Raw genomic sequence first — 129,371 nt, forward strand, 5'->3', positions numbered from 1 at the left:
AATACTTTTAGCAAATCAGAGCCATAAATTAAAAGACAATCAGCAAGCTTAAAGTCACTTGTTTACTGTTCTTTAAAATATTGCACCACACATAAGTTATTTGTTTACTATTATGTAAAACACTGCACCAGGCATAATGCAGCCCAACTGTATTTGCAGTTCTTGGGCAGGGTATGAGTTAAATGATCTTTGTAAGCAGCTGGAAATCGCCCTGACTACTGCCAAGTGTGGGTGTGTGGGAATGGCTACCAAGGGTCATGTACCAGAGGTACCAAAGGATAGTACTTGAGTACTATCCTCTTCTATGGATACTCTCTCAAGCAGGAAATACAGGGCACACAGGGACCAGAGAACGCAGGATGTAAGACCCATCCACATGATAAACAGGTCTGAGACGCTGTCTTCCACTGAAATCGAAGCTGAGACAGTGACATTCACTTTTGTGCAGTCTTCTGTATCCTATGTCAAGAGGAGGCAAACACAAATGGTTAGAGGTCTGTTAATCATCGGTAGTTCAAATATTCTGTAAACAGTGGTACCCTTGGGAAAATGGCAGCAAAGAATAGCAAGGAACGCCAGGTGCACTCAGTGTGTATGCCTGGAGGTCTCATTGACCTTGTTTAAGAGGCTATTCTGTGGCAATTTAAGGAACAGGGTGTAACCAACTGCAAATTACAGCACACATTAGAACAAGTGAGGACCCTGATCTGGGCTCTGAGGTTACACCTAGGTCTTTCCAGAGACTAACAGATAAGGGTGAGAATATCAGCCATGAGCATGGAGTTCCAATGAAGCTTACAATCTGCAGCGTTGTCTCCAAATTGTGGCCCCTTCGTTCTGTGTAGAATGGAAGGCTTGAACCAGAGAATCTGAACATTATGGGACATCGTAGGCTGTGGATTCCTAAAATTGCACCCTGAATGCGTCAGGTGTGCACAACCATTCAGGTAGATGACTGTGTGTGAGGTGCATACAAGGTTTCTTTTTAGACTAAACGCCTCTGTGTTCATTCCAGACAACGATACCTCTTACAAACCCAGAAGTATCAGTACGAGATCCAAAGAAAAGCACCACACAGATGAGAGTATTAAAATGCTAGCATTTTAATGCTAAAAAGCAGTGAAGGTCACGTAATATTAAGTACAGAAAGCTAGTTAAAACTTGAAGTTGACAGTAGCGAGGTCTTTATTGAAAAGCTAAGCATATATAGAAGGTAAGGTTAATGGGAAATGTGGGTGGTGTATTTGTCACAATAGGCAAGAAAGACAAGAAACTCAAACCCACTGAGAATGAAACTAAAACTGCATGCGAGATTGTCTGGGCAAGACTCGTTATCAGCGGTGGACATAAAATTATATCTGGATCCGTCTACTGACCACTGGCTCATCTCCTTGTGTAATCAAAAACTCTAGAGAAAACCTCATTTCACTTGACCATAAGTACCACAATCATAGTGTAGTCATCCTACAATCAACTGGGATGATTACTGTTTTGTGGGCGTGACAAGACATCCTGTGAAACATTACTGAATGCCTTCTCTGAAAACTACATAGAATATATAGTTTGGAATACTTGTTAATGACAGAAATGTATTAGATTTAATCGCAACAAACAGACCTGAGCTCCTTGAAGCTGTCCACATCGAAACTGTTATCAGTTATCGTGAGGCAGCTATGGCAACAATGAATATCACAAGCACAACGGGCTGCTAAAAGAGGTAGAAACATTTATATCTTTTGTAAACTAGACCAAGAAGTAGTAGTGTCATACCTCAATGAGGAACTTGAAACTTTTCTACATCTACATGACTACTCTGCAATTCACATTTAAGCGCTTGGTAGAGGGTTCATCGAACCACAATCATGCTATCTCTCTACTATTCCACTCCCGAACAGCGAGCGGGAAAAACGAACACCTAAACCTTTCTGTTCGAGCTCTGATTTCTCTTATTTTATTTTGATGATCATTCCTACCTATTTAGGTTGGGCTCAACAAAATATTTTCGCAATTCGGAAGAGAAAGTTGGTGACTGAAATTTCGTAAAAAGGTCTCGCCGCGATGAAAAACGTCTTTGCTGTAATGACTTCCATCCCAACTCGTGTATCATATCTGCCACACTCTCTCCCCTATAACATGATAATACAAAACGAGCTGCCCTTTTTTGCACCCTTTCGATGTCCTCCGTCAATCCCACCTGGTAAGAATCCCACACCGTGCAGCAATATTCTAACAGAGGACGAACGAGTGTAGTGTAAGCTGTCTCTTTAGTGGACTTGTTGCATCTTCTAAGTGTCCTGCCAATGAAACGCAACCTTTGGCTCGCCTTCCCGACAATATTATCTATGTGGTCCTTCCAACTGAAGTTGTTCGTAATTTTAACACCCAGGTACTTAGTTGAATTGACAGCCTTGAGAATTGTACTATTTATCGAGTAATCGAATTCCAACGGATTTCTTTAGGAACTCATGTGGATCATCTCACACTTTTCGTTATTTATCGTCAACTGCCACCTGACACACCATACAGCAATCTTTTCTAAATCGCTTTGCAACTGATACTGGTCTTCGGATGACCTTACTAGACGGTAAATTACAGCATCATCTGCGAACAATCTAAGAGAACTGCTCAGATTGTCACCCAGGTCATTTATATAGATCAGGAACAGCAGAGGTCCCAGGACGCTTCCCTGGGGAACACCTAAAATCACTTCAGTTTTACTTTAGTTCAGGATAGGAGAATGTAGACGAACTATGACTCAAAATTAAGGAGGGGAGTAGGATTCAAAAATTTAATATCTGATTTTTCAAAAATATGCCTATTTTCTAGTTCTCATCTCTCTGAATAGTTTGATGTATAACGCATAACCCTATCCACAGCTAGTGCCCAAAAGGAAGTGAGTCATGTTGTGGCCACCATAAGTAAATTTCTGGTGGTGAAGAACATCATCACAGGAATTCTCTGCCAACTGATTCAATACAAGCTATCAAACCTATATTCAGAGACCTTGCAAATGAAACCTTATTGTCCCAAATGACAGTTCTAACCAATGTGTATGGGAAAGATTGCCAAAAACCATATTTGTGGGAAGAAATGCACTTGCTATTGGTGTTTATGATGCACTTTTATGTTTTAATGATGGTGTGCAAAGCAGGAAATATACACTCCTGGAAATAGAAATAAGAATACCGTGAATTCATTGTCCCAGGAAGGGGAAACTTTATTAACACATCCTGGGGTCAGATACATCACATGATCACACTGACAGAACCACAGGCACATAGACACAGGCAACAGAGCATGCACAATGTCGGCACTAGTACAGTGTATATCCACCTTTCGCAGCAATGCAGGCTGCTATTCTCCCATGGAGACGATCGTAGAGATGCTGGATGTAGTCCTGTGGAACGGCTTGCCATGCCATTTCCACCTGGCGCCTCAGTTGGACCAGCGTTCGTGCTGGACGTGCAGACCGCATGAGACGACGCTTCATCCAGTCCCAAACATGCTCAATGGGGGACAGATCCGGAGATCTTTCTGGCTAGGGTAGTTGACTTACACCTTCTAGAGAACGTTGGGTGGCACGGGATACATGCGGACGTGCATTGTCCTGTTGGAACAGCAAGTTCCCTTGCCGGTCTAGGAATGGTAGAACGATGGGTTCGATAACGGTTTGGATGTACCGTGCACTATTCAGTGTCCCCTCGACGATCACCAGAGGTGTACGGCCAGTGTAGGAGATCGCTCCCCACACCATGATGCCGGGTGTTGGCCCTGTGTGCCTCGGTCGTATGCAGTCCTGATTGTGGCGCTCACCTGCACGGCGCCAAACACGCATACGACCATCATTGGCACCAAGGCAGAAGCGACTCTCATCGCTGAAGACGACACGTCTCCATTCGTCCCTCCATTCACGCCTGTCGCGACACCACTGGAGGTGGGCTGCACGATTTTGGGGCGTGAGCGGAAGACGGCCTAACGGTGTGTGGGACCGTAGCCCAGCTTCATGGAGACGGTTGCGAATGGTCCTCGCCGATACCCCAGGAGCAACAGTGTCCCTAATTTGCTGGGAAGTGGCGGTGCGCTCCCCTACGGCACTGCGTAGGATCCTACGGTCTTGGCGTGCATCCGTGCGTCGCTGCGGTCCGGTCCCAGGTCGACGGGCACGTGCACCTTCCGCCGACCACTGGCGACAACATCGATGTACTGTGGAGACCTCACGCCCCACGTGTTGAGCAATTTGGCGGTACGTCCACCCGGCCTCCCGCATGCCCACTATACGCCCTCGCTCAAAGTCCGTCAACTGCACATACGGTTCACGTCCACACTGTCGCGGCATGCCACCATGTTAAAGACTGCGATGGAGTTCCATATGTCACGGCAAACTGGCTGACACTGACGGCGGCGATGCACAAATGCTGCACAGCTAGCGCCATTCGACGGCCAACACCGCGGTTCCTGCTGTGTCCGCTGTGCCGTACATGTGATCATTGCTTGTACAGCCCTCTCGCAGTGTCCGGAGTAAGTATGGTGGGTCTGACACACCGGTGCCAATGTGTTCTTTTTTTCATTTCCAGGAGTGTATTTTAGAGAAAATGAGAATTAAGCCCGGAGTGAACTGCTTCAAAGCTTTGTATGTGATAGAGAGTCTGTAGTGAAAGAAGATAATCACTTTTGGAGGTGATAAAATCAAGAAGAGTCATAGGAATATGAAGAGGAAGAGAACTGATTCAGAAAATGAAAATGAATCTGCTTATGGTGATGGACAGTTATAAAAGAATGCCAAATACAAGCAGAATCTTCAAGGTCCACTTTTCACAAAACACAAATTTCTGTGATTAGATACATATTACATCCAAAATAAATATCCTATTACTTTACAACTTGGTGTATTTCTTAAACACAAACTCCTTACAGCAAAACTAGAAGTTTCCAAATCTATTAAAAGCTGTGTTAAAAATTTGGATAATTAACTATAAAATTTGAGTTTTTTCTAAACATGAAGATTAAAATGTGACACCTCATTAATTTTTTATAAATTAAATAAATTCTAGCGTTTCATATACCTGTAATTATGGTTTGTATGCTGTCTAAAATTCATCGATCAATCTCTCTTACTTATGAAGAAAAGTGTACCTATAGCAACAAATGCAGCCAATATAAAGTGAAAAAAATATTAAATTTCATATTTAAAACAAATATTTTGTTATGTTTTTGAAATTCCACTGCTATGAGTGTTAATCCTGGCTCCTTCCTGGCCATATTCACATAGTTTTAATAATTTATTTGTAAAAGCATAGACAGTGGAAATTAAAATGTGCTGTGGTGCCTCTCCTTTTCCTGGTTGGCCTGTTTGACGTCCTGCCACCCTAAAAGACTAGTTGTCTATGTACTTGTTGGATATGATCACGTAGAACAGGCCATGATGGGAGGGACACTCCATGATTCAGACACTATAACGAAACTTCTAAAGAAGTAGAAACTACTGTGTAATAGGTGTAAATTAAAAGTAGAGACTACTGTGTAATTGGTGTAAAACAAATCATGGGGCCATAGATAAAGAGAAGCTGAATGAAGCGTGTCCAGCTGACAAGAGAGTGATGCATAAAGGCTCCAATGACCACTGTAGCAGAGTATTGTGAAAAGATATTTCTCCAAGTCAAAAGAAATTCTGGTTCTATGTAAAGGCAGTTAGCGGCATCAAAGTTTGTGTCCAGTCCTTCATGGATGAGACAAGATCTGAAATGATGAGTAGGAAAGCAAAAGCAGAAATGCTTAACTCTGTTTTCAGCTGCTCCGTTACAAAGGAAAACCCAGGAGTACTGTCCCAGTTTAAATCTTGTAGCACTGAAAAGGTAAGTGAACTAGATAACAGTATCAGTGACATTGAGAAACATCTGAAATCACTAAAACTGAACAAAGTCGTTACAAATTACTGGCCAAACCCCACTGAAAATTTGCTTCTGGGGATTAGGTGGAAACAGTAACATTGCAGGTCGTGAACTGCGTGGCATAATCTCACTAAACTCAGTGTTACAAAGACATCACAAGTGAGTGGTCTTTCCAATCCATAAAACTGTGACCAGCACAATTTCAAACAACAGGCTTGACTTTCCCATTTTTTGCATAGTTAACATTGTCGAATCTTTTGGTTGGACACAGATAGTTAATTATTATTTTTAGTATCTTATTGGAAAAAGTAGTATGAAAAATTTAATTATCGTCTTGTTCATGTGTCTATTGTTCTCGACTTCAAGGTGTTTTTCAGAGCTATTATTCAAAGTTATGAGTTCAGAGCTCAGAGCAATGTTGAGCAGTGGAATGAGTAATATAAATTTTACTTCACAATATTTCCATGTTATGTGTCATTGATCCAAGGACAGATGTGGGGTGTAGAAAATCAAGAGTGGTGGGAATTAGGATTGCAAGTCTTCAGCTCATAGTCTGTCTTGGCAATAAATATTACTACTTGGGAAGTGGCTTGCGTTTTGGAGAGGAATGGAGAGTGATGAGAACGTTAGCAGCAGGGACAGGCTCGCATCACCCCACATTGCTTGTCGCAAGCATACATTCAGAAACAAACCTATTGTTCTGTTACGACTGATGGCCCTTAACCTATTGTTCTCCGTAGTGGCTTATGACAACCTGGGGATAAACTGTCCTTCCAAGAAACCGCCAACCAACCCCTCCCCTCCTCCTCCTCCCCTCCCTCTTCTCCTCCCCTTCCCCTCCTCCTCTCGCACCTGTCTGTGAACTTCCCTCACCGATACAAACACCCTTATGATATCAAATTAATTGGCTAATTGTTTAAATCGATCGATTAATTAACTCCTCCCCCTCTGGGAAACCCCACAGCCGTACCCCTTCCCTCCCCTACTTGTAAATTGGAGCGAAAAAGACTCAGCTGATCGGCCATTTGTCGGGACTCTCATTGCAGTGTATGGAATATTGTTTAAACAATTTATGGTAGACAAGGCAAAGTGTGAAATATTGTTTGTTTAAACAATTTATAGAGTAGGATGTAGTGAATGGAAAATAATTTATTTATTTAAAGTATTTGGCGGGAAATCGATTGTAGAGTGTGGATTATTGTATAAAAAATTTCGGGTGGACTAGGCAATGTGTGGAATATTGCTTATTTAGACAGTTTACGGGATACAAGGCAGTGTTTCGAACATAGTTTATTTATTTATTTAAAGAATTTGTCGGGAAATTAGTGCAGTGTATGGAATAGTGTTTATGTATACAATTTGTGCATGACAAGGAATTATGGAATATTTAAACAATTGTGGCGCTTTTTTATTCCAATCACGCAAGGAAATGCTGAGTGGATTTAGTTTATATTTGCTGCTTGAGTTAGGGACGTTGAGGCATTTATTGTTTATTTTCCTCTCCTTTGGAGACAGAACGATTACACATGCATAAGTTCTTGACATATTTCGAAACCACAGCTGATCGCGAAGAAAACACAAACAAAATTTGAAGCATTGTCCTACTGATGAGAAAAATGGCTGAAATTTCTGGTGAATTTTCAATGTCCTACAACTGCTGGTCTGGAGATGTTCTAAAACAACAGTGGTAGGTGGGGGACTGCATCCCACTTGTTCGAACCAGAGGGCAATGGTCTATTGAATTTGTCTCTGAGCTTTCGAACAAACAAGACATCATGGGACTCTCAGACGTCACGGAACTTTCTGTAGGTACTTTACATCTGTCTTGTTCGAATCAGTCTGTAGAGGCTCCTACACCCCTCACAGATGGTGTCTAGTGACTCTGACGGAGCATTATGATTGGTTCTTACTGAATTTATCTGCTAAGTTGCTGCTATTGGTATGGGTACACTGCCTGCCACTCTCTGCAGATGGACAAGTTATGAGAAATTCAGGGGAAAACTAATTTTTTACAGATCGTGAAACATACAGCAGTCATATTTCACTGACAATTAAACCCTGCAAAAATGGTCTACAGATCATGAATGGAATGAAGTGTGGTGTAGTAGCCACTGTTTGGGGTCTGCCGCGTGTGTGTCTTCGTTAGGGCGCCGCCACGAAGGTCAAAACCTCCGAATATCCTAATTACATATCACGCTACTAAATGCCATCGATCACAGACCGGTTATTGGCCTCCTTTAATCCCATGGCCCCCAAACAGTATCATGAAGTGGCGGCATTGTGTTGATTGGGAGAGTCCAGACTCGCTTCCTGTCTCTGTCTCTCTTAAGAGGCCACTCTCTGTTTGTCTGTGTGAATCAACGTCTTGAAACACGCAATCGGAGGTTTTCATCTCTCCTCAGAATACTATGTTCCTATTGGCTAATACTGGAAGCAAAGGGAGAGCTGACGCAATTTCGATATCAAAAATACAGTGAAATAATCCATTCGCTCTACCCTATCAAATTAATTGTTTAACAATTTAAAGAGTTAAATAGATGGCTTAAAACACTCACGTCCACTTTATGGGGATACTTCTTCGTGATAAAACGTTTCGTGATTTTCAACGTTTGTGTATCATATGCAAACGTTATACAAATCAAGTAATGAAATTTCCGCCACAGATTGTCGCGATAAGTATATCCGAGGTCATATACGCAACGACGTTTGATAGCACAGACACCCTCCTCCAACACAACGTTTCCACTAAACATATCAGGAGAAAAAATATCCAATCGATAACATAAACTCGCGATCGCGAAGAGTGCGCTGTCTAGCGACTGCCTGGAGCATCGCTACTTCTGCCGCTGGCAGGGACATCACACCGTCTCGCGAGCGAGGAGAGACCAATACACGTATCAAGTATGGTGGCAGCTGCTCATCCGTCTCCCAGCATCCACGCGCCCGCCATCCCAAACGACCAGATTTCAGAGAGAGACTGTCACCAGGCGGTCAACTGACCAATGTAAATGGGTGGAATAATCGTCCAGCACAAGCACCCATCATTCTATATCTTCTCACGCAATGCACACGTCTGCTTCTATCGCCATTCACCCAACACACTGCTCATATCGCTAGCTCCCGCTGCCACAGGCAAGAGCAGACAGGTCGGCGCAAGGCAGAGCTAATCCTTTAATTCCGGCCGTCGACTCCTCGTGACCATTCTTGCTGTGGCACAACCATTATGTGGTAATCAACAGCATACCAGTGGGCGGATGGGATGGAAATGATACTGTTGGTATGGGGCGATGTACTGTAATAAGCACTTTAGTTGATGGTGAGATCAGTTTTAGCGATTTTACCAGTTTCTTCATAATTTAAACACCAACCACTGAAATGGCTGAATTCTGCCCAGTTTCTATATCATTGCTATACTACCTGTCCACTAGTTACAAATGTAGATAGATGACTATGAAGTATGACCATTGCTAATTCTCAGACATATACTCGGAAGTGTACCAGACAGCATTCTATACAGTTGCAGTTAGGTTACTACATATTTCTAGCACTTAGATTAATGTGCTATGGGAGCTATCCACGACACACGCACAGACACAGACATACAGGAAACAGAGCAAATGCGCTGCAACTGTAAAATGTGCAGTTGGAGGTGACTGGGTGCATTCGAGTACAGTGATATACTATAATGTCCGACCAGAAAAATGGTGCATGTGTGCTACATGTTGATAACTGTACTACATTTACAAATAATTTTAAAATACGTGGCGAGAAGTGATGTCATGTTTGCATGGACAGAAGTAACATAAAATCGATAAAATTACGAAAAATGACGGAAAATATCGTTTAAATTGAGGTAGAATACACCAGAAAAGGGGGGGGGGGTGGAATTGAGGAGTGATAGAGGAGTACTTGCATGTCTTCTGCTCGGTACAGGCGAATTCTTGTGCAGGAGAACGAGTATGCGACAGCATGAGGAATACGAGGAAAGGTTGTCATGGAAGCACTGGATACCACGGAAATAGTCATTTTTCGTCATCAGCGGTAAGACGGTTGGAGTGGAATGTTTAACGTCAATGACCACCAGATGTATAGTAATCAATTTATATAACCCGGGTACAAGCTCAGGTGCGACCCCAAAGTGATCGGCAGCTGCCTTATACATTTTTATTGAGTGTCCTTAGCTAAAGAGCATTGTATTACCAGCAGCGGAGACTGCAATATAACTGCAGAATGGATCGAATGTTTGACCCAGTACAAGAGTGTTTAGGTATTTTGAACCCTAACAGTCAGTATTTACAATGAATCTCTCTGTACTCTCCACCAATCACAATCATAAGGTGCCAGCTAACAAATATCTTACAGAACAGTTGGTGTATAGTTTTTAACAACATTCTACCGTATGTCTGTTGAAGTGATACATGCAAATTAACTGCTGTTTTTATGCTTTCCTGGAAAACAGAACCACCTGTCTCTAAACTGGCATGCATCTGCGTTAAAGTATGATAGAAAGTAGATGGAGTGACCGGTTGAGAGGGGTTGTACCAAGATACGATTTAATGGTAGACTGATGATGCATTCTAGAGAGAGGGAGATGTTGCTGCAGGTTATTTATCACGAATTTCACCATTTTTTACCATTATTCTCTCGGGATATACCAGTTGTGTGGTATAACCTGCGATCGACCTGTATACAATTGCATATTTTGTGCGTAACTTAGAGCAATATCTATCTGCAATCAGTAACAGGAAACGTCTCCCCACAACTGTCAGCAGGGGACTTCCAACACAAGTATGATGAATCATGTTCACCGATGGAAAACCTATTTCTGGACCCTCCTCTAGACGAACGAAGGTGTATCCAAAGTGCTCCATTTCTCTGTAATATTTTGGACATAAATCGAGTCTTCAGTTTCATATAGATACAAAGAGACTGTTACTATACTTTTCACGATTGTCCTATCCAAAATGCATGCATGTGTATCATCGGGGAGAGGGCAAGTTTAGGATTTTTAGTAGTAGTAAGATGGACAAATATTTTCATAAAAAATCAAATAGCACATGGGTACGTCAGAAATATGACCCTACACGTATGGAGAACTGGGAAAAAAATTATGAAAAATGACATAACATTGTAAAATTCGAGGAAAACCTGGTATAATCGCAAAAAGTTGATGTGAGATACGTAAAAATTGAGGGAAGTACGATGAAATATGTAAAATTGCGGAAACCTAGTACAATGATGGGAACATTAAATTAGAGAAAAATACCATGAAATGAATACTGAGCAAAATAAAAAAGAAATTGCCTGTTTTGGAGGAGGACAAAGACTGATTCCACATATACACATCTTAATAGTGGAAAGAAGAGGCATTCAAGAGGTGTGACGTCAAGGCGATATGTCAATATTATCCCTCACATGAGCAATTTATCATGATTTTCACGGACCATAACTTTTGTGTGCAGGAAGAAGGTTACCAGGGCCATGGTAAACTGCGATAAAACTGTCACATCTCCTCTGGCTACTGATCGTGGTGTTTATTTCTTCATAAGATGTGACTGCTTCTTCATTTGCGTTTTCGACTGCTGACAATCATTTCAAGGGGTTGTTGTGAAAATACAATTTCTGAGCCGTAATCGGGCTTGAACTTCGTAAACAGCAAGTCTCATACACAGAACAAAGAATCGATGTTTTATTTTAATGAGCAAGCTGGACGTTTTATTATTTTACAGCTTTTATCCCCATAGTTTATCGTTGAGAAACTTGTAGGGAGAATGTATGTGATGCACTGGGAATATAATTCTTTCATTGGAATATTAGCAGCGTTGCATTCCATATGACTGATAAATAAGAAACAGCACAACTCTAGCATTATAGCGTGTTTAAGTGCAGAACTCTACAGCCTTTGGAATATGTTTATATTCGACACCAAACACAGGACAATGCTTCAGAATTGATAGCACCGTTGATTTACATAAAATGTTTAAAATTTCATCCTTCTGGAGCTCCATCATGCATAAACCACGTGTTTCTTCTTAAATGTCTGTTATAATATCACAACACACTCATATCTGCTGTACACATAAGGTGTGCTAAACTTCTCGACAAGCGCGCATCTGGAGGGATCTTGCGTATTTGGATGGGCGCCATGAGTGACATTGATGCAGAACAGTCTTTGCTCAACACAAATTATGGACTCAGCTCACACTGTTCTTTCATGAAACACGGAATCTAGTAGGTATAGTACCCTCCTACGTCTGATCGGTTGCAAATTAAATCAAGGATTGTATTGCAAGGAGGGTTCGTCAAAGAAAATGTGGAGAGATCTTTCAGTGTCTGACTTTATCCTATGAACATGAGAATACTCTGTGACTTGTATCCACATAGGAAATAGACGATCAGTTGTAATCGTAAACTCAACACAATAACCTAAATGCTGGAAATATGTAGTAACCTAACTGCAGCGGTATAGGATGCTGTCTGGTACACTTCAGTGTCTGTGTCCGAGAATTAACAATAAATGGATGTACTGCATAGTCATCTATCTACATTCAAAATGGAATTTATAGTACTCACAAACTAGTGGAGAGGTGGTTTAGCGATGCTATAGAAAATGGGAAGCATGAAGCCATTTCGTTGGTTGGTGTTTAAATTACAAAGAAACTGTTAAAATTGCTAAAACTGATCTCACCATCAACTAAGGTGCTTATTACACTACATCGTCCCATATTGACAGTGTCTTTTCCATCCCAACTACCCACTGGTTCGCTGTTAACCAATCCCTTCAAAGGATAGCCAGCACCGAAACAGTGATTGCGTACATGACTGCAATAAGAGGAATGAATCGAAACAGAACACGGAGACATTTGCTACCTCGTCAAGTCGAAGACAGGAATATGTGTGGAGGTGATTATCTTTGGACAGCTATTTGGAAACGCTCCACAGTGCCGCAAACTCTTGCGGTATCCATATGTTGCGATTTATTCCATATTTTTTGTCGATAAGAGAAACAGCCACTGTCTTTTATTTCAATTATCCTGTGTGTTGTGAGAACAGCAGCAGCATAACTTACACCATGCGATGTCTAGCTTTCAGTCAGAGGCAATGGATCAAAACGTGTTAATGTCAGTCCAGCACCTGACACAGATCTCAAAGTAATGGCAGGAAAACAAAATGTATGGCTGTGTACACAGCTGCTGTCAGACACTGCATGAGTGTGTTACAGCAAAAAAACAAATGCATCAAGTTGCTTATGAAAGAATTATCTCATTGTGATCGATAGTCAGCGGGATATGGTCCTCCTGAAGTACAGGCGACAAAACTTCACACTGATCCATGGAAGTGACTTCCAGCACTGGTCGCCTGCACCAGTGGACCAATACATGCATATTTAATGGGATCAGCCCATAAGGTCAGTGTCAACATGCAGACAGTATTTGCTTTCCAATGTATTGGAAGAGAGAGATGTAGTAAAATTTTATTCAGGTCTCTATGAGGAGAAGTTAGAAAAGTTTTTATACTTCTTAGTTTTTCTCTGTTGGATGGCAGAAAATATCAAGGAGGGAGAGAAGGTTTGGGTGACAGACATGAATGCTCCCTGAGAGATGCAGATCTCCTTCAGACTGCAGTACCTGTATGTAGTTTGGAGACACACTGCAAAGCAGTAGCAGAATCCTCATTCTTCCTCCAGTTCCTGTATGATGTGGAGTCTTCCTAATTTTCCCAATAATGAAACACCACTGTAACTATTCGTCTGTTGTACAAACTTCGTTTGGTGTCGGTCTTACACAGTGTACATGGTTGGCGGAGCTACAACAACATTTTTCCATTTTGACCAAGTGGTCAAAACATGGTCCTGTCCCATTAACTCAGCTCACCCTGGTTCTCCAAGGGATGCAGGTCTTAGATATAGCGCTCTCCGACTTCCGTCCAGTTCCGACTTAAACTGGAACGTTCACATGGGCAAAGCTACAGGAGGGCGGGGCAGAGACTGAGTGACAGTTACAAGATGCAGAGAGACTGTCGAAAATACCCCACCGGAGTTTGGCTGTATGGGGTCCTTAACAGATAGCTTAGAAAAAGGCAGTGGCAGATACAGAAAAACTTCAAGGAGGGAGCCCTAAAGACATCTTCAGCTACCTTTACTTCTACTGTAATAAAAAAATAATTAATATTTTTCCTCAGAAACTACTATGAATTACGATTATTAATTCTTCACCATCAACTAATCCCTCTCACTCTTGACTAATCTTCACACTTTTACTTGCTACAACTAGGACTTTTTTACTTATTCATTCTTCAGTCTTAATATTTCTGCTTCTGAATGTAAACTAGCTTCCTATTAGGTGAATAGTCCATATTTATAACGCCACATATCGAAGGTTCCCTGTAAAAGAAAACGTAGAATATTCCTGACTTTTCTCGAACAAATGCCAGACAGAATAACGTATCGAGATCACTACAATGGCCGTGACTTTTATCGTAGGTATGTGTTAGCCGTCTACTGTATGTTTTGGGTTATTGCAGATAACGGCTGAGGGGCCACGACGACGACACAGTCTATGTTTCGTCGAAATAATCTGAAAATAACTTTTAATAAGCAGCAATTAAATTTGTATGCGAAGATTGGGAAAGAGAATAAAATACGATGACGCGGATGCGCATGCTACACAGGAAAGTACAACTACTCGATAACTCGATTCAGTAGAGTCGACTGATGAAAGAAACGAACGAATAGCGGGCGGGCTGACTGGTGGGGGCTGCGTGCCCCCCACTTACGTCCGTCACTGGAAAAAGTTGACTCGTTTCAAGATATGAGAGTGCTACGAATATGATTGACCAGTGTCTGTAATCATAAAAAGACTTCTCCATAAGAGCCAATGCAAGTATGTGGTTGAATGGATAGACTTGATCTGGCTTTCTGCCAGAAAGCGTAGCTATATCAGGGACTCTTGTGTTCGCCTGTAGAACCAAGACCGCTTTTTATGCACTATGACAGTAATGTAGTCGTTGTGATCCTGTTTTCAGTAGCGCGCTCTTTATGCTAAATGTATGTTGCCAGCTGTAGGATCCTTCTGCGGCCACTTACAAATGTTTGTTCTCAATAGTGTTCCTCGAAAAGAACATCATCTTCCCACCAGGGATTCCCATTTGAGGTATTTGATGAGTGTAATCCAACTGCTGAAAAAAACATACTCGCCATGCAAAGTGACTTTCTTGATCAATTTAATTAATTAGCCCATAAATTTGTTATCAATAACATGCAGCCTGGCGGGTGGAAGCGATGGTTAGGGTACCAAGAATATGATTCTGGAGTTAGAGCGTTTAATCAGGCGTTTATTCGTTGTGGTGAGGTTGTAAGATGTGTATATTTCCATTGTCTACCGTCAAACCACAATTTATGAAAGATGTTTATATTTTATTAATAGGATTAAGTAGGAATAATTAATATTTGTCATGTTGGGAATAATTGTGGTAGCAGGGAATATCTGCACCAAAGTATTATTGATATAATTTTAAAAAGGGCGGGACAAACCGCGTACAGATACATTTTAAGAAAAGAGCGGGAAAGACCACGCATTGATACATTTTGTAATGGTAGCGGGGATTGTCTGCACCAGAAAGCTTTGTTGGCAGGAGAGACCGCACTTCAGCGATCGGAGGATGTCAGTAGTAAGCGAGATGTGAAGCGAGTTGGGAGCAGGTCTGAAGCGAGAGGTTTAGAGGAGCAGTGTGCCTGCCAGCCACCAGCTATGATTTACAAGAGATTATAAAAGGATGTACAGAGACATCAGCTAACTATTATCATAAGAGGAACTAATATTATTGAATTATTTTCTTTGCGAAACTCAAGACTACTGAATCTATGTTTCCGCAATGCTAGTCGTAAGATTATTGTAAAAAGTAAGTCCCATTTGAACGTTTGTAAAATCATTTCATTACCAACAGTAAATATTTGAAGCATTTTCAGAATATAATTAATTTTTGCCAGCAATGTTGCATTGCTGATTATAATCCATCCCAAAAACCATCAATGTAAAACTTTGCAAAAATTTTATTGTTGTCAAGAAAAAGTGTAACTATGAATTATGTAATTTCAGTCAAATTAATTAAAGAATAAGGTCAGCTTTGGTAATAAAGAATAACGTCAGCTTTGGTAATAAATACAACCACTTATTATGACAGCCCACCAGCAGTTAATAGAGTATAGTAAACTAGAGTAAGTATATTCATGTCACAGATCGATGTAGCCGTCGGATGGCGATCCAGTAACAGTAAAAAAAAGGTAAGGAACAGTTTCGGGTTATTGCAGATAACGATTGAGGGGCCACGACGACGACACAGTCTATGTTTCGTCGAAATAATCAGAAAATCACTTTTAATAAGCAGCAATTAAATTTGTATGCGAAGATTGAGAAAGAGAATAAATTTCAAAGGGAAGATTTCATTTGTTATTATTAAGCAAGAGATAGAAATCCTAAGGAACGGTTACATAGGTTATTGTAAAAGAAAAAGTTGCGTAACAAAAGAGGTATAGAGGAGATGGATATTGCATAAGAACAAAAGAGGTATAGAGAAGACGGGAAGGTTTCAAGGTCTTTTAATGGGACCTACAAAGGGCTAAATGATCATCGTATAAGAATCAGATGTATTACCATATTTATAAAGTGACACAGAGTATAAACCTACTATTTACAACTTATCTGTGCTGTTATCTTAAGAGACTTCGTGTGTGGTGAATCATTTGGGTACTTTAAGGTACTTCGAAAGTATGTAGGTGTACTGTGACAGAGGTAGGTCTTAGCTCTCTGTCATTAACTAAGAATGAGTACAATATTCTAGTCGTGTGGTGCAGTGTGTGACAGATATTAAGCTGATTAGAGCAGTTCTTTTTCATCTGACAGGAGAATTGTATTGTATTGTATTGAACTGGGGACTTAGAAACGATGAAGAGGCTTCTTCCCCGCCATAGCCCTCAGTGGTACACAATCCCACAACAGGCTACTGCAGTCCACTTACCCCACCGCCGCCCCACATCGAACCCAGGGTTATTGTGCCTTTCAGCGCCCCAGTGGACCCCCTCTCCCCACCCAGGAACGACTCACACCAGACAAGTGTAACCCCAATATTTGCGTGGTAGAGTAATTATGGTGCACATGTATGTGGAGACAGTGTTTGTCCAGCAATCGCCGACGTAGTTTATCTGAGGTGGAATAAAGGGAACCAGCCTGCATTCGCCGAGGCAGATGGAAAACCTCCTTAAAAAATCATCCACAGACTGGCCAGCACACTGGACCTATGCATTAATCCACCGGGCGGAATCGTGCAGGGGACCGGCACGTCATTCCGCCCAGAAAGCAGTGTGTTAGACTGCACGACTAACTGGGCTGGCTTGATAAGAATTTGTAATTGTACAATAAATGATGAAAGGTTAATTGAAGCAGTTAGGCAGCAGTCTGAAATGTATGACATGAGTGTTCTAAGTTATTTGCCATTTGTGACATTTATAAAACGGATTTCAAACATACCAATGCCGTATTTAATATTTTACAATGAAATGGATTGAAATATGGCTTTGACATGAAGTGAAGAAAGTACTGTGAGTAGAATCAGATTGATTAGTAGGTGGAAATTATTTGTATGTTGTCAGGCATTTGTGATGTTTCATAAGGAATTGGATTGAAACCTTCAGACATTCACTGGCAGCTTTTTTGCGAAGTATACATCAAGTTATGTATTGGAGTTGTTTGTTAAAATGTGTTATTGAGGCTGGCTTATTTATTGATAAGCACCTCTATGGCTTGTGTTTGAAACAATGTTGTAACCATCAGTGATCAATATTAATGTGATTTCATTAGCCAATCCCAGTGCAAATAGGCCGCAGTGGTCTCGCGGTTCTAGGCACGCAGTCCGGAACCGTGCGACTACTACGGTCGCAGGTTCGAATTCTGCCTTGGGCATGAATGTGTGTGATGTCCTTAGGTTAGTTAGGTTTAAGTACTTCTAAGTTCTAGGGGACTAATGACCACAGCAGTTGAGTCCCATAGTGCTCAGAGCCATTTGAATCCAGTGCAAATAAGACACTTGAACTATTAAAAACCAAATACAAAATATAAAGAAAACCTATAAATCTTGAAGGGAAAGGTATTGAGGGACATATGACTATCACACAAAATTTGCACTGGACTGACAACTAAACTTAATCTTCAATCAACTTTTCACAGGATGTGATGGTAGCTCGTAACACTTACTATGATTACATGTGACATATCTTCAAAAAGACGAAAGACGAATTTCGAAAACCGTTTATTGCTGTTGTGTTTACATGTGTAGATCTGAAGAGGATTTGCTAGCCCATATATGTGTAGCATCTAGAAAACAGCTGTTCCAGTTTCTGATTTAGTCAGCACACTCGCGATTTCTCCTCACTTAAACATTAGAGATAGACAGCTTCATACTCAGTGTAATATATCTACTTCTCCTTCAATGCACAGTAAGTCACTCCATCCATATTAGTTGAATATTTTGAAAATGAGACCTAGCTGTCAATCAAAGCCCGTTTATATGGGAGCAAAAATCGATTGAGGAAGTGGAAAACCGGCAGCTAGAAATAGATTTCCAGAACCAATTTTGAAGTGCTTTTTACCATCGATCATAAAAGGAATTGTGAAATCGGTTTAGGAAATACGGTTTTTGGAGCAAAAATCCGGATTCTTTTTCCTGGAGCTCCTTTTACAATGTATTAAATTCCCCTTCTGTACCTCACAATAACATTTTTCGGACCCATACTTCTTTCTTGCTTTGCTTTGCATTTCTGTCTTCCTTATCTAGTATAGCGAGTACTGAACGTTGGGACACCTGTAGACTTTGACCAGTGGTGTTACAAGTTACCACGATGATGTGTGTTGAGTTACAAACGATTTCAGTACCGAGAAAACAAATCATGGACATATGTCAAGTACATCTGTATGTCGAACATAACGTCATGTGTACCACGTTTCTCACTGTAGAAAAGTCTAGTATCTTATTTTTCAGTTGACCTATGTAGGTACTGGCATGGAGTACCTGAAAAGACATGTATACAAATTTTATGTGTGACGATTTTTTAGCCTTTACTATTTCTAGTATCAGCTGAAAAATAGAATACCAATACTAGTGCAGGCGAACAAAACGACGAACGTAAAATTTATATCCTACCCTTCAGCTGACCTTTATAGGTCATCTGACGAACAGGATACTAGCACTGGTGGAGGGAAAATAGCAACAAATATAAAATCAAAATGGTCAACTGAAGGCTAGGATACTAGTACTAGCGAAAAAAGTGACAAGTGAAAACTGTGTATCCTGTTCTTAAGTTGACTTCTATAGGTCAACTGATGACTGGGATATTAGTACTAGCAAAAAAAAAAAAAAATAAAAAAAAATAAAATAAAAAAGCGACAGACATTAAATTTATATCTTGTATTTCAGTTAACCTATATAGATCAACTGAAGAAGAGGATACTAGCATTAGCGATAAACATAAATTAAACCTAAAATAAGCGTCCTGTACTTCAGTTGACCCATGCAGCTCATCTGAAGAATAGGACACTAGTACTAGCGAAGACGAAAAACGCAAAATTTGTACCCTGTACAAAGTAGTGGCAGGTATACACTCGCTCTGTACTTTGTGATCATATTTCGTCAGTGAAGTGTACTATATGCAGTGAAATTGTGTTAAATAGATTAAGAATTTGCTCCTTCAATCATAAATGGTCTCATACCCATTGTTCCTCATGGCTGGATGTTCAGAATAAGTGCGACTGTGGTATGGAATGTAATGACGGTGCCATTGGAATGTACAGCACAGTTTTGCAAGTGAATGTGGAGAATGATCCTAGTAGTAGTAGTAGTAGTAGTAGTAGTAGAGGTGTTTTTTGGGCGCACGACAGCAAAGTCTTCAGCCCCCGTTCAGTAACATAGTGAGACGGGTGTCAAGAAAAATCCCAGAACAGGAATATAAAACGGAACATAAAACACGGGTAACAATTGTTGAGAAATATGTGCTCACCCACACGGAAGCGTGGGATGAAGCAGGGTGTCTGCAGTAAAACATGGACAACACAGGAAGAAAATAATAGAGGGAGCTAAAACAAAGTAGCAGATGAAAGTGGCTGGCTAACCACAAGGAAAAAAGGGGTCAGCCACTCTGCAGTACATTAAACCCTCCAGCCTAGAAGTTTAGGCCAGAGTCCAGACACATCACAAAACTTAAAAACCCTAGACACACGTCTCATCGTTAGCTAAAACAGAAGGCAGATCCCCATCAACTTGTGCGTCTGCCCTTGCATCACGGTATAAAATGCAGTCTTTTAAAATGTGCCGGACAGAGATGTGCACACCACAAGCACCACAAAACGCAGGATCCTTCCGCCGTAATAAAAAGCTATGTGTGAGAGGACAGTGCCCGGTCCGAAGACGTGTGAAGGCCACCTCTTCCCGCCTGAGCATCCGGCAGGAGGAACGCCACGGCCGAGTCGTTGACTTTACCGACCGCAGTTTATTGGCCGTCACAGCCATCCATTCGTCCTCCCACAACTCCATGTACTTCCTGTGGAGTGCAGCGATGACTGACTGCAAGGGAATAGGACACTGGAGCACATCCTGCTCTCTGCAGGCCTCCTTGGCAGCCCGATCGGCCTGTTCATTGCCCCATATTCCGACATGACCAGGCACCGAGCAGAAGGATACCTCTTTACCCTGCCGTTGGAGCAAGTACAGTTGGTCATATATCAGCTGGACCATCTCCTCAGTCGGGTAGAGGTTCTGCAGTGATTGTAAGGCACTAAGAGAATAGGAGCAGAGAAGAAATCGATCGCCCTGAACACGAAGCATCTGCTCCAGTGCCTTCAGGATCACTTGGAGCTCCGCTGCAAAAACGGTATATTCAGCAAGGAGGCGAATCCGGGTAAGATGATCAGGGAACACCACAGAACAACCAAGCAAATTCTCCCGTTTGGAGCCATCAGTGTGAACGACAGTGAAATCGTCATGCACATCTAAAATTTAAAAAAACAGAGACTGGAATGTAAAATCTGGTGTGCCATCTTTCTTAAAATGAGTCAAATCTAAAATAATTTTGGGTTTCCGGAGGAGCCAAGGTGGAGATCTGCTCCAACCGCGACGTAAAACACGACGACCAACCATAGACATCGCAGCGAGGCAATCCCGTGCGCGAATCCCACAAGGCTGCGTCGCACGTTGCCAGTTATGAAATAACCGTGCCAGAGGAGGCTGAGCAACGGTATGGTATGCAGGTGTGTATGGTGTGGACAAAGTTTTATACGCCTGGCGTACCGTAAGTAGCCGTCGCCGCATATGAAGTGGTGGTTCACCAGTCTCTGCACAGAGGCTTGGTATGGAGCTACTTCGGAATGCCCCAGTGGCCAACCAAAGCCCTTCATGGTGCACAACGTGCAACATATTTAAGTAAGAAGGCCTCGCAGACCCATACACCATGCACCCATAATGGAGCCGAGATCGCACAAACTCCCTGTAAAACTAGAGCAGACAAGTCCTGTCAACTCCCCATGCACTGTGGCTAAGACATTTTAAAATATTTAAAGCCTGAAGTGACCGCCGTTTCAGGTCTTTAAGATGAGGTAACCACGTGAGCTTCGAGTCAAAAATGAGCCCCAGAAATCTCACCGTGTCTTTAAAAGTAAGAATAGTATCCCTCATCCTCAACTCAGGAAAGGTTAAAATCGAATGAGAACGGTGAAAAAGAACACATACAGACTTCTCGGTGGAAAACTTAAAACCACTCATCTGCCCCCAGTCATCCAAACGTCTAATAGTCAGTTGCAACTGACGCATTGTCGTTGCAAGGCTTGAAGACGAGCAAAACAAAGAGAAATCATCCTCAAACAAGGAACACTGGACAGGACTTTTCACTGTGGACGTAATGCTATTAATAGTGATGGCAAAGAGAGTCACACTTAAAACGCTACCCTGAAGGACACCGTTCTCCTGCTCAAAGCGATCAGACAGGACGTCACCAATTCGGTATCTAAAATATCGTGGCGAGAGGAAAGACTGAATAAAAAGAGGAAGAGAACCACGAAAACCCCATTCGTGAAGTTGCCTCTAAGTGGTATCGTAGGCCTTCTCGATGTCGAAAAATACACCTAGAAGATGATCCTAGAAAAGAACTTGATTTTATCATAAAATACGCTAAAATGCTTGAAAATTTGTTAAGGAGGGGGAGTAATTCTTCAAAGTCCAGTCAACATGAGTTCTCCAGTGTCAGACTAAACAGGAGTGCACTACCTATAACAAAAGCCGCACAACTTACTATACAATTAAGTAATAAGATTAGTGTGCTTGAAAATAACACAGAGAAGAGAACAGTCGAACTGTGCTACCATCCATTGGACAGTTCTATGATCAATGCTAATTTCAGTCTGCAAAGCAAAACAAATAATCCTATTTGTAAACAAAGCAAAATATACACACTGGAAAATAGACAAGAGACCTTTATTCTCGCAGGCACCCATGCAAGAGGTATAGCTGAACTTATGAGTATTAATTAAACAGGATTTCAGGTAACAGGCGTAATCAAACCAGGAGTTCCACTATATGAAGTTTGAAACTGCTGTAAAAAATATCTGATGAGTGGTAGCACATGTGTGATAATTGAAGGTGCCAACCCGAGGGAACGATGAGGGAGACTCACACCGCCGAACTAGACAAGGTCATAATGGCTCTGGTTTGCCACTGCCTTCCTCTGACCGCAATGGGGATGAATGATGATGAGGAAGACGACACAACAACACCCAGTCATCTCGGGGCTGGTGAAAACCCCCTCACTCTGCCGCGAATCGAACCCAGAGCACAGGGACACTGTACCCGGGAAGTGAAAACGCCACCGCGAGACCACAAATGGCGAACCCAATGATATATACCACAATAAAACTAGATATGCTAGGAAAATTTTAAATGGAGTAGTCTACAAATGCCCGAAGTTAAATTTTTCGTTGTCAGTATTCCTCATAGGTATAATCTCATGGGAAATTCGTGTGTGAGTACTGAGATTATTACCACCAACAGACTTTTTGCCAAGATATGTAGAGGTTATCCTAAGGCGACATATATAAGGAAAATAGTGATTTCAGAGAGCTTTTTACAAAGCAAGGTCTCCACAGAAACATGAAAGGGAAACAAACCATCAGTGATGAAATACTGAATGCTATCAAAGACTCTAAAGTAGTGCAACACACTATCACACTGTCTGATAAAGAACTTATCGGCGTCAGTGGAACCAGAAAGAGCTAATGCCCCTCATCACTGATAATGACAGGTGAATCTTCTACACTAAATAAAGTACAACAATCTCTACCTGCATCTGAAAGTGTCTTCCAGTACAGCAGCCACAACAGACAACTCATAAGTGGTATCAAAAATCATCATAAACAGCTGAAACATCTCTATCAGCTGCAGATTTATAGCTCTCTCCAGTAGTTTCGGCAGCAAGCCTAGTATCCGTGACTAGTCCAGCAATCATAAGAACAGTGCCAAGTCCAGTGCTACAAACTGCCACACAGACATCGACCACATCAGTAGCCAAACCAACATCATCAGAACATTAATTATCAGCTTCAATTGCAACACAAACATTTTTTCAAACTCCAGTGGCTTTTACAGTCCAAGCTTTCAATGAAATTACAGCTTCAGGAGAGGTTCTAGCATCCACCAAAACATTAGCTGCAATAACATATTCAGCATCAACACTCGCCACATCCCCAGCATCTATTGAAACATTGGATTCAGAAACAATACCGTCATCTTAACTACAGCTGCTGATGCAACATCAAGAATGGCATCACCTCCAGGGGTAAGAAATACAACAAGTGTAAGTACAAACTCCTCTCAAGCTATTTTTAATAATTTAAAAATAATGAGACCCAAAATGCACTGTATTAAAAACAATGAATCTAGTATAGATTGTATTTGTGTTCAAGAACATTAGTACAAGGGTTATGAACTAGTAAAGATTAGCATTTCCCCATATAATTTAGCCATTCATTATAGTAAGAAGGAAACAAGACATGGTGGCGTCAGCATTTATGTAAAACATGGAGTATAAGTTAAAAACTACTGTGTAGGTGAATCTATGGCTGAAGAAAAACATTTTGGGATTGTAGAAATACTGCTGAATAAGCAAAAGAGTGAATAATAATTATGTCAGTGTAAAGAGCACCATGTGATGATCCTGAAATTTTTAGAAATAAGTTAGAGACATTTCTCAGCATATTACATGATAAAAATAGCAATAATTATGAGTAGAGACTTTAATGTCAAATTATTAACCATAAATACATCTAAAGATGTGAATGTTCTACAGAGCTTCAACTTGTATCTGCATAAAACTAGCCCTACAAGAGCAACAAACTCTTAGAACATCTCATAGATAATTTCTTTAGAAATGTAAGAGCCATAGATACAGTTGTAATTAATGTCGAGCTAGGAGTATCCGATGACAATGCACTCATCCCTAAAATTCAGCCACAGTGACTAAAAATACTTCACATCAAACACACAAAAGAACTCTCTCCTCTAACAGTTGTAGTCATTTTTTTAGTACATGCACTGGTTTAACAAACATGGGCAGATGTATTGTTACAAACAAGCAGAAATGTTGTATATAATGATTTCTGTTCCCTTTTTACGTTACAATTTGCAATGCGCTTTCCTAAGAAATCTTGTCAGAATAAATTCATACGTGCATTTACATACAAATTCCTGGGTTACAAGAAGTATTAGAAATGCCTCCAGGACACTGAGAATGATTAACACTGCATTGAAAAGCTATACTGACCCCACATTTAAGGACATGTTGTTGTTGTTGTTGTTGTGGTCTCCAGTCCTGAGACTGGTTTGATGCAGCTCTCCATGCTACTCTATCCTGTGCAAGGTTCTTCATCTCCCAGTACCTACTGCAGCCTACATCCTTCTGAATCTGCTTAGTGTATTCATCTCTTGGTCTCCCTCTACGATTTTTACCTTCCAAACTGCCCTCCAATACTAAATTGGTGGTCCCTCGATGTCTCAGAACATGTCCTACCAACCGATCTCTTCTACTAGGCAAGTTGTGCCACAAGCTCCTCTTCTCCCCAATTCTTTTCAATACCTCCTCATTAGTTATGTGATCTACCCATCTAATCTTCAGCATTCTTCTGTAGCACTACATTTTGAAAGCTTATATTATCTTCTTGCCTAAACTATTTATCGTCCATGTTTCACTTCCACACAAATACTTTCAGAAACGACTTGCTGACATTTAAATATATACCCGATGTTAACAAATTTTTCTTCTTCACAAACGCTTTCCTTGCCATTGCCAGTCTACATTTCATATCCTCTCTACTTCGACCATCAACAGTTAGTTTGCTACCCCAAATAGCAAAACTCCTTTACTACTTTAAGTGTCTCATTTCCTAATCTAATTCCCTCAGCATCACCTGACTAAATTCGACTACATTCAATTATCCTCGTTTTGCTTTTGTTGATGTTCATCTTATACTCTCCTTTCAAGACACTGTACATTCCGCTCAACTGCTCTTCCAAATCCTTTGCTGTGTCTGACAGAATTCAATGTCATCGGCGAACCTCAAAGTTTTTATTTCTTCTCCATGGATTTTAATACCTACTCCAAACTTTTCTTTTGTTTCCTTTATTGTTTGCTCAAGATACAGATTGAATAGCATAGGGGATAGGCTACAACCCTGCCTCACTCCCTTCCCAGCCACTGCTTCCCTTTCACGTCCCTCGACTCTTTTAACTGCCATCTGGTTTCTGTACAAATTGTAAATAGCCTTCACTCCCTGTATTTTACCCCAGTCACCTTCAGAATTTGAAAGAGAGTATTCCAATCAACATTGTTAAAAGCTTTCTCTAAGTCTACAAATGCTAGAAACATAGGTTTGCCTTTCCTTAATCTTTCTTCTAAGATAAGTCTTGGGGTCAGTATTGCCTCACGTGTTCCAACATTTCTACGGAATCTAAACTGATCTCCCCCGAGGTCGGCTTCTATCAGTTTTTCCATTCGCCTGTAAATAATTCACGTTAGTATATTGCAGCTGTGACTTATTAAACTGATAGTTCCGTAATTTTCACATCTGTCATCACCTGCTCTCTTTGGGATTGGAATTATTATATTCTTTTTTAAGTCTGAGGGTATTTCGCCTGTCTCATACATCTTGCTCACCAGATGGTATAATATTGTCAGGACTGTCTCTCCCAAGGCCATCAGTAGTTCTGATGGAATGTTGTTTACTCCCAGGGCCTTGTTTCGACTTAGGTCTTACAGTGCTCTGTCAAACTCGTCACGCAGTATCGTATCTCCCATTTCATCTTCATCTACATTCTCTTCCATTTCCATAATATTGTCTTCTTGGTACCTTCTTGTTCTTGCTTTATATAACTGACATAAAGAATCTAAATATTGCTACTAAAGTTATGTTGTTTGCAGATGACAAGAACATCATTATAAGTGCTGATAAAAAATCACTAACAACCACGACTAACATAGTCCTGATATAGATTCAACAGTGATTTAATGCAAACCAGTTAACACTTAACTTAAGTAAAACAATTATATACAGCTTGGCAAGGCAACCCTAGGAAATGACCTCCAATTAAAACTGAGTGACAAATAGAGAGAGAATGTGCAATCCAAAAAGTTTCTTGGCATGCACATTGATCAAAACTTAAGTTGGAAAGGCCATATCAAGTATTTATCCGACACATTCAATTTGGCATATTTTGCAGAGTTGCTAGATTAGAGCATTTTTCTGACTTTCAGTCTATTGTGTCTTGTAGCATGCTATTCTGGAGTGAAACTAAATGACACTTAATAGATACCTTCAAACTACAGAAAAAAAGCTATTTCATTCATAACACACCATTCTCCAAGAACTCACTATAAGGCCCTCTTCAAACAATTAGAAATACGGAGCCCATCACTGTATATATTTAAAAGCATTCTATGCACAAGAGCACACCTGAACAATTTACATACCAATGAGGACTGCCACAATTATAATTCTTGCAATGGTAAAAATTTACGTGTAGAAAGAATAAGGATTACACAAATCCAAAAGCATGTGAGTTATTTTAGAGTAAAAGCTTACAATGCTCTGACAGTGTACACAAACGAAATTACAGACAAATTAAAACTTAATACTGAGCTTAAAATTTATCTCTTAAGCAAGAATTTCTATGACATAGATGAGTACTTGGAATTTGCGTAAAATTATTGGCTTGACATTTATTTACATGTTCATGAAATATATTGTACTCTCAAATATGCATTAAAATAGCTATTTAAGTGATTGTCTGTTATTATGTTTGTATTACATGCACTTTACATGTTAATTACACTTGTGACAATTCCTACATCATGTAAATTATTTACAGGAATATCAATAAAATGAAATGAAATGTACTTGACTTGACCTATATAGGTAAACTGAAGAACAGGATACAAGTATTAACAAAGGCGAAACAAGCTACGAACTTAAAATCAAATGTAAAATTTGTATCCTGTACTTCAGTTGATTTTTATAGGTTAACTGAAGGATAGGATGCTAATGCTAGCGAAAGCAAAAGAAACACAGGCAATAAATGCATCATTTGACATATATAAGTTATATCCTCTGTCACTTGACCTGCTATAAACTAATGTACAGGAAACAAATTTAATGTATGTCGGTTTTTCACCTTCGCTAGAACAAGTACCAACTGAAGAATGGGACACTAGTACCAGCGAAGACGAAAACAGCGAAAAATGTAAAACAAAACGTAAAATTTGTATCCTGTACTTAGGCTGACCTATATAGGTCAAGTGAAGGATAGTATACTACTCCTGGCGAAAGCAAAAAACAAAGAAAAAGAAAGCAACATGTGTAACATTGGCATGGAATACCTCAGTTGACATGTGTAGGTTGGTTACTAGTGCTAACAAAGACGAAAAAAACGACAAACGTAAAATTTGTATCCTATTCTTCATTTGACCCATGCAGGTCAACTGAATAATAGGATATAGCCTATGTAGTTCAACTGAGATACAAGATGCTAGTGTTATGTGTGCTGCTTTTTTTGCTTTTGCTAGTACTAGTATTCTATTTTTCACCTGACCTCCATAGTACAGGATACAAATCAACTGTAGAGGAAACAGCAGTCTGAATGACTTGCTATCAGACAAAGATATAATTCAAAATTCCAATGCAAATGATTTAAAATTATGTACACAAATTATTTACAATTACCACAAAAAAGGAAAATCATACACAGCATCTCTCTCCTAATAACACATTCATTTATTTATATTTAAAATTATCACATTTTATCACAGAGTATAAACGATTTATTATCTGCAGCGTATATCTATGACTAAATTATGATGTTGTAGGCCAGAAATCGAATCCGCATATACTTGGAGGAGTTTATTTAGTAAGCTTACAGTCAGAAGTAACAGCTCTAAAGGAAAACAAGGAATAAACATCGCAGTCTCACAAATAACTCTTCCAAGGAATAAACAAAGCACTTCACTGGTCAGTCTCTTGTTCCCACAAAGTCACTGTTCAAAGTCTGCGAGTTGTATCCCATTCTTCAATTGACCCCAAAGGCTTAATTCAAAACATGCACACAACAATTTAAAATTATCACAAGCAACAAAAAGCATACTAAGTATCTGTCCCTTAATAACACATTCATTTATATCTATTTACGATTATGCTGCTTCACCACAGAAGATAACCGATTTATTGTCTACAACTGGAAAATAAACCAATTAATATCTACGACTAAAAGATGATGTCATTGCTCAAACCTGACAAGTTGTACAAATATGGACTGCAGCATTCATTTATACAAACTACCACGACATGTATGTGCACTTGGCGCATAAAAACAGTTGAAAATCATCTTACGAAGATCGCAGTTCCCGCGAAAAAAAGTAGTTGAGGAGGGCTATGCACGTTGAGATCACATGACTCGAACTGAGGTGAAGGGGTAACTCTCGTTTCAAAACAATTCCCGCAAACATTACATTATTTTGACGTGTCATGTGGCCCACAATAAATACAGTCCTAAGCGCACGTCTGTGTGACTTCAGCAATGTAGTGTTAATAACCGGCCGACACAAACGAATGCTTTATCTAAGATTTTGTGAATCTTCTGTGACAAAACTACTTCACTGGAGCTTTCGGGAATGGGTTCAAACAGTTAAAAGCAGCGTATGTTGCTGGCGAGCACAGTGCTGGTAAAGGCAGAAATGGAAGCAATTATTGTGGGTGAAACTGTGGGTAGTACATGGAGAAGCTTGAAGTGCTCACTAGAATTTGCTTCGTGAACTATGGAGCGATGGTGTAAAGAGCAACGAGATTTGTTTGAGAACGTGAGACCTTCCCCCCATGAAAGTGGTCCCTCATATTTGCATGCATAATACTCATTTAAGAAAAGTCATTTCGTAATATCATTAATCGTATTTAATGTTTCTGAAAAGCCTGCAACTGTGTTATTCATGATTTAAATAATGAAACACTGCTAGTTACGCATTTTTCGTGTTTCATGTGACACTTATCGAGAATTTCAAAAGGAAATATTCAATTAGATATTTAAGTGGTGTTTATGTGTATGTTATTTTGCCTCACTTGCTCTGCAGTTATGTCATTATGCTCAACTGCAGTCGGACAGATTGCTTTTTGACGATTTTCTGAAACATCACATAAAATCCCTATGAAAATACCTTTACTTGACCATGAGAATAAATTCTCGTAAAATCTTGTGGGAATCGTAAAAAGAATTATGTAACTGTAGCAGTGTTTCATTCTTTAAATAATGAATGCTGTTTCTGCTAAAGACTGTCTTGAGTGTTCGGATCCCACAATGAACCGTCCCACGTAGTATTCCAGAAACACGTTAACCAATATATAAATCACCCAATGAGGAATTCATGAACACTAGGTTATTTGGAGTACAAACAAACACATTTATTTCATGTATGTATACTTCGAACATAGCTGGCTTTTCATGCCTCCATTTCCTTCCACATCCTTTGTTTTCTTGTCTAACTTTCATGTCATCCACACTGCAGCAAACTCGAATGCAGCTGACTGCTACAGCTATTTCTTTGTAAGATAGCAATCGCTTTTGCAAAAGGTCCTGGGTTCGAGTCTCGGGCCGGCACGCAGTTTTAATCTTCCAGGAAGTTTAAATAGCTTTTGTAGTCAATGTGCTTTGTAGTATGAAGAAGTTTGTATTTTTCATACTTTGCAACGATCACTGTTGTGGTATCCACGCACCAAATACACTTCGTCATTTTACAAAACACGCTAAAGAAGCGAAGCGACTTATAAACAGTGGCCTCACTCTAACTTTTATCAAAGATCTTTGCTGAAAGTTTCCTTACTATACTTTCAGAGAATTAATATAAGGGCTTTGACACCATGGAGGTAAATAAGAAGGAGGCCACATTACGTCCGCTATCTTAACTAGCCCAAAACCTCAAGTTCACTGTGGTGATACTTTCCTGTGACGTGGTTCTGACGTGCCCTTGCGCACTTTCGATAGTGTTGGGCCCTTTGATTGTGTGGAGACGTTGTTGTTTCGTCAAAAATGCCAGCTTGCCTTGTTCACGGGTGTATTAATCGATCCTATCGGAATCTAAAATTTAAAGTAATAACATTTCATTTCTAAGTAGAACAATTCAACCAATATTTTCATTTGTTTACATGACTTATAATTGCACTGTTTACTTTTATTGTAATGGTTTTATTTCTGTCATTTGTCTTTAGATTTGCCTTACTTCACTCAGTATCCGTTCATTTTTTATTTTTTTTTTGTTTCCTGTGGTTTTCATTGTCTTCAAAGTGGCAAATGCTCCGACATCTGAGCCACACTGTATCACCGGTTTCATCCCCTTATAACACATGACTATGTAGCCAACCTGATTGTTGGGGAAGCGTCAGATACCCTAAATTCCTCTCGCTTATAATTATTATTCATTGTTGACATTTCCTCCCCCTTTAAAAAAGATTCTGGCTAGAATCTAGAATCGCCAGAGATAGGGGTAATGTGCTCGTGATTTTCGTGTGTATGATTTTATGAATGTGTAAGTGTGCTGTGTTTCTTTTCTGATGAAGGCTTTGGCAGAAAATTTATGTGCACACTTTTTTCGTCGTGCATGCCTTGTGCTCGGCGTGTTAGTAGCAATCTATCTGCTTCACAGTGTGGTTCTTCCTTCCTGCAGTTCGTTGTAAATAATCCACTGTGCTTCAACAGGAAGAATAATGATGTATATACACTCCTGGAAATTGAAATTCACACCGTGAATTCATTGTCCCAGGAAGGGGAAACTTTATTGACACATTCCTGGGGTCAGATACATCACATGATCACACTGACAGAACCACAGGCACATAGACACAGGCAACAGAGCATGCACAATGTCGGCACTAGTACAGTGTATATCCACCTTTCGCAGCAATTCAGGCTGCTATTCTCCAATGGAGACGATTGTAGAGATGCTGGATGTAGTCCTGCCATGCCATTTCCACCGGGCACCTCAGTTGGACCAGCGTTCGTGCTGGACGTGCAGACCGCGTGAGATGACGCTTCATCCAGTCCCAAACATGCTCAATGGGGGACAGATCCGGAGATCTTGCTGGCCAGTGTAGTTGACTTACACCTTCTAGAGCACGTTGGGTGGCACAGGATACATGCGGACGTGCATTGTCCTGTTGGAACAGCAAGTTCCCTTGCCGGTCTGGGAATGGTAGATCGATGGATTCGATGACGGTTTGGATGTACCGTGCACTATTCAGTGTCCCCTCGACGATCACCAGAGGTGTACGGCCAGTGTAGGAGATCGCTCCCCACACCATGATGCCGGGTGTTGGCCCTGTGTGCCTCGGTCGTATGCAGTCCTGATTGTGGCGCTCACCTGCACGGCGCCAAACACGCATACGACCATCATTGGCACCAAGGCAGAAGCGACTCTCATCGCTGAAGACGACACGTCTCCATTCGTCCCTCCATTCACGCCTGTCGCGACACCACTGGAGGCGGGCTGCACGATGTTGGGGCGTGAGCGGAAGACGGCCTAACGGTGTGCGGGACCGTAGCCCAGCTTCATGGAGACGGTTGCGAATGGTCCTCGCTGATACCCCAGGAGCAACAGTGTCCCTAATTTGCTGGGAAGTGGCGGTGCGGTCCCCTACGGCACTGCGTAGGATCCTACGGTCTTGGCGTGCATCCGTGCGTCGCTGCGGTCCGGTCCCAGGTCGACGGGCACGTGCACCTTCCGCCGACCACTGGCGACAACATCGATGTACTGTGGAGACCTCACGCCCCACGTGTTGAGCAATTCGGCGGTACGTCCACCCGGCCTTCCGCATGCCCACTATACGCCCTCGCTCAAAGTCCGTCAGCTGCACATACGGTTCACGTCCACGCTGTCGCGGCATGCTACCAGTGTTAAAGACTGCGATGGAGCTCCGTATGCCACGGCAAACTGGCTGACACTGACGGCGGCGGTGCACAAATGCTGCGCAGCTAGCGCCATTCGACGGCCAACACCGCGGTTCCTGGTGTGTCCGCTATGCCGTGCGTGTGATCATTGCTTGTACAGCTCTCTCGCAGTGTCCGGAGCAAGTATGGTGGGTCTGACACACCGGTGTCCATGTGTTCTTTTTTCCATTTCCAGGAGTGTATTTACAATACAAGAAGGAAAATATGACCTTCACTACACCATGTTATGGTTGTCTGTAGCACAAAGAGTGGTTTACAATACTGCAACCAAAAGTTTTGAGCACTTACCCATTGATATAAAATGCTACCCATTGATATAAAATGCCTGACACACAGAAAAGTAAAATTTGAAACTAAGCTGATAACTCCTCCCTCGATAAGTTCTCCTGTTCTGCGGAAGATTATCTGTTACTGTAATGTGTAAATGGTGACACGTAGGACTTACTGATTGACATCTGTCTGCCTTTAATTAAAAACGTAAAAACTAATAAATGATTAGCATGGAGGCACATTACAAAAAATATTTGATGTCAATATACAATGACTCTTTCCATACCATTACAGTTTATTGTGCAAATGTTACATGGAACATGAAACTAAGTAATTAACGATTGGTATATCACAAAGCATAGTACAGACTTATATACTTTGAAAACCTCCTTATCCTGTAAGTTGCTATTATTGGTCATATACTGAATGGTGGTTCTTAGGTAAAATTTCAAAGTGAGAAGATGAGTAAACTACAACGAAACTAATGCACTGATAATACAATAAAAGAAGAGCTCTATTCTGCTTGGAGGCATACTTCTATCCAGTACCGGTTCTTTGACATTGCAGTAGTCATTCACAAGATGCACAAGATACGATAGAATACGTTGCTTATTTCCTCATTGCACACGTTTATGGGCTGGAAAAGAGCATATTGGTAAGTTTTCTACATATGTGAGCCCTAAAAATGTTGTGCATTCGAGATGTAAGCTGAATATGTAACGAAAATAAGCAGTACCGATATCAGTACACAAACAAGTATTGGCTTCAGAGTTACAGTTTCATTTACTGTCGATACAAATACATTAAAAGTGGAATTAAATGGATTATGAACGCATCCTTGTCACATCACTTTCTGCTCTTTCTAGATAATATAAATAAAGCAGCAAAACACAATGTACGTTAACGACGCCAAATGTGTCGTATTACTAAAGCAAATGCGAATTCTAGAACAGATAAAGGTAGAAATTGTCTTCCTGTCACTATGTTAGTTACGTAAGTTCTACAATTTTTAGTATTTAAAACAGTTGTAGCGCTCATACGACATAAATAATGAACAAACAACAATCGTAAACAGTAGTCTGCTAATGTTTTAAGCTACTTAAAATGGTGACAAGCCCCACTGACTCTGGCTTCAACACGACATACAGCATAAATCTATAGTGCCACTTGCCTTCTTTTTTTTACCTTCATGTTTAAGATGGACGTACATTTGCGTGTCTGTGTCACAGCCCTTTAATCAATTCCTTGACAGAGTGGTAGGGACGTTTGTGGTGAAGATCTTTAATCAAAGTTAGAACGAGGCCATTGTTTATATGACGCTTCATTTACTTTAGTGCATCTGAACTATAAAATTATGAAATGTATTTGGTGTGTGGCTATCACTACAGTGATTGTTGCTAAGTATTGAAAAATACGAAATCCTTCATACCACAAAACATGCAGACTACAAGAACTGTAATAATCATTTACAGTCTTGCAGAGAAATAGCAGTAGCAAGCAACTACTTTCAGATTTGTTGCACTGTGAATGATGTTAAGCTTACACGTAAAAAAAAGGATGTGTAAGGAGATGGAGGTGTGGAAAGCCAAGTATATTCAAAGTACACATAAGAGAAATAAATGTCTTTATTTGTACTCCAAGCGACCTAGCATAACCTTCACAGTTTCCTCATTAGGTCATTTACTTTATATATTGGTACACAACTTTCTGGAATGCGTTGTGAGATTCAAATACTAAATTAAAAGTTGGAATAGCTTTCGCCTTTTTTAATAACGTTAAATTATCCATGAGACCATTTTCAGCAGAAATAGCATTCATGATTTAAAAAACTAAAACACTTCACAAGACACGTATTTTTTCACGATTTGGACAATGTTTTGTGAGAAATGATTCTCATGTTCAGGTACAAATATTATGTTTTTTCAGAAAATTGCTAAAAAGAAATCTGATTTCAGTTGACCATAATAACATAACTGCAGTGCAAGAGAGAGAGAGAGAGAGCGAGAGAAAAAACAAATATGAACACTACATAAAATACTATGAGAAAATTTCCTTTTGTTAATGAGAATAAATTCTCAGAAAGCTTCATATTAAGAATGAAAAATACATAACTACAGTATTTCATTATTTAAATCACGAATAACACAGTCACAAGCTTTCCATTTTTTTAAGGAATATCGTGTTTACAAATACGAGGGGCCACTTTCTTGAGGGTAGACTTTATGATTGTTTGTCCATTCTCAAATAATTTTCATTGTTCTGTATATCCCCGCACTGCAGCTGATGAATTAGGTAAACACTTCATGCTTCCCCACTCGCTAACCATGGTTTCACCCAAATTTCGATTTATCTCTTTTTTTAGCAAATTCGTGTGCTACCAACATAAGCTATTGTTAAATGTTTGGTATCCATTCCCAAACAACTATGATGCAAATTTTAAGTTTGTGTAGTTGCTCTAGTGAAGTACTTTGGTCAAAGAAGTTTCGAGAAATCATTGACAAAGCATGCTTTGCTGATGTCACGTGAACATGCGCTTGGGCCACGAATGTCACATACAATGTCGACGATGGCATAATTGGCTATAGACTTTTGTTAGCATTCAATTTGGATCTCTCACAAGATTTCATATGCATATACCGGATATTTAGAAAAAAACATGTCATTCTTGGAATGATCTTTATAATTATTGATATAATAAATTGTCATGTAATGTTTTATCGATGGTTAATGCTTCCATATAAGAGTATTCTTTTAGAAGTGAGTTATTATCGTTAATAATTCACAAATTTAGAATTAAACACACTTGTTTTATAATATGCAGTGTGCCATTTTAATAATGGAGCACAGAAAAGTTATGCCAAATACGTCACCATCATCATTAAATGCCACTTAATAATGCATCAACCATAGAAGCCCTCAAGATAGAATATGATAACCAAGACTGGAGTTAAATAGCACATGGTTAAGCACTATTGTAATGAATAACATTGTGGTTTCTGGAGTCGAAAGTTATTGGTTCACATTCTGTTACATGCAATTTTTTTAAGGTTAGTGTTTTTAACACTTTCTGTACTTTTTAATGAATGTAATACAAGTATGTTCTGCAATATTGGATGTTATCAGTCTGGTGTGAGAACGGAAGATGAAATAAAAATTTACCGTTTTCCGAGTATGACGTTAGCATGAACCTAGCGACAGCTTAAATTTTGCGACTGAAACGAGCAACAATAAAATTCATATTCTTCCTTCCTAAAAATATTCGCTGTTCATTTACGAATGTGTAGCGTTTTCTAGGGGTGTGGTTGCAGGAATCTAAGAGTACAGCTTTAATTGTTGCAAATTGAAACGAGGAGCAATAATATTCATATTCTAATTTCCGCTAATATTTAGCTCTATATTTCCAAATATGTGGCTACCTCTATATTTCCGAATACTTAGCGACTTTTGAGTGCGTGGTTAGACAAGAACGTAAGAGGAGAGCTTAAATTTCCTGCGAGTGAATTGAGAAGCAATAATATTCGTATTCTTTCTTGTCGCAATGTCGTTAGCCGATCATACGGTCTTCGATATTGCGTTTGACGTCAAAATGACATCACATTTACGGGAACATTGTGAAAAGAGCATTACCCTATGTGTCAGACAGTGGGAATACACATTGAGATTACGGTGCCATGATGGCCAGTGTAAATTGGTCTTTAGTCGAAAGAATAACAAAGCTGGCATGGAACATTTGCAGTTTGTCGCGAAAACAAAGCACAATAATGAACTAAAAATTAACAATATACAAAAGCACTAAACCCTGTACTATAACATGAGTAAGTGCCGCGAACATACGTTAAGTTCTGATGTTAGTAGACGACGTCACTTTCAAACCGATCTTCCCGAGAAACATTACATGATGTGAAAGCCTATGTAAATGCCGCCATTTGTAACACTTAAGTTGGCATGATAGTGTGCAAGTGTCGTGTGTCACAAATAAGTCAATTCACGTGTAAGATGGTGGAAACTCGGAAATGCACTGTGAAATGTTTTATCGTGATGCGACTTGACTGTCAGTGTTGTTTGGCCTTTAAGGTTATAATCACAACGTATTGTAATTGTTGTAAAAAAGTCGTCTACTTCTTAAATTTATAAAAACCCATCAAGTTATATTGTTTTCACCCCAAAATTTTCGTCTTTGTGTACTTTTAAAATTCACAATAGTCACTTTGACTTTAAAATCGCTGTACAATTCGTCTTTGACTTTTTTTCTCAGAAACATAGACCACAGATAACTTTATGGTCTGTGCTTGGAAATGTATTCTTCCTACCTCCCGCCTCTCGAGCCATAACTCTTAAAAATAGGGCTGTGTTTGAACTCGACTCGATCTGTTCGAACAGTTTACAGCACAGTTCGGGAAATCTTGAGTTCCGTTCAATCCCTTGCTCGTCCTGCTGTCTAGTGACTTTTGTTGGTACTATCACAAGGGTTTAAGGAGATGAGATCTGGATAAACTGAAAGAACCTGAGGTTGTACAGAGTTTCAGAGAGAGGATTAGGGAATGATTGAAAATAACGGGAGAAAGAAATTCAGTAGAAGAAGAATGGGTAGCTTTGAGAGATGAAATGGTAAAGGCAACAGAGGATCAAGTAGGTAAAAATACGAGGGCTAGCAGAAATCCTTGGGTTACAGAAGAGATATTGAACTTAACTGATGAAAGGAGAAAATATAAAAATGCAGTAACTGAAGAAGGCAAAAAGTAATACAAACGACTCAAAAATGAGTTCTCTGGGAAGTGCAAAATTGCTAAGTAGGGATGACTGGCGGACAAATGTAAGGATGTAGAGGCTTATATCACTAGCCTACAGGACAGTTAAAAAGGCCTTTGGAGTGAAGAGGACTAATTCTATGAATATCAAGAGCTCAGATAGAAAGCAAGTTCTAAGCAAAGAAGGGAAAGCAGAAAGGTGGAAGGAGTATATAGAGGGTCTATACAAGGGCGATATTATGGAAATGGAAGAGGACTTAGAAGGAGATGAAATGGGAGATGTGATACTGCATGAAGAATTTGACAGAGCACTGAAAGACGACCTAAGTCGAAACAAGGCCCCAGGTGTACACAGTGTTGTATCCGCGGACCCAACCGAATAGCGCGCGCGCCCTGCCGTCTCATCGCTTGCCACAGTTTCCCGTCGCGACCGCTGGCGGCGCATGGCGTTGCCGGCGACCGAAGACGTCGCGCCATTGCTGAGCTGGGGCCTACAACGCCCTCTGGGTACAAGATATAAGAGGGGCGCTGGCCCCGAGTCAGGGGGTCTTGCAGACAGCTCGTTACAGTCGTCAGTACCGTCGTTCGTTGTCTGGTTAGCTAACTCGCTGTGTGATTCAGTATTGTATAACGACTTAAGCCACGAATCAGAAATATTCTTTGGACACTAATTGGAACTGTATCTACAGTACACTCTTCGCTGTCAATAAAGCTAAGTAATTGTTTTATACTAACTGGTGCTTATTTATCACTGCCACCAGATTTTAATCACAACCTGCTCACATCCTACTCCATATCCAAATTATGGTTGCCGGCCTGGGTGGAAGAGCGGTTCTAGGCGCTACAGACTGGAACCGCGCGACCGCTACGGTCGCAGGTTCGAATCTTGCCTCGGGCATGGATGTGTGTGATGTCCTTAGCGTAGTTAGGTTTAAGTAGTTCTAAGTTCTAAGGGACTGATGACCTTAGAAGTTAAGTCCCATAGTGCTCAGAGCCATTTGAACCAATTATGGTTGCCACGCCTGGACAGCCATAAAAGACAACATTTCATTAGAACTACTGACAGCCTTGGAAGAGCCAGCCCTGACAAAGCTCTAGCATCTGGTGAGTAATATTTATGAGACAGACTTCAGGCAGAATATAATAATTACAATCCCAAAAAAGGCAGGTGTTGACAGGTGTGAAAATTACCGCATTATCAGTTTAATAAGTCATGGCTGCAAAATACTAGTGCGAAATCTTTACAGAACAATGGGGAAACTGGTAGACCTCAGGGTGGATCAGTTTGGATTCTTTAAAAATGTGAGGCAATACTGACCCTATGACATATCTTATAAGATAGTTTAAGGAAAGGCGAACTTACGTTTCTAGAATATGTAGACGTTAGAAAGCTTTTCACAATGTTAACTGGAATATTCTCTTTCAAATTCTGAAGGTGGCAGAGGTAAAATACAGGTAGCGAAAGGCTATCTGCAATATGTACAGAAACTAGATGGCAATTATAAGAGTTGACAGGCATGAAAGGGAAGCAGTGGTTGGGAAGGGAGTGAGACAGGGTTGTATGCTATCCCTGATGTTATTCAATCTGTTTTGAGCAAGCAGTAAAGGAAACAAAAGAAAATTTGGTGTAGATATTACAATCCATCGAGAAGAAATGAAAATTTTGAGTTTTGCCAATGACATTGTAATTCTGTCAGGGACAGCAGAGGACCTGGAAGAGCAGTTGAACGGAATGGACAGTGTCTTGAGAGGAGGATATAACATGAACAACAATAAAAGCAAAATTAGAATGATGGAATGTAGTTGAATTAAATCAGGCAATGCTGAGGGAATTATATCAGGGAATGACACAGAAAGTAGTAGATGAGTTTCGCTATTTGGGGTGCCAAATAACTGAGGATGGTCGAAGTAGAGAGGATATAAAATGTAGACCGGAAATGGCAAAGAAATCTTTTCTGAAGAAGAGAAATTTATTAACATCGAGTATAGATTTGTGTCAGGAAGTCTTCTGAAAGTATTTGTATGGAATGTAGCCATGTATGGAAGTGAAACATGGATGATAAATAGTTTAGCCAAGAAGAGAATAGAAGCTTTCAAAATGTGGTGCTACAGAAGGATGCCGAAGATTAGACGGGTAGATCACGTAAGTAATGAGGAGGTACTGAATAGAATTGGGGAGAAGAGGAATTTGTGGCACAACTTGACTAGAAGAAGGGATCAGTTGGTAGGACATGTTATGAGGCATCAAGCTATCACCAGTGTAGCATTGGAGGGTAGCGTGGAGGGTAAAAATCATAGAGAGAGACCAAGAGACGAATCCACTAAGCAGATTCAGACAGATGTAGGTTGCAGTAGTTACTTGGAGATGAAGAAGCTTGCGGAGTTTAGAGTAGCGCTTTTAAAGCACTGAGGATATTAATAATAAAAACAACTATGAAACATGGACTGAAATATCAAAGTTGCAGTTCACGTGAAGCAACAGAAACTAACAAAGCAATATAAGATTGCAACCATGATTCTGTGTAATTCTCGAACTTTCTATCGTCCCGCGATCGGGTGATGTTTGATGGCACTATCTCCAAGACGAGTGTATTCCGATGTAATTTATTCTCCCGATAAATATTAATTAGTTCATTAGGATACAGTTCGTTTATTCGGCATTTGATTCTCGATTAGTTGTCTTGATTGTTTCATTTGAATTTTGTCGTCTTGCTTTCAAACTGTTTAAAATATGATAAAGTTATTATCTGTTGTTCAAATATATCAACAGGGACTGAGTTGCTCATATGCAGGATAGGTAAACGGTTACCGCCTCTCATAATCAAATAAAATATAATACTAGGTTCAGTCAAGCAATGTTTTTTTGGAGGACAACATTTTCATCTTTGTTTGTTACCTGTACTTAAAAATCGACACGAACGTTTCTATATTCTTACATACTGTATGAGAACAGGTATTGTTAATTTGTTCAAACGCAATAGGAGTTCTTACAGTGGAAGGCTGTAATGGTATTTCGTCCACTGCTTCATAAAATTGTGAAATTTATCTAGAGCCATAGCTTATTTAGCTAGTTCCAGTTTCTTACTTAGACCTTGCATTCGCGCCATGGGAGTCATACGTCACGTGATTGTTCGAACTAGCTCAATACTTTACCGAGCGCTGCGCCGTATCGGGAAATATCGAGCACGTTTGAACGCGAGTGTCATTTGCCCAGCCCTAGTTTCTACCATAGCATGGTTTGAAATCACGTTAAAGGAAAAACATACTTATCTGCACGACTGCTAATAACTATTTTTAATGTCATATGTCCAGAGCACCGTGTACCCCATTGATTCAGATAAATTTTTAGATTTCGGCGTAGTCGGCCGATGTGGTTGAGCGGTTCTAGGCGCTTCAGTCTGGAACCGCGCGACCGCTTCGGTCGCAGGTTGGAATCCTGCCGCGGGCATGGATGTGTGTGATGTCCTTAGGTTAGTTAGGTTTAAATAGTTCTAATTTCTAGGGGACTGATGACCTCAGATGTTTAGTACCATAGTGCTCAGAGCCTTTTCGGAGTATGATTTTTCTTGTTTCATGTGTTGGTATTACTGGATGTCAATCGCATCCGTTTCTCGTGCACAAACAAGTCAAATTTAAATTTCAAGTGTAACATGTAGGAAGTCTGGTAGAAGTATACACTGTTTAGCGTAATTGATATAATCCATTTGGCAATCAAATCAACATTCTAAGTAAAGTATGGAAGTACACTTAGACCCGAAGGAAGTCTTGGCTCACCTGAACGAAATGGGATATAGAAACATTACACCGGAGCAGTTACGGGATTTCGTTCGAGGTATGGTAAATCTGTGGATGCAAAAAATATGGCATTTAAATGTGTGGTGCATATCGCATGCAGGTTTGGTTACGCAAATAGCAGTCTATTTTTGGTGTGAAGTAAATATTGCTTACAGTAAGAAGTGAGGCAGTGCGGATCGTACTTGTCTATATATTATATTTACCGGATCATCTCCTTTGGGTTTACATTTTTAGATGCGGTTGTGTGATTGTTGACCCTGCAGCTGTAAGAGTTGTGTGATTGTCTATCTCGCAACTGCTCAAGATCGGACGTAATTAAAGGCAATAGCAGATGTGTTCTCGAAAATCATCATTTTGACGAATTAGCAGAGTCACACGCAGAACGCACCATAAGTAAACGATCTGTAGCGAAAAAGAATACGTATGCACTTTATTTAAACAAGAAGATGCGATTCAAGGCAGCTGAAACTTTCTTACCCCAACTTTGCTGCTCTATCGTTGCGTACCTACAGTGGTATCTTATATTGCAGGTGTCAAATTTTTCAGAAAAGTGACACAATTGCACGTGCTTTTGTGGTTACCAAAACACACACACATACACACACACACACACACACACACACACACACACACACACACACACACACACACACACACACAAACAATACATGCATTATAAAATAGGATGTCCATGACAGCTTCATCAAAAATAGCTAGCCTACTTGCCATGAATTAGGAGTAAGTTTTCCTATCTGTTTTCTCAAGAGAAGGAGAAGAGGTATGTCTTTTTAACTTGATCTCCGCTGTGATTTATATGCAACAAAATTTAGTTGTTGAAATACTGGCCATTTGAAATTAAACTGTCTTCTTATAATATTGTCAGCAACAGGTGACTTTCAAGAGGCTGACACAATGTGCTAGACTAATAGAGTTCTATATCTTCTTTGAGAAAATAGCATTGATCTTCAATGGTGATTGTATTCTTGTAAACTACTTGAGGTACAACTAGCTACTTTGTTCGTACATATATGAAACTGATGATTCAAAGTCTCAGTTGAATGCCAGTAACCAGGTAGCATATGGGGTCAGTGTGCCAGTGTCATCCAAATATTTCCCATAGGTCTCCCGTAGATTACAACTCGATAATTAAAAACTGAGTGACTGAAGGGCGTCAGAAAGTTTCAGACAAAAAGTTGGTTTGTACATCTTCCTCCAATTACATTTTGAAGTAACTTATATATATATATATATATATATATATATATATATATATATATATATATATATATAAAGTTACTTCAAAATGTAATTGGAGGAAGATGTATATATATGAATAAGGAGATACAACATGAGGAGCCAACACTATGCTATTTTGATGCCTACACCACTCTATGCCATTCTTACGTCTTCTTCATACAACAAATGAAGACATTTTAACCTATTTTAACATAAGATTATCTTAGGAACAAGACTGAGCAGTTAGTTGCTAGATCACAACTGCCAAATTAAAGGCTCTTCATCTGTGATCCTTTAAGTGCACTTAAGGCTGATCTCGTACTATCATAATTAAAGCAATTCGGAACATCTATAATCCCTTACAAGGATTTAAAGTTACTAAGGGATTACATCAGGGATGCAGCCTACCACCAATACTTTGTAAAATATGTACAAGGAAAACACTGGAAAATTGGAAGAAAAAAATGTAAGAACATGGGAATTCCAATATGTGCTAGTACTATATATCCAGTACAATTTACCGATGGCCAGCTAATTTTGACCAAAAACCATTCTGCAATGTTTTAGTTTTCGTGGTCACCGAAAGTTATACATAATTATAATTTCACTTCTTCTTTGTGCATATCTGTCCTTAAATTTTGTTCAGCAGTTCTTATAATTAATGTTAGTATTCCTTGTATCCATATGGAGGGGGCTGGGATGCAGTCTGCCTTTTTACCTTATCTTCTCAGTGGTTCCCCTTCCATGATCCATATCTCGTCTCTCATCCTTGGGTTTCTTCCATTAAATCAATAATTGAATTTGTGAAATTCATTTTCTTCCTGATGACTTCATTTCGGACTCTTTCCCACATGGATAACTGTGAAGACCATCTCCAAACATATATTAAAGTTGCTATCTATCTTTTCGTTAATGGGGATTTAACTGTCCATACTTCTGATCCTTGTCATAATGCTTGCAATGGTTTTTTCTGTTTCTAATCTGTTCGCCTCAGTACAGTTAATGTTCTAATAAGGAACTTTCCAGCGTTTATTCATGAATTAATTTTCTTATTGTGTTTACCAAATTGTGTGATATTTATTCACAGATATTTGTACTCAGTATGTGTAGTCATTACATCTCTTCTAGTGTCAATTATTGATCTATTCCTCATGTTATCGTGCATTTTGTTTTATCCGTGTTGTGCTGAGGACCTATTTTTTAATACTGTATTAATTCCTTGGTGATATATTCAATGTCTTCATTTTGGGTCAAAATTAGCTGGCCATCGGTAAATTGTAGTGGATATATAGTACTAGCACATATTGGAATTCCCATGTTCTTACATTTTTTCTTCCAATTTTCCAGTGTTTTCTTTGTACATATTTTACAAAGTATTGGTGGTAGGCTGCATCCCTGATGTAATCCCTTAGTAACTTTAAATCCTGGTAAGGGATTGTAGATGTTCCGAATTGCTTTAATTATGATAGTACGAGATCAGCCTTAAGTGCACTTAAAGGATCACAGATGAAGAGCCTTTAATTTGGCAGTTGTGATCTAGCAACTAACTGCTCAGTCTTGTTCCTAAGATAATCTTATGTTAAAATAGGTTAAAATGTCTTCATTTGGTGTATGAAGAAGACGTAAGAATGGCATAGAGTGGTGTAGGCATCAAAATAGCATAGTGTTGGCTCCTTATGCTGTATCTCCTTATTCATTCATATACTTATTCTTCACTTGTATGTCATTAGCTTGATGTGAGCCTTATTTGTGCATTCTCTACTTCATCACTATACAACCTGACAAAAGCTGGACTTGTATACATTTGGCTGGACATGGCAGTAAAATGTTGGACATGTCTGACCATCTGACAATCCACAAACTGCATAAAGGTTTATTATCATAGGATTTTTTATACGTCTAAAAATACTAAGTGAAGGGACTAATTTCGAACATTTTTCTTTTAAAGTATCTTTGCAATCAGTTCTGCATCATATCTGCTTGTGTTATCCTCGGGGGCCTCACAACTCTTGAGTATGTGCATGGTGAGCAGGCAGTCCCAAGCTGTTGCACTACTTCCTTTCCTGTGGTGCAATTTTATTTTCTCATTATATATCTTTCCTCTGGCTTACTATCTAGGACATATCAGTAACGCCCTCATCCCCACTTCATAAAAGAATCAAACTCCCATCTATAAAACTGCTTCAGATTATTTTTAAAGTTTATTGGAAGGTTCTAAGTGCTCTCTTTCTGTAATATTGGGTGAATTGTGTCTGGGTAATTTGCACTTCATGAGTTACACAGCCTCAAGACACATATACATGGTTTCTAATTTTAATATTTATCTTATTGTTTTAAAACTTTAACAATAGATTAGCACAGAATCTTAAATTTTTAAATTTGGTCAATAATTATATGAATTACTGAAATCAAATTTTTGTTGCACATGGAAACTGTTATATAGGCAACCTGCAACTGAAATTGTGCACAGTTTTAGCTGTTTAGTGGTGTAGGTTCCCTGCTTATGCCCAAGCTTGCTCTCAGGATGTTGGGCATGGCTTCTCTCACTTTGTTCCCTTTATTTCAACCTGCACATGTCAGCTAACTAATATTTGTGCCCCCACTTAGAGGTTTGACCCCAACCTTGTCAAACTCCTTTTACAGGATGTGCAGGCTGCGCAAGGAAGGTCGCCAAATACGCAGCATGGTAGTTAGTCCGTGTGGTAGGTCACTGGTTACCCAATTGTAGCCCTTTGACTGCACAGTGATAGCACTCTTGTTGCCTGATCTGTCGCTTTCCTGTGCATGCCGATGAGTAGCTTGCCTATCCATTTGGGGGCACTGGTACTCGAGTCACTGGTCATCACACTGGATGACCTTTGCTCTGGCTGGGTGGCGCCTGTGGAAAGAGCCCTCATTTGGAGTACTGTATTTTACAGACTATAAAAAACACTTTTTTCCTTCAAAAAATTGCCTCCAAAATTCAGGCGCTTCTTATCTCAATATTAATATAAAAATGCCCAGTGTTTCATTTAAAATTCTCAACAGTCTAAAAAAATGGCCATATAATCGATACTGTGAAAAACCTCTGTCTGGCAACACTAGATTCAACTGGCAGCAGCAGTGAACCAATGTGACAAACATGAGTTGCGGGGATTCACAAACTTGCAAGAACAATCTCCCTCTCATCCTGCCATCACAAACTGAGAATACTGTCTAGCTTATGATACATCATTGCGGTGTATGTTGCCAGTGAACCTGAAAGTGATCCGCGTTACCGGTAATGGTACAATATCTTTTGTTAGTAGTTAGTTTCGTAATGGGAAAAAATAAAAGGTATTCATATGATGTGGGCTATAAATTGAAAATAATAGCATATGCAGAACAACAGAAAACTGAGCAGCTGAGTGGCGTTTCGGCTCTCCACCAACAGGGGTGGGGATTATGATTGGCACACTAGTAGAGAAGAATTTTAAAAAATGAGGAAGACTAAATGTGCAGATAGAGGACTGAATTGAAAATGGCCAAACCTAGATGGTGACTCACTGAAATCGATTCAAGGACACTATGAAAATAGCATTGGAATTACTACAAAAATAATTCAAATACACGTGTGTAGGCTAGTGTACAGTGAAACTTAACTTGGTGCTACATTGTTGTTCTTTCATGTTGTGCTGACTTAATCCAGTGACTATTCTCAAGCACAAAAGACTACCAAAACCTTCTAAAATAAGCCAGTTGGTGGTGTTGTTCATGTTCATGAGAAGGGTTGGATGGATGAGGCTGGTATGAAATTATGGATTAACAGTGTGTGTGAGAGAAGGAAATGTATGTTATTGAAGAGGAGTTCTCTTTTTGTGCTAGATCAGTTTAGTAGTCATCTGAAAAATTCTACAAAAGAGAAATTGAGAAAGGGAATACAGAGCTTCCTGTTGTCTCGAGAACATCTACTATGTCATGGCAAAGGGAGCTTTAAAATGACCTACAATCAAACAATTGTGTCAGTGGATAAAACAGTCATGGTCTAGAGAAAGAGGGAAGAAGTCAATGTTAAATCTTTCAAGAAGTGCGGCAAAAGTAACAGTCTTGATGGCAGTGAAAACTATTATATATGAAGAGGACAATGATAAGACGAAGAAAAAGAAAGTTCAGCTGATGATGTTTTAGGATTTAAAAAATGTCAGTTCAGTTTTATAAACCAAGAATTTTTTTGGTCTGGCTTTGCGATCTAATAAAAAAGTGGTACAAATGTTATTTTAAAAAATTACTCAAAAATTGAGGAGCATCTTATAGTCTGTAAAACACAGTAAGTGGCATTATGATAGATATTTATCATCATGGATCACCAAATTAGCAGTCAGTGGCCATGAGGCATATCATTATGATCCCAAAAATTTTCTCTCCTTGGCCATGCCATGGATGGAAAAAGAAAACCAAACAATTTATATAGAGACTTACTCCCCTTAGTTTTTAGTTTGCACTTGAACAGATGGAGGGTCCCTCTCTCTACCAAGCCAATGTTTTTTGTGCAGATTGTTGAAAATACATTTGACAAACTCTCTTCACTTATTGAATTGTGAAGTGATTCCGTCTTACGATAATTAAAACAGCAAATCCTACCCAAAAAGTGTTACCCTTTTGCAAACAACTTAGTGGTGTATTTGTTACAATAACACCCCAGAAAAACCTAAGCATGCTATAAGGATTAATTTTTGACAATGACTTACTGCAGCAGACAGTTGAAGAACTAGGCAAATATTTGCCATCACCAGGTCTGGTAACCATCTCGGACGACGGCCTGTACCGTCATGGAATGATGACTTTAGATTGGCTATCAGGGCCAGATTGACAGCTCTTCGAAACTTCAAACGGTGTCCAACTACAGACAATCTTCATGTCTTCAGGTCTACGAGAGCACGTGCGAGGCGAGTGATCAAAGAATGGAAGGGGGCTTCCTGGAGGGAATTCACGACTTCCATTAATTGGTCCACTTCCGCTGCGCATGTTTGGGAATCAGTAAGACGAATTTCAGGCAAGAGTAGTCCACATCCCCTTACAGCCTTGTCAAATAATGGAGTAGTCTACAACCTTCCATTCTCCATGTGGGAACTGGAAGAACTGGAATCAGCTTTATCTGCAGCCAAAGACACTGCTCCAGGACCTGATGAGATCCATTATACCATGCTTCGTCATCTGTGTCCTATAGCAAAAGGTCAGCTCCTCTCATGTTTCAATCAGATTTGGTTTGATGGACAGTACCTCATGACTTGGAAACAGACAATCTTAATTCCATTCTGGAAAACAGGTAAGGACCAGAGCGCCCCTAACAGTTATCAGAGTGTCGCCCTTACTAGTTATATAGGTAAGACTCTTGAATGCATGGTCAACTGCCGATTCGTCTGGCTGCTCGAATCCCGAGGTTACCTGAGCTGCTCCCAGTGTGGTTTGAGGCGCTACCGCTCCACTGTTGACAACTTAATTCCACTGGAGACGGCGATACAGGAGTCCTTCTTACACCAAAACCATTTACTTTGTGTGTTTTCTTGACCTCAAAAAAGCATATTATTCTACTTGGAGGTACAAAACCCTTCACCAACTTCATGAATGGGAACTACGTGGATGCCTGCTGCTTCTGATCCAACCCTTTCTCGAGCACAGGCGTTTTCGATACCACATTGGTGATGCCGTATCTGATTGCTATGTTGCGGAGAATGGTGTGCCCGAGGGCAGTGTCCTGTGTTACATTGTTTGCCATCACTATCAGTGGCATTTCCTCTGCAGTCAGGAGCCCTGTCAAATGCTCTTTGTTTGTGGATGACTTTTCAATCTTCTTCTCTTCCTCTGATCTTACGACGACGAGGCAGCTAAACTGATCATTAGGAGGCTGGAAACCTGGGCCCAGACAACTGGTTTTCGGTTCTCGCCTGAGAAGACTGTGTGCATCAATTTTAATCATGCTCGTCAGAGTTTTAACCAACCAGAGCTTACAATGGGGGGCTGTATTCTACTTTTTCAAGACACAGTGTGCTTTTTGGGTTTATTATTTGACTCGAAATTAACAATCTCGCACACCTGAAAGACCTACAAACAAAGGGCTTGTGGTTGTTGTACATTTTGAAATGCCTTGGCGGAAAAACATGGGGAGCTGACGGGTCCTGCCTCCTACAGTTTTATATGGCATTTGTTCAATCACGCTTAGACTATGGCTGCGTGGTTTATGTATCGGCCCGTCCTTCCTACCTCCGGATGTTAGATGCTGTCCGCCATGCGGGCATTCGGATATTGACTGGAGCCTTTCAGACCAGCTCAGTTCGGAGTATGTGTGCAGAGGCTGGTGAACCACCACTCTGTATTCAGCGACACATCCTTTTGGCTCGACAGGTGCTGAAAATCACTGTTACTCCAGTCGTTCGTATTTAGTTCAGTCATCCAACCCGCCTTCGAATGACTATTCAGGAACCGGCCCCATGCGACCCAGCCATGTGGTATACTTGCTGTGGCCTCAAGGATCTGGATCTCTTGGGCATGAAAATACACACCCAGGGATGGAACACACTGTCACCTTGGTGTCTTCGGAGGCCCAAAGTGATTTTAAGCTTGACGCAGTACCTGAAAAATTGTACTGCAGATATGGTTTTTACAACTTTGTTTTAGTCTATTTTAAGTATGTATATATGTATGTTTTATCGTTATTTATACAGATGGCTCCCAGCAGGGGAATGCTCTTGGTTGGTTTGTGGTTTTCCCTGATAGGGTTTTTAAAGTGCATCTTCTAGAACAATTTACAAATTATGATGCAGAGTTATATGGCATTCTAATGGCACTGGAGAGGGTTCACAGGCATCACCGTACGAGTTTTCTTGTCTGTTCTGACTTTCTTAGTGCACTGCAAGCGCTTCACCAAATGTATCCGGTAGACCTGCTGATTCAGCTCATCCATGACTGCTTACAGTGGCTCCAATGTCGTGGCAAGGAGGTGATCTTTTTCTGGGTACCTGGTCACGTTGGGATACAGGGTAACAACATGGCTGATAAAGCTGCAAGGAAGCATGTTGGGATAGTGTTGTCCATCAATGTCCCATCCTGTTGCATGCCCTTATCTAATTTTCTGACAGATGCATCATGAGTCAGTGGGAGACTGAATGGTTGCAGGTGTCTAACAACAAACTGCGGTCACTCAAACCGACCACAAAAGCTTGGCGGACTTCATGTCACCCTCGCCGCTGGAAGGAGGTTTCGCTTACCAGACTGCGTACTGGGCAAAGCCCTTTCACACATAGCTTCCTCCTCCGGGGATGCTGCTTTCAGTTCAGCATATTGTGGCTAAGTGTGCCCTGTATACCGATAATAGGGCAGCCCTTGGTCGCTGGAAATCTGCCCACTGTCCTTGCAGATACTGATACCAGTGTTAACAGAGTGGGGAAATTTTATGAACTATCAGGCCTCATCCCTAAACTGGTGGGGAAGGGCAGCAGACTTTAGTACGTTATAAACTGCTCTGCATGTGGGAACAGCCTTCTTCCCCATCCAAGAGATTTCATGTTGATTTTTTGTCAGGGCCCTGATGACTGTGATGTTTGAGCGCCCCCTCAACCCAACTCATCATCATTCAGAAAGAAAGGAAAATCGTGGAGTACAAGACCCTGGACCCACAGACCTACACTGAGGCTAAGAGAAAATTTGAATGTCTGCATCATGTATGTATGACATCGTCTTTCTCTGCCGCTTCAGCAGTTCTAATACCATCAGCTCCACCAACCCCCATCACCTCTCAGAGCTGGAAGACTACACCTGCCCCCCTGATGGTGGAGGGGCATTTCCCTCCCTCTTGCTCCCACACCACCTACTTCAGAAGAACCCCCCCCCCCCCCCCCCCTGTCAACCATGGGGACGCCCATCCCCACTTCTAAGCCGGAGAAGCTTAAGTCTTCTTTGGCTTCTCTTGCTAGGAAGGGGTCTTTTGGGTCACTCCCTTCCCAAGTTTCTGCTAGTGGGGAAGACGAAACCCGCCAGTGGCTGAAGAGCTCAAAAGCAGCTGGTCGTAGGGCTTCACACTCATCCTCTGTCCCGGAGACTGAGCCAGTGAAGTCCTCCCAACCAGAGAAACCCAAGGAGCAGTGAGATAAGTCCAAAAAGAAGACTCCTAAGAGCAAGGAAATTGCTGTGAATCCCACACCACCACTACCTACAAGCTCCGCGTCTGAGGATGGGGTGGAGATTCTTCCATCCGCTGAGGACCTAGATCTCGCCAGACACTCACACAGTGGATATAGACTGCTCAGGCAATAAGTTAGTGGCAGCAGGTGACTTGGAGGTGTAAACTGTCTCATTGAATTTTCATGTTTTCCCAGTCTCACGGTGACATCATCCTCTAGTGTAATTGTGGCTGTTTTTTTCCACCGCCTGGCTGAGCTATGGCAACTGTTAAGCTTTACACCTGTTATCTGCATTGCCCTCCGGGAAACCTGGTTCCTGGCAATGCAGACCCCTGCCCTCTGCGGCTATAAGGGATATTACCGGAACCATAGTGACTATAATAGTGTCAGGTGGAGTTTCTGTTTATGTCCTAAACTCCGTCTGTAGTAAACCTGTGTCCCTTCAAACCCCTCTTGAAGCTCTCTCTGTCAGAATAAGGACAATGTAGGAAATAAATGTCTGCAATGTATATCTTCCTCTAGATGTAAATAAAATAGAAAGAAACATTCCACATGGGAAAAATATATTAAAAACAAAGATTCCAAGACTTATCAAGCGGGAAAGCGCCGGTAGATAGGCACACACACACACACACACACACACACACACACACACACACACACACACACACACACACACACACACACACAAACAAAATTTCGAGCTTTCGCAATCGGTGGTTGCTTGGTCAGGAAAGAGGGAAGGAGAAGGAAAGATGGAAGGATGTGGGTTTTAAGGGAGAGGGTAAGGAGTCATTCCAATCCCGGGAGTGGAAAGACTTACCTTAGGGGGAAAAAAGGATAGGTATATACTCGACAGACACAAGACACAAGCAGACATATTTAAAGGCAAAGAGTTTGGGCAGAGATGTCAGTCGAGGCGGAAGTGCAGAGGTAAAGATGATGTTGAATGACAGGTGAGGTATGAGTGGCAGCGACTTGAAATTAGCGGAGGTTGAGGCCTGGCGGATAACGAGAAGAGAGGATATACTGAAAGGCAAGTTCCCATCTCTGGAGTTCTGACAGGTTGGTGTTAGTGGGAAGTATCCAGATAACATGGACGGTGTAACACTGTGCCAAGATGTGCTGGCTGTGCACCGAGGCATGTTTAGCCACAGGGTGATCCTCATTACCAACAAACACTGTCTGCCTGTGTCCATTCATGCGAATGGACAGTTTGTTGCTGGTCATTCCCACATAGAAAGCTTCACAGTGTAGGCAGGTCAGTTGGTTAATCACGTGGGTGCTTTCACATGTGGCTCTGCCTTTGATCGTGTACACCTTCCGGGTTACAGGACTGGAGTAGGTGGTGGTGGTGGTGGTGGTGGTGGTGGTGGTGGTGGTGGGAGGGTGCATGGGACAGGTCTTACACCGGGGACAGTTACAAGGGTAGGAGCCAGAGGGTAGGGAAGGTGGTTTGGGGATTTCATAGGGATGAACTAAGAGGTTACGAAGGTTAGGTGGACGGAGGAAAGACACTCTTGGTGGAGTGTGGAGGATTTCATGAAGGATGGATCTCATTTCGGGGCAGGATTTGAGGAAGTTGTATCACTGCTGGAGAGCCACATTCAGAGTCTGATCAAGTCCCGGGAAGTATCCTGTCACAAGTGGGGCACTTTTGGGGTTCTTCTGTGAGAGGTTCTGGGTTTGAGGGGATGAGGAAGTGGCTCTGGTTATTTGCTTCTGTACCAGGTTGGGAGGGTTGTTGCGGGATGCGAAAGCTGTTTTCAGGTTGTTGGTGTAATGGTTCAGTGATTCAGGACTGGAGCATATTCGTTTGCCACGAAGGCCTAGGCTGTAGGGAAGGGACCGTTTGATATGGAATGGGTGGCAGCTGTCATAATGGAGGTACTGTTGCTTGTTGGTGGGTTTGATGTGGACGAACGTGTGAAGCTGGCCATTGGACAGATGGAGGTCAACGTCAAAGAAAGTGGCATGGGATTTGGAGTAGGACCAGGTGAATCTGATAGAACCAAAGGAGTTGAGGTTGGAGAGGAAATTCTGGAGTTCTTCTTCACTGTGAGTCCAGATCATGAAGATGTCATCAATAAATCTGTACCAAACTTTGGGTTGGCAGGCTTGGGTAACCAAGAAGGCTTCCTCTAAGCGACCCATAAATAGTTTGGCATACGAGGGGGCCATCCTGGTATCCATGGCTGTTCCCTTTGTTGGTATGTCTGGCCTTCAAAAGTGAAGTAATTGTGGGTCAGGATGAAGCTGGCTAAGGTGACGAGGAGACAGGTGCAATACCCCTGAATGTATTAGCTGCGCTGCTTGATCAACTCCCTAAACCTTTCCTACTTTTGGGAGATTTTAATGCCCATTACCCCTTGTGGGGTAGCACTGTGGTTACTGGCTGAGGCAGTGATGTCGATACTGCACTGTCTCTGTTCAACCTCTGCCTCTTAAATACTGGGGCCACCACACATTTCAGTGTGGCTCATGGTAGTTATACGGCCATTGATTTATAAATTTGCAGCCCAGGTCTTCTCTCATCTATCCACTGGAGAGCACATGTGTGGTAGTGACGACTTCCCCACCTTCCTGTCACTGCCCCAGCATCAGTGGTGTACATTGTGTCCATGTGTTTGTATTGCATACAATCGTGATGAAATTTTGCACACTATACCTTGAAACCAAGAGAAAGGTCAGTCTACATAAAATTTTTCATAGGGTGCATGGCAGAGGTTACTTTACCTAACGGAATTCGACAAATTGTATGTTTTTATTCTGATCTTGATGAAATTTGGCACACTTGATATTCAAAGCAGGATGAAGGGCGCTGTCTGCTTAAAATTCTGAATGGTGCCTGCTGGAGGGTACTTTACTTACACACTTCTACACCAACCTACAGTTTTATTCTGAACTTGAAGAAATTTTGCACACTTGGCCATCAAGAGGAACATCACTGTCTGCATAATATTTCGGACAGTGCATGGAATGGAGTACCTTACAAAAGGTTTTGACATGTTTGCTGGTTACCATGAAAGTTGGCTCATGCACGCCTGTTTCCATGGAGAAGGTTTTTGAATATTTTCGTGTGCATATATCTAAAAACAAAGATTCTGTAACTTACCAAACGAAAGTGTTGGTACGTTGATAGAAACAACACACAAACACACACACATTTAAAGCTTTTGCAACCCATGGTTGCTTCATCAGGGAAGAGGGAAGGAGAGGGAAAGACGATAGTATGTGGGTTTTAAGGGAGAGGGTAAGGAGTCATTCTGATCCAGGGAGCGGTAAGACTTACCTTGGGGGGCGGGGGGGGGGGGGGGGTGGTGGTAAGGGGACAGGTATACAATACACTCGCACACACATACATATCCTTCCGCACATTGATCTTTTTGAAATTTGAGAGATGGCTGACACATTCAGTCATAGTGTTTGACAATTCGCACACAGCAAATGTCGTTTAACAGTTGCAAACCATTTTGGTTGAGCGAACATGTTATATTGGCTGCAAAAAACCTTGATGTTAAGGAAATTAATTTTCAGATTCAAAATATGATACCTGGTGAATTGATGACATACAAGTCAGTTTATTCCATTACTAACCAAGATGATGTAGTCAACTATCCTAAGGAATTTTTAAATTAGCTGGATTTGCCCAGATTACCGCCTCCCAATCTGCAGTTAAGTCGGATCGGCAATCATTTTGTTGCGAAAGGTAAACCAGCCACGTCTTTGTTATGGCACCCGGCTTGCGGTGAAGAAATTAAACAACGAAATCGAAGGCACAATTTTAAACGGAAAGTACAAAGGTGAAGACAGTTTGATTCCACGTATCACTATGATTCCGACCGACATGCCATTCGACTTTAAACGGTTATAATTTCCAGTGCAGCTTGCATTTGCCACGTTGATAGATAAATCGCAAGGGAAATTGTTATATGTTTGTGGCATAAATCTTGAAAATCATGTTTTTCACATGGCCAGTTGTATGTTGCATATTCCCCTGTTGGGACACCTTCAACATCATTTGTTTATGCACCAGAAAACAAAACTGTCAATGCTGTGTATCAAAAAGTATTACAATAAATGCTACCTAGCAATAAATTTTGACACTGCTTCATTGGTCATCACAAAAGTTGACAGATATATATGAGTTTTCATAGACAGATGAAGAGATGAACTGAGGTGGCGGAGTCCAACAGAGAGGACGAGGAGAAGGATAGTGGGTGGGGGGGAGATGCCCCAAGGGATGGGGAGGGGTGGGGGAGGTGAACAGAGAGATAGTGGGGGAGGAATAAATGGATGGAGAGAGAATAGGGGAGGGAAGAAGGACTACGAGAGTATGGAATAAATAAATTCCCAGGCAACGCCGGGTTTTTCAGCTATTTGTCAAATATAAAAGGATTTCTTCGAGACTTCACAATCTCTCAATGCTGGATATTCTCAATTCGAACGACCATCAGATCACATCTCGAACAGGTTTGTGTAGCAAGCAGAACAATCACTGAAAATGGAGCTCCTTTGTACACTAAAAGCTACAGATAACCACCAAGGGCAAAGATAACAGGGAAGGGGGGGGGGCCATGTGCCCCCCCCCCCCCCCCCCCCCAAGCCTATGAACATAGTGATTTTTGTTTTAGTGGAACAGAGTGCAGTCTGTGTTGCAGTTTTCAACACTGAAATGCCTGGATATTTGTACCTCCACCCCCCCAAAAAGAAGATTTGTCCCCTCCCCAGAAGAATAAATTATCTACACCCCTGATAACCACTGTACTGCAATGAGAACCAAATTAATATTTTGAAAGTCTAGATTCTTTAACTTTAGTATGTTTCAGCCAAGTATGACACCAATTATACAAATATTTAACTACTTTTCCAGGATGTATTTTACTGGTTCTGTGAATTCATTCAAAGTTGGCAAAATCATTCTAAGTTGCCAAAATGCATTTTAACAAAATCGAAGCACTTGTTTCATATCCCATTCATCTAAAACCTATAGTACTGGGGATACAATGGCGACTCTGAGCCACTTTTCATGGTGTCTACATTTGCGTCATGCGAGTCCACACTTGTAGTCCAGGTCTGTGTCATGAGGGACCATAGTTTGGACCCTCATGATGCAGACTTAGACGACGAGTGTTTACTTGCATGATGCAAACCTAAACAACGGCTGTAGACCCTCATAACACAGACATATACGATAAGTCTGAACCCTCATGACACAGACGTAGTTGCTGCGGAGAGTGGCTCAGAGTTCCCATTATATTCCTACTACAATAAATTCGTGGAAAAAGATGCTCTTCATTTTAAAAGCATTTGTAGTGTCTAGGTCTTCAGCATCTTGACCCTGCTTGTGGGATTCCCCTTAATATAGAAATACAGGAATAAAATTACATTTCGCAAAGTGTGCGAAACTCAACAAAAAAAATTATTTTAAACTCCTAATGTGTATTGCCTTAATCCACAAATGAATATTTTATTTTGCAGAACACTTTTCAATATAAAATATTTACAAATTTCCCTTCAGTCCCCTGCAAGTATTATTTAGGCCAAACCAGATACTCATAAAAATATTTGGCTACTTTTGCAAACACAAGTAACAGAAAATGGTTTACAAACAATAATGAATGTCACTTGGGAGGATTGAAATCAAAAAGTTTAGTCTAAAATAAAAATGAACTGTATGCATTACAAAATTTCGATCTCAGAAATTGGCGCCCAGAAAGCACAAGAAAGAAAACTGCACTCTTAATTAATAAATTTGTACTCAAACTCATAGTTTCCTGTTTAATGTTCTACTGTATTCTTAATGTGTCTGCTGATTAGTGTTTGAATTATGACAGGATTGTTAAGTCTCTCTGCATTAAGACGTGATCGTTTTTCGCTAATTAGGTTTCCAGCGCAACTAAAAATCCTCTCACTAGTGGCTGATATATTTAATATTTTTCTTGCCACACACGCAAGTCGAGGAAGTCGTTGGGAGTTATTTTTCCACCACTGTAGAATATCTCCCTCGTTCACACAGTGTTCTTGCAAGATCTGCTGACTTCATCATGTAGGAGAGGAGACTCTTCTGCCCAGTCCTAAAATTTCGCCATTTTGTACGATCCTGGATTTGTTTCTTGGGTGCTGTGATTGGGCACTTGTACTGAAACTATACAGGTTCCAATTAATATTTGCACAATAATGTGAAGATGGTACTACTCATAGTTGAAATTATAATAGTTTTTAGATGATGCTATCATTTATCATCCAGTAAAGTCACCAGAAGATCAAAACTAACTGCAGGACAATTTAAATAAGATATATATTTTTGGTGTGAAAATTAGCAGTTGGCTAATAAATAATGAAAAGGGTGAGGTTATCCGTGTGTGTACTAAACAAAGTGCGTTAAACTTCGATTACAAGATCAACCAGTCAAATTTAAAGGCTGTAGATTCTACTTAATACCTCTGATTACAATTACGACCTACTTAAATAGGAATGGACACACAGAAAATGTTGTAGGCTTTTTAATGACAAAACACTCTTTTGGATCATTGCTACGCAGTTGGAGAGCCTTTTCTGGTACAATTGATGGGAGGTCGAAAGAGTCTAAACAAGGGCAGCTCGTTTGGTATTATCGTGAAACAGTGGCAAGTGTGTCGCGGAAATTATACAGGAGTTGGTGTGGTAATCATTACAACAACGGCGTTTTTTTACGTGGCGTGATCTATATATGAACTTTCGATCACCAACTTGTACCTCCGAATTCAAAAATTTATTGTTGAGTCCCATCTACATTGGAAGAAATGATCATCAGAATAAAATACAAAAAAGCAGCACTCAGACGAAGAGATGTAGGTGTTTTATCCCACGCGCGAAATTCGAGAAGAGCAAACAAATAAGTTGAAAGTGGTTCGATGAACCCTCAACCAAGAACTTGGGTGTGACTTGCAGAGTACCCATGTACATGTAGATGAAGAATATATGCATTAGCTCAGGAGCTTACCTTCAGCACACATCTGTCGTGCTGCTTGGTAAACATCAATTTTTTCATCCTCGGTTAACTTTCTTAATGTGCAGTAGTTAGGCACCATAAATGTTGCAATTTTATGCAACATACTAACGCACATTTTCTGTTCTAAGAAGGCGCCGGCGGCTTGTTTCAAAGGTTTCATGTCCTGAAAATACATTTTATCAACATACATATTTCACAGGTGGTTCTATAATATTCAGATGGAATAAAATTACAAACCTCTTCATCGTTATCCCGTACAGTACAGTGAGCTTTTAAGGCATAAAACCACGGTAAAACTAAATGTAGGGTTGGCTCTTTGTCACTCTCTAGATAATCTGTGGCTTCCTTAAATGGCTTAAGAAATGCTATCAGCTGGCCAGTTATATGGTGATCATAACCCAGCATCTTATCAGAGGCACCTTCGTTATGTAAGACAGCCTTCACTGAATCAATCTAAGAATGGACTGATACAAGAATGTCAAAATAACTATTCCAACGAGTTGAAACCTAATGCTTTGAAGATGAGTTCAGTCTCACACAGAGACCTCTTCTCTCGAAGTAGGAAACCGTAGCCCACACTGTATTAAGAATGGCTAATATATTTGGAACATTTTCTTTAAAAAACTGTTCGCTCAGAAAATGTTTCAAGACTGTGTTTATACTATGAGCCATGCATGGAAGATGCTGATATATTTTGAGAGCTTTGACATTGTTGCTGCCCTGGTCTGTGACAAACGTAATTCTGGCAATGTCTTCACTAGAAACACCTATAGTTTCTAAGCGATCTTCCAACTTGTTTCGAATATTCGAGCCAGTTTGTGGGCAGTTAGGAAACACAGAGCACATCAGTACATAATTTATTCAAACGCCAGTCTGAATTTATGTAATGCATTGTCACGGACATGTAATGCATCCCTTTGTAATTGTCTGTCCATAGATCAATTGTACTGGCACATAAACCAGAACAAATCACATGTACTATATCTGGGAGCATTTTGCTGCGCACTTTATCAGCTAAGGTTTGAACTTTCCTAGCTACTGTCACTCGGGAAGGCATAATATTTTTAATATCAACTGAGCTATATTTTTTACCTATGTCGATTAGTGTCTGCCCTAAATTAAGAAATCCTTCTCCCTCTATACTGCTAAATGGTCTCAGGTCCTTAGCACACTTTTCGACGCTCTTTTCGGCCACTACATCTTTGTCCTCTTTAAAGATATTTACAGAGTGAGTGAACTGCTTGTCAAATTTGCACACATGTTGTAACATACTCGAGGTTCCTGAATAAGTACTTTCAATGCGAAACTATGTAAAAAGCTTTTAGACACGCCTACCAATTTATTTGAAGCGACCTCATAAACACATGAAAACGTTTCCCATGCGGCACTTGTGCTCTGTTTTGTTTCCAGCATGTATTCGCCAGTTGTCATTCTCTCTCTCTCTCTCTCTCTCTCTCTCTCTCTCTCTCTCTCTCTCTCTCTCTCTCTCTCTCTCTTTTTCTCTTCCCCCCCCCCCCCCCAATCTCACTTAAGTTCGACCTATTCATTGTGCTGCCCCCACTGTTGCGATAAATGAACTGCGAGCTGACTACCTGGTTACTCTAGTCACGGTAGCTTGACAGCGCAACCTGTTGTCAGGTGCAGCAAGCTGAGCGGGTCCCCTGAAGCTTGGCAGGGCTGCGGGAACCCAGGTAGCCTGGGCATGCGGGAGCCCAAGTCGGCCGCATTACCTACTATGCCTCAGTACCCACGCACTCTTGTGTTTACATCGCGGCATGCTGACCTCCATGAATGGTTGCAGAGGAGCTAGGGGTAAGAAGGCTGTAAGGGGAATTTGTACACCTCTGCCCAGCATCAGGCCCACAGATGTCTGCCCAGATGGGCTTTAAGCAAGGTGGACTTGGAAACTTTCACCTTTGCTGTCACCATTGAATCTCCCCCACGTGGTAACATCGATGTGATGGTTGAGCAGGTGACTACAGTAATTGTTTCTGCAGCAGAAAACACGATCCCTCACTCTTTAGGGTGCCCAAAGCGTAAGGCAGTCCGTTAGTGGTCGTCGGAAGTCGCTGAAGCAATTAAGGAGCATCGGTGAGCTCTACAGTGGATAAGCGGCAACCTTCTCTGGAGCACCTCATAACCTTTAAACAACTCCGTGCCTGCGTTCGCCAACTTATCAAATGACGGAAGCAGGAGAGTTGAGAGAGGTAAGTCTCGACCATTGGGTGCATACATCAACTTCCTCAAGTCTGGACAAAGATCAAACGTCTTTTCGGGTACCAGACCCCCAACAGGTGTTCCCGGTGTTACCATAAATGGCATGTTATCTACAGAAGCAAACGCAATTGCCGAGCATTTAGCTGAGCACTTTGCTTGAGCTTCTGTGTCGCATTCTCAAACGGCGGCTGGAAGGGAATGTCCTCTCATTCACTACACATTACAGTGAATACTATAACACCCCATTTACAGAGTGGGATGTCCGCAGTGCCCTTGCACATTGCCCCGACACAGCTCCTGGGCCTGACTGGATTCACAGCCAGATGATTAAACATCTCATATGACTACAAGCGCCATCTCCTCGTCATCTTCAACTGGATCTGATGCGATGGCATCTTTCCATCGCAATGGCGGGAGAGCACCGTCATTCCGGTGCTCAAACCTGGTAAAAACCTGCTCGATGTGGATAGCTATCGGCCCATCAGCCTCACCAATGTTCTATGTTAGCTGCTGTTATGCATGATATGTCGGTGGTTAGGTTGAGTCCTGGAGTCATGTGGCCTACTGGCACCATGTCAAGGCGGCTTCCGCCAGGGTCGTTCTATCACTGATAATCTTGTGTCCCTCGAGTCTGCCATCTGAACAGCCTTTACCAGATGGCAAAACCTAGTTACCGTCTTTTTTGACTTATGCAAAGCATACGACACGACCTGGTGACATCATATCCTTGCCGCATTTTCCATTCCCATTTTTTTATTATTTTTTTTTCTCCAAAACTTCCTGTTGCTTCGTACTTCCTGTGTCCAAGTTGGTAGCTTCTGTAGTTCCATCCATATCCAGAAGAATGCAATCCTGAAGGGCTCTGTATTGAGTGTCTCTCTATTTCTAGTAGCCAATAACGGTCTAGCAGCAGCTGTCAGGTCCTCCGTCTCACCTTCTCTGTATGCAAACGACTTCTGCATTTCGTACTGCTGCTCCATTACTGGTGTTGTTGTGTGTCACCTACAGGGAGCCATCCACAAGGCGCAGTCATGGACTCTAGCCCGCGGCTTCCAGTTTTCAGCTGTAAAGTCGTGTGTCGTGCACTTCTGTCGGCGTCGTACCATTCACCCAGACCCAGAACTTTACCTTGATGGCGATCCACTCACTGTTGTGGAGACATATCAATTCTTAGGACTGGTTTTAGATGCTCGATTGACTTGGCTTCCTCATTTTTGTCAGCTTAAGTAGAAGTGCTGGCAGCACTCAATGCCCTCTGTAGCCTGAGCAACACCAATTGGGGTGCAGATCGCTGTACGCTGCTGCAACTCTACAGAGCCCTTGTCTAATCCCGAATTGACTATGGGAGTGCAGTTTATGGTTCGGTAGTGCCCTCAGCATTTGCATTTACTCAACCCTGTGCACCACTGCGGGGTCCGACTAGCGACAGGGGCTTTTAGGATGAGTCCGGTGACCAGCATACTGGTAGAGGCTGGGATCCTTCCATTTCATAGATGCACACAACTGTTTGCCAGTTACGCAGCACACATTCACAGTGCTCCTGGCTTCCGAATTACTGTCTGCTTTTCCCACCTGCGGCAGTCCATCTCCTGCATCAGTGGTCCAGGTCGGGGCTAACGAATGCGGTTAGAGTGCGGTCCCTTCTCTCTGAACTGGAGTCCTTCCCTTTACCACGTCTATTTGCGGTCCATTCACGTATGCCTCCACGGTATACAACTTGGCCACAGCTTCGTCTGGACCTTTCACGTGGCCTGAAGGACTCCGTTAACCCTGCAGCTCGTCGCTGTCACTTCCTCTTGATTCTTGACTTGTTCCGAGGCTCTGAAGTGGTTTACACCGACAGCTCGATGGCTGATGATCACATTGGCTTTGCCTACGTTCACGGCATTCCTCACCCGATGGCTGCAGTGTATTCAGTGCTGAGCTGGTGGGCATTTCTCGTGCAATTCAGTATCTCCATTCATGCCCTGGGGAGTAACTGACTCCTTGAGCAACCTGAAAACTATAGACCAGTGCTACCCTCATTATCCTTTGGTAGCGTCCATCCAGGAGTCCGTATATGTCCTGGAACGGTTCAGTTGTTCATTGGAGCTCGTCTGGACCCCTGGTCACATCAGAATTGCAGGAAATGAACTTGCTGACAGGCTGGCCAAACAGGCTACACAGAAACCACTTCTGGAGATGGGCATCCCCGCAACTGACCTGCGTTCGTTATTACGCCACAAGGTTTTTCAGCTTTGGGAGACGGAATGGCAAGATCTCAATACGCACAAGAAACTGCGAGCCATTAAGGGGACCACGGATATGTGGAAGTCCTGGATGAGGGCCTCTCGCAGGGACTCCTTGGTTCTCTGCCGGTGCCGCATTGGCCGTGCCTGGGTGACCCACAGCGACCTCGTGCGCTGTGAAGACCCACCTCAGTGTCGGTGCAGTGCCCGGTTGACAGTGGCCCATATTTCTGTGATCTGCCCTTTTTTGCATGCGACTTAATCTTCGGTTGCCGGACTCGTTATCATTGATTTTAACAGACAACGCCTCATTGGCTGATTTGGTTTTATGTTTCATCCACGAGGGTGGGTTTTATCATTCGATCTGAGTTTTTAGCACATGTCCTTCGTCCCTGTGTGTCCTCCACCCTAGTGCTTTTAGGGTGGAGGTTTTAATGTGTTGCAGGGTGGCTGGCTTTTCCTTTATTTTCGTGCTCTCTAATCTGCTTCCTTGTTTTACTCTCTTCTAACTGTTTCTTGCATCTCTCTGTTGTTTTCATGTCTTCTTATGTTCCTTTCAGTGTTTGTTGCCTTTCCTTTATTCTTGTGGTCTTTCCTTTCTTCCCATTTTGTCTTATATGTCTCGTCTGTTTTATTCTCACACTTGTGGCATTGTTTTATTGGGAACAAGGGACCAATGATCTCATTTCAACCAACCAACCAACCAATCTGGAGTGTCTGGAGGTGCTAGATCCTGCCACATCGTTAGACTCAGAACCAGTATTCATTGATGTTCCACATCCACCTGTGAGAGACAATGACCCTGTAGTGTGGCCCCTTCACACATGACCAAGACACACTTACTGTGATGGTCCGGTCGACTGCAATGCCATGTACCAGAACTATTTCCTCATGTTCTGCAATCTGTGTTGCTGTCCAAGAAACATAAATAATCATCATTTTTCATCTCTTTGAGATTACTGTGCATTTTGTCAGGAGTGTGTTGGCCCCAAGAGAGTCTGGGAGTATGTGTTCATTGTCTTGCACAGATATCGCCAGTGAGTGAAAATTGGAAACAGCACCTGTAAGAGTGCAAAAGAGCCCAGCGAACCTTATCTGTAATGTTAATCTCCAGGCAGTGCACGTATCTACCTTGCGATGACTCCTTAATCCAACAATTCTCTCTCCATCACCTCCTTTTCTCGTAGTTGGGCTTTAAATTGTGCACCAGCTCACTGTGAGGAAGTATCTCTCTGGTAGAGACTGTCTGGTTGAGCAGCTTCTTTCCGATCTTGATTGCTCTCTCCTCAGTGGTGGTACTCATACTCACTTTGATGCTGCCCATGACTCCTTTTTGGCTGTTGGCCTTACAGCCTCTTCCCCCAATCTAGTGGCTTCGCCATAGTGGTCACAGCATGACGATCTTTTTGACAGTGGCTGCATTCTGTCATTTCCTTGTCACCACCTGACAGATACTTGCAGTGAGGTCTTTGAATCGCTAACTCACAGTTGTACACCTCTGCCATAACCTTTGCTCCCTGTCAGATTGCATTCATGAGGTTGTGGGAGACCTCCTTTGTGATCATCCCCACCACTGTAACTGTAGTACTCTCGAAAGGCCCATTCCACCATTGGCCAGGGCCATAGTAGACCAAAGCCATTGCAACAGGTATTTAGGATTATCAAAGGACCCTGCAGTGTCTCAAGTGACAGATTTCACAGACAACCTTCATCACTTTTAAGTGGCTCCATGCTAAGACTCACTATCTGATTAAATGCAATAAGATGAAACGCTATGAGTGCATCTCCTCCTTGGGAGCCTATATATCTTTATCCCAGGTTTGGGCCAATCTCCATAGTTTACTGGGTTGCTAAAGATCAAAAATTGTCCCTGGTCTCCTCCTTCATGCATCAGTTCTTGCGAATTACCTCATGACCCCCTCTGCAACTGCATCATCCTCCTCCTTCTTAGCTGGCTACCTTTCAAATTCATAAAAGACAAGTTGAAGTTATCATCCTATCCTTTACTGTCTATCTCACTGAATTATATGATAAATGTTCCAGTGGCTGGGGGCTGCTTCAAGCTCTTGACCAATCTCACAATGTGGCTCAAGACTGTGGTTGATTGATATCAGGTTATCCAAGTTATGATGTTAGACTGCATCAAACCAGTCTCAGGACTGAAGACAACAACAACACGATGTTAGACTCCACCTGCTCAGTGTCTTCAACATTATTTGGCTAGAAGGTGTTTTACATTGACAGTGACGGGATAATTTTATCATCTCAATCATTAAACCTGGCAAAAATAAAATGCTCATTGCCTGCTGCCTACCAATTAGTCACACTCACGTGCCCTACAAGTGGCTTGAAAGGCTGGTACCCTGATGACTGTATTGGGTTATTTGTTCATGGGGACTTTTGTCCCCCTATTACTGTAGTTTCCATGAGGGATGATATACAATTGACCATCTGGATAGGTAGGAAAAAAAATTCGGATGGATTTTTCTAAATGCAAACACCTCATTGAAGACTTTTTGACTTATGTAAGGTATGTGACACCATTTTGCAAATCACGATTTACTTACCCTTCATGACTAGGGCTTTCAAGGCTCCCTACACATTTTTATTCTTAGCTTTTTGTCCTGTTTGTTGCATCACTCAGCTCCCTACAGATACATGAAAACGGTCCCGCAGGGCTCTGTGCTCAGTGTTAGTTTCATCCTCATCACCTTCATTGGGCTAGTGGCCTCATATCAGACCATTGCATTGGTTAAAACCCAGACCATGAATTAGGACTGATCTGTTTAAAGGACCTAAAGTTTCAGTTCCCCCCATGATGTCAGTTTTTCTCTGTTCTTCAGCAGGTGCTGCAGACATTTATATCGAGAGCTCGGAAATGATGAATAGCACGATATGCTTTGACATCTCCCTCCAGTCTGGAATAGCATTTTCTGCTGGGACCATCGGTGTTTTTACTGTGGACTTGGTAGTTGTTAACAGAGTACTTGATTTTATTAATCAGACCTTCCTTGACCAAATTTTAATTTGTAATTATTTAAGGAATAGTCTTCAGGCTATTGATCAATGTTACTCTTGTCACCTGCGATACTTGCTATTCATGACTTTCTCTGTGAATGTCTTTGTCACACAGCCTGCTGAGTTATCTTTGGGTCCTAAATCATGTGGATATCCCAAGGAATGAACTGACTTATCATCTGGCTAGAGAAGTGATTACTATCCCAATGTTTACTTTGATGGTCAGAGGTCTGGATTTGCGGGTGCAGATAAGACCACATCTCACTAGGAATGTCTGGTGGTCTGCTCCACACCATGAAGGAGACTACTGCTGTGTGGTGCTTCTCCTTCCATTCCTCCCAGAAACAAGACATCATCTATGTTGCATCCACATTGGTCATAGATCAGCCCATAGTTTTATGTAACTGATGTCCCCCACATTGGGATTGTGAGGCCTTACAGGTAGTAGCTTATCGTGGTGGAATGTCTCCTCCTGGCTCCCCATACTATGCATGTTCTTACAGATTCTTTACCTCTGTTGAATTATCTGTTTTCTCTGTGAAAGTGGTGTTTATTCTCAGATACAACATGTTAAATGACTTTTGTGGTAGGGGCAGGGTGGTTGGTGTTACTGCGTCTCCCGGTGCATGCTTGGTCTCGAGGGAAGATGGTGGGTGTCCTTGATCCTAATATCTTTGCCAGCTGGCTCAGTTACCATTCTTTTACTCTGTTCTAATTGCCTTTAGATGCTATTAGCCATGTTTTATACTGCATCTTATTTCCTGTTTTAGGGGTAACAAATAATGGATTGGGTGTGGACCAGCTGTTAGAGGGACAGCCCCCATCACATGCATAGCCCTCAGGGTCACAAGAGTGTCCCCTTATCTACATCTACACTCTGCAAACCACCGTGAGGTGGATGGCAGTGAGTACGTCCCATTGTACCAGTTATTAGGGTTGCTTCCTGATGCATTCACATATGGAGTGTGGGAAGAATGGCTGCCTCTTTGCGTGCAGTAATTATTCTAATCTTATCCCTATGTAAGCGATACATAGGGGGGTTGTAGTATATTACTAGAGTTATCATTTAAAGCCTGTTCTTCAAACTTTGCTAGTAGACTTTCTTGAGATGGTTTACATCTATCTTCAGGTCTTCCAGTTCAGATCATTCAGTATCTTTGTGACACCCTCCCATGGATCAAATAATCCTGTGACCATTCATGCTGCTGTTCTGTCATGTTTAGTATCCCCTGTTACTCCTATTTGGTATGGATTCCACACACTTTAGCAACCCCACAGGGGGCTCAACTCTCTTTGGCAGGTTCGTGCTTGCCTACCACGGGACCCCAGCCTTTGCAGCATGTTTTCCCTTCCATGCTGCATGTGTATCTTCTAGCCATTCCTTTCCTCCTCCCTTGGGGAACATATCTGGGATGTTTTGGGGAATGTGTTCCACATTTTCAGTAGCTGACGCGAGAACAGTCTCACCACCGTTTTTCATTTCGTTTTTCCTTTCTTCATTCACCTTTTCCTCTCCTTCCTCATCTTTGGCATTTGAGGCTCCTCCTTTACTTCTTCCTCCTTCCTCCTTGTGCACTCCTGAAGGCCATACCATGTGTCTTATGTGCAACAGGTGACTGGGTAACGATTAATTCCCAGCTCCGGGTCAACAGGTAGGGTTCACATATACTCCCTGGTACAGCCCAGGCCCAGGGAGGAGTGATTTCCTGGGCTGCTACATTCTCAAATTACTGATTGGTCCCTCTGTCAGGTGCTCCGGAGGTGTGACCTACGTGTGAACAATCACCTAAGGCGGGTGAGCCCCCCTCTGAGGAGAGCCCCCAGTTGGAAGGAGTATGCCATTGGAGATGTTGGCAACCATGGGGGATTTTCTCACAATGACCCAGCTATCATCTTCGCAGTCCATGTCTACCAAACGTAAACGGAATGAAGCCGCCAATTCAAAGACCTTCCCAACTGCACCAGAGTTTCTCATGGTTTCACATACTGAAGACGGTCAGTCCTTTGCAACGGTAAACTCCTTTCTCAGTCAGAAAGGTGTTGATGCAATTGCCAGCCCTGTGAAATCCTGCTCTTTTTTATGCAATAGCACTTTGCCCTTGGATACTACTACTGATTCTGAAGCACAACTGCTTGCCTCTTCTCTTCTCCACAGCTATCCTGCTCGTGTTGAGGCCAATAGAACTCTGAATTCTTCCTGCGGTGTTATTTATTGTAGGCTGCTTGATGGGCTGAGCGAGGCAGAAATCCAAACATACCTTTCTGATCAGGGTGTCATAGCCGTCCATTGGGTGATTAAAAAGGTAGATGCATCCTTAGTGCCCAAACACACACACTTCTTCTCACCTTTGATTGTTGTCTCCATCAAAGATCAAAGCAGTCTATGTAGTTATCACAGTCTGACAGTACAGTCCTAACTCGATGGGCTGCTACCAGTGTCATCGTTTCAACAATACTTGAATATCCTGTCGACACCGTTCCAAATGTGAAACCTGTGGTAGGGATGTATACTAGGGTGATTGTCTACCTCCTCCTCTCCCGCTTTATCAACAGCAATGGCGATCATGCCACTGCCTCTCAAGATTGTCCTATGTATCTCGACGAGCAGGTTGTCCAGGAAATCTGGGTGAAGGAAAAAGTACCTTACCCAGTCACTTGCAAATTATTGGCTAGTAGCAAACCAAACCAGTACTGTTCTTGCTACATCTAACTCCATGAATTACATGGCCATGCAGACATGCGACCTTAAATTCAGCACTATGCTTGTGAAATCACCCAGTGTCATGGTAGCATTGCCGTCTCCTCATCCAGCTGTGCAACAAGCCACCAAACATTCGCCTTGTGGGGTGAAGTCACCTGCTACACAACCTGCAGACCAGAGGGGTCAGAAGGAATATTCCCGTGAAGACCTCCTACGTCCCTCAGTCACCAAACATCTGAGTCTTCCTCTGCCACCCGGAAAGTCTCCAAGAAGTCAAACAAAGGCAAGTGGTCTTTTCCTTTGCTGACTCAGAGATCCTGTTTGACGGTATTGCTTGGCTGATCTCCGTGTCACTGGTGCACATCGCCAACCATTTTTCTGCCCTGGACTCATCAGACTGACAGAGGCAGAATGCCGACACCTCTGTAGATCTCATGGAGCAGGATCCTCCAGCCTCGGCACCTTGAGTCTTTCAAGGCTGGAAATCAGTAGTCGTGACATCCCTTCACTTTTACCTCCTCCCCTATCCTTGTTATGACTCTCCTTCAATGGAATGTTTGTGGCCTTCAGTCAAACAAAGAGGGTTTATAGCTGCTCTTAAAGTCACGGTGTCAGCTTGTTCTCTGCCTCCAGGAAACAAATTGTGTCCTCACAACCTTTTTGAACTCTCGCATGTTTTCCGGTCCATTCTGACCTCCCCACCGAGGCCGGCATTCCATCTCATGAGAGAGTCATGCTGCTTGTACGGGATGACGCTCATAGTCAACCAATCTCCCTGACTACCTGCCTTAAAGCTGTTACAGGTCGCCTTTTCCTTCCTCACTTGATCTTTTCCCTGTGTACCATTTACATCCCTCTGTCATTCAGTGTCACCAGGGCAGACTTCGTCCAACTTATTGAACAACTGCCTCACCCCTTTCTGTTGCTTGGGGACTTTAATGCACACCATCCCCTTTGTGGTTCTCCCAGAACCTGTCCGAGAGGTGCCCTCTTGGATGACCTCCATCAGCTTAACTTCCTGTGCCTTAACACAGTGTGATGAAGCAAGCTGGGATCTCTTTACTTCCTCTCTTGTTTTGCCATCTGCCTCCTTAAATTCATTTTATTTTCATTTTTTGCCTAATTACCGTTGATACGCATGAGTACAATCTGCATTTCCATGAAAGAGAAAGATTGGCCCTCAGTCTTGGAGTATCGCACTAGGTCTAATTTTGTGCTTAGTTTTGTGTGTAATTAATTTCCTAATTTATTTTGGCCATTTCTAGTTAATATCTTTTGCTACAGATCAGTATTTGTTTCAGGATATAGAATCTATTATTGACTTATATGTATTTATTTATTCATATTCAAAAACATATTAGCAAAGTCAGCTCTCAATTAATTCTATATAATTACAAGGTTTTTCAAAAGTACTGTTTGTATAACTATATCTGTTAAATCACCCCCCCCCCCCCCCCCCCCCCCCCCCATGAACCATGGACCTTGCCATTGGTGGGGAGGCTTGCGTGCCTCAGCGATACAGATGGCCGTACCGTAGGTGCAACCACAACGGAGGGGTATCTGTTGAGAGGCCAGACAAACGTGTGGTTCCTGAAGAGGGGCAGCAGCCTTTTCAGTAGTTGCAGGGGCAACAGTCTGGATGATTGACTGATCTGGCCTTGTAACATTAACCAAAACGGCCTTGCTGTGCTGGTACTGCGAACGGCTGAAAGCAAGGGGAAACTACAGCCGTAATTTTTCCCGAGGACATGCAGCTTTACTGTATGATTAAATGATGATGGCATCCTCTTGGGTAAAATATTCCGGAGGTAAAATAGTCCCCCATTCGGATCTCCGGGCGGGGACTACTCAGGAGGATGTCGTTATCAGGAGAAAGAAAACTGGCGTTCTACGGATCGGAGCGTGGAATGTCAGATCCCTTAATCGGGCTGGTAGGTTAGAAAATTTAAAAAGGGAAATGGATAGGTTAAAGTTAGATATAGTGGGAATTAGTGAAGTTCGGTGGCAGGAGGAACAAGACTTCTGGTCAGGTGACTACAGGGTTATAAACACAAAATCAAATAGGGGTAATGCAGGAGTAGGTTTAATAATGAATAGGAAAATAGGAATGCGGGTAAGCTACTACAAACAACATAGTGAACGCATTATTGTGGCCAAGATAGATACGAAGCCCACACCTACTACAGTAGTACAAGTTTATATGCCAACTAGCTCTGCAGATGACGAAGAAATTGAAGAAATGTACGATGAAATAAAAGAAATTATTCAGATAGTGAAGGGAGACGAAAATTTAATAGTAATGGGTGACTGGAATTCGAGTGTAGGAAAAGGGAGAGAAGGAAACATAGTAGGTGAATATGGATTGGGGCTAAGAAATGAAAGAGGAAGCCGCCTAGTAGAATTTTGTACAGAGCACAACTTAATCATAGGTAACACTTGGTTTAAGAATCATGAAAGAAGGTTGTATACGTGGAAGAACCCTGGAGATACTAAAAGGTATCAGATAGATTATATAATGGTAAGACAGAGATTTAGGAACCAGGTTTTAAATTGTAAGACATTTCCAGGGGCAGATGTGGACTCGGACCACAATCTATTGGTTATGACCTGTAGATTAAAACTGAAGAAACTGCAAAAATGTGGGAAATTAAGGAGATGGGACCTGGATAAACTGAAAGAACCAGAGGTTGTACAGAGTTTCAGGGAGAGCATAAGGGAACAATTGACAGGAATAGGGGAAAGAAATACAGTAGAAGAAGAATGGGTAGCTCTGAGGGATGAAGTAGTGAAGGCAGCAGAGGATAAAGTAGGTAAAAAGACGAGGGCTGCTAGAAATCGTTGGGTAACAGAAGAAATATTGAATTTAATTGATGAAAGGAGAAAATATAAAAATGCAGTAAATGAAGCAGGCAAAAAGGAATACAAACGTCTCAAAAATGAGATCGACAGGAAGTGCAAAATGGCTAAACAGGGATGGCTAGAGGACAAATGTAAGGATGTAGAAGCTTATCTCACTAGGGGTAAGATAGATACTGCCTACAGGAAAATTAGAGACCTTTGGAGAGAAGAGAACCACGTGTATGAATGTCAAGAGCTCAGATGGCAACCCAGTTCTAAGCAAAGAAGGGAAGGCAGAAAGGTGGAAGGAGTATATAGAAGGTTTATACAAGGGTGATGTACTTGAGGACAATATTATGGAAATGGAAGAGGATGTAGATGAAGACGAAATGGGAGATACGATACTGCGTGAAGAGTTTGACAGAGCACTGAAAGACCTGAGCCGAAACAAGGCCCCCTGAGTAGACAACATTCCATTAGAACTACTGACGGCCTTGGGAGAGCCAGTCATGACAAAACTCTACCAGCTGGTGAGCAAGATGTATGAGACAGGTGAAATACCCTCAGACTTCAAGAAGAATATAATAATTCCAATCCCAAAGAAAGCAGGTGCTGACAGATGTGAAAATTACCGAACTATCAGTTTAATAAGTCACAGCTGCAAAATACTAACGCGAATTCTTTACAGACGAATGGAAAAACTGGTAGATGCGGACCTCGGGGAGGATCAGTTTGGATTCCGTCGAAATGTTGGAACACGTGAGGCAATACTGACCTTACGACTTATCTTAGAAGAAAGATTAAGAAAAGGCAAACCTACGTTTCTAGCATTTGTAGACTTAGAGAAAGCTTTTGACAATGTTGACTGGAATACTCTTTTTCAAATTCTAAAGGTAGCAGGGGTAAAATACAGGGAGCAAAAGGCTATTTACAATTTGTACAGAAACCAGATGGCAGTCATAAGAGTCGAGGGGCAGGAAAGGGAAGCAGTGGTTGGGAAAGGAGTGAGACAGGGTTGTAGCCTCTCCCCGATGTTATTCAATCTGCATATTGAGCAAGCAGTAAAGGAAACAAAAGAAAAATTTGGAGGAGGTATTAAAATTCATGGAGAAGAAGTAAAAACTTTGAGGTTCGCCGATGACATTGTAATTCTGTCAGAGACGGCAAAGGATTTGGAAGAGCAGTTGAACGGAATGGACAGTGTCTTGAAAGGAGGATATAAGATGAACATCAACAAAAGCAAAACGAGGATAATGGAAAGTAGTCAAATTAAATCGGGTGATGCTGAGGGAATTAGATTAGGAAAGGAGACACTTAAAGTAGTAAAGGAGTTTTGCTATTGAGGGAGCAAAATAACTGATGATGGTCGAAGTAGAGAAGATATAAAATGTAGACTGGCAATGGCAAGGAAAGCGTTTCTGAAGAAGAGAAATTTGTTAACATCGAATATAGATTTAAGTGTCAGGAAGTCATTTCTGAAAATATTTGTTTGGAGTGTAGCCATGTATGGAAGTGAAACATGGACGATAACTAGTTTGGACAAGAAGAGAATAGAAGCTTTCGAAATGTGGTGCTACAGAAGAATACTGAAGATAAGGTGGATAGATCACGTAACTAATGAGGAGGTATTGAATAGGATTGGGGAGAAGAGAAGTTTGTGGCACAACTTGACTAGAAGAAGGGATCGGTTGGTAGGACATGTTTTGAGGCATCAAGGGATCACAAATTTAGCATTGGAGGGCAGTGTGGAGGGTAAAAATCGTAGAGGGAGACTGAGAGATGAGTACACTAAGCAGATTCAGAAGGATGTAGGTTGTAGTAGGTACTGGGAGATGAAGCAGCTTGCACAGGATAGAGTAGCATGGAGAGCTGCATCAAACCAGTCTCAGGACTGAAGACAACAACAACATCTGTTAAATTCACTATTTTAACAAATAATTCGCCCTAAACTTTGTGGTATAAGGAACTGTTAAAAGAAGGAATTTTTCGACGTATTCTGTTAATTGAATGAGTTATGTCTTAATTGTAATTCCTGTAACTTAAACATCAAACAATGTATAGTTTCAGTGCCTATTATTGCGAGGACATATAAAGGACCGATTTTTGGTCCCAAGACAGTCCACAACAGATTCTCAGGTGTGAAGCATGTATTGGTTAGATCAACAACAATGCATTAACTTAACAGTGGAATAAGTGTAACACAAATAGGCTGTGTGTAGAACAATTAATGGCAGTGTTTGTTTAATTTATTTGAAAAATAGTGTCACTTGTAGTGTATTATTCTGCAAGAATTGTGAGTGTGGTTAAGTTTTTACTGCTCATAGATGTTCCACAGCAAACTATTGTAGCAGTATGCTGATGTTGCCAGCAACCTATTAATGAGGCTTATCAAAATTTATCAATAGTGAACAGGCCATATAATTGTGTAATATTGGGGGTTGTGAACAGTCAAAGTAAAGAACTGTGAAGCGCAGCTGTGAAACTGTTGGCTGCATCATGTACAGTAGTCAGTGTTCAACTTCCCCCCCCCCCCCCATTTTTCAGCCAATACCACAACACAGTATGTTGACACAGAGGACTATCAATCAAGAATTAGAGCTGGTGAACGTCACAACAGGAGCACCCACATTCCATTCAGACTCCATTCACACCTATTCCCATTTGAACCTACCCTTCTGCACTGCCCAGCTTGCCTGTCATTTCGAGTAGTCCGTTCTCTCTGAAACAGACTCCAGTGACCATTTCTCGTGTGCTATGTTTTCTGACTCCTACCCCATCTATGTGCAAACCCAGATGGCAGCTGACTAAGGCTGACTGGAGGCTCTACTCCTACCTGGCAACCTTTGATGGAGATTTCCCCAGTTGTGATGACCAGGTAGAATATCTTACAAATGTTATCCTTACTGCCGCAGAATATTCCATTCCTCACACTTACTTTTTAACTTACACTTTGCATTTTTAACCGTCATCCTACGAAGGTAAGCTGCATTCATTATGCTTATGTGGATAGTGCAGGGTGAATGAATAATTCACACGGTCCATTCCCATTAATGTGACCACTGCCTAAGTTTGACATCAGTCTGCAATAACCACTGACAGACTGCAGGTAGCAGCATTGGGAGTGGATGATGTATGAAGTGTGTTGGGTGGAGCAAGGGGGGATGTGGGGGGGGGGGGGGGGGAGAAAAGAATGCAGCCATTGTTGTAATGCTGAAATGGAGCATTTTATCTGACATCTAAATGGTATGATAAGTGGCTTTTGGGCCAAAGGTGGAAACATTTCCGAAACGGCTTAAGTTTGTAAATTGCTTGCTGCTGTGGTTAAAGTACACTGCATGTGGCAAAAGGGTGCTATCCAAAACTGGTGCTGAGGCTACTTTGGTACACCTCAGGCTTTAGATGACGGGATGAACAACGGCTGCAGAGGGAGTGTGTGTGGGTGAATAGATGTGCAACTGTGGAGCAACTGACTGCACAGCTGAACCAAGGGACTACCAACAGTGTCTCCTCAATGACTAGTCAGCAAACGTTGCTGTGTATGGGCCTCTGCAGTGGGGCACCTGGTTCATCCACCCATGCTGACTGCTGTTCATTGGTGGCAGAGACTGAAATTTGCACACCAATAACGCAACTGGACATTCACCAAGTGGCCTTTTCAGATGAATCACATGTGGCTGTTAGCGTCTATGGCTCTGCAGTAATTGTCGTAAGGCTCCAGGCCAGAGGAGGAAATGCTATGATCAGGGGAACATTTTTGTGGCCTTTTTAGGCAATTTCATCATTCTGGGCGATGCAGTGGATCAATAAAATTGTGTTCCTGTCCTTCAGACAATATCCACCCCATGTGGGACCACTTCGATTGGGCTGTTCACGTCAGGGACCCTCAGCCGAGAAACCTAGCTTAGCTGGCCATGACACTGGAGTCAGCATGGCTCCACATTCCTGTCAGTACCTTCCAGAACCTCATTCACACTTTTCCTGCACGTGTGCACTGCAAAATGTGGTCATTCAGGCTTCTGACAGGTGGTAACATAAATGTGACCAGACTATCCGTTAATGCCAATCTTTGCTTCTCTGAAATAAAGTGGCTCTTTTGTATACTAACCTTTCTTAAGATAGTCAGCATTTGGAGATTAAACCTTTTTTTTTCAGTGTTCTTAAGCTGTTATCAGGCTGAAGTGTAAAAAGAGCAGTGCCAGCCAGGGCCCTTTCCCTCAGTGACACATAGGTTGACAATGCTTTAGTGGAGTCAACCATAATAATAATGTGGATCTTTGTTTTGTTTACCAAACAATTAAAGTGATCATTCAGAAGACAGTCATTGATCATAGATTACATGTCAATCATTAGTTTGAAATGTCGCTTTCGCTGTGATTAATGCACTACAAATTCATTGCTGTGATGAATATCTTGTTAACTCCTTTGATTATAATTGATGTTTTTTCAAATACATTGTGCATTTTGGGTTTCTGATAACCTGATACTAACATACACCCTGTGTTCCCATCATCATCAGGGCAATGGCTGCCAACATTACCCTACTAATCACTTTAGTAACAACACTGCCCTTCCTCTAGATGCTTTTCCTTCAAAGAAGTTGCAAGGAAGCTCATAAATTTAAATGTAAAATTAGAGTTGTACATATTTTTCCCAAAACCAACCCTATTGACCAATAAACTAAATGTTTTTTAGTATTCCTATGTATGAGCCATTTACTTTATCTTACATTATTTGCAAACTGTAGCTGCCTTCATAAATCTTTTCCTGTCCACATAGTTGCTGTTCTGAAAATAAAGAATGTGTTTATTCTCAACCCTAGTCTAAGGTTGTCTTGAGTGTGGAGAAGGAAGCATACTGATTGCTATCCAACAGTTGCCATCTACAATGAATATGCAAAAATCATTCAGCCACACTGAAGAAATATTTAATGATACACAAAAAATTATTTATGTATTGTGTATGTACATAAAGAGTAATATTTGAGAGGAACTTCTCTCGTATCATATTGTCATGAAACAAACCTTTTTTGATTTTACTTCCAGTCGATTCCTCCTCTTTACTCCCAAACTCAGCAAAGGTGCTGCTGTGGTGCTGAGATATCACACCTCCAAGAGAAGAGCCCTAGAGTTGTTGCTGAGGGAGAAATTTCTTCAACTTTGAAGGCCTTGGATTGACCAAACTCGCCATTAAATCCTTTCTCTGAGGTGCAGATCTCAGAGCACCATGGTGAGGGAGGTAGAGTTTAGAAGAAAAGTGAAAAATTTGAGCTTTCAGTCAGTCTAAAAGACGTGCCCAGATGACTTAATGTGCACAGCACACTGTCTGTGTAATATATGGATTTAGATTTTAATCTGGCCTAAAACATAGTTTTACTTTGTCACACATAATCAGCACAGCAAATACTCTGCATAGAGTGAAACTTTTTTCTCAGTATTTAGTTTCTTTCTTGTTGAGTGCAATCATTAAATTATGCCAACCAAGATATTTCATTACTGGACTTTCGTATATTTGATATAGACTGACATTAAACTTACTTCACTTTCTTCAGCGGTGATGTATCATTATATCATTGTAAATGAATGTTCCTCTCCAGTATGGGATAACACTTGGAACTTAAAGACAAAAATTTTATGTATTCTTTTAGTACTCCTTAAATCAGAAGTGTTGTCTATGAAATATTGTAGATGAATTATAGGTATTAATTTTCAGTACTTAATACTAAGTTTGAGCTTTCATCAGAGATTGATTTTACCTAATTTCTTTTTCTCACCAGATTTGAAAAAACTCATCAAATATGATGTACAGCATTGTAAATGTGAAAATTGGCACGGTGGACTCTGCACGACCTGTAGCAGTAGATCTGCCACACCAAGTGAAAGGCCTCCACTCTCATCAGTGAACGGAACACAGCACCAGCCAAAAGGCAGCAAACTGTCTGATGACAAAAAGCCTACCAAGACAGATGCATCATGCAGAGAATACACAGGTAGTTCTTATTGAGTTTTGGTATTGATAGAATATTGGGAGCAGTGAGTTAATATGAATTTTGGTTCATAGTTTTGGAATATAATTTTTAAGGTGATGGTCTTGAATAAAACTTTCTTGATTTTCATGTGATGTCAGTTGTGAGTGATAAACTAGGCTTTTGCAATTTCATGCATAATTACCTGGAGCTGCTTGTCATAACCAAATGTGTGGTGGTATGCTGTTTAACCACAACTAAGTTGGATCTAACTTCTTTATTTAGAAAATACTTCAGGAATGCCAAACTGCTGAGTAATTTTGAATGTCTCTCACCACCATACAAATGATTGTCCTGATGGAAGTCACCAAAGTCATGTTAATACTCAGATCTGTTGTAACTAGAAAACCAAGGAAAAGAATTCTATTCTTGTAATTTTCTACTTTAATTACATAATGTGTTGAGTTTGCAGTTGCCAAGTTGTACATTTTCATAATGATTTAATTACACAGTCAAACAAACTGGGATTTCATATTTCTGCTTACAATAAACAGCTCAGTGAATTACATGTTTGTGATAAATATTTAGGACTTCACTATTTGCTTTTATAAGATCCTGATATGCCCAGTAAAGCAAAAGCTTCTAATTTCATCCCCTATGTGACCATCATGTTGGTTACTGTGCTGTGGCAGTTCATTCAACAAGGTCATTGCCAACTTTTATACTAAAACTTAGTATCTGATAATTTCCTTGTTGAAAGCTGTTAAACACTCTAAAATGACTGCTTGACGTGACTTCGTGCAGCCAAGTTCAAATGGGAAAAATTCTGAAATTATGAAAGTTTTAGCACCTCCAATAAAGTGTGACAAACAGTCAGAAGCATTGGAAATCTCATGTTGTATACAACTTGTTTTAATTTTTTACTTTTTTTAATTTTTTTATAGAGAGGTGAGAGGAGGTTGGGGGGGGGGGGGGGGGAGAGAGAGAGAGAGAGAGAGAGAGAGAGAGAGAGAGAGAGAGAGAGAGAGAGAGAGATATGATGGTTTGAGAATTCAGATACAGTAAGCTGTATCGTGTAATAACTGTCTAGATCGTTCCTCAGTTTTTATGAGGTCTTAAATAAACTGGTTGGTGACTTTGTACCAGGTAGCTTAGCTTTCTGATTTAGAGAAAATGTATATTGTGGTATTCTCACCCATCTTTGTACACAGTGAGATAGCTGCACTTTCATTAACTATACAGGTGTATTGCTTTTATACTTTGTAAAGTAACATAAAAGTCAAAGTAATTGTTTAGCTTTGTATTATTCAGTAGTGCACCTATTTCGAACATTAAATCCTACTTTGAAAATTTGTCACCTGGTAATCAACAGATAACCATATAAGTAATTTGTGTTGTGCTCATTAGTTACAGCTGAAATAAAAACTGGTTACCCAAAAAGCAATAAATTGAAGAAACCAGACAGTGTGAAGTTTGAAAAGGAAAATAAAATTGAAATTGTAGAATACACTAAACCAGCACCATCTTGTAAGTATTGCAGAAAACTAATATTACTAAGATATGACTCACTTAGTGATACAGGTGCATCAGTGAATTTTTTATTATCTCTTGGTTTATAAAACATTCAGAAATTGAAGTAAATCAATTTTTAAATATGTAGTTAACATGTGTTATTCTTTTAACTTTGGTAAAATGAGATCGTGCAGAGTGTATACAATGTTTAAGTAGCAGGAGTAAGTACATGGTGTTCCAAAATGAATATATAGATTTTAAGGCTTCGTGCATATATTATATTTAACTTACAATTATAAGTAATACATCAAATGAAAGAGCAACTCAAAAAGTTTTGTTTGTATGCCTGCATGCAAAAGAAAGAGTGTGGAATAACTAAGAGTTACTGAAGAACTTGTTGAACGAGTGAGGGTTTTTCACGCATAGCCCCAAGAAATCAATTCAGAAGGCTAGTTGTGAATTAGCAGTTCCAGTGACGTTTGTGTGGACACTTTCAAGGATATGCTTACAACTATATCCTTATCATTTGCAATTTTTACAAACTCTAAAGCCTACAGATTACGGTTTACATGCCAACATTACAAACGAAATGGTGCCGCATGACAGTAAATATTTTCTGGATTTTGCTGTCTTCAGTGATAATAGACATTACACCGAAGAAATGCAAACACACATTATATATGCATATGGGGGGGGGGGGGGGGTCAACAGATCCCAACAAAATGGTACAATTGCAACAAGACTACTCTAAATTGAACTGTTTTTGTGCCATATCTTGGTGGAAAGTTTATGGGCCTTTTCTTTTCGATGAAGCAACTGTAACTGGTGTTTCTTATCTTGATGTGCCAGAACTGTGGCTCTTTCCTCAGTTGGAAAACACTGAACCAGAGAACTTCATTTGGCAGGAAGATGGTGTGCTGACTCAGTGGCATAACTCAGTACATGATTGTGCTGAAGCCATGTGATTATTAGCTTAGGTAGTTCATAAATTATCATGTGTATATGTCTCCATTACCAGCTGATGGACCTGACATTAGTATCAGCATTGTTGCATCAGTGACTCTAGACACACTAGGAAGAACTGTCCTATTGACTCAAGGTGTGACAAACACTGCTTTCCTTGAACATTTACAAGAAAACCTGTTAGAGTTGCTCTTTCATTTGATGTATTATTTATAATTGTAAGTTGAAAGAACCAAATGCTACAAGATGTTAAAACTTGTATTTTTATTTTGAAAACCCCTGCCCTTGTAGTGGTGGTCATGTGCATCATTTGCAGTACTTCATATAAAAATAGTCAGCATTCTCTTGTTACAACTTTTTAAATTCTCATATGTAGTGTGTATGATGTGATGACAAAATAATGGAATCTGAATATGCTCTCAGATCAAAATATCAGTTATTTAAGTAAAATATCTATTTTTCAAATCTCATGGTTCAAACAATGTGATGGATTTCTCTGATAATGTTTAGCTACAGTAATGAGACAGTGATTTGAAAATATAAAGCATAACTGAGAACTTTTTGTACTTGACAGAAAAAAGAAAAATAGTCAAACAATAGAAAGTTCAAAATGAAATAACAGCAATATCGAAAAAAATATTTATACTTGCCATATAGATTAGATATTGAGTCACAAAGAGGCCCATTAAAATCTCCTCCTGCAGTACAAAATACACACACACACACACACACACACACACACACACACACACACACACACGGCCTGTGTGGATTGAAGCTTCAACTTCGATGAAAAGAAAATCAACTAAATTTTGTACCTTTCCTGGGTTTTTCCAAATTACTTCAAAGCTAACTGTTTAATAGAAAAAACCATGGTTAGCAAGAATGTGAAGCAGTAAATTCTGCAGTGATTGGGTATCAGAACTTTGCTATGTGATTAAATGTTCCTATAGAAACGCTACATAAGAAAACAGTAATTTTCAAAATACGCACATTTTGCCGCTATAAAATGCACATCATCTGAGAATTGGCTAATCGGATGCAAAATTTTAAGGAGAAAAGTTGGAGAGCATCAACTTGTGTTTTTAAAAAGTCGAAGAAAGAGCAAAAAAAAAACTAGCTGTAAGTAAATATCAACATTATTCAATTATTAATCAATGAATTTTTCAAATATTCACTTTCCTTAACCCAAAAGTTGTAGAGATTAGTGGACAAAATATTGGTTTACAAGGATAAATATGATAGGTTTATTATTGTCTTATTAGTAATAAAGAAAATTGATTAAATTAACAATAAATTGAGTTATGTGCAATAATATAAAATTGTGTTAAAGTAATACAGTTAAAAAATTATTTTAACTTAGCTAAACAATCTTTTACTATATTACAATTTTTTTTCTTAATTTTATGGTATTACTTCTTTGCATACTTGGAAGATAAGGGTCTAAGTAACATTAATTCTTAAATTTCTTTCATATTCATGTTGTAGATGGGATCTCTTGTCCCTTCTTCCAAAATGTCATTATCAGTGTCACAACCATCAGTGTCAATAACAGGGATGTCAGTTGGAACATTGGTGCATGGTTGTTTTTTGGGATAGTGTGCAAAAGCTGGTACACTTAATGCTGTTTGTCCTGCAGGAACAACTTTCACGGCACCATGTGTCGTGTGTGCAGTAAATGATTTTAAACAGTTCCACAGGTGCAACATATGTAGTACTGGGAACTGGCAATAGGCCAAATTTTGAAGCCTTCCAGCCCCATTGCAATGGATCTAATGAGTTATTTTTCTAAGCTTGAACCTGCAAATATGTCGTCAGGGGATGCTGTCAAGCAGCTGCTTCTAAAGAAGACAAAGAGGTGAGGGTGGCTGACGTCTTTGAGAGACATTTTTAAAGATTTGATAGTGAAGCACTTTTAATGGCTTTGTTTAATCTTCACAGTACATTGATCACTATGAACTTCTGACAAGTCTCATAAAAGAGTAGCATTGGAATTGCTGAATGTCCCTGTTTCTTTCTGTAGGGCCTTTTTTGTCTTAAATACCTTGATGAGTTTGTTTTTCTTTGCCAAAAACGGAGGAAGTCATGCCACAGCTTATAGGAACAGAACATTATTTTTGATATTTGAGACAAATTTAGGGCCTGTAGACTATGTTGCCTTGTCTGTCCTTTTCTGGCTTCAATAAAAAAAATGTTGGGCGACTATGGACTGAAGCAAGCAGTAGAGTATCAGTATCCTTAGCTTCTTGCTTAGTATTGATCACTTTCCAGTTGTGTTAGCAACAAGAAAGTGAGTCCTGCTAATTTTGTTCATTTGACAGAAACAAATCTTTTGCCATGGTTACTGATGTTTCATTAAACATGACAGTTGATGCTGTTATTTTGGTGGCTCTGTGCAACTGCTCAGCTGATTTCATGCTCTTATCACTTAATACATTAGGGTAGACATCAAACACAATTATAGCCTTTCTGCCATACTAATTGTGGATGTAATTATGGAAGAAAATACACTAGACTCTCACTAATCTTGCCATTTCTTGCACACGTGGGTGCTGGATTAGCAGACATGCAAGATTATTGTGTGTGTCTGAAATTTATTTTAAAAAATGTAAGAGATATACTCCATTAAATTATGAGTGTGGAGCCACATAAATTCCACTCCCAGAGGGGCTCACTACTCTTTAGTGAGCTTGTGCTTGGCTACCATGGGGCCCCAGCCTTTGCAGCACCTTTTCCCTTTCTGTGCTGCATGTCTATCCTCTGGTTATTCTTTTTCAGTACCCTTGGGAACATGTCTGGTATATTTTTGGGAATGTATTCTGAAGTTTTAGGAGCCTGACACCTGAACAGCCCTTCCACTGTTTTTTCTTTTTTCCTTTCGTCATTCTCCATCTGCTATCCTCCCTCCCCTTCAGCATTTGAGGTTCCTCTTTGTTTCTCCTTCCCCCTTGAACACTCATAAAGGCCAGCCATGTGTCTGATATGTAAAAGGTGCCTGGGTAATGTGTAATTCCTAGCTCCGAGTTAACAGGTAGGGTTTCCATGTACATTCTTGGTACAGGCTAGGTCTAGGGAGGGGTGATTGCCTGAGCTTTTACCTTTCCGAATTGTCAATTGCTCCCTCTGTCAGGAGTTCAGGAGGTGTGAACAATCACCTAAGACGGGTGAGCCCCCCTCTGAGGAGGGCAATCAATTGGAAGGAGCATGCTGTTGGTAAGGCTGGAAGTCATGGGGATCTTTCCACAAAGAGCTAATCGCCATCTCAGTTTATATGTACTAAACATAAGCGGAATGAAGCTAAATCCAAGACTCTCCCAACTGCAACTTGGTTCCTTGTGGTATCGCGTACTGGAGGAGGTCAGTCCTATGGTTTATTATTAAGCAAGGTGTTGATGCAATTGTAGAATCTGTGAAATCCTGCTCTTATTTATGTAATGGCACTTTGGTTTTGGAGACTAATATGATTTTCAAGCCCAACAATTGCTTGCAGTTTCACTCCTCCACAGCTATCCTGTTTGTGTTGAGGCCCATAGAACTCTGAATTCTTCCTGTGTTGTTCTTTACACTAGGCTGCTCAATGGGCTGATTGAGGCAGAAATGCTATATTCGTCGCACAGTGTTATTTACACAAGGCTGCTCAGTGTTCTTACTGAGGGAGAAATCCATACTTACCTCTCTGAGCAGTGTGTCACTGCAGTCCAATGGGTAATAAGAAAGGTTGATGCAATTAAAAAGTGCATACTTGCACTCTTTTTCTCATGTTTGATAAAGTAGTGCTTTCGTCAAAGACCAAAGTGTAATATGAAGTTGTCATGGTTGCTCCATACATTCCAAACCCGATGCGCTGCTACCAGTATCAATCTTACAACCACACTTGAACGTCCTGTTGACATACGGCCAAATGTGTTACCTGTGGTAGAGATGATCACGAGGGCACTTACATGCCACTTGCTCTCCACTTTATCAATTGCAATGGTGACCATGCAGCTTCATCCCAAAAATGTCTCATAATCCTGATGAGTGGGCCAGCCAGGAGATCTGGGTGAAGGAAAAGTATCTTATCGCTCACAAGTTGTTGGCTAGCGGAAAGCCCAGCATTTTTCAATTGTAAAGCACTTACAGTATTGTTCATTTTACAACTCTCGCCACAAAGGACAGGGTCATGCAGACGTGCGACCTCAAATTTAGCACCACAGTCATAAAATCACCCAGTGTCACAGCAGCATGCCTGTCTCCTTTGTCTCCAGCTGTGCAACAGGCCACCAAATCTTTGTCTCCAGCAGTGAAATAACTGCTATTCAACTGACAGGAAGAAAGGTCAGGAGGAATGCTCCCATGAAGACTTTTCTCTGGCTGAAAAGCATCTGAGTCTTCATCTGCCAGTTGCAAAGGCTCTAAGAAATTAAACAAAGGCAAATGGTCTTCTCCTTCCCCAACTTGGAGTTCCTCATTAGCGGTGTCACCATGTGATACCCTCACCCTGCTGACCATTTCTCTGGTATGCACACTCCTCCATTTTTCTGTCCTGCAATCTGCAGGCCAACCCTGTGAGAATGCTGATGATATTTCTACAGAACTCATGGAACAGGATGTTCCACCATCTTTGCCTTGTAACCATGAGTCTTTGAAGGCTGGCACTCGGCAGCTGCTGAGGTAACTTCTCTTCATTTGGTTCCTCTTCCCTAATCCCTGTTATGACTCTTCTCTAGTGGAACATTCGTAGCATTAGACCAAACAAGGAGGAATTATGGCTGCTCTTGGAACAACAGCATCCACTTTTTCTCTGCCTCCAAGAAACAAAATTGCATTCTTGCGAACACTCTTGTTTCTTGCATTTCCTTCCATTCCTCTTCATCCTTCCCCCTGAGGACGACATTCTTATCTCGTAGGGGAGTTACTCTGATCATCTGGGATAATGTTCATAGGAAACCAATCTCACTGAACACTCGGCCGCATGCTGTTCCAGTCCACATTATCCTTCCTCGCTTCGCCTTTTCCATGTCTACATCCCTCTGTTATTCGGTATCACCAGGGCAGACTTCCTCCAGTTTATTGAGCAACTCCCTCACCCCTTTTTGCTGCTTGGTGACTTTAATGTACACAATCCCCTTTGGGGATCTTTCAGAGCCTGTCAGAGATGCCCTCTTGGCTGACCTTCTCAGTCATCTCTACTTCATGTGCCTCAACACTGGAGCACCCATGTCTCTTTCAGACTCCACACACACCTATTACCATTTGCACCTCTGGTTGTGCACTGCCCAGGTTGCCCGTTGTCTCAAGCAGTCTGTTCTCTCTGACACATACTCGAGCGACCATTTCCTTCGTGCTATCTTTTTGCTGAATTCCACCCCCTCTTCGTGTAGACCCAATTGGCAGTTTTCTAAGGTTGACTGGACGCTTTCTTCCTCTCTGGTGCCCTTCGGTGAACAACATTTCCCCAGTCATTATGACCAGTTATAGTACCTCCCGAACCTTATCCTTACTGCCACAGAAAATTCCATACCTCATATTTCAGTTTTACTGTGCCATGTCCTGGTACCCTGGTGGACTGAGGCATGCCGCGATGGGAGTCACTCGACATGCTCTCTGCATTTTTAACAGTCAACCTGCAATGACTAATTGTATTCATTATAAACAGTTGTGTGTGCAGTGTTGTCGCATTTTTCGCAATGGGAAAAAAGCTAACTAGATTTCATTTATTAGATCTTTTAATGGTTCCACTCCCTCTTCTGTCATCTAGGGCAACCTCCTTCGGCTCCATAGGACCAAAGTCCATTTCCCCGATATCCAGCTCGATCATAGCAGGTGATGTCATTGTGGGCCCTATAGCTATCTACAACACCGTGGGTTACTATTTTGTGGAGATTTTGAGCTCCTCTCTCTCTCCTCTTTCTTTCCTCGGAAATTAGTGGGGGCTTGGGTGCTACCCTTCCCCCCTCAGAATCGTGAGTGGTACAATCCTGCTTTTACTGTGAGGGAGCTAGATTATTTTCCCACTTCATCCCAGTCCTCCACTCCAGGGTCTGACGATGTTCACATACAGATGTTGCAGCACGTTGGTCTTGTGGACAAGTACTTTCTCCTTGACATGTGCAGTCGCATTTGGGAGCAGATAGCAAATTTCCAGACACTGGCGTGAAGCCACTGTCATATCCATACCTAAGCCAGGCAAGGACAAACACTTTCCTTCTAGCTACCGCTCCGTTTTCTCCCTAGTTGCGTTTGCAAGTTGATGGAACATATGATTCATGGTTGGTTGGTATGGTGGCTCAAATCCCGCAATCCACTAACCACTGAACAATGTGGATTTCGAGCACACCATTCTGTAGTTGACCGTCTCACCACTTGGTCAACTCATGTCATGAAAAGTTTTCTGCAGAAATATCAGACTGTAGTAGAGATTTTAGATTTGGAGAGAGCGTAATACACCTGATGGAGACTGGTATACTGTGTGCTCATGGGGCTTCCAAGGATGCCTGGCCCGTTTCTTTCAGTAATCTTTAAAATACAAAGTTTTCAAGGTACCTGTGGGTTTGGCCTTGTCGAATACCTTTATCCAGGAGAATGAGGTGCCGCAAGGCTTTGTCCTGATACCATCTTCTTTGCTATATCCATTTATCCTATAATAGTCTGTCTCCCATCAGACCTATCTGGCTCTCCCTTCGTCGACAACTTTGCAGTCTGTTGGAGTTCTCCATGGACTTGCGTCCTTGAGTGGTGTCTCTAGCGGTGTCTTGATTGTCTTTACTCGTGGAGCATCGACAATGGCTCTCACTTTTCCACTGACAAAACCATTTGTATGAATTTCTGGCAATGCTGTTGGTTTCTTTCTCCTCCTTTACGCCCTAGGTGTGTTGCTCTTCCGTTTGCTGAAACTATGAAATTCCTGGGGCTCATGCTTGATGGAAAACTTTCTTGGTCCTCCCATGTGTCCCACATGGCTGGACACTCTACACTACATGTTTTAAGCAGTACTTCGTGGGGAGCTGATCAGACCACCCTCCTCCATTTGTACTGATATCTTGCCCATTTGAAACTGGACTAAGAGTGTTTCATTTATGCTTCTGAAAATCGGTCCATCATACAAAATTATTATACAACCCACCATCATGGAATCTATATGGCCACTGGTGCCTTGTACACTAAGCCCAGTAGCGGGTTTCTATGCAGAAGCTGCCAAACTACTGCTGTCATACCAGCATGATGATCTCCTCAGCGGATACGCGTGCTGTTCGTCACCGTGCCTGGCCACCCATCCTATGCCTCATTCTTCGATGACTCCCTTGACTGCCAGTGTGGGGTGTGTCCATCTGGGGTTTACTTTTGGCTCAGCTTAACTTCCTGGTGCCTGCCACATTCCCGATGGATGTGAACCCTTCTTCACCTTGGCTTCGTGTGGTGGCCCTTATTCATTTTGGACTCGATCAGTTCCTAAGGAAATTAATCCAGATTTCATCTATCACTGTGTGTCTAAACCTTCGCACGGAACATAGTGATGGTACCTTCGTAGGACTGATGGTCTAAAACTGACTGTGGTGTCAGGTTTTCCTTCATCATTGGCACTGACCATTTTCGGTACCAGCTTCCAGAACACTGCACAATATTTACAGTAGAGCTCCTCGCCCTCTGTCAGGCCACCCAGTACATCTGGCAACACAGGCTGTTTAAATGTCATATGCTGTGATTCTTTGTGTTCTTCAGAGCTTCTGTGTGCTGCATACAGTCCATCCCTACTATTTTGGTCCGCTAGCTCTTCCATCCCTTTGGATAATCTCTGTGTTGCTGTCTCTCAGCAGGTGTTGTCACTTTGGCATCACCACAGGCTCTGGTGAATCGAACTTCTCCCAACAGCTCAGGCAATTTCATCTTGACTCTCTTACCATGAGGAGATCATTTTAGCTAGATTGTGTATTGGCCATTATTGTTTTAGCCATCGCCATTTGTTAAGTGATGATCCTCCTCCTTGTTGTGCTAATTGTCGTCAGTCTCTGACAGTTCACTGCGTTTTCCTGGCCGAATGCCCTTTTCTCTCTCTCTCTCTCTCTCTCTCTCTCTCTCTCTCTCTCTCCGTCTTTTAAACTGCTTATGTACTTATGTATATTCACCATCTGAGATATTGGCTATTCTAGCAAATTACACGTGGGCTGTTGACTGTGTTTTACTTTTTAACTGTCTTAGCAATATGGCGAAGGACATTTAATATTTGGTTTGGAACCTCTGCTGTCTCTACAGCACATTTTGGTGACCTTTCTCAGGGTGGAAGTGCTTGTTCTTAACTGACTTTCCTTCCATCAATTGGGCTTAACGGATAGTTGCTTTTAATTTCTTTTACTTCTTGGTGATCTGAGGTTACGGATAGGTGTTTGACCTTAGCTGTTCTTGCATCCTAAAACAAACAGTAAACAAATAAGCATAAATTTCACTTCTTCTGTTACTTCGGATTTGTATCATTCTGTCATCTTCAGAATGAACTGGCTGACTGACGCTCCAGCACTTGCTCCGTACTTTTAAACATGTGGACCATGCCACTGTGAATGTTGCCACATATACACAAGGCACAGAGGACATTGATGGTGGCAAAGAGGTGCAATATATGCATGAAAAAGATCTGCAGCTAGAATGTATGCATGATTGGATCTGTGATTGCGGCTGATCCTTGCTGGCATATCGATCTATCACAGTGAACTGTGTATCACAGTGATCTGTACTATCGCAACGTCATCATAAATTTACTACAGAAAGTATTTGATTCCATGATTTATCCAAGCTGAAGCTGTTATATCCATTAATTAAATTTGCCACCAACCTAATTTCAATAGCTTCTTTCACTGTTGAGTCCCAAAAAGGTGGAAGGCAAGGCTAAAATTTTGATTTTTTTCATACATGATAGTGCGCCTAGTGTCAACGCAGTGCTGTGCACCACTGATTTAATGGGCTGTAAGAGGTGGGTGTACCTGGTGTGCTCTGTGCATCTTTCCTGGACTGTATGTGTGATCTGCCCGATGTTTGAAAGATTATACTCATAAGGCATATAGTAAACTCCAGGCTTGTGAAGCACCAAATCATCTTTAATGGTATCAGAGTGCTGCTATCTTTGATGGAGGGTGAAGAATTACTCTCACTTTGTATTTGGTGAAGGTCTGTCCTCTTTTTGATGATAAGTTTCCCACATATGCTAGGAAAACCATGGATTTAAAGCTTTTCATGTTTTCTGCATTCCTTGTGCGCACAGTGGGCATACGGAATGCAGATAATGATTTGGAAGCCTGTGGTTTACAACATCCCCTGTGTGACCTTCAATATATCAGATAGACAACACGTACAGTCCGTGAAAGATGCACAAATTATTGCATGTACACCTGGCTCTTACAACACAATAAATTGATGGTGTCAGTGCACTGTCTTGGCACTGGGCACTCTGTCGTGTACGAAAACATCGAAATTTTAGTGTTGACTTACATCTTTCTGGGCTCAGTTGTGAAAGAAGCAATTGAAAATTGCTTAGCTTGAATAAATCGTGGAATCCAGCACTTTCTGAAATAAACTTAAAAAGACATGGCCACAGTATAGCGCGCAGTGATACATAGATATCGCTGTGCTGATTGATCATGTAGCCATATATCTAATCATGCATACGCTGCAACTCTTTGCTGCCGATCAACATCTCTGGTGAGTGCTGTATGTGAGACCACCTGTGCAGAAGAGGAATCGGTGCAGCTGCACACCTGAAATTTAATTGATCAGGCATTGCGCCACAAAAACGTGAAGATGCACTAGGGGGATATACTTCATTAAATATAAAGGTACTTCAGTTTTTGAAGATTGATTATTTTTGTGTTGACTCCTTTAATAACAGCTGTAATTACATTTGAGACAATGCAAGATTCATCCAACATTGCACTCCGCAGCAATGGCTTTTTGTGGAGAACCTAGGTTCAACTTGTATAAATTTTTGAGCTTCTTCTTGAAGTCTAGTGTAACAGGTTTCCATTTAGAAGACGTGATACTGAAATGCAGAGAATGCCACAATTTCAAATATTTACAGCAGTGTTTAACACTGTAATTCACTAACAGCACTGCTGCACAAGATGATTAGTTGTGCACCATTTCAGGGATTACTGAGGGCCGGGTTAATGAGTGTAATGAAGTTATTTGGCCTCCCACGCCACTCCTACAAAACACAACTCTTTGTGCTTTCAGCATACCTACTTCATCAAACATTACAGGGTATGGGGCCAGCTCTTACTTGCGGAAGCACTTCATTGCACTGTATGTGCAATGAAATTTTGTACAGAATTTTCACCATTGATGAGGGATGACCTTATCATTCGATGTGATTTTAAAATTTATGCACTTCAGTGGTAGGAGTCGATTTCTGTTTGGAATTTCATGATTTTGTGCTCTACAACTATTGTCTTATAAAGTTTTACCTCAAATCGGCCAATACTCAGATGCTGCACATTTTATAGTGACAAAAAGTCTTTCTTGAAAAGTGTAAAAAAAGTTACTGTTCTCTAGTGCAGCTTTTTTTATAGGAAAATTCAAGCAACTATCAAAGTTTTGGTACTCAGTCGATGCAGAAATTAATGCTCTACATTATTAGTAACTTTTTTTTTCCCTCGACACTTAGGTTTGGAGGAATTTGGAAAAGCCCAGGAAGGATCCGAAATTTTGGTAGTTTTGTTTTCAGAAAAGCTGAAGCTCCACTCAGAAATTTGGGCAAACTCAGATTATTCATACTGGAGGCCTATTGAGTGAATGAAACTGTTTCCAGTATTCTAATTTTCTGGGCCTATTGTATGAATGTATATGTATTTTCTATACCGAAGAAGGACTTTGTCCAAAAGCTTTAATGTTTTAGCAGTCTTTTTTTCATTGTTCCTGTCTGTGACTCAGTGCCTCCTCTGTATGGCGAGTAATAATCTATCTTTCCACATTGTTAGAAAAAGTCAGTACATTTATATATCTTGAAGTATTGCAGTATGGCAAAGGAGCCAGTAAACTGAATACATGGAAGATGATGATGTCTTTATGGCCCTCATACTAAATTGCAACAAATTAGAACGACATATGTAAGCACACCTGAAAATCTGGACTTGAATTTAGGGAGAAGTTGCAAAAGATAGGTGAACATTTTGAAGAAAATTGGGAATTGTAAACATACAACAATAAATAAAAAAGACTTGAAAAGAAGTGTGTCACAATAAAGTCTAACAACTTAATGTAGCTGTGAGGAAACACTAGATGATCAGTGAATATCTGGTTTTGGTGAATGGGAGAAAACTATCAAATTGCTGGTTTGAACATGTTCATACAATACACTTGAGAAGCTGAGGTTTAAGAAATTAGAAATAAACTGAGGAATATAAACATTTTTGAATGTGTGAAATTAGCCAAACATATTTTCAGGATACAATTCAAAAATTCTAAATGATTTAAAGAATATTAGCAGGATTATAAATTAAAGCAATAGCTGTCAATGGCTTCAGAAATACCAAGGTCAATCCAGATGAAGTGGTACCAATAAAAATTAAGTTGGTTGCTTGACCATTTTTAAATATTTTAATTTTTTATATGTGATTACCCTATAATTGAGACATTCAAAACAGTTTAAAAAAAATTTTAACTTTCACCTTTACTGAATAGCGGCCATTTTCGTTTGTAAGCGCGTGATGATGTTTGTTTAGAGGCGTTAGCAAAAATATGAATATCTCTGCACTGGGTTGAATTACAACATTGCAATTGACATGATTGTTTTTAGAAAAGTGTTCTCTATAACATTGTCTATCACACAAAATTCCCTAAATTCAAAAATGACCAGTCAAAATGACCTCCAAAGTTTGGTATCCAAATTTTCAAAAACCCACTTTTTAGGCCCAAAAATAACAAACAAGGAGTGATTTGAGTGTCTATTTTTTCCTATGGTTAGATATCATACACTACTAGCATAATATAGAGCAAGAGCACTTACAAATGTTTCCTTACTCTTTTATGAATTTTTGAAATTTGAAAATTTTCATTTTTTTGTAAATTTTGGGGTTAGTTATCTTAGGTGGGACTGAATATAACCATATGATTTTTGCACAGTTTGTAGCAACATATTGTAAAAATTTCAACATTGATATGTGACTGTGAACAAAGATATGAATTTTGGAAAATGAGGAGATAATTCACATTACTCTAAAAACTGAACTTACGGCAGTTGCCTATTCGTGTATGATATTGGTGCGATATAATCAGTTATTATTGAAGTAAGGTACTGAATTATATACAAAAAGTGGAAACGTCACTGAAATTACATTTATATATTTTTGACATGTTTAAAATAAATATTTTCAATTAACATCCTTCGAGATGCAACTGTTCCTAAACCTGATGATGAATGTTAAGAACACGTATTTCTTCAGACAGCTTCTATGATATAGAATAAGACCTTCCGGTTGCTGTGGTAAGTTCAAGCACTGAAAGTTTCCTTAAAACATTTTTCATTGGTATCCAAACTGTGTCACTAGTAGATGTCTTGAATGATATTCTTGGGCCAACAGGGTGGTAAAAATGCACAAAAGCAACATTGTTTTCCAAACTTATTCTTTCAGCCTCTGTCCATCACAAACACATGCCACTATGTCATTCAACGTTAAAGACAGATGTAATTTTACTGACACAAAATTTCGGTTTCTGATGTTACGTAGCATCGAACAAAGTTTTCTGCAGTGCCGAGGTATTTATGGAATGCCTTGTTCCTTTTATTGCTATACAGTTTTCAAATCTGGTATGATGTGGTGTTTTCACATGCAGAACCACTTCTTCTTTCTTGATCAGAAAATAGGTAATGCCTTCAATATTGTCCTTGCAAAAGACATACATGTCGTGTACTGTGAGAATTTGGTCTGTGGCTGGTCTTTGTAGGTTGGCTTTACTTACTTGACGTTTTGTTGTACCTCCTACTTCATCACAGGCATTTTTACCACGGCAAGATGCTAAAAAGTGCCATCAGCCTCCAACCCAAAGTCTACTTTGTGGTTGCACAGATTTGAAAAATTCTTTTTGTTCTTATACTGACTATCACTTCCATCTGAAAAGTATATCAGCTTCTTAACCTTGGGAAAATTTTCTTTTATGTAATGTATTACATAATTTTGAAACACATGTACAGCCAAAGTGTTGTGCTCAAAGTAGTTTCTTACAATGCAAATTGAAGAACTGCAAACTTCATCTTTCTCATTTTTAAAATAGAGAATAATTGGAGATGCACTGTTGCTTGGTAATTGACCCAGTGGTGCCCTTGTATTGCATCCTGAATCACAAATGTAAAATTTTCTGCAAAATCAGCTAGCACTATGCATTCAGTTTCATGAAGGTGTACTTTTTTGTCCTTAAGAAACATGCTTTGGATTTTAGAAACACAATAGTGACATGAGTTTTTGTAAGTTACCAATTAAAGATTCCAAGTACTCTTCCTGAGATGTAGCCACTGTCATCATTTCTGCCCTGTCAGTTGTGACCCACTGTTTGAAAGTAATACAGTCTGGCATTTCCTCATCAAATTTTGCGAAACAATTCAATAACTGTTTCCTTACCAGGGCATTTATTACACAGACTAATCATGCAGCCAAACTGTTAGTGTCACAGACCATTAAATCTAGTAACTCTTTGTAGTTAACATCACTGAATTTTGCACCCACAATCATCAGTTAGACTTTTGATGATGATGATGATGATGATGATGATGATGATGTAAAGAAACACATACGGAGTGTGTCTCTGAGGATCCAGCCGAAATACACCACTTAGATTGGAGGTAACAAAATGTTGACCTTCCAGTGTTGCATTCAGGATGAGAATTTTTGAAAGCTACATAAAGTTCATTTAAATTTGACCATTTGTAACAATCTTTTGCTATCTTTGCAACCTGGGCACATTCTACTTTTTTCCTAATCTTAAAAAAAAACCACCTGCGATTTCCCTCAATTGCTCCAGGCAAATGCCGGGATGGTTCCTTTGAAAGGGCATGGCTGACTTCCCCGCCGTTCTCTAATCCGATGAGACTGATGACCTAGCTGTCTGGTCTCCTCCTCCAAACAACCCAACTCGCTCAAAAAACTGCTAGATCTTTTTAATTGTTTCATCACTTATACCTACTCTTTTCTTCTTTCCTAAAACTGGAAGAATGCCTTGCTCTTTCCCTAATTTTCGGGTTAGTTTAACCAAACAATGAGAAACATTGAATTCATTAACTTTTTTCTCTTGACCATGAGTCAGGGAGCAAACTTAAATTAAAAATTAAATGTTCAGTGACATCTAAAGAAGAAAAAGTTAAAATTTTCTCTCTTAAGCTCAAATATTCAGTGTCAGATAATGCTGATGATAGGTTTTCTTCTTCTTTAGAAATAATGTTGGTATCTGGTTAAAGCATGATTCCAAGTTTTTTCTAATTTTGTCCGAAATTTGTTGTACCTTATTTTCAATAGCTGCTTTTCTTTTTCTGCTACTTAATTTTATCCAAATGGTTCAAATAGCTCTGAGCACAATGGGACTTAACATTTGAGGTCATCAGTCCCCTAGAACTTCGAACTACTTAAACCTAACTAACCTACGGACATCCCATACATCCATGCATGAGGCAGGATTCGAACCTGCGACCGTAGCGGTCGCGCGGTTCCAGACTGTAGCGCCTAAAACCACTTGGCCACTCCGGCTGGCTAATTTTATTATGTTCAAAGCAGGAGATACAGACAACTTAGAACAAACAAAATCCAATGTGCCAACAGCTTCCTCATTAGGAATATAATTGTCATTAACAAGGTTACGTGATTCTGGTTCTGGATTCACAACAAATATTTTTGAGTAACAATTTGAGCACAGGGAATTTCCAGGAAACACATTACATTTCACTTGGGAAGCTGCTTCATTCTCACATAACAAGAACAAATGTTCCAGTTTTATTTCCCTCAAACCTTTAGTAATAGGCTTTTTAGGAACTTTAAGTGGATCACAGCACTTTCTTCCAAAAATGTGGTTGCACTTCAGAATATATTTCTTCTCATGATACTCACACACTGATGTTACAGAAGAACTTACTCTAAATTTAAACAAAGCTTGTCAAACTTCATCAAAGTCATTGACATTATTCAAGTTTTTTGAAACTGAACTGTAAACTATTTTGTGACACACTTCACTTGCTATCTGTCCAACAGAGCACTGTTCATCCATGTTATTGCATTCCAGTTAATCTCTCAAAATTAATTACAATTACACACAGAACAAAGCACATTACACATTCTACACTCTCGATGAAGTATGTACATCCACTCTAACAGAGGTTTCAGAAGCGACTGACTACAACAATGCCACATCCAGCAATAACGTACTTCTACAATTCCACACCCAGCAATAATTTACTTGATTGGCACCTCCGTGGCGTGTTGTGTGCACCACGACCAAATAGTAGATAGACTGGGAGGGAAATCAGCATTGGCCATATTTTGTTGTTTTATTGTCAGTAAAATCGATTTTCGGTCATTTAGTGACCATCCTCAGTGCTGTAACATACAATTAAAATTGGTAGGCACTTGATACCAGTGTCTACCAATTTTAATTGTTTATTACAGCACTGAGGATAGTCACTAAGTGACCGAAAATCGATTTTGCTGACAATAAAACAACAAAATACGGCCAATGCTGATTTTTTTTTTTTTCCCCTTCCAATAACTTAATTCTTTATTGACAATAAACGTAAACAGGCATTTTTATTACCATTGAACAAAAGTAAAAGCTCCTGTTGTTTAATATTGCGTTATTAAAAATAAATAAACTAAATGAATATTGGATGATAGTGTTATCTAAATATATGTCACAATTAAATTTTATTACAATGAAACAATATACCATTTAAATAGGCAACAGCCATAAGATCAGTTGTAGAGTAACGTGAATTATCTCCTCATTTTCGAAAATTCATATCTTTGTTCACAGTTAGATATCAATGTTGAAATTTTTACAGTATGTTGCTAACATATAGGTGTACAAACTGTGCAAAAATCATATGGTTATATTCAGTGCCACCTGAGATAACTAACCCCAAAATTTACAAAAAATGAAAATTTTCAAATTTCAAAAATTCATAAAAAATTAAGGAAACATTTGTAAGTGTTCTTGATCTATATGAGGCTAGTAGTGTATGATATCTAACTATAGGAAAAAAATAGACTCTCATAAATCACTCCTTGTTTGTTACTTTTGGGCCTAAAAAGTGGGTTTTTGAAAATTTGGATACCAAACTTTGGAGGTCATTTTGACTGGTTATTTTTGAATTTAGGGTATTTTGTATAATAGACAATGTTGTAGAGGACACTTTTCTAAAAACAATCATGTCAATTTCAATGTTGTAATTTAACCTAGTGCAGAGATATCCAAATTTTCGCTAATGTCTCCAGACTGAAAAATCATCGCGCACCTACAAATAAAAATGGCCACCATTCAGTAAAGGTGCAAGATAAATTATTTAAAAAAACTGTTTTGAACTTCTCAAATATAGGTCAATCACATATAAAAATTAAAACATTTAAAAATGGTCAAGCAACCATCACTGGACCACTTCATATGGATTGACCCACCAATATGCTGTCAGTTGTGATTCATGACAGTCATATAAGAAACATGCCCAGTTGATACACATGTAAAAACACTGTAGCTCAACTTCAAAACTTCTCTTTATTGAAGCATGTGAATAAAGGAAAGCCCTTTGCCTCACCCACACACGTGCTCATAGAGGAACAGCATGTTTGGACATTTGCTTCACAGTTATTGCTGAGTGATTAAGACAGAATACATCTAAGGCAAAATTCAGTGTAGCCATTGTGGCGGTGACGAAGGATTTACTGAGATTTGACTTGCCACTGTCTAGTCCGTACTGACTGACCATAGGTGCCTTCATTTCTGTGTTCTGATCAAGAATTATCTGGATAAACACGGAGAAGAATAAAACCGCAAAAGCTGACCTACCTTGTGCAGCACTTTTTATTTGTGTTCATAGTTTAATTATAATAATATTGGCTGAAATTGAACAGTGAGCATGTTCTGATGCTCTTTCTCTCTCCTCTCTTTTCTACCTTTTTTCTTCCTGACCCCTTTTCTTGAAGTGTTACATGATACCTTGAGAATGCACTATGTTTGCAAACTGGGTGCTGTGTGACAGTATTACTCTGTTGTTCATTTTGCTGTCAGTCAGTCTATTAGTGTAATAGATAACAGTTATAATCAAACATTTTTGGCCTATTTGAAATATAAAATGACTATCTACAAATTTGCAGTAGCCTGTTTTATGAGTAATATTTTGTTGAAAATTCAACATGAACAGTCATCAAACCATGGCAACTTCAACGGGGTTCGATGCCATCACGCAGTGATCCTGTCTCCCTCTACCACAAGTACCAGACCTATTGGCGCCAACAGAAAGTTCCTGGAGAGGATAGTCGTGCTGAGTTACGTTGGAGAGTACGTGAAAAAATGATAGGACAGGATCCACATCCTCGGGTATGCAACAGCTTTGGAGTATGTTACATTCATATTAAATAGAACTGAATCAAATTTTCAGAGTTTAAAAACAAAAATGAAAAGAGAGAGCAAAGTTAAGTGCTGCTGCTTCAATAATTCTTGGTTTTCTTGTGTTAAATTTGTATTTTGTATATCAATTGCTTGTTATTTTCACTACTCTTTTTTATTCTCTTTCCATTTTTTTCTTTTGTAATGTGATTTCCTTCTTTCATTCCCTTGAAGGAAAATAGTGTTTGTGACAATTGATATGGAGCAATTTGATTGAAAATAAAATAGCTTTGAAAATAGTCTGTCATTGGCAATATTCGGGAGAGGTTTTGCATGCTGTATCTGTAATATTTGATAAACAGCATATCTTTCCTTAGTGCAATCAACAGAGCTGTGAAAACTTGTGATTAGAGAAGGTGGAATGCATAGATGATACATTCCTTTAAAATTTCTAAAATCTTTGGTGGAAGTGACAACGAAACTATTATTCAGATTGGTTCGTGTAGAATCTGTCTCTTAGAGATACCATCAATCAGAAAAATATCATGCTCACACTCTCTGATATAACAAGGGCAGATAAGTGAGAAAACTACTGCACAATCATCTTAAATGTCTCACACATCCAAATTACTGATGAGCATAGTACAAAAAATAATGTAAAACAAACTGAGGAACTGGTACATGATGATCAGTTTGGCTTTAGAAAAGGTACAGGCATCATAGAGGTGGTTTTGATGTGCTTGCTAATGGAAGCAAGACTAAAAAAAAAAATCAAGACAAGTTCATAGAATTTGCAGATCTAGAAAAAGCACTGAACAGTGTGAAATGGTGCAAGATATTCAAAAAATTATCATGAAAGTAGGTGTAAGTTATAGGGAAATGAGGATAATATAAAGTATTCACAAGAATGCAGAGGGGACAGTAAGAGTGTAAGATAGGAATGCAGTCTTTTCCCCTTCAATCTATACATTGAGGAAGCAATGATGGAAATAATAGGTGGGTTAAAGAGTGGGATTAAAATTCAGGATGGAAGGACATCAGTGATAAGATTTGCTGATGGCATTGCAATCTTCAGTGAACGCAGTGAAGTAGTACAGGACCTGTTGAATGGAATGAACAATCCTAGGAGCACAGAAAATGGATTGAGAGGGAACTGATGAAAGATGAAAATAATGAGCATTAGCAGAAATGAGATTAGCAATAAACCTATCAAAATTGGTGATCACAAAATAGATAAAGTTAAGGAATAATGCTACCTCGGAACGAAAATAGCACATGATGGACAAAGCAGGGATGACATAGAAACAGACTAGCACAGGCAAAGAGGGCATTCCTGGCAAAAGAGGTCTACTAGCATCAAACAAGAGCCTTAATTTGAGGAAGAAATTTATGAGAATGTCCATTCGGAGCACAGCACTGTATGGCAGTGAATCGTGAACTGTGGAGGAACCAGAAAAGAACAGAATCAAAGTATTCGAGATGTGTTGCAATAGAAAGATGTTTAAAGTTAGATGGACTGATACGAAATGAGGAGGCTCTCCACAGAATTGGCAAGGAAAGAAATATTTGGAGACTGACAAGGAGGGACGAGATGATAGGACACATCTTAAGACATCAGAGATTAACCTCTGTAGTGAAAGAGGGAGCTGTAGAGGGTAAAAAACTGTAAGGGAAGACAGAGATTGGAATATATTTGTTAGATAGTTTTGTTAGATAATTGAGGATTTTGGGTGCTGGTACTACTGAGAGGGAGAGTTTGGAACGAGAGAGGAATTTGTGCTGCTGGGCTGCATCAATCCAGACAGAAGACAGTTGACCCAAAAAAAAAAAAAAAAAAAAGAAATTGCTGGAAGATATCTCAAGAAATTAAATTGGGAATTGTTTTGTTATTGAGGCAAAGCAAAAGATAACAACTTAGGCAGTATTTGAAAGTCTGCCTCACAGTATACATTTTCCTAGATTTTTATGGGATCAAAATGGTTCAAAATGGTTAAAACTATTTTCGTTTTGATGCTTGTAATGTGGCAAATAGCAAATTGGGCTTCGTGAAAAATATAAGCTACAGATTTTAACAGGACACTTAAAACACATTAAAATGTATTTCATTAAAAAGAGATCACCAGACGAAAATCTGACACTCTGTCATAATGAAATGGGTGATGGGGAGTACTTAGTCACCACTAAGTTTGACACATTGTCACCATTCTAAATTCAGAAGTGACTTCAGGGACTAGTCCAGTCACTAAAATCTATAACATTAAATTCTGTACAATATAGCATTGCCAGTTGAGAGACACATCACAGTAGGTCACCAACTTACAGAAGGTGAAATAATTTGGGGGACACTATTTCAAACGATTCACACAATGTCCTGAATAACATTGAAGATCTGATAACCAGAAGTGACTGCACTCTGAGGCAGTTAAACTATGGGAGTAGTGAACTGATAAAGGTGGAGGTAATAAAGTGTGTAACAACATGAAATGAGCCAATGCCCTAGGGATCAAGTTTTTGAGCAAATTGTTGCCAGAGGGACAATGCTTTCAGTATGGGTGAAAATATGCTCTTCAGAGATGAAAAGCAACCATTCTTTGTCATTGTATCCTATTCTGTTCCTTCCTGTGCAGGTAGTGTTCAAAAGGAAGTGGTGGTAATCTTGAATTTCAGTGAGCACTCCTTATGTGAAACCACCTTAGAGATAGAAGTGAAACGGGAGAGGGGGAAAGAGGTGCCTGGAAGAAGGAAGCTATGGACATGAATGCAAATCAGGCTATTGCTCAGCTAGCAGCTAAATGTGTTCAAATCTGTCTTTGTCATACAGTGCCAAATCTGAAGCATCTGTACCAAAGTTGTATCGCTTAAAAAACTGTCTATCCTTCAGTGGAACGATTTCATTTTGCAGTTAGGATAAGGTATTGCTACTGTGACAGTTCAGTCTGTTGTTTAGAGGCACATGGAGACCTGAATTGTGAGCTAAAGCAGGGAGAAAAATGAGAAAGTGGAAGAGTTCATTGAAAGTGTTTCTGAACTTCACTGCAAAATCCACAGGGATATTAGATGTGCTCAGGACTTCTGCCTGAACAAGCTGTAAAACTAGCAACTGTAGTTCTGAGAAAGGGTGTGTACAACCAACTGACACATTGCTCATTTAGTGGTGGAGTTTTACTTTAGTTACCACTAAGGACAATTAGGATCAAGCTTTTCACTGACTTCATATGTTGCTAAAGAGGGATGGTGGTAATTTATGTAGGGATACTGAGGAATGCGGGTTCTATGTTGCCTCAAGCTTTGGAGATGGAACTAATTAAGGAAGTATCAAGTTTTTGTGTGGCTGTCCATATTTTATCTGATTCTTCAGAGGATAACAATCGGCTGAATTTTTCCCTTGTTCTTATGCTAGTATATTCATTGGGGCTTAAATCATCAGTAGTGTCTATCAGAAATGTTGTTGTGTTTGTGTTGCATTTATTTTTATTGCTTTGTCTTTTTGTAAAGTGACATATTTTATGACATGGCTGTATCTTAGTTTTTCGCAATTTAATTAATACTGATCCATTTTGTACTTTACTCTGAGCTGTGAACAAGCTGCAGTTTGACATTTTAAGTCTTTAATATCTCTCGGTATTGAAATTTTTCTACTATTTCTGTGGAAGACACTTTTGTGAACTAATTCTTAATGGCAATTAGTAATTGATGCTTAACGTGAACATTTCTCTTAACAATTTCTTTTGACTTTTTTTCTTTGTTTCTTTGCCTGCTCAAATATTTATATTGTAACTGCATACACTATTATGTGCGGCTCTCAGTTTGTAAGGCAATTTCAACTCTTTAATTACATAAACCATTAAGTATTGTCTGATCTCAAAAGATGTTAAACACGTTGTGTTCATAGCTCCATGAAGCTATTCACATGAAGATGAAGCATTGTATTTAGATTATAAAACTATACAAAATGTCGGAAGACCTGCAGACATTGTAGTTGTGACGCAGGTATTGGTCATTGACCTTCACTATAAACAAATTTAATGTGTTTCAAAAATGCACATCCACTATATATTTGAAACAATGCCTATCGAGTGAATGAAAGTGGAATACCCACAGGAAACTAATTGTAAGACAAGCAATTTGAGATCTGTCAGTACAATCCTCAGAAAGTGTTGACTAATCATGAAACAAGTAGCTCACAAAATCAATGCTCAACAGATACTTCATTCATTTTTTCTCTTTGAATCCTTAAGAGGCAGTATTTATAGAGGAAATAGAGAAGTTCCAAAGATGACCAGAATGTGTAGTCATTCATTGGTTTGGTAAGCACAAAAGCAGCACAGAAATGCTCATCCAACTCCAGTAGCAGGTACTGTAAGAGTGCAGTTTTATCATGGTGTAGTTTACAGTTAAAATTCAGAGGTTGTAAATTTTTAGGAGAGATAATAAACATGTTACTTAAAACAATGGAAACTCCGAGGCGCGCGCGCGCACACACACACACACACACACACACACACACACACACACACACACACACACACACACACACACCCAAAAGCAAGCAAGAACACCTCATGCACACATAACCACTATCACTGGTTGCTCCAACAAGAATGTGACTGTCAAGTTACTAGCAATCTGGATTGGGGTGGGGAAGGGAGAGGGCTAGCAGGGTATGGGTGGGGGGAGAGAAGAGCATTGTCTGGTAGGGTATGCTGGGACTAGATGTCAGCCTGATGAGACTGCCAGGTGCAGCATAGGGAGGTGGGGTGCGGGGGAATAATGAGGAGCAGGGAAGGGAAAGGTAGGGTGGATGCATTGGCAGAGTGCAGCAAGCAATGAGGGTTAGAGAACATAAAAAGGGAGGTGGCTGGAACTGTTGAATGAAGGGCGTGGGGACAGTAGGTTAGTGTAGTTTGAGCCTGGGATAAATTCTAGAGCAGAGAATATGTTGTAAGGACACCTCCCATATACACAGTTCAGAAAAGCTGGTGGTGGAGAGGAGGATCCAGATGGCCCAAGTTGTGAGGCCACCATTGGAATATAGCATGTTGTGTTCAGCTGCATGTTGTGTCACAGGGTGGTGCATTTTCTCTTTGCCACAATTTGGCAGAGGCTGTTCCTCCTGGTGGACAGCCAGTTAGTCATACCAATATAAAAGAAGTTGCAGCAGTCCTGGTATACAAAATGGCTGCCTTCACATGTGCCTGGCCTTTGATGGGGTAAGATAAGCGTATGGCAGTACTGGAATAGGAAGTGCTGTGTGGGTGGCTTGTACAGGTCTCTCACCTGAGTCTTCCACTGTGATACGATCCTTATGGCAAAGGGTTGGGATTGGGAGTGGTGCAGGCTTTGATTGGGATGCTGTGGAGGTTGGGTGGGTGACAGAAAACCACTGTAGGAGAGGTGGGAAGGATCATGGATAGTGCATTCCTCAATTCAGGGATTGATGATAGGTAGTACCGATGAAGGACGTTGTTCAGTTGTTTCTGTCAGAGATGCTGTTCGGTATGACAAAGGAGGCACTCTTTTGTAGCTGGCTCTTGGCGGTGGTAGGAGGGTTGCGGATGTGTGGGGAAAGTGGGATGGGAAATCTATTAGCAGACTAGGTTTCTGAAGGCCTTGGTGAGACTTCAAACATACTGGGAAAGGGACTTTGTCATTTCAGATACACCATCCCCTGGTGGCCAGGTCGTATGCAAGGAATAGTTTGGTTTGAAGGGATGGCAGCTGTCAGAGTAATAGGTAATGTTGGTGGTTGGTGGGTTTAATGTGAACAGAGGTTTGGATGGAGCCATCGGAGAGGAGGTGGTCAGTGTCCAGGAAGGTGGCACACTGGTTTCAGGACACCGTGTAAAGTGGGTGGGAGAGAAGGTTCTGAGGTTGTGAAGAAATGAAGATAATGTGTCTTGGCCTTGAGTCCTGATAATTAAGATATCATCAGCGAACACAAACCGGACCAGGGGTTTGGGGTTTTGGTAGGCTAGGTGGTTCCATAAACAGGTTGGCATTGGAGAGTGCCATAACGGTACCCATGGCTGTGCCACGTATTTGTGTTTGTATACCTTGTCTTTAAAGGAGTTGCAGGTGTGAGTTAGGATAGAGTTAGTTACGTGCATGAGGAATGAGGTAGTGGGTTTGGAGTCTGAAGGACATTGAGAAAGGTTGGAGGGATAGGTGGCAGAGAACTGTTTCCATTGCATGGATTGGGAAAAGGAGAGTAGGGCTTTAAGACCAATGTGGATAAACTTGGGTGTAAAGCTAAAAATGAGGCCATTGGATAGGACTGAAACTTCTGTGGGGCTGAGAATTTTGTTGGAAAGGTTAAAAACAGTGCTCAGAGATTGTTAAGGCTGGGAATATGTAGTGTTGGTTGGGAGTTTCGAGGCATGTTAAAAGTTGAAAAGGCCCACTAACCATGGTATTGTTGCTGTTAGGGGTTGATGAGGAGGAACACTGTGGTTATGATAGGGGTTGAATAGTGGTGCCCCAAGGTGGCAGTAGGATGCCAACAGGTTTGATAACTTAAGGAGGTGGTGTCTGGAATGTTCTTTCAGTGCTGGTGACAAAGGGGTTTTATTTCAGAGATGTGATGTACATTTGATTGTACAGTAACAGTATCTTGCAGAAGCAGCAGATGTGGCTCTGAATGCATGTGCCACAGAAATTTGTTTTTGTAGTACTAGGCTTGTGACAGCCAGAGACTTGCAGAATCTGGAAAGAAGGGGAGGGATCTAGTGAAAGTAATTTTTATGGTTAGGCCATTGGAGGGGATTCCATGGTTTAGGCAGCTTTTAAGGAACAGTATGTGGGACTGTGTTTCAGCCTTGGAAACGGATACTTTTCGGAACTGTTGCAGAAAGCTGGGGCAGAGGTCTATTGTTGCAGGGATGGCATTTGAGAAATGGGAACTGTAGGAAGTGGCCAAATGCTATTCATGTGATAGTCGCATTCTGGTCACTGCTGCTGGTTGTAGTGATCATGTGGACACGAGATGTGCTGGCTTACGTGAATGTGTGTGTTTCTTTGCTGAAGAAGGCTTTGGCTAAACCTATGATGTGTAATAGTCCTCTCGTTGTGCTGTCTGCAACTCAGTGGGTCATCTTTGCAGTGTGTAGCAATCTATCCTTTTCCTTATATTGTCAACATACAACTTCCTGCTATATACATCTGACAAAAGACCATGAATCTAAAATTGCACTGATTTGATCTCTAATGAGGATTACCGAGAGATGTCATTCCCATATACCATTTACAAATGGAAAAGAAAGTGACCATGGTATATGCTGTGTACTTCAAGGTGAGTTGAGCTTACAGATGGAGCTGTGTGGCGCACATTTATCTAGTTGGAGTCAAGGTGTGAATGCAACTTCATGTGCCAATTCTTGCTGCCATCTCTAAAAGTAACTTAGGTATGGTTAGTAGCTTCATCTTTGAGCCAAACCAGGTGCTACTCAGCATTAATTTTTTTTTTAATTATACAGCTCAGAATTCAGTGAAAAATTTCCCAAAATGTGGCACTGTATGTGCGAGAGTACAAATCGGAAAAGAAATTGTGTACTTCGGTGTAATTATGATGTTGAATTCCTTTCCTGCTCCACAGGTTGAACATTCAAAATAAACTGTATTAGTAGTAATTTTTTTAGTTTCCAAAAGTCTTGCAATGTTTACATGTTGCAAATTTTCTTAAGACTGCTGGTAGATGAAAAGAATTCTTTCACATGTATTACTTTTTTCTGTAGAAAAATACATGGCTGTTTAAAGTGAAGAGCTGTATTGATGATAACAAACATATTAACAAAATATTCTGTGAAGAAGAGTATTACCCCAGTGCATAGTAACAAAAATGTGTTCAAGCTTTTTGATCATTTAAGAAGATTTTTTTGAGACTGTACAGTGTCTCTCTTCATCAATGGTAAATGTCTGTTTTTTTGAAGTTGCTTTGCTTCCAAGGTGACATAAAATTATGAATTGTAGTATAATTTTAAAATTTTGCTGGTATAGTGTTGATATGTTATGCTAGAGCTATTCATAAAGTAACTTTCTTTTACTTAAAAATAAAGTGAATGAAGTTGCAGAATTTGTTTTAGAATACTTTGAAAGTACACACTCTAACTTATTTTTCCATAGATATTCCAGCCACATTGAGGTATTTGTTGTAGTGTTTGAAGGTCTTTAAATTCTGCAATTGTAGTATTCTGTTGCCTGCGACTGCAGTCAACCCAGAACTCGGGTTTTCAACTCGTGCTTTGAGCCAAACCACTTCTTCATTTGCGTAATGAGATGACAGTCACTAGGTGCCAAATCATGGCTGTAGGGAGAGTGATCCAATACTTCAGATTTGAATGCTCATAGTTTGGTCACAGCATGCCGAGCTCATGCAGGAGCACAGAATGCCGAGTTAGTGAATCTGCAGTTTTCTCTAACCCTTTCATCAACTACATGAATCAGATCTGCATTCATGGTACTCGGTTGACAATTTTTCTCTTCATCATGGATTTTGGTTTACCCATTTTTGAACGTATAGCACCTTTCTCTTAAACCAACTTCACTCATTACATTTGCCCCATGAACTTAACAAAGTTCACAATGGATTTCACTAGCTTTACAGTGTTCTGCCACAAGAAACCTTGTTACAGAATATATCTCATATTGGTGGGCCTCGTGATTGCGGCACATGTTTTGAAAGTGCGTGGCTCTGAGAGAAACACACACAACTTTGATTCTCCACTGCTTACAGGGTGTTAGTTTGATCAGGATTCTAGCTCATGGGCGGTGCCAGTATCGGTGCTATTATGAATGCCATATGAAAACATAAGTTACGTTATGTATAGTACTTGTATAACTTCTACTGTATTGACTCTCCATCAGGCTAGATAGTGATAGCTGTAGAATACCCAGAAGTATTAGTGTCTGGATCCAAAGAAATGCCCTCTATGGGTGAGAGTATTAAATTTCTGCTGAAGCATTTGCAAAAAAGTGTCAGATATTGAAGCCTTCCTAAAAGCAGTGAGATTTTTGCAGAAAATTTGTGTATAGAAAGGATAGGCTAATGGGAAACGGAAGGTGGTGTATTTATCACAGTAGACTAGACTCTCAGATCCCTCAAGATAGAAGCTAAAGCTGCATGTCATATAATTTGAACAAGGCTGAGTATCAAGGGTGGGCATGAACCTGTTGTGATGGGATCCATCCATCCACTACCGCCAGACTCACCCCGAGATGCAACTGAAAACTTCTGAGAAAACCACTACATCCAACAATCATTTGAAATAATTACCATTTTGTAAATGGTGGGCATAAGGCATCCTGTGAATCATTACTAATGCTTTATCTGAAAACTATGTTGGACATGTAGTTCAGAAGCCCACTCATCATGGAAATATTTTTGAACCAGTGGCAACAAATATACCTGACCTCTTTGGGGATAACCAGATTGAAAGGTGACAGTGACCAAGAGATGTTCGTAACAATAATACTTACCAAAGTACAAAAGGTAACTAAAACAAATAGATTTATATATACAGCAAACTAAATAAAAAGGTAGTAGAATTTGAAACGGTTAACAGAAGCATGTAGAAAAAGCTTTGGCTCAATTTTAAATCAACAGTTGATGATGCACTTTATAGGTACGTACGTAAACAGTTCATGATTGACGTGACACTCCATGGTACAAAGTCACTATGAATTAACTCCTAAAGAAACTGCAACTTCTACATAATAGGTGTGAAACAAAGCCTATATCTATAAACATAGATGCTAAATGGAACATGTTTGGCTGTCAGCAGCAATATGTGAAGCCATTGATGTCCACTCATTATTTGAAAGGTAACTCAAAAAACACCAAGAAGTGTCATGTGTAAAAGCTGTGAGTGCCGCTAAAATTAGAGAATCACTTGCATGTGACAAAGACTGAAATTTAGTGTAGCTAAGCAAAAACAGAAATGCTGAACTCAGTTTCCAACTGTTCCTTTACGAAAAAATACAGGAGCATTGCCCCAATTTAATTCTCACAACACTGGAAGGACGAGTGTAATACATATTAGTGTCAATGGCGTAGGGAAACGGTTGAAATAACTAAAATTGGACAAAGCTCTAGGGCCTGAAGGAATCCCTGTCACAGTCTGTATTGAATTTGCAGCTTAGTTAGCTTCTCTTTTACATATAATGTACCATACGTCCCTCAAAATGGGGGGGGGGGGGATGTGCAACCCATACCCAATGATTAGAAGGCACAAGTCATTCTTCTTTACAAAGAAGATAGCAGAATTGACACAGAAAACTACAGTGAGATATCCTAGACACTCACTTATTGTAGAATCTTAGAACATATTCCGAGCTCAAATGTACTGAAACAAAATGGCCTCCATATCAGCCAGTATGGAGTCCTGAAACACTGATCTTGTGAAAACCAACCTACTGTTTTCTCGTGTTATGTCATGATAGTCATGGATCAAGACAATGAGGTAGATGCAGTATTTCTTGGCTTCAAAGAAACATTTGACTTGGTACAACACCTACACTCATCCAAAGTACGGTAGTATTGTGTATCCTACAAAATTTGACTGGATTGAGGATTTCTTGTTAGGGAGGATGTAACATGTTATCTTGGATGTACAGTCACCGATAGCTGTGGGAGTAACTATAGGTGTGCCCCAGAGAATTGTGTTGTGACCCTTGTTGTTCATGATGCATATTAATGACCTCACAAACAATATTAATATAATGGAACTTCAATTTTACATTTTCCAATGTTACATTTTTCACGATTCTACACCATAAATTCGTAGCCCCTGTGAAAAACTCGCAAGACCAATACTAAAAATTCCCCAATATGACATTTCTTTCTAGTAAGGTTTACCTCTATTCTAAGTTCTTACTCGGCGTTTTGCTTCACTTTGTCCCATTTTCTTCCTGTTGAGTTTAGATGTGACTGAAGAATTCACAAGTGGCACAAAATGCAGATGGTTCGCACCACAGGTATTGTCGAAGTTCAGGGAATATTTTAGGTCATTGTAGAAAGGGGAGATATGTGAGAGGAAATGCTGATGTAATCCACGATCTTTGTTGCCAACAGAACTTACAACATTCCGCTTCACAGTGCAATTATGATACAACTACTGCTGTGTTGCAACAGTAATGGAAAAACAAGGTAGTCAACAAAAAGTGATCTGGACTGAGCCATATGTGACAAAAGGGGCCCAGCCACCACCCCAGTGTCATCTTTTTGCATGTATTTCCAAAGCACTGTATTTAGCAACAACATCGCTTGTCAATCTTTTGAATTCAAACACTGAGTCTTGAAGAATATACTTAGTCATAATTGAAGAAACACCCCCATTTCTCGCCAGTGAACTTTATTGGCTGGCCACTTGTTAAGTCACTCAATAGCCAGGGCAGCCTTCACACACAGATGCTTAAGAAACTGAACTGGCAGTCACTTGAAGGTAGTGTGAAGTATCCTTCCTGTTTACAAAGCTTCAAGAATCAGCTTTAAATGGTGAATTTAGGAACATATTAAACCTTCAATGTTTCACTCTCTTACAGACCGTGAGGACAAGATTAGATTAATTACACCCTGCACGGAGGCATTTAAACAGTAATTCCTCCCGCAGACTGAATGGAATGGAAAGTACCCACTTCCATGCACTTCGCAATAGGATGGGTATATATGTGGGTAAAGTGTTTCTGTTGGTGGTACTGTAGATTAATCTGCTGACAAGGCATTCTGTCTCCTTGTAATTTAAGAATTTTGTCAGTAATATTTTTAGTTTCATATGTAAGTGGACTCTTTTTGAAATTTTTGGCTGCTCTGTCTCGTGTGATATGTGATGTTATTTTCTGCAGATTAAAACAGATTCCAACAATCGTTAGGAGGTAGAGGTTGACATTGATTGTGCGCCTTGCTACCACAGCCCTTGCATTAGGTTACAAATATAGTAGTACTGGACTGCAAACTATAAAAATTATAAATGTCCAGGAGAAATTACTAAAAATGTGGTTACAGAATTATACAATACTATACTAATTTTAATGCACTGTTTCTTTATAGAGCCTTACGTTCATTTCTCAAGTAGGAGACTGGTGTTGAATATAGCTGTAGAAAAATGATATACTTAAATTTATTCATGAAAAACTTAAGTGCCACTAAATCAATGACAGGATCAGTTTTGCTTTTATACACACACACACACACACACACACACACACACACACACACACACACACACACACACACACACACACACACACACACACAAGGGACATGATAAGTATTCCCCACCAAGTGCTTGCAAAATGTGCACTGCAAATGAAATAAATCCACTTTGCTATATTTCATGTCTACAATACACCCGTGTGACACCCCCTAGAATATTGTTAAAGTGTGGGGGGGAACTGTGCCAAATCGGACTAATGGGCTCTGCAGTTCATTAAAACTCTCACCACAAAGGGCTTCTCCTGCTTCGTAGCAACTCAATTAGCTGCTTACAAGGGATATTTCAGAGCTACTACAAAAGCTATCTGGACACTAACATTCAAGACGTATTAGTTGACCCTCACATCTCCAGAATGACAGTAACATTGATCTGGACACAGAGCCATGTGGGTATGTTGGGCAATGAACTTGCTGACGAATTAACAAAAACAACAACCACAGGAGACAGACATGAACTTGGAGTACTGGGCACAGACTCAAGGATGAAACTGCAAACCTGGGATATGGAATGGCAGGTTACCAAGACTCTCAACATGTTGAGAGCAATTAAGGAGACCTTAAAGATGTGGTATACTTTTCTCCAGGCCTCTCAGAAAAATGCTGTTGTACTGCATATCAGCCACATCAACATTATCCACGAGTTCCTTTTGCACCAACAGAACTCCCCTCAATGTAGCTGTGGTAGTCATCTCATGCTCGCTCATTTTCTTGCAGTGTGTAACCTGTTGGCAGATCTGAGGTGAGCAATCAATTTGCGTGTCTCCATACCTTATTTACCTGTAAACAATGGGTTAGCAGCTATTGTAGTCTGTTTCTTGTAGGGAAGTGAATTTTGTAATGAAATTTAATGCACCTCCACATTGGATATCGGGGTGGTTGTGGGAGGAGTACCTCTCAATGCAGCATGTGCTGCAAGTGGCTACAGCCTATGTTCTCCCTACACCCTGTTGTGCGTTTTTAAACTTTTATATATGTGTTTTATGTGTCTGTTTAACTTAATTAGCTGTCTGGTCCCTACAGTCTGCATTTTCTGACCACATTTTAATTGTGCTGACTGAGACGATCCTTCTTGGTGTATCCTTTGGAGACCAGCTACAGTTTTAATTGCCTATGTTTTACCTTTCAATTGTCTGGCTGAAGCTGCTGTCTTGTACATTTTTAACCATGATGTCATGGTCATAGACCCTGGAACTGACAGGTCTCCTTTTCTTGTTTCATATCTTTTCAAGTCATTTTCCTATGAATCAAGGGACTGATAACCAAGTAATTTAATCTCTTAAAACTTGTAACGATCCATTGTCATCAGCTCCTATTGTTATGACCATGTCCTGGTTGCCATCTCATACTTATTTTTGCTTTCCCATTTTTAACTTAAAATATATTAGTTCATTCCATTGTCCAATTAGTGTTCTGGAATGCCTGATATTTTATCCCCTCATGTATATGAAGCAAAATGCAATATATAATATATTTTTTCCTATTTCAGCCAGTTTCGAAAGCTTCTTCCGTGGAATCCTTATACCGAAGAAGCAAGAGGTAAATTTCAAACAAGCAGTTGTAAAGGTTTTCGAATGGATTCATCTTTTATAGTTCCTTTTAACGACTATTTTTACTGTTGTTGTACATTTGGAAGGTGTGTAATATATTGCAAACAATTTGATACTGCTAACAAAAAGTAACTGCATACAAACATACCTGTATGTTAAAAGAAGAGTTTCCTATTGTAATTTCGTGAAAAAAGTACCTGACACTTTTTCATTGCCACGTTTACAGTGAAAATATAAATGTTAGATCTATCTGCAAGCTATATTATGAAGTAGTTTATTTGAATCGACTGCAGTTGGTTCATTCTTACTACGCTAAACGGTGTTTTGATGTGCTTGTGTAGGTAAGGGAAAATATTCTTCTCTGTGTGACATAATCATAAGTTTATCATCTTTATCATTCTTTATTAATTTTGCAAACATGTAAAAGCCTGTAAGTTTTAACTAGTGATTTTAGTTTAAAATGTTATTGTAAATATTGGTTTGTAAATATTTAGACTTACCGAGACTCTTTGTTTGAAATCTTTCGGTGAAAAGATAACTTTATAACTCATTGTTTGTTTTCATTTACTATCTGATGTGCCTTACTACCACAAACTCGGATCCCAGTACAGGTTACAATTCCTGCAATTCATATAATTCAGACTTATCCACATTAAGGATTAGCTCTAAAATTAACTTAAATTTCTTGTTAATACCTAGATCTGACAGATTGCCAGTATGTAATTTTATGGCTTTATAGTGTTAATATCCATAGTATCACACTGTGCTGAACAAATAGAAAATTTGTTGGCTGATGGAAAAAAAAATATTGCTCACATGTGCACCATGCATTTATCATATTTTGGTTTATAGATACTAAGTTTGATATCCATTAAAATTCAGTCTGAAGGAGATTGTTCAATAGGTTTCACAACTAAAATCCTAAAGAGAAGTAAGTGAAAGGTACATGAACAGTGAGTTGATACTCTTCAATAAATGACCCTCCTGCAACAAAATACTTCCCCAAAAAAATTTCCAGTCTTCATACATCTCCTGCAAGCTAGCAACCACTAGACATCAGGCATCATGTCAAAGCCATTTGCCCCCAATCTCACCTTTGGAACTTTTGAGCAAAGTCATTGTCAAATGCGAAATGTAGTGTGATTGGGGCAGCAGCACAATATTGTATTTTACCGAATCTTCCCTCACAGTTAATATGTGATAGTGCATTGTCATCTTGGACATCTAGATATTGACAAATCTCCCTTCTGGCATGGCTACTCACGTCTTCAAGTATTTTAGCACTTTTATGTTAATTTTACCATTCTCATTTGTTCAGTATGCAGAAACACTTTGTTTGTAGGACTTTTTATGTCAAAGAAAATGACAAGCTAAAATTTCACCCAAAAATAAATTTTGCTCTTCCATTATTTGTGCAAGACTTTTTGGTGAGGTGAATCACTTAGACTTGACTCATTTCAGATACATTCTATTTAATCACATTATCATTTTGTCCAAAATATGTGAATCAGTCTCCAAACATTCCAAAAGTTATTGCTAAATCATTTCATGTGTTTCTTCTAGCCATATAACAAAACATTCATAATTAACTTCACGCAACCCTTCTACATTTGAAAGTCATTGGTGACAATGAATTTAACTCCTATGCTATCAGAGCTTCTTTCAGATTGATGTCAGATTCCTGCAGTCTGTTTAAACATTTTTACAAAAAAATGTGTTGTGGGCATAGGTTTTGCCCCTTTAGGCCTTCCAAATCTTATTTGAAGTGTCTGTAACAGATATGTTTAGTGTACTGTAAAATTTGGTGGCTCAACACTGCGTGACGTGCGCTGTATCTTGACACTCAATGTGATGCACACACAGTTCAGGGTTGGAAGCAACTATTTCAGACTCCTTTGCTTGTGTGCCATTGCTCACCATTGATTTTATCCATATTATCACCCTTCCCATTGACAGAGCACAGGGCAGATAATTATCCACCTCAACTTGAGTGTGTACATTGGTGTCTGCAAAAGATTAATGAAAGTCCTCAGTTTTCTGAAGTTGTTCTGCTCGTGAAAGAGCCACTGTTCTCTGGGGAAGGCAGGTGAAATTGTAATAACTCACATGTAGGGGCACATGAAGCCCATGTACAGCAGTTAAAGAGGTCATCAGACAATTTGTATAAATGTGTGGCCAGTGTGGTGGGCAACTACTTTCTTGGGCCCTACATGTTTCTCAACAACTCAGGGGGCCATTGGTATACATTGGTCTGAAAGATCCCAGGACCTCAACACTTTAGACTTCTTTCTCTGAGGCTACCTGAAAACTGAAAAGTGTGTTCTACCCTTCTGTACTTACAGGGGGAATTAGTTGCAAGAAGTCTTGCAGTGGTTACACAAACACTAAATGTGCCAGATGTTTTCCATCAAAGGAGATCTTAGTGCAGTTCTGTGCTGAAGTTAATGGTGCTAATTTTGAAAATTTTTTATAACATGAACTGAAACACATTTCACACTGTTTCATTCTCAAGATACTGTAGGCTCTCAATATATGTTTCCAGCACTTTGTTGGTTAATTTAAAGGTAAAAGATACATTGATAAAATTATTTTTTCATACAAGAGGTAATGCTGGTTAAATACAGGGTGATTATAGTTAAATTTAACTTTCAAAATTCTGTGGAAATAACACTACTGGTCAGAATGACATCAAATTGCAACAGAATATTAACGGAGAAGGGGGAAAATGTGTGGCAGAAGAAAAAAATGTGAAAATTGATCAATGGCTCTGTATGTGTCAGAATACGTAAATGAAAACACCTGTGATGCGTGTGACCCATTGAAGTTGGTATAAACATGCCGGGTAATGGCTCTTCCTCCTTTCGTGTCTGCGATATTCGTCATGACTCTCTCAATGCAGGATCGCGCACTGCTTGTAAAGCTGTATCACAAGAATGATGACTGCCCATGTTGGTGTGGAAAATTTCTGGACACTGAAGGGTTTGAAAAGACGTTGGTCCGATGACCTGTTATGGGGTCTGGAGAAAATGATTCGAAAATTTGAAAAGATTGGTTCTTTTGGTATGCAACATGGTATAGGGTGGAAACAAATAGATTCGTTGTCAGTGAAAAGTGGCCACAGCAATGCAGGAGGAGACAAGTGGTGGTGTGCAAACATTTAGTGTATGGAAAATTGCCTGAACATTGGACATACCCGTGAGCACAGCATGTAAAATCTTAAGAGACATCCTCCTTTGCTATACATTCAAAATCACCCTTGTGCACGAGTTGCTTCCTGTTGATTTGCCAACAGGACAGACCTTTCCTTTAGAATTTCGTACTTGGATGGAAGTCGACAATGATTGGCCTTGGAAGATTTTGTGAACAGCACTTACATCTGACAGGATATGTTAATACACAGAATTGTTGAATATGGGCAATTGAAACTCTACACGCATATAACCAGTACCACTTCATCCTGAAAAGGTCACTGTGTGGTGCGGGCTTACGGCGTTATATTTTTTCGAAGAGACAGGTGCTTCTGGTCCTGCTACCTGTACCGTCGCTGGTAAGTGCTATGAGTGTCTTTTGCGCAACATCATCATTCCAGCTCTCCAACAGTGTGGATGTGTGGATGGGATCACTTTATACAAGATGGCCCATCTCCGCACATTGCAAATCCAGTTAAGCAGCTGCTGAAGTGCCATTTCGGAAATGCTAGATTATCAGCTGCCATTTCCCTACAATCTAGTCGCCCCCAATCACTTGACTTTAATCCTTGTGACTTCTGGCAGTGGGGCTATCTGAAAGATGTTGTGTTCAGCGTTCCGATTGCAAACTTAGCTGTATTGAAGGCATGCATTGCGCAACACGTTTTGGAATGTGACCCCAGAAATACTTTGATCAGTTGTGGAACATGCTGTTTCTCGATTTCAACTTGTTGCAGAAAACAGTGGACAGCGTATTGAGCCTCTTTTGCACCAGAAAAACAGAAATTAGTAATTAGATTTGATTTTGATTGATGTTTTTGTGCAATTTTTGGCCCCAGGACAATTAAAAACTGATGTGATTGTTGCTTTTTATGGGGTTGTGGCCTCAGGACAATTGAAAACAGATTTTTCCCATCCAGTGTGGTATGACCTTGCTATGGTGGATGGGCTTAATGTAACTAACAGTATCACATGTGTACACCCATGCACACTGAGTAGTACAGTTTAGTGTCAAATGCTTACCTTAGGCATTGTTGTATGATTCATTTGTCATTTGTAGTTGACCACTATTAAATTATGATACTTACAGTGCCATCTATAGCTACATTTTGTAACTATTTTTCTTCTGCCACTTCTTTTCCTCCTCCTCCGATAATATTCCTTTGCGATCCGACGTCATTCTTACCAGTGGTGTTATTTCTACAGTTGTCTGAAAGTTTAATTATAATCACCATGTACATGAAGAGGCTAGGAAGACAAGTGCCATGCACTCTAAAATTAATTTCAGGGTTGAGCTACAAAAAGAAAAAAAAAAACATAACATTCCTGGACCTTGTAATTACCAACAGTGGTGGAAGGCACAAAATAGATACACACAGGAAACCAACCAACACTGATGTGATCATAAGTGATAAGTCATGAGATCCCAGGCAGTATGTCTGTGTTATTCAGTGATACACCGACTCTTGGAGTTACCTTTATATGAGATTAAATTGACAAAGAAAATGCAGATAATTTGTGCAAATGGATACAAGAATAATGACTTATCAAGATGTACAGAAAAATAATTTAGCTAGTGATACGTAAGAATAAGAGAGGTTATGTGGCGCTGACTAGTGGTACGCATTCTGTAAGCATCGCCCACAGCTTTCAAACCAGAGTTAGCTTTTGGGAATATGCTACACAGCAAAAAAAAGTGACAAATACAGTGACTATTGATTGTATAAAATAAAACATAACAGATGTGATAAATTTTTACTTACAAACCAAAGTAAGTTTGATGATGAGGTTTAGAGGTCGCTACTATGATGAAAGTGGTAGCACTGACAATGCACTTGAAGCTCTAGAAGCATATGTTAGGTCAAACAATGGAAAATCAGGGATGAAATAACAATACACACAGGACACATTAGTGGCAGCCAGGCACATTTGAAAACACTGTCACAGTCGGTCCCATCTTGTCCTACACTAAGATCCCCAATGCCCATGGCCCCCCCTCAGGGAGCTCGCTGCTCTTTGGCAGGTTCATACTTGGCTACCATAGAGCCCCAGCCTTTGCAGCATCCCTTCCGTGCTGTGCTGCATGTCTATGCTCTTGCTATTCTTTTTCCTCCCTTGGGGAACTTCCCTGGAATGATTTTGGAAACGCATTCTTAATATTCAGTAGCCAATATCAGAACAGCCTCTCCACTGTTTCTCATTCTTCTTTTCCTTCTTCATTCCCATTCTCCAATCCTTAAACTGATTCGGCATTTGAAGTTCCTCTTTTTCTTCTTCCTCCCTGTGTTCCCCTGAAGGCCAGCCCACAGGTCTGACACATGACAGGTGGCTGGGTAAAACATAATTCCCAGCCCCCGGGTTGACAGGTAGGGATTGCACGTACCCCCAGGTACAGGCCAGGCACAGGGAGGGGTGATTACATGAGCTGCTTCCTTTCGAAATTGCTGATTGGTTCATCTGTCAAATGAAGTGTTTGGGAGGTGTGACCTGAGGTGTGAACAATCACCTAAGCGGGGTGAGGCACCCCCAGAACCTGCAAAGATATGCCCTCTAGGCTGACCTTTTCAATCAACTTAAGCTCCTCTGAAAAGAATGTGGGTGCTCCTGTGTTAATCAGACTCCACACACACCTATTTCCATTTGGACCTCTCCTCCTGGATTGCCCATCATCTCGAGTGGTCCATTCTCTCTGATACATACTTGAGCGACCATTTCCCGTGTGCTATCCGTTTGCTAACTACTACCTGACCTACGTGCAAACCCAGATGGCAGCTTACTAAGGCTGACTGGGGACTTTATTTCTCCCTGGTGACCTCTGATGAACTACATTTCCCCAGTTGTGGTGACCAGGTAGAATATCTTACAATCATTATCCTTACCTCCACAGAACACTTCCTCTTTATCACGCCTTAGTCCGGTCACTTGGCACACTGAGGTGTGACGCAATGCAATTCACACACAGAGACTTGCTCTCTGCATTTTTAACTGTCATCCTATGATGGCACTGCCTTTATTATAAACACTTGCATGTACATTGTCGCATTTTTCGGGATATCAAAAAGCTAGCTGGATTTCAATCAGCAGTACTTTTAACAATTCCACTCCCTCTCCTGTCATGTGGATAAACATGTGACGCCGCGCTGTTCTGCTGTTGACTATCACATCACTTTGTCCACCCATGTCGTAAATGGTTTTCTGCAGAAATCCCAGACTGTGGCCTTGTTTTTAGAGCCTGCTGGAGGACTGGTATCCTCTGTACGCTCTACATGTGGGGTTCCATGGCCGCACTCCTCGTTTCCTTCAGGAATTCTTAAAAAAGGTTTTCAATGTATGTGTTGGTTCTGCCTTGTTGGACAACATTAGCCGGGAAAAAGGTGTGCGCCAGGGTTCCATCCTGAGTTTCGTCGTCCTTGCTATCGCCATTAACACTATAATGGCCTGTCTCCCGCTGGGCATCTCTGGCTCCCCTTTTGTTGGCGTTTTTGACATCTATTGAAGTTCTCCATGAACCAGTCTCACTGAGCCGCATCTTGAGCGATGTTTCGATCATCTTTACTCATGGAGCTTCGACAATAGCTTTCAATTTTACACTGACAAAACTATTTGTATGAATTTCTAGTGGCACAATTATTCACTTCCTAAAGACATTACTCCAGCCTCACTTTGTCGTCTTAAGTTTCATGACCGTTGCGATAGTATCTTTGTGTACACTGATGGCTGTTGGACTGATCGTGGAGCTGGGTGTGCTTTAGCCATTGGCGCTGACAGTTTTTGGCATCGGCTTCCAGAACACTGCTCAGTATTTACAGCAGAGTTCTTCGCCCTGTATCAGGCCATGCATTACATCTGGCGACACAGGCTTTTCAATTGCATCATCTGATCTGACCCTCTCAGTGTTCTTCAAAGCCTCTACATGCTGTATCCACCCCATCCCTTAGTGCAACAGGTCCAGGAAAGCTGTCAGCTGCTCATCCTTGATGGAGCCACTATGATATTTATGTGGGTTACTGGTCATGTCAGTCTGGCAGGAAATGAGTTTGCTGTCGCTGCCAAGGCTGTAGTCCTTGTACCGAAGCCCACTACCTCTTACATTCCCTCCAGTGATCTCTGTGTTGCCATCTGTCAGCAGGTGGTGTCTCTTTGGCATCACCATTGGTCCTCCCTTCATGGGAAAAAGCGCCAGGTTATTAAGCCTTCCCAGCAGCTTGGAAGATTTCTTCTCAGCCCTCTTGATTGCGTATCGGGCACAATCTTTCTAGCCATCGCCATTTGTTAAGAGGCACTCCCCCACCACTATGTGCTCATTGCCCTCAAGCTCCAGTGGTTCACCATTTCCTGATGGAATGCCCTTCTTTTAACCACTTATGTCCTCATTTATGTTTGCCATCTGGAGTTATCGGCCATTTTAGTGAATAACATGTAGGCTGTTGATTGCACTTCACTTTTTATCCGTCATAGCAGTATGGTGAAGGACATTCAATCTCCGTTTCTGTATGGTGCATTTTATGTTTTTAGCTGCCTTTCCTTTTGTTGATTGGGCTTAATGTGTAGTAGTTTTTAACTCCTTTTTTTATTTAGTGTTCTGACATGGGCACTTATGACCCTACCGTATTTACTCGAATCTAAGCCGCACCTGAAAAATGAGACTCGAAATAAAGGAAAAAAATTTCCCGAATCTAAGCCGCACCTGAAATTTGAGACTCGAAATTCAAGGGGAGAGAAAAGTTTTAGGCCACACCTCCAAATCGAAACAAAGTTGGTCCATTGTAATATGAGACACAATTTAGGTCGAATGAAGGACGATACAGCTACAGTAGTTTGGTTTGAGTCGTAAGCTTAGCAGTTAAGGTTTACCAGGTAGCCATTGCTATGCGTCAGGCGCTCCATCCGAATTTATATGGGTACCCTTCCTTTTTCACGTGCTTCGTCTGATTTGAATCGACTGCTTATTTTGCTTTGATCTGATAAGTGCCGTTTTCTTTGTTATAAGTTTTTACGTCACTCTAAGCTGAAAATGCCTTACTGTACTGCGTCATGCATTGTTTGTTTCTGGCGGCCGCGGTGGTCTAGCGGTTCTAGGCACTCAGTCCAGAACCGCGCGACTGCTACGGTCGCAGGTTCAAATCCTGCCTTGGGCATGGATGTGTGTGATGTCCTTAGGTTAGTTAGGTTTAAGTAATTCTAAGTTTTAGGGGACCGATGACCATAAATGTTAAGTCCCATAGTGCTCTTACGGCCTGTCGCCGCTCGCGGCATGGCTTGCATTTGTGCACGCTTCTGCCGCTTACAATAAGAGGAATCATCTCATTAGCGAAACAATGGCAAGAGACTGCTACTTGTTGTTACACTGCTGCTTTCTTTGATAATGATCAACAAAAACCAAATAATAGACTGCGTATGATAGATCATGTTTTGAACGAGAGTTAGGCGAAAATTTTTCTCCCTTTGAAGATCTGTGCAGCCACTTCTTTAGTACATCAAATTCTGCACAGAGATTAGTCATCTTAGATTTAAAAATCTAGTCAGTTGCCGTGCTTCATTTCTGACTGTGTCACTATTAGGCATAAGAATAATACGAATATAAACATGACACGATACATATATTCTTCCGCGTTTGCTGTTGTCTCACTCTAGTTTCATAGTTTATTAGGCAGACAGGATTTAAATGAGATAGCAGCAAACACGAAAGAATACATGGCAAAATGTTTATATTCACATTCGTCTTATGGTGAAGAGAATACTGCATGTGATTAACATTTCATCAGGTTACTATTAGCAACCATCTCTTATCACAGGTAGGAAAAACTTCAGAACGTAGAGTTGGCCATATTGACAAACATCCCTAACAGTCTTGCCATTTGGATTTTCATAGTACATTGAAATTCTGCTACATTTGAAGATGAACAATACGGAATTTGTATTTACTTCGTTGGATAATGTGTGAAAATGCAGTGGTCGAAACTCGGGGCGGAGAAAAAAAAGTTTGTCTTCCACCTTTTTTTTTTTAAATTTATTTACCGACGCAGAGGTTTAGGCGCCAGTATTTATTTCTCTCTGTGCCTACAAAGCATGCCTGTGTAGCGCTACATATATTTGATGGCAGAAGTTAGTTGTGGCGGCACCTACCAATATTTTTCAGAACTTCCACTTGCTTTGCACTTGATTCTAAGCCGCAGTCGGTTCTTTGGATTACAGAAACTGTAAAAAAAATTGTGGCTTAGATTCAAGTAAATACGGTAGTTGTTTTAGTGCTCTAAAACAAAACAGTCCCCATTGGTCTTGTCACTATTGAACTTTACCTTTTCCAACACTTTATTGACTCTACTTGCGATGAAATCTGTAGTACAGTAATGGGCACCTCTCTGGCCAACATCCTACACTAACCTTTTCATGGGCCATCTAGAGGACTCCTTCCTAAACCACCAAGAGTCCTGAACTGCTCGCCTGGTTCTCTGTGACATCTCCTTGATCTGACCTAAGGGTGATGACACCCTCTATCCATATTCCTGCAGAACCGCAATACCTTACCTTCCATTCGCTTTACCTGGTCCTCCTCAGCTCAACAAGCAGAGCCTTCCTCAGTGTTGACATCCACCTCAAGTATGGAAACATCAGTACCTCCCATCAATTATCAATGATACCTCTACTTAGACAGCTGCCACCCATTCCACACCAAGAAGCCCCTTTCAGTCTAGTCATCCCTGGACATCACCTATGGGTTGAAATAAGAGTTGAATAAACTAAATTATAGCACACCCATGGTACTTGTGATACATGAATTCTCATCCAGGTCAGACAAGGACATTCGCCAGTCTGGTTGATAGTTGGATAAAGGAATTGTAAGAGGGAGCAAGGGTGGTTCACATTCGCACTAGCTCAATATGATAGAGGAAAAGGGAGACAGAGGCAGGCAGCCTCAGGTGTTTGCTTTTTCACAAGCCAAAAGACAGAGAGCAGGAAGATGTATGTTGGTTATAATGAATGTAGTCCTATCGGAACATTTGCTCTGTTACTGAACTGTTTGATACCATCCAAATTTCAGACTCAAATTGATTTTCTGTGGTTTAAATTCCCCGATTCCAGACAAGTTTTAGCTTTTTTCCTGACAAATTTTGGGATATCAAGGGTAAGTAAAAACATAAGTTGACAAAAAACTGCAAGGACTTCTGTCTTTCTAAATGTGTGAGAGCAAAAGTTTTAAGTATAAACATTAACACCTTTTGTAATGAACTGTTTTTAGATGGAGAAAGCAAGCCAAATGGCATTTATAAGACCACATATGTTATTTTATTTCAATAAAACAAAACACATTTGGTGACAAAATTACACATTTCCTTGGAGTCGCAAAACAGATTTAAAATACATTCACTGGTTTCAGAAGTAACCTCAGAAAAAGTAGGCCCCTTGAAAGAAGTGTATAAGATGGAGAGTAGTTGTGTAAACCAACATTATAGGTGACAGCCAATAAAATGTTTGTTCTACTATGTTCGTTATTGTCAGTTATTACCCACTGTTTTATGTCTATTATTTTACATATATTAGAAAGAAACTTCCACATGGGAAAAATATATTATATGTCTGCTTTGTGTGTGTGTGTGTGTGTGTGGGCGCGCGCGCGCGCGCGCGCATTCGCGCACGCATATACCTATTCTTTTGTCCCCCTATGGTAAGTCTTTCCGCTCCCGGGATTGGAATGACTCCTTACCCTCTCCCTTAAAACCCACATCTTTTCGTATTTCCCTCTCCTTCCCTCTTTCCTGATGGAGAAACAGTTGGTTGCGAAAGCTAGAAATTTTGTGTGTGTGTTTGTGTGTTGTTTTATTGTGCCTGTCTACTGGCGCTTTTCCGCTTGGTAAGTCTTGGAATCTTTATTTTACATATATTGTGTGATTTTTTTTTTTCTTTCAAGAAGTACATTGGGGCATAGCATACAAACTGCTAGCCGCAATTTTCTGCTTCTTATCATCCGTACTTTCTAATATAAAAACTACTTTTGATGTGTCAAAATGTACTAGAATAAGTAAAATGTTGCACTATACAATGTACTTGCGATGAAGCAGGCGCATTTCCTCAAACCCATCAGCCTCTGGGCTGCTGAGGAGTACTGCTGTCCTGGGTCCTTGGATAAACTACGAAAATCCGCTAAGTAATGCCACACACCAACAGACCTGACCTGGGTCCGACAGGCAGGACCTGCACATTTGTGGGAAATGAGTTTCAGATCAGCAGGCCCAATTCATTAGATACACCCACAGAAATGGCCTGCGGGTGTGGCCCATCATGGAAGTCCATTCATGAGGCCTGCTATTCCTTTGTCACAGACACCATGTTGATGAAATGAGACCCTGGCGATCAATCTGTGAAACAGATAACTTGCACAAATACTCTGAGAATCAATACTAATGACAATAGGAGCAACTCACCATGAAGATGATCACTGAGCTGCAGACAGGCACATAGAAAAGACACACACTCTTATTTTTGGCCATTGCCTTCATCAGAAAATGAGAGCACCCACACATGTACACAATCACTCAGATGCAGCTCATGCACACGTGACCACAGTCTTCAGCCGCTGTGTCAGAATCAGATCCGAACAGACCACTGCTCACGACTCTCTGCCCCTCATCGGCGGCTGCTACGCTAGCAGCAAGAAGTGGTGGCAGCACTGACTGCAAGCTGACAGGAGTGTTCGAAAAGCAGTAAGAATGACGGTGTAGGGAAGTGGCGCATGTACTCAACTGCACCTAGCCAGTGGCAATGTGTGACATCTCAGTAAACAAAAAATTTAATCAACTGAGACAAAAAACGAGATCTTTCCAGTTTTTTCCCCCCTCTCCCTTAAATTCCTGTGATATTTCCCTGACACGTTTGAAATTCACTGGAATAAATGATGACTAACTGAAAACCTCAGCTGCTGACAGGTGTTGTTATACCTCGATGTGGACAGCTGAAAATGTGTGCCCCGGCCGGGACTCGAACCCGGGATCTCCTGCTTACATGGCAGACGCTGTATCCATCTGAGCCACCGAGGACACAGATGAACAGCGCGACTGCAGGGACTTACCCCTTGCACACTTCCCGTGAGACTCACATTCCCAACTGTCCACAATTCTACATATGTATTGTACCTTATAGACATTTGCCCACTCCCCCATTACTCGCGCACACTTTGGCGATTCCCGTAAGAGTTTGGGCAACCTTTGCGCATTCGCACAGACAAAGGTCAATGGCTGGGTAGCCTTTTGGTTCGAGTCCCGGTCGGGGCACACATTTTCAGCTGTCCCCATCGAGGTATAACAACACCTGTCGGCAGCTGAGGTTTTCTGTCAGTCATCATTTACTCCAGGGAAAAGCTGCATGGTCATCAACAGTAACTGTTCTTTTGAGAACAAGTTACTGTCTTCGTATATGAAATTCACTGATTTCCAGAATGTATGGCAACCCTGTTTTCATACATAAATTACTTCTTTTGTATAGATGTTTGTAGAGTTTTCTAATTTTCAAACAATTTTTTTTGTATGTTGTCAGGTCTTAAACCATGAAAAGAAGTCTTCATTAGGTACAATAATTTTTATTCTTCAGTGTTATGTGCAAATAGAATGAGTGTTGATTGGTGACTCTATGGAGTGTTCTGTGCACCACGACCAAATAGTGGATAGAATTGGAAGCAAAATCAGCATTGGCCGTATTTTGGTGTTTTATTGTCAGCAAAATCGATTTTCGGTCACTTAGTGACCATCCTCAGTGCTACAAGTTAAAATTTTTCACATATCGATCAGAGTATAAAACAGAAAATCACATCTACACCTGCGTATGAACATAAAAGTTGGTAGGAACATATCTGTAATGTAAAATTAAAATTGGTAGGCTCTGGTATCAAGCTATAACCACGAGCTTAGAGCGATCACATAAACTGAGGCCACTGTTTACATGCACCTGTTCAGCAGACCTCTGTGTGACAGGGCTTGGAACGCCCTCTATGTGGCATGTGTTGTGAAGAATTACTATTACTGGTTTTGCAAGATATTAACAAAAAATACCTCGTGTGCATTTGTGAATCTTGAAGTGATTCAAATTTAAAATGTACGTAAAAAATACATAACCTCTAAAATACACTGACATATTGTTTAATTAAAAAAATTTACAAAACATAAAACAGATTGATAATAAGTTGTCAGAGTGCAGGGCCAGTAAAAGAGAAAAAGAATAATATATGAATGAGGTATAACACAGGTTTTTAAAAAACACAGTACCCACCATCTGGCGTGGGAATTTAGAAGTACAACGTTCGTGATTTACGTAAAATGTTATGTTAAGACTAAGGAGTCAACATATAAAAAATAGTGATGTACGAAAATGCCGTGAAACAATATTCATTACAAAAACGTTTTGAAGGTGTAGACAAACAATTTTGTTCTATTTAACTGACATGATGTGCCTCTCGTTTGTCACTTTGGACAAGCTAACATTATTACAACAATGGTTATACACTTCCACATAAGCACTGGGTCAGAACCCATGCATTATTACTGTTTTATCAACCCCTGACAAAACTCTACCCTCTGGTGAGCAAGATGTACGAGACAGGTGAAATTCCCTCAGACTTCAAGAAGAATATAATAATTCCAATCCCAAACAGCAGGTGTTGTTCATGATTTACGTAAAATGTTATGTTAAGACTAAGGAGTCAACATATAAAAAATTGTAATAGTACGAAAATGCCATTAAGTAATAATTAAAATGCTGTGAAACACAATATTCATTACAAAAAAGTGTTGAAGGTGTAGACAATTTTGCTTAGAACTGGATTTCCATCTGAGCTCTTGAGTCATGCAAGTGGTTCTCTTTTCTCCAAAGCTCTCTTTAATTTTCCTGTTGGCAGTATCTATCTTACCCCTCACGAGATAAGCCTCTACATCCTTACATTTGTCCTCTAGCCATCCCTAGTTATCCATTTTGCACTTCCTGTCGATATCATTTTTGAGACGTTTGTATTCCTTTTTGCCTGCTTCATTTACTGCATTTTTATACTTTCTCCTTTCATCAATTAAATTCAATATTTCTTCTGTTACCCAAGGGTTTCTACTAGCCCTTGTCTTCTTACATATTTGATCCTCTGCTGCCTTCACTATTTCATCCCTCAAAGCTACCCATTCTTCTTGTACTATATTTCTTTCCCCCCATTCCTGTCCATTGTTTCCTTATGCTCTCTCTGAAACTCTGTACAACCTCTGGTTCTTTCAGTTTACCCAGGTACCATCTCCTTAAATTCCCACCTTTTTGCAGTTTCTTCAGTTTTAATCTACAGTTCATAATCAATAGACTGTGGCCAGAGTCCACATCTGCCTCCTGGAAATGTCTTACAATTTTTCCTAAATCTCTGTCTTATCATTATACAGGGTGGCGCAGGGGAACGGGAAATTTTGAACGTTACAGTTGGCAGCACTGTAGCGCCGACAGATGTTCGAAACTTTGCACAATTGATGTGAACGCATTGCCATTTAGTAATCATGGAGAATTGGACTGGTGCGGAACGTGCAGTAGCTGTGAGAGCGTTTTACAAAATTGGTGATAGTGCGACACGTTTTACAAAATTGGTGATAGTGCGACAGCATTACCAGCTTGGATGTCATGGACGTGTCCCATCTGCGCATGCTATTACAATGTGGGTGCGTAATTTTGAAGAAACAGGATCTGCCTTGAAAAAGAAACCTCCAGGTGGCATTCCAATGGTACGTACCCCAGAGAACATTGCAGCTGCTAGAGCTGCAATCGAGAGAAGTCCTCGCCGCTCCGTTCAACAGCATGCATCTTCGCTAGGGATTAAGCAGCGAAGCTTACAAAGAATGCTGCACGAATTAGACTTCCATCCCTATAAGTTACAGATTGTGCAACACTTACATGAACGAGACCCAGTGTCACGTATGGAGTTTAGTAGCCAGATATTGACTAAAATCAACGAGGACATGAATTTCCTTGGTAACTTACGGATATCAGATGAAGCCAATTTCCGCCTGAACGGATTCGTGAACAAACAGAATTTTCGTTATTGGGCACAGGACAATCCTCCAGAGTTTCACCAGCGACCACTGCATAGCACCAAGGTCATAATATGGTGTGCTGTATTGTGTCATGGTGTTATCGGCCCTTATTTTTTTGAACGTGAGGATGGTAGTGCAGCGACAGTAACATCCGCTCGATTTGTTGAAATGCTTCAAACATTCTTTACACCGAGACTGTACAAGCTTAATCTTAACGTCGAAAACATGTGTTTTCAGCAGGACGGAGCCACGTCACACATTGCTCACAATTGTTTGGAAGACGCTTTATTTCACGTAACGGTGACATTGCATGGCCTGCAAGATCCCCCGATCTTAGTGTGTGCGACTTCTTCCCGTAGGGTTATCTTAAAGGCAAGGTGTACCGTACACATCCTGCAACAATCCATGAACTGAAGGAGAACATTGAAAACGAAATCACCGCCATTCCCCAAGATTTACTACACCGCGCATTCCAGAGTTTTCGTAACAGGTTGTTACGGTGTGAACGCTGAATGGGAGCACATCTTTCTGATGTCGTATTTCAAAAGTAGAGAGACACTTTCGGACATTTTGATTGTAAAGACATACTGAATAATGGCATACTGAATACATTCATTTTCTTTAATAAATTACTCTTCCTCTCTCATTTCTTAGCCCTAATCCATATTCTCCTACAACGTTTCCTTCTCTTCCTTTTCCTACTGTTGAATTCCAGTCACCCATGACTATAAATTTTCGTCTCCCTTCACTACCTGAATAATTTCTTTTATCTCATCTCATCATACATTTCATCAATTTCTTCATCATCTGCAGAGCTAGTTGGCATATAAACTTGTAATACTGTAGTAGGCGTGGGCTTCGTATCTATCTTGGCCACAATAATGCGTTCACTATGCTGTTTGTAGTAGCTTACCCGCACTCGTATTTTCCTATTCATTGTTAAACCTACCCCTGCATTACCCCTATTTGATTTTGTATTTATAACCCTGTATTCACCTGACCAAAAATCTTGTTCCTCCTGCCACTGAAATTCACTGATTCCCACTACATCTAACTTTAACCTATCTATTTCCCTTTTTAAATTTTCTAACCTAAGTGACCAATTATGGGATCTGACATTCCACGCACCGATCCATAGAACACCAGTTTTCTTTCTCCTGATAATGACGTCCTCTTCAGTAGTCCCCACCTGGAGATCAGAATGGGGGACTATTTTACCACCGGAATATTTTAGCCAAGAGGATGCCAGCATCATTTAATCATACAGTAAAGCTGCATGCCCTCAGGAAAAATTACAGCTGTAGTTTTCCCTTGCTTTCAGCCGTTTACAGTACCACAACAGCAAGGCTGTTTTGGTTAGAGTTAAAAGGCTAGGTCAGTCAATCATCCCGACTGTTGCCCCTGCAACTACTGAAAAGGCTGCTGCCTCTTTTCAGGAACCACACGTTCGTCTGGCCTCTCAACAGATACCCCTCCATTGTGGTTGCACCTATGGTACGGCTATCTGTATCGTTGAGGCACATAAGCCTCCCCACTGACAGCAAGGTCTATGGTTAATTGGGGATCATATGACATTTGTTCTGACTCACCATCTGGGATTTCCATTGTATGTTGGAATGACAACAATGTTGTTTCTTTAGCCACCAACTTTGACAGAGTGCAACCACTACACTCTGTAGCAAGAACAAAAGAAAAGGATTAGCATGTCTCAACCTGACTTATTACACTCCTACAATACTCATATGGTAGGCATAGATTGAGCTGACGAAAATGTATCCCTATATAGATGTTCCATAAGAGGGAAAATATGGTATTTCCCGATCATTGCACATTTTATAGACATTGCAGAGCAAAATGCCTGGGGTCTTTACAAGCACAACGAAGAACCCATAGGTCATCTGACATTTCATCGTCGAATTGTCACTGCAATTCTTGCAAGTAACAATAGTCATTACAAGCAGAGGACGTCCTAGTAAGAGGGCAAAACTAGATTCTAGATTTGATTGAAGAGAACATTATGTTGCTGAATTACCAATGGGCAAGATAACAAAAAGAAGCAGCAGCTGAAATGTCGAAGTTGCCACAAAAAAAACAACTATTATGTGCGTAAAATGTGATGAACCACTTCATGTTTGTTGCTTTTTGTCTTATCATACTAGTGCATAAAATGTGTGTATAGGTTATTTTCTTTGTTTTTTTTGTATTTATTAGTTGTTTTAGCCCATAATTCAAATTTATTTATGTTATTTGAAAGTATAAAAACAAAAACAAGTTACTTGTGCAATGTCATATACTTTAAAAAACATGTTCCCTTTTTGTCCTGACGTCCTTCTGGAAGGACGCTCATTTTGTTGAAATACTAAATAAAAATAAATACTCAAAATTGTTTTTACTTTCTTCCTTACAAACTTGTGAATGAATGTAGATAAGATATAAATCAATTTTGAAAAACAAATAATTCAGGGCTATCTGGGTTAATTTTGCTATAATAATGAAACTGGTTATATACAGCAATAGGAAGTTTCTGTTTTCCACATTTTAAAATTTGTAACCTTTGTTATTAACCAGTAGGCCTGTGAATCTTCATTTAAATAATTTTCAGAAAGAAATATATAAATTAAAACTGATAAACAATTTCAGTAATGAAACCTATCTCAATTTGATTTACCACAGGTTCTCAAAGGTTCTGGAACATAAGAATTTTTGGCACCAAGCATGTCACTCAGAATTTGGTACTGGACACCATGAAATTAGTGTAGGTTACTCTCAGTTTGCTATCAGGTTTTGATGAACTTCTTATGAAAGATGTGAAAAAGTGTACATAGTAATTATGGAAGCGTGTGCTCAAATGTGAAGGACTGATTGCAAACTGAAATTGTCAGTTCTTTGGACAGTGTTAATAGTAACACCCAGGACCTCTTTGTATAGCAGCAGGAGCAGAGACCTAGATGCTGAAGCCATCCTGACAAGTATACTTTCTCAAGTTAATGTAATGCAACCTACCTTTAACCTAAGAAATCATTGCTACAACATGAGACATTACGTAGCAGTGTTGTTATACAGCATATTTACTGTGGAACATACAAAGGTTGGATTCATTGCATGGTCTGATGACTAGATCACAAGAGAGCACCTGTTGTGCTGGAAAGCTGGAAAGAATAATAACCAAAAATACTAGTCAAGATCATTGTAAAGATCTGTTCAAAACAATGGGGATTTTAACTGCTCCATGTGAATACATTTACCACTCAGTCATACACATCAAAAATAATGTTGGTAATTATTGCACAGGCAGCTCTGTTTGTGACAATGCAACAAGAGATAGACTTTACCAAGAAAAAATAAACATAAAACTCAAAACAGCATTTTCTACCATGGAATAAAATTGTACAATAAATTATCAAAAGAGATAAAAGAAATTGCAAAAATACACGTATTTAAAAAGGCAGCTAAAAGGTATCTGTTTTGAAAAAGCAATACATTTTATACATTGACGGATTACTTAGATAAAATAGAGTAGCGGTCTGAAAAAAAAAAGTTATACATACACTCCTGGAAACGGAAAAAAGAACACATTGACACCGGTGTGTCAGACCCACCATACTTGCTCTGGACACTGCGAGAGGGCTGTACAAGCAATGATCACACGCACGGCACAGCGGACACACCAGGAACCGCGGTGTTGGCCGTCGAATGGCGCTAGCTGCGCAGTATTTGTGCACCGCCGCCGTCAGTGTCAGCCAGTTTGCCGTGGCATACGGAGCTCCATC

The 129,371-nt window shown here is 40.5% G+C and overlaps 1 protein-coding gene and 1 non-coding gene across 3 annotated transcripts; one reads left to right on the forward strand and one right to left on the reverse strand.

Moving 5' to 3' along the window:
- The first annotated feature begins 40,638 nt into the window (after positions 1-40,638).
- Positions 40,639-110,919, forward strand: LOC126278543 (uncharacterized). Of its 2 annotated transcripts, XM_049978721.1 has the most exons (6): positions 40,978-41,306; positions 76,410-76,622; positions 78,006-78,125; positions 96,433-96,608; positions 104,348-104,520; positions 110,309-110,919. In XM_049978721.1, the coding sequence occupies exons 1-5, from the start codon at positions 41,210-41,212 to the stop codon at positions 104,441-104,443; spliced, it is 702 nt and encodes a 233-aa protein (XP_049834678.1). In that variant the 5' UTR covers positions 40,978-41,209; the 3' UTR covers positions 104,444-104,520; positions 110,309-110,919. The 2 variants fall into 2 exon arrangements, with proteins under 2 accessions (XP_049834679.1, XP_049834678.1); XM_049978722.1 differs by lacking the exon at positions 104,348-104,520 and having other exon boundaries at positions 40,639-41,306.
- Positions 110,920-122,518: 11,599 nt separating this feature from the next.
- Trnat-ugu (transfer RNA threonine (anticodon UGU)) lies at positions 122,519-122,592 on the reverse strand. Its single transcript has one exon. It is a non-coding gene; the product is annotated as a tRNA-Thr (tRNA).
- Positions 122,593-129,371: the final 6,779 nt, after the last annotated feature.

The sequence above is a fragment of the Schistocerca gregaria genome, chromosome 6 (genome assembly GCF_023897955.1).
Source record: "Schistocerca gregaria isolate iqSchGreg1 chromosome 6, iqSchGreg1.2, whole genome shotgun sequence".
NCBI classification, from domain to species: domain Eukaryota; kingdom Metazoa; phylum Arthropoda; class Insecta; order Orthoptera; family Acrididae; genus Schistocerca; species Schistocerca gregaria.

Excerpts from the sequence above, each read along its gene's own strand:
- LOC126278543 (XM_049978721.1), top strand. The coding sequence starts at position 41,210 with ATGGAAGTACACTTAGACCCGAAGGAAGTCTTGGCTCACCTGAACGAA. Across the intron at positions 76,623-78,005 it reads ATCATGCAGAGAATACACAG|TTACAGCTGAAATAAAAACT; the intron begins GTAGTTCTTATT and ends TGTGCTCATTAG. Across the intron at positions 78,126-96,432 it reads CACTAAACCAGCACCATCTT|TCATCAAACCATGGCAACTT; the intron begins GTAAGTATTGCA and ends CAACATGAACAG.